This window comes from Schistocerca piceifrons, chromosome 9 (genome assembly GCF_021461385.2).
Source record: "Schistocerca piceifrons isolate TAMUIC-IGC-003096 chromosome 9, iqSchPice1.1, whole genome shotgun sequence".
NCBI lineage: Eukaryota > Metazoa > Arthropoda > Insecta > Orthoptera > Acrididae > Schistocerca > Schistocerca piceifrons.
The window spans coordinates 153,929,660-154,073,838 of record NC_060146.1 but is presented as its reverse complement, the minus strand read 5'-3'; the positions used below and the strand labels follow the sequence as shown (position 1 = coordinate 154,073,838).

At 42.8% G+C, this 144,179-nt stretch overlaps 1 protein-coding gene across 1 annotated transcript; it reads right to left on the bottom strand.

Annotated features, from left to right (window-relative positions):
* Nucleotides 1-29,496: 29,496 nt before the first annotated feature.
* Nucleotides 29,497-86,144, bottom strand: LOC124717041 (UDP-glucosyltransferase 2-like). The gene is made up of 4 exons (XM_047243703.1): nt 85,276-86,144; nt 66,245-66,467; nt 55,092-55,311; nt 29,497-29,977 (listed from the first exon to the last, which is right to left on the bottom strand). The coding sequence occupies exons 1-4, from the start codon at nt 86,128-86,130 to the stop codon at nt 29,698-29,700; spliced, it is 1,578 nt and encodes a 525-aa protein (XP_047099659.1). The 5' UTR covers nt 86,131-86,144; the 3' UTR covers nt 29,497-29,697.
* Nucleotides 86,145-144,179: the final 58,035 nt, after the last annotated feature.

Here is a 144,179-nt window from a genome sequence, read left to right as displayed (position 1 = left end):
TTTCAGGTAACCAAATTGTTGCATTAAAATCTCATTAGCAGTACTGGTAAATGTTCTAAGTATGCAAGCCTGATAGTCGTTACGTAATCGTGCAACTAACAAGCAAGAATGTACAAATACAACACTGTGTCGTCTGTTCACTATAACAATGCATTCGTAATTTCTGTTTAAAAATGTTCCCTAGGTTCTAGACTGGATATTTAACTTCAAACATTGTTGTATGTTAGCAGTTTCTTAAGTCTAACACAGCATACTAGTAATGTAAAGTGAAAAGTTATATGGCAAAGACAAAGTTAAAAAACAGATTATCTTTCAACAAACGGTTTTATATGTGAAATATGGTGTAAACCTTTACTCTTCCTAGTACGCAGAGTTTCAACTTCAACGCAATTATCATGTGGTATACGACGTTAAAGAATACTGGAATTTTTCTTAATGTTAGCGTCTATGTTATTTTTTCCTGAGCCAGCCGGCGCAGGTGGCTGCCTGCGGCGCGAGTCATTGTCTGCCTCTTTGTTGGCGCGCGTCGTTATTGGGATTAGGAGACCTAACTTCTACAAATTCACCGTGACGAGAGGGCCCTGCCCTGTTTAAGTCCCGCCAGTTCTGATGCAATTCAGGTCTGTCGTTACGATCACATCGTCTGTCGTCATGTCGGTAGTTCCTGTAGTTTCTTTCTTGTCGGTTAAGTGGTGGAGAATTTCTCCCTGAATCGTAACTGCGCACTGGACCGTTGCGTCTATAGTTATTCTGTCTCCCGTAATAATAATTATTTTGGTTCCCATATTGTCTGTTTCTCTGATTGTCTCTGTGATAGTCACTACTGCGGAGAGGTGATCTTTCCCTGTAATTATTACTACTCTGCCAACGGTTGTCGTACGGGTGGTGTCTGTTTTGGTCACGATATGTGTTGTGAGAATAGCCTTGTCGTGTCCAGTTATTACTTCTTTCATCGCGGAATTGTGACAGATGTGACCTGTAATTGTTGTGCTCCTGCGTTCCGCGATTGTCAGTGTCAATTTCCAGTTCTTGTAACAGTCCCTGAAATGCTTCGATGTCGTCTTTGCAACGTCCTGCCAAAATAATATGTCGTAAATGTTCAGGCAGTTTGATTAAGCAAATGCGGATGAGTTCTGAGGGGCTGTATGGGTTTGAAAGATACTGATTCTTATGCAACATGTCTTCAACATATTTGACAAGACTGGAAAATTCAGATTGTTCAAAGTGTTTCATCATCATGATGCTATGTTTTACACGGTCTTGTGTAGCTTGAGACCAATATGATGAGAGGAAGGCATGGTAAAACTCTCCTTCACTGTGGCAATCGTGAATTACCGATCGCATTCTTACAGCTGGTTCATTCTCCAAGTAGCCACACATAAATTCTACTCTGTGTTCTAACGACCAGTTGGGAGGAAAACAATGCGAGAATTGATGGAGCCATGCTTGTGGATGAATGTCGTTGCCAGAATTCTTAAATGTTTTGAATTTACGTGTAGTAATGAACAGCTTATAGTCAAAATCATCATGTCGGCGCGTCGCATGTCGGTCATTGTTAGGTCGTGTCGGCCGTTCCATCTCAAAATTCGGTGCACATTGCCAATTTCTTTCATAACTTCCGAAATGCCCTGTGTTATTATTTTGCGGCTTTTCCGTGTTTCTAAGTCCCTCTTCCCGTGTTGGAGCGCCAGTGTCCTCTGAAATACGTAATTCTTGTATTACCTGTGTCAGCTGATCTTGTACTTCTCGGATTTCTCTTTTGTACTGTGTATTGATTTGATTTTGATTCTGTTTGAATTTTCTAATTTGTTCATACTCTTCTGTGTCAGTGAAGGCTACAGGTCTTGTGTCATTCAGATCATCATCTACCTTTGTAGATAAGTTAGTGACCTTATCCGAAAGTTCGGCTACTTTCTCCGATAGTGAACACATTTCCTCAGAGTGTTTTTCTGAACCAAGTTTCAGAGTGTCCATTTGTGTTGAAATCGTATCTACTGTGTCCTTTAAGTTTTCTTGAGTTTTTGCAAGTTGCGTAACCGAATCGGTAGATGCAACTGAGTCAATTTTAGCTTGCAAGGTGTTGTGATTTTCATGAACAATGGTTTGCAGTTCTTTTATGGCTGCTTCGTGATTCTGTAATACATTTTCATGCCGCGAAAAAATGGGTTGAAAATGCTCACAAATTTGTGTTTTTATGTCATTACAGACTTTTTGACATTTCGATTCAATGTTATGTAACTCACTAGTTAAATCTTCACGTGTTTGTTCAAGTGTGGTGTCTAACTTTTGAAGATTTTGTCCCATTGCGTCTAACTGTTGCTGTGTTTGTCTCTGGTGTTGTTCCATTGTGTCTAACTTTTGAAGATTTTGTTCCACTGTGTCTAACTTTTGCTGTGTTTGTCTCTGATTTTGTTCCATTGTGTCTAACTTTTCAAGCTTTTGTCCCATTTGTTGCATTAATTGTAATAACAATGCACTGGTGTCTGAAACATGTTCCTCAGTGCTTTTCGGCAGTGAATTTGCACCGGCAACATTCACATTTTGACAAGCGGAAAATGTGTCTTGACTCATTTGAGAAAACGGTGAGAACCCAAAACCTGAGTCTGCAGTATTTGCAATATTGTGTTCTGTCATTCCCGATTCCTGAGGCGAGCTGTTGCCGACCAATCGATCGATAACGCTTCCCAGTTCACTACCTGTTTCACTGTCTACACCATTGTTTGCCGCCCGCTCCATTTCCCTATGCGCAATTACCAAATTACTACTTTGAACATTAGTTAATTCATTACCCACTGGTGCTGGCAAGCTACGCTCGTCGTCACTATCATTTCTCAATTTACTTTGGAGCCTAGTGTTACGTTTTTCACACGCCATAATTGTCACAATATTTCACACGATAACACAGAAAAGCACAATTTGAAGTGCAAAAATAGGAGAACACATTAACAAAGCACTGAAAATAATATCTAGTTAATTGCAAGCGTAGCTGCGAAATACTTGGTGCAAATCTATATGCATGCCACAACTGTTTTACTGTACAACAATGAAAGGCTACAACTACAAAGGGGATTCTCTCTACAATTACGCGCTAGCAATAAACAAAAGCTACACTAAATACACAAACTACAAGAAAAAATCAGAAGATTCCAGTGAGGTATCCTAGGCTAAGGGTCGACATATGAAACGTCCCCTTAGAAAAATTATACAAGACTGTGCTTAAACTGACACACAATATTTTGTTAGCGCAACGCAATCTGACTTTCAAAATTCCCTACAAAAGAATGGCCCTGACTAACATTAAACTATACCTTTCACAAATCACTTACCTCACAAAAATCTTCGCTGCTCAAGCTACTGCAATACAGCGAGCGCCACTACTGCCAGCTAAATAAAAGATTCAAACTATGGAAGGCATTAACTACTGATAGGGATAGTTAGCAAATGAAAGATATTAATAGAGAACGAACAATGTATTTACCTTGATATCATCATATATAAATATAGCAGTTCATGACAAATTACAAACCTCCGCCATCTCTCTGCCCACATCCACCACTGCTGGCGGCTCACCTCCAACTGCGCAACCAGCCAGCTGCCTAACACTACAATGGCGAGTATTACAACAATGCAAAGCAGCCACAGACTGCACACAGCACAGCCAGTGATTTTCATACAGAGGTGGCGTTACCAATAAAGAAAACCTAAACAGCCTACTTACACCTTGAAACCACCGAAGTTAAGCGCTGTCGGGCGTTGTCGGCACTTGGATGGGTGACCATTGAAGCCGTCATGCGCTGTGCGCTGTAGCCATTTTTCGGGGCGCACTCAGCCTCGTGATGCCAATTGAGGAGCTACTCGACCGAACAGTAGCGGCTTCGGTCAAGAATACCATCATAACGACTGGGAGAGCGGTGTGCTGACCACACGCCCCTCCTATCCGCATCCTCCGCCGAGGATGACACGGCGGTCGGATGCTCCCGGTAGGCCACTCGTGGCCTGCAGACGGAGTGTGAAGGGTATTCCTCGAGGAAGCAATCCCTAACACACCACATCGTCTCTGTTCCATCAGATGCATAACATTATTTTTATGTGGATGCACGATGGTCTCTGTACGTGGAGTTGCTGCTTCGTTTGGGCTCAACCATTCCCTTATTTTCCTTACGTTAGCACAAAGGCACCGTTTCTCGTCACCAGTAACTTTACAGGGTGGGAATGGTCGGTGTTGTTGACGAGCCAGATGATGACGAGTAAGCAGAGATGCACCGGCTTAGACCATACGGTACCCATACACCTGATTTCTGAACCTTCTGTACTGCATGCAAATGCCTCACTATGACGAATGGTCACGGTTCTTCACATCTGACAATTTTCTAGTACACTGACGTGGATAGCTCGCGCTATTCGTCCACGAGACTCAGAGGGCCATAGACACGGGTTTACAGGTAGATGCCGTGTTTCTTGACTTCCGCAAGGCGTTCGATACAGTTCCCCACAATCGTTTAATGAACAAAGTAAGAGCATATGGACTATCAGACCAATTGTGTGATTGGATTGAGGAGTTCCTAGATAACAGAACGCAGCATATCATTCTCAATGGAGAGAAGTCTTCCGAAGTAAGAGTGATTTCAGGTGTGCCGCAGGGGAGTGTCATAGAACCGTTGCTATTCACTATATACATTAATGACCTGGTGGATGACATAGGAAGTTCACTGAGGCTTTTTGCAGATGATGCTGTGGTGTATCGAGAGGTTGTAACAATGGAAAATTGTACTGAAATGCAGGAGGATCTGCAGCGAATTGACGCATGGTGCAGGGAATGGCAATTGAATCTCAATGTAGACAAGTGTAATGTGCTGCGAATACATAGAAAGATAGATCCCTTATCATTTAGCTACAAAATAGCAGGTCAGCAAGTGGAAGCAGTTAATTCCATAAATTATGTGGGAGTACGCATTGGGAGTGATTTAAAATGGAATGATCATATAAAGTTGATCGTCGGTAAAGCAGATGCCAGACTGAGATTCATTGGAAGAATCCTAAGGAAATGCAATCCGAAAACAAAGGAAGTAGGTTACAGCACGCTTGTTCGCCCACTGCTTGAATACTGCTCAGCAGTGTGGGATCCGTACCAGATAGGGTTGATAGAAGAGATAGAGAAGATCCAACGGAGAGCAGCACACTTCGTTACAGGATCATTTAGTAATCGCGAAAGCGTTACGGAGTGAGATAAACTCCAGTGAAAGGTTCTGCACTAGAGACGCTCAGTAGCTCGGTACGGGCTTTTGTTGAAGTTTCGAGGACATACCTTCACCGAAGAGTCAAGCAGTATATTGCTCCCTCCTACATATATCTCGCGAAGAGACCATGAGGATAAAATCAGAGAGATTAGAGCCCACACAGAGGCATACCGACAATCTTTCGTTTCACGAACAATACGAGACTGGAAGGGAAGGGAGAACCGATAGAGGTACTCGGAGTACTCTCCGCCACACACCGTCAGGTGGCTTGCGGAGTATGGATGTAGATGTAGATGTAGAGGTCGTTGTGGATTAATGCACTTAAACAATATTCATCAAACCCGGAAGGTCTTCCTAAACTTGGACGGTCCATAATGTCAAAACAATCCTCCTCAAAAAGGAGAGAACTATTTTCTTGGCGTGCTCTGTCCACTGCACTGTCCCCATATACGACGCAAAAATTTCTGAATGCTTCCGCTGCTGTCAACTCTCTATTGGAGTCAAACAAAAGAATATGTCAGAAGTGTTCCGATTTCTCCACCTCGCATTCCATTTCCTAGCGTCCACAAATCCACTCACTATCTCTAAATGACAAAATGACATTATGTAAACTTAAATAGCAACAGTGAACTACAATTGAAAAAGGACAATCGTTACATGAATCCATAGCAACAGGAATACCAACATGCAAAACAAAAGTGCTACGAAGTTATGCACCAACCTCAGTGAACCACTAAACTATGTTTTTGTACGCTACCTGTCGCCAGACTGTTTAAACTCGTTTGACTAAAGCGACCTCGTGCTGTATGTTAGGCGCCTTTGATTTAGTGTTCTTGTAATTACCGCTCTGGTTCCTTGTGCAATAAATGAGCTATGAACGTCGTTTATACTTGCTAATTTTGTTGGCATAACCCTACTTGAGTACAAGGCCCAAAAACATTTCGGGAAGTATTTGGAAACGCTTTATTATCATGCTGTAATTTTGAATTTTCATGATATTCGTTACACCTTGTCATATTTATGATTTATTCACACTGCGTTATTTGCTAGACCATGGGCACTATCATTTAGAGCAAGGCTTTTTATATGTGTTCTCACGGCTATAGATTGTTGGTTGCGCTCTGGTCTGAATGCAGTAAGTTTATTTTGAATCTGATATGTATTTTTAGACTTGTAAATTGTACTTATTTAGTGAGTTGGCACAGTATAATTTTATTACGCTATTTATTTTAATACTACGCTTTGTATCCTTGGGGTCTGTTAACCGATTTTGACTTTTAAATAATTTTTCATAATGGTTTTTGTATCTTACCTTGAATTTTTCCCTATCCTGCCATTTGGCTTACATTTTAACACACCTCTTTTTGAAGTTTCAAGATTGATTGTAGTATTCATTTTTTGATGTTGTTAAACAAAAGTTTAAAGATTATGATGAATCACAGCTCAGTCTAGCTCTACCACTTCTTGTTGTGTTACACCTTTGGCTTCACTTATGTGAAACACAGTTAACCAGTGAACGTCGTACATTTATTAGCATTCTCTATAGTTCTTCGTCCGCCCCGATAGCTGAGAAGTCAGCACGGCGGTCTATCACTCCAAGGGGCCTCGGTTCGATTCCCGGCTGGGTCGAGGATTTTTCTCCGCTCAACAACTGGGTGTTGTCCTCATTATCATTTCATCATCATCAGTGGAAGGCAACGGGAGACCACCACTGGAATCACTTCCCTAGATGCTCAGCGTTGGACCTCTCTGCCGAGTCATTCCCTATGACAATACCTGCCATAAGACAGAACACAAAATTAAGTTTATAGATCTTCGCCTGCCTTTGGAATTTTTCCATTTTTTAACTGTTCTGAATGAAGTGGAAGACTCTTTACATACAAATCTTGACCAACTGTCGATGCATTTTTGCAGGCGATAAAAAATACAAAAGAAGTAATAACTGTGATACAAAGCTATGTAAGCACTGCTGTTCATCTGATTAATTTACCACTCGACTCTCGTTGTTACATACAGTTTATCACTTTAATCAACACAGAACTTCAGTGCCAGCCATATACTGATAGATATCTCTGTAATACTGAGATATTGTGCGATCGGTGAACCTAAGAAAGCATGGTATATTTGGCAAGGCAAAGGAATTCATCACTGGTTCGCTTAGTTTGGTTATCGGAACCATCTGATGGGCCACTGTAACTTCAGATGGGAGCTACTAACATTCATAATAAATTTTTTGTTGATTTATTCTTTTCTGTGTTATTTAATACTACTTTTATAATTCAGTTTATTTATAGAAGTCGAGTATAGGAATTGAAACTGAGCTTTCACTAAGGGAAAATGTTATTTTAATTGTGATGTAATATCATAGCACAGGGTGGCGGAGTTAAAGGTAATCCACCTCGCCTTTGAACGAGGATGCAAAATTTCGACTTATGAAATAGAGTAATAAACAGCTACAACAATGGACAGTTATATGCAAAAATCGATAGTTAGCGTTCTTCTGTCAGCGTTTCAGTTTATTTCATCAGTGAAGTTAGACGTTTATCTTTGCCGTCTGCAAAATGACTTTCTCGATAGAAGAAAGGATAGAAGTTGTGGAAGCATATGTGAAAACAGGTTCGATTAAGGAAATTCTTGAAATTTTAGGAGTCAAGTATGCGGATAGAGAACTACTAGCAAAGAGAACAATTAGAGACTGTATAAAAATTGGCGTACTTACTTGTGCAAAAAGTAAAATGACAAAAAAATCCCTTCAGTTCGCACACCAGGAGTTATTTGCAGACCTTCGCTGAAGAATTATCCAGAATCCAAAGAAGTTTACAAGTAAACTGGCCCAACAGGTGCATGTAGGTAGGAGAAGTTGCTAGCGGATTTAAAAAAAATCTTAATTTGGAGCCATATTGCGGACAGTCAGAAACGTGTAGATTACTACACATGGCTTCTGTATAACATCAACGATAGTTTCTTAGGTCATGAATGTTACATCATGAATGATGAAGCATGATTTCATCTATCCGGTCATGTGAATCCAAAGAACACGAGGTACAGAGCAACGGAGGACCCTAACACTGTGTGTCAGCAACCACTCCATGATCAAAGATTCGGCGTTTATTGCGGTGTAACAGGAATGCACATCATTGGACCGATATTTTTTCACACTGCGCTCGACGCGGTTGCATATATGGAAATTTTTTATACATTTTGTGCTCCACTCACTGAATGCGAAAGACGATGTAGCTTCTTCCACCAAGATGGGGCAACAAGCCACACGTCTAAGGCATCCCTGGAACGAATCCATGGTGTCATCACTGAGGAACGAACTGTCAGCAAATATTTATGGCCGCGACGTTCACCGGTTCTAACAACATATGATTTTTTCCTGTGGGGGCACTAGAAGAGCAAGGTCTATGAAACAATACAGGAACTGAAAGACAACGTCAGCCATGAAGTTTCCGTCATCGATAGCCGAACTTTACGCCACGTTTATCTGAATATGCTAAGAGGTGCACAGCTGTGAACTCATGTTGCACGGGGTCACTTCCAACATTTTCTATAAATGTACACTCCTGGAAATGGAAAAAAGAACACATTGACACCGGTGTGTCAGACCCACCATACTTGCTCCGGACACTGCGAGAGGGCTGTACAAGCAATGATCACACGCACGGCACAGCGGACACACCAGGAACCGCGGTGTTGGCCGTCGAATGGCGCTAGCTGCGCAGCATTTGTGAACCGCCGCCGTCAGTGTCAGCCAGTTTGCCGTGTCATACGGAGCTCCATCGCAGTCTTTAACACTGGTAGCATGCCGCGACAGCGTGGACGTGAACCGTATGTGCAGTTGACGGACTTTGAGCGAGGGCGTATAGTGGGCATGCGGGAGGCCGGGTGGACGTACCGCCGAATTGCTCAACACGTGGGGCGTGAGGTCTCCACAGTACATCGATGTTGTCGCCAGTGGTCGGCGGAAGGTGCACGTGCCCGTCGACCTGGGACCGGACCGCAGCGACGCACGGATGCACGCCAAGACCGTAGGTGGTGGTGGTGGGGGGGTGGTGGTTAGTGTTTAACGTCCCGTCGACAACGAGGTCATGAGAGACGGAGCGCAAGCTCGGGTTAGGGAAGGATTGGGAAGGAAATCGGCCGTGCCCTTTCAAAGGAACCATCCCGACATTTGCCTGAAACGATTTAGGGAAATCACGGAAAACCTAAATCAGGATGGCCGGAGACGGGATTGAACCGTCGTCCTCCCGAATGCGAGTCCAGTGTGCTAACCACTGCGCCACCTCGCTCGGTCAGACCGTAGGATCCTACGCAGTGCCGTAGGGGACCGCACCGCCACTTCCCAGCAAATTAGGGACACTGTTGCTCCTGGGGTATTGGCGAGGACCATTCGCAACCGTCTCCATGAAGCTGGGCTACGGTCCCGCACACCGTTAGGCCGTCTTCCGCTCACGCCCCAACATCGTGCAGCCCGCCTCCAGTGGTGTCGCGACAGGCGTGAATGGAGGGACGAATGGAGACGTGTCGTCTTCAGCGATGAGAGTCGCTTCTGCCTTGGTGCCAATGATGGTCGTATGCGTGTTTGGCGCCGTGCAGGTGAGCGCCACAATCAGGACTGCATACGACCGAGGCACACAGGGCCAACACCCGGCATCATGGTGTGGGGAGCGATCTCCTACACTGGCCGTACACCACTGGTGATCGTCGAGGGGACACTGAGTAGTGCACGGTACATCCAAACCGTCATCGAACCCATCGTTCTACCAATCCTAGACCGGCAAGGGAACTTGCTGTTCCAACAGGACAATGCACGTCCGCATGTATCCCGTGCCACCCAACGTGCTCTAGAAGGTGTAAGTCAACTACCCTGGCCAGCAAGATCTCCGGATCTGTCCCCCATTGAGCATGTTTGGGACTGGATGAAGCGTCGTCTCACGCGGTCTGCACGTCCAGCACGAACGCTGGTCCAACTGAGGCGCCAGGTGGAAATGGCATGGCAAGCCGTTCCACAGGACTACATCCAGCATCTCTACGATCGTCTCCATGGGAGAATAGCAGCCTGCATTGCTGCGAAAGGTGGATATACACTGTACTAGTGCCGACATTGTGCATGCTCTGTTGCCTGTGTCTATGTGCCTGTGGTTCTGTCAGTGTGATCATGTGATGTATCTGACCCCAGGAATGTGTCAATAAAGTTTCCCCTTCCTGGGACAATGAATTCACGGTGTTCTTATTTCAATTTCCAGGAGCGTATTTTTCATTTTCAATAAATGGTATGTCCTTTTCAGCTCTTCGTTCTGCAATTCCACTGCATTTATTTGATACATACATGGGCTAGTTTTATCTGGACCACCTTATATTTATGATGTTCTGCACTCAGCGGTCATCTCATATTTTAAAAGGGCTCACAACCACAATAGTAAAGTCAGTACTGAAACTTCTTGGCAGATTGAAACTGTGTTGCAGACCTGGATCTGAGCCAGGGACCCTTGTCTTCTGCGGGCAGGTGCTCTGCCATCATAGCTATCCACGTATGACTCTGGACACACCCTCACAGTTCTAGTACTGCGATACGATCATTGTCGGCAAGTATGATAGCAATGTTGTGAGAGGCCCCATGGTTCCACTGCTTTGGAGAGGCACAGCAGAGTTACTTCTGGTATCATCTTAAGAGGAGCCATCAGGTACCGTTTCTGGTCACAGGTGGTAGTGTCTGACGGATCTCTGACGGCAGAACATTACATCATGGGCTTCTAGCGTCCTCATGTGTTGGCTCTCATACGACCGTATCTTGATGCCATTTTTCAACAAGACAACGCCCAACAAGACACGGAATGTGTCTCTATGAATTGCCTCCGTGATGGTGAGGTGCTCAACGTCATCCAACGATGCTAGACAGCGTCAAAGGTACTGGCGCTGATACATGTAAATGTACATATATACAGGGTGATTCCGTGATGATGTTAGTTTCAGGGATGGCAGAGAAGGATAAATGTATCAATTTGAGGTAAGGGTCCCTGTACTGGAAGCAGAAGAGTCCAAAGTTATTAGTGAAAACCGTTCTAATTCCTATTACAGTGGAATACATGTATTGGTAGTGTTGTTGCTAATACTATAGGGTGTGCGTCTTAAGATGTGGTAACAAGAAAAATGTATAGTAAACAAGTGCTATAAGATGCAAACCTAAGAGTTATGAGCACTTGCTCAATACAGGAGGTGTGTTTCACACTAGCGAAGATGAACAAGTGCTTCTTGCTTCTCAGGCAAGTATTTTAGAGCCCATGTTTACTAGACATGCATGAGTGTCCGAAGGAACGTTGCATCGTTATCAGGAATAACACAGGCACTGCAATATCGTATTTATCCGCCGCCAACAGGGATGCGACTTTCAAGTAAAATGTCTCTCCTATACAGGAATATACGCAATGGGTGTACGAGTACAGGTTGTAGACACATGGCTGGCTAAATATGGATGTTTGGCTGTGGCTGAGAGTCATGCTCGGGTAGCCTAATGGTAAAGCGACCGCTCGCGATTAGCGGGAAATCCAGGTTCGAGTCCCGGTCTGGCACAAATTTTCACTGTCGTCATTCCATTCTACAGCTGATGGTTGTCCATATTCGCTGTTGCGAATACATTTCTTGTAGTTGCAACGGTTGTGGACCAGCTTCTCTCAGGAGAGGATACAACGACTTTGTGACGCCTTTCCCAACCGAGTCAGTGCATGCGCCCAGGTGAGAGCGAGTGCAACGTTGTACTGATATGTGGACTCATACTGCCAAGTTATTAATAAGTTTGAGTCGATTTTCAGATCATTGAAATAACAGTTGTTTTCTATTTCATTTCGTTTCTTCCTTGTGGATATTTAATTCTTTTCTTTACGCAGTGTATGTACACTATATTTGTTTCAATATTCGTAAAGGGGATTAAAAGACCCATAAAATGTAGACAAATTGGGCAATTGTCAGGTTGCAAACCAAGACGTCCAGGGTTTAGTTTCCAGATAGACCACGGATTTTTCTACGTCACTTATCGTTTCTGTCAGCAAATGGTTCAAATGGCTCTGAGCACTATGGGACTTAACTTCTGAGGTCATCAGTCCCCTAGAACTTAGAACTACTTAAACCTAACGAACCTAAGGACATCACACACATCCATGCCCGAGGCAGGATTTTAACCTGCGACCCTAGCGGTGGCGCGGTTGCAGACTGTAGACCCCAGAACCGCTCGGCCACACCGGCCGGCTTATGTCATCAGTCGCAAGGCTTTGGTAATTGTAAGAATGGCAAATTAGTCTGTCGTTCACAGGCCACATTAAACGGTAGGTCCCTCTATAACTTACTACGTAAAGCAGTTGAGAGGTCAAGTGAAAGCTGGGGCATACCACCTGCAAGAGAACCATTCATAGCGAAGTACTGTGGTGTTTGAAGCTACTGTACCTTCGGATTGACAGCATTATTTACTACATACGGCAAAATAAGATATAAAGCTGCCAGCAACCAAAATGTTGTTCTGAACACCATAGTTCTAGCCATGTTCCTGCTGTGGGTGGTAATTCGTTACTGTCCTCCATCCTTTTGAACAGACTTACGCAGCCAATTTACGGTTTAACGAGGATTTTCAACCACGCTGCAAATCAAGATTTTCTACATTAATAAACGTTGTCAGAGGCAAGGAAACTGAAACATGACTGATAAAAAAACGTTGGCTTTACCAAGGACCGAACGCAAGACCTTTGGACCAGATTTTTTTTTCCTAAACGTCACCTCCACCTGTTCAGCTTATGCACGCGAAAAAAAGAGACCGGAAGCGTCTTCCAGACAACCTAAACAAGTTTTGTGAAATCTAAAACCTCATTTTGGTACTAGTTGAGCTTGTCCATGAAAGAGAACAAAATCTTCTTCACGTAAACAATTAAAATAAACATTTCTTTGGGGGGGGGGGGCAAAAATAAGTAAATAAATCTCGTTTTGAAAAAATAACAGACATATAACAAACTACTGTTTTAGAAGGCAAAAAGAAAGAAGGAAAACTCCAAACTAATAGCAATTCCTCTGTATTGAGCCAGCAACCCATACATCACTGTAAATTCGGCTTTCACCACACCTGATCTTCTTACACGGAGAATTCTACATCTAAATCTTCTTCCTCACTCTGGAAACGAGTGTGAAGTGCATGGCAGGGGGAACTTCCAACTGTGCCAGTTATTAAGGCTTTATCCCTACCATTCATCTATGAGGCGTGGGAAGAGTGATTGGTTGAACACATCAGTGCACACCATAATTAGTGTAATCTGGTCTTCGCGATCCCTGCTGGAGTCACATTAGTGTGATCACCTGTCAAGAGTCTGATTAAGCACCTTTTGCAGCAGGGACCACTGCGAGGCGTGCAGAAGAGTGTCAGTGAAGTTGTGGAATGTACTGGCAGGGATGTGGAGTCATGTCAATTGAAGTGGTACGACCAGTTGCGCTACGTTTCTCGGTTGAGGATCGGTGGCGTGAACAGTTACACATTGAAACACGTATGTAACGCAGCAGCGATGGCGAGGCATTGTAGCATCTGTGACCAGAGAGTATGCGCTTGACCGCGCGAGTGTTGCGAGCGGTTCTCAGTCTGTTAGTAGTAGTCGTTGCGAGTCTGTAGCTCTGGCTAGTTGAGAGCAGAACTCAGTCTGTAGTCGTCATGCAGAGCGGTCGGTCAGTAGTAGCAGCCCAGTGCGGTTGTGTGATGTAGGCGGTCGGCAACACTGGTCAAGATGAGGAATAAGGTATACTGTTAATTAATATAATCATTAGATAATGAAAAATTTTATTTATTGTAATTATTCTCCAACAAGTCTCCCAATAATAATTTTTTTATTTCAAAAGCATTTTCTCAAAAATTTAATTTTTTATTGAACTCAAGATTTCGTTGCACTTCCCATTTCATTCCACTTCTTTTGAAGAAAAATTCCACTAAAATCACAAAAAAAGAGAATATTATTATTTGCAATGCAGTTCCTCCAAGCGGTGCGCAACAACAAGAGCAGATATGTGACATCCATTTATTCTGAGGTAAGACTTTAATTCTGATTGTTTTACACAGGGCCAAAGACCGATATTTCGGTTTAATTGAATTTTCTTGTCACTGAATGGACTTTAATTTTTTGAAGGATTTATATTTGAGTCAGATTGCGAATTTCACAATTTTGGTTGCCATTTTCAATACCTCTCATTGTGGGCGAGGTTACAATTAGCGCAATGTCCATTAGCATTCATAATTAAATATTGTCGTGTTTCTTTCTTTCAAATTTTTGTGGGGAGGTTACACTCGGCTCCCATTTGTATTAAGTATTGTCCTTTCTTTTTCATTCAAATCATTGTGGGGAGGTTACACTTGGCGACACCCAGTCCAGGATCGTATTTCGTTGAGAGTCTTTTGAACAACAGTCAGATATCTGCTCTTATTTGCTTAGATATAATTAGGATTTGGCGCAACGCTTTCACTAATCTTGTGACTTTCTTTCTACAGGTCAACGGCAATTTGTTGCTCTGTTGTATTTGTGTATTGCTTTTGCATTGTGCTTATTTATTTTGTGAAAAATTGTGACTATTGTAAAAATGCCGCGAAAGACTGTGAATAGTGTATCGCGAGGTATTACGAACGAAATTACCGGCTCAAACGACTTTACCGATAGGACATGTGACACGCAGTGTAATGATGACAATCCTGCGTTCACTAACAATCAGTGCATTCCAACCACTAATGATGACTTTTACCCTGATAATGAACAAACGAACTCAATTGTCTCGTCTGTTAATTTGACGACAATTGATGACGCAGAGCGGTCTATAGTAATGAGCGCTGCCGAGCTTAACACACCCGATTTAGAAAATCCAAGTAATGTACAGACAAATCTGTCTAATGAAAATGAACAGGATACTGAAAGTACGACAGATTTATTTAATTCCGAAACAATGTCTGACAGTATACATCCGACTGCTCAGAATAACCAAATGGTTACAGTAAGCGAGAAAGTTCCAGATCCACCACTAAACAGCACAGAGAATATAGTAGGTGATGTTACTAAGGATGAAATTAGAGTATTAGCACAACAAATGGGTAATGTTACTGAGGCTCAAGCTATCGCATTTTTACTACGAGTCAGTGAAATTCTCGACAACCATTACAAACAACTTAGCGAAATAATTGATAAAAGTTTCAAATTCACAAACGAAAAACAAGACGATCATAAAGAACAGAACAAACAAGTTAGTGAGCAGATTACAGCTGTTACCGTACAATGTCAGGACAGTAAAGAACAATTACGTGAGGATACTAAGACTTGTGCTAATAACAGTAATGAAGAAGTTGGCACTGTTGCACAAGAATTAAGTAGCACACGTGTAGGCACAACAGAGTCACATAAAGACAAGATTGATGCAATCACTGAACAATGTTTGGCGAACGAAACACAGATACATGAAATTAATGCAGTCACCGAACAATGCCCTAAAAACGCAGTACAGATTCGCGATGATTTGGAGTCAGTGGAAGTTTCACACACTCCGAATACGGAGGCTGACGAGAAAAGTGAAGAACACAACAACCAAATTGACGAAAGTATTAAAGTAACAGAATTAACAATTATTTCAGTCACCAATACGTCACAGAACCCGCCACGTTGCGAGCATTTGTCAGAGTCACGCAGCGTGTATAATGTGAGCAATTTACAGCAACTACGTGACTTAAAATCCGAAAAGCCACGCGACTTAAAATATGAAAAGCTACGCAACTTGAAATCCGTAATTACACAGACGAACAGACTTTCACACAAACCTGAACGTGTTTTCAAATTCAATGACGAGAACGTAGATTACGAGCAATTTTTATCCGCCAGAAAATGTAAAGAATTTAATAATGACAGAACACAGATACACGCTTTGCACTGTATACGACAATTTATCTTTGTACATTCACCGCTATTGCGTGTAATGCAGAAGCTAGCTTTGAACCAGATGCGACAATTTATTTTTGTATTTACAACAGCATTGCCTATAATGAAGAAACTAGAATTAACATGGATACAACAATTTGCCTTTGAAATTTTACCGCTATTGCCTACAACGCAAAAGCTAAAATTTATTTGCAGTGCGTAATTGACCTCAGGGGATTCATTACGCTTTAATGAATATGTGCCGTAGCGAGCATAGGGCCCCGAGCTGTAGTAGTGCTGTTTCATCTTTAGTTTTCTGCACTACTGCCTTTTCTTCTACTATCCTTTATATCTATCAAAACAGCTCTTTAACTATTGCTCTACATAGAATTAAGAAATATTGTACTGAAAACCCGATATGACAAATCTTTTACCGAATGTGACAATTTTCATTAGACACTCCAGAACCACCGTAACTTTATTAACAGATAAAATCGTAATCATCAGTATGTACAAAATTTTCGGCAGTCGCAACCACATTTTGGTAACAATAGACGTTTTCCACCACAATAGCATGAAAGTCAACCGCTTAGCATACGTAACCAACAATGCAGTCTACAAGGTCAACCAAACTTTAATGTTTCGCCGCGTGCACGTATAGTCCCAGCTCCAACAAATAGTAACGCATGGCAGCAAAGAAATAACTACATAACTACGTACAGACAACACACCATTTCAACTCGTATCGCAATGCGCCGTATAGAAATTACTATCATGACAGACGTAAAAATAACGAGCACAATTTTCAGCGTACATTTAATAACAGTCGATCTTTTCAGCAGCAAGAACATCAGCAACAACGAATAATCATGAATGATCCAAACAATAGGTGTCATCCATAGCGTAACACGTCAGTAAGAAATAACAGAACAGTTCAAATAGTGGATATGCCACAACATTCTCCCGTAAATAACAGCACGTACGATAGAATTTAACCAGATACAGCACAGATTGCATATTACAGTAACGCAAACATTACTTTTGACACGCAGAATTTTGCTCACGAGAATGTTATTTAAAACATGCTTTGTTGAATGCTCCACTTTTATCGCACCCTGATCTTACTAGAAATTTTTCCATTGCCACCGACAGTTCCAATACCGCTTTAGGCGTACACATTTTTCAGGAAATTGAAGAAGATGGTTCAATAGTAATCAAAAACATCGCATTTGCAAGTCGCATTCTGTCACCTGCTGAACGAAATTATTCCGTTACAGAACTTGAAACATTATGTGTTGTATGGGCTTTCACGAGATTTAGGCATTTTCTTTATGGCAGACACACCACCGTTTACACTGACCATAGAGCCATACAATTTTTGCTTTCAGCCAAATTCACTCACGATAGATTAAGTAGATGGAAGCTGTATTTACAGGAATTTAATTTTACGATTGTTAACATTCCCGGGACACAAAATGTTATAGCAGACGCACTATCGCGTTCTCTCAGCAACAATCAGCAAGACGTAGCAACCCACTTCTGCAAAGCAAATTTCAGTGTCATGTACATTCAGCAAGTTGCATTTGAAAATTTTATTTCATCGTCATTACAGGACATAGCACAAGAACAAAACAAAGACAATGTGTGGAAAGAAATTAAACAGCTTTGGCAAGATAAGAATAATGTTACGATTAGAAACCACTACACTGTACGCAATGACATTCTGTTTCGCCGCTCTCATCCTGACAGCAACATTTGGTTATTATGCATTCCTGACGAACTGGTTAACAAACTAATTTGGTACACTCATTTAAGTTACGCACATTACGGAGCACGAAAATGTTTTCTTATACTGAGACAGAATTGTTATTTTACTAACATGGAAAAACGTATACGACGAGTTTTAGCGTCTTGTAAAATTTGCCAGAAAGCTAAATCAGACACCACTTCACATATTCCTCCTTTATATCCCATTATACCTGTGAAATTAAGACACATGGCCGCAGTAGACATTTTTGGTCCGATTCCCAGAACTAACAGAGGTTTTTGCTACATCTTTGTCGCTGTTGAGCTCACTTCAAAATTTGTTACTTTCACTCCGTTACGTAAAGCTACTGCTAAAACTGTTTCGAAAGCATTTGTAAAACATTTTCTATTTCATGTAGGGCATGTAATGAAAGTAATTTCTGACAATGGATCTCAATTTCGTAGTAGCGTATGGACACGCATGTTACGAGCCAGAAACATTTCTCCGATTTATATATCCAAGTACCATGCTTCTTCGAACCCCTGTGAAAGATTAATGAAGGAAATTGGTAAACTGTGTAGAATATACTGCCACAAAAGACATATTGATTGGGATACACACATACTCTCATTCCAAGATGTAATTAATTCCATTCCAAATGAATCCACTATGCTATCTCCGACTGTTATACTGAAAAACGTTGAACCACCGAACAAAATTAAAGAATTAATAGAATTTCCCAAAAGTCGTCGCCTACGACACCACGAAATAATTAACATTGCGCTGAACAACATCAAACGTGCCGCAGAGCGCCGGAGAAGACAGCAAAAACAGGTTTGTACACGCCGATACTTTCACGTTGGACAGAAGATACTAGTACGTACACACTATTTATCCAGTAAATTAAAAGGTAAGTGCAGTAAATTTGAACTTCTATACGCAGGTCCATATCGGATTCGCAGCATCCCTCACCCCAATGTTGTACACGTCGAAACTTTGAGAACCAGAAAATCGAAAGGCAATCACCATATCTCAAACATTAAACCGTTTATTGAGTGAAACCACTGTATGATTCAACACACTATGATGCCATTTACTAATGCAATTATTTCACGTGACTAATTACTGATGATTATCGTATTTTTTCTTGGCAAGTGCCCGGCAAGGTAAGGTTAGCAGGTCGCTCTTCTTGTCGTTACACATCAGACCGTGCATATTTTTCCAGATGAATTTACACATTTATGACTATTTTTGCAATTATATTTATGTGACTACTTATTGATGATTATCGTGTTTTTTCTTGGCAAGTGCCCGGCAAGGTAAGGTTAGCAGGTCGCTTTTCTTGTCGTTACACATCAGACCGTGCACATTTTCCATTTTTTTTTGTGTATATGACTGTACTCCAGTTTTGTTTGTATGTATTGTGAAATAGTTAAGATATAACGCACAACAGTCGACTTTGACATTTTTTTTTTTTTTTTTGCCTTATGACATCTCAACATCGTGACTGTTTCACATTTTTTTTTTGCTGCTGCATTGTATTATTCTGTGTATATCTTTGTTTTTGAACACTGTCAATGTTTTTGACATATTACGTTTTCTGTCATGTTATGCTGTAGGGTTAATTATGTTACCATAAACCAGTCATTATCTAGTGGGTATATGATTTAAATGCAGGACATTAATCTCTGTCATCAATTTCAGGAAGAAATGATGTATGTAAGAAATAAATTTAACATAAATGGGAATTTCACCTACGGAATAAACGAAAGGAGATGCAATAACTTTATGAGGAAGAGTAAAGGGATCAGGATTAACAAGCATTAACAAGACTATACTATACTCATCACAGAATAGCAGTCTTAACTAATGTTTTCTTTCAGAATACAAGGTGATTGATGCAGGCTGTCAGACTGAACTACACATCTTAGTTTTAGTGATGAAATATGCTAGAGATAAGGAACAGATGAATAATGAGTAATGAAGTGATTTTTTGCAGATGATAATGAATACTGATGAATAATGATGAAGGAAATGGTATTATGAATAATGAAGTTTTTCTTTACAGGTGATGATAATGGTGAAGTTATGATGATATGGATAATGAAGTTTTTTTTCTTTACAGATGAGGATAATGTTGAAGTAATGTATTTATGCTACGTAGTTATTTAAGTATTTGTTGCAGTTTGCTTTGACAGCAGGTGTTACATTGCATAGTAGGATGACTGAAAGTTTTGGAAAGGACAGCTATGGAATACATTTTTATACACACTTCACTGCCTGTTAATTCGAAGTTCACTACTTTTCAGCATAGTGTGCGTTTCTTCTTTCAGGTCAATAATCCGTTTTTGTATTTTTTCCAGGAGAAGTTTTTCATGACACTTACTAAACCTGTTACTTATTCTACCTGTTCTAGTACTTGCATTTTTATATTTTTTACCCATTTGTGTCTATCGTTTATAAATGTGATCACATGTACTGCCTTGTTACATAACCTTGCTACAGCTGACTCATGACGAATGACGTTACCTATCCTCATTTGCAGCAATAGGTCAAAAACAAATAGTGTTATGTTTCAGCAATTAATTATCGATCCCAACGCAATGCATTGCTAACAAAAAAAAAAAAAAAAAAAAAGAAAAAAAATATAAAATGTATTAACAGTCCCAAATAGTGATACCAGTTTGAGAAAATTCTGAATAATACTGATCAACTCTGAATAGCATGTCACTTGAGTAATGACCTCTTAATGAGACTATATTCAAAATAATGCTTTGTCACTAGCTAATAACTGCCACTGTCTATTATAATGATACTACGTATAATGCCTGTGATTATTAATGATTTGCCTGTAATTAACTGATTTTAATAATGACTTTGTAATGGTCTGAATACTACTGAAGGAGGAACACTGTTTATTGTAATGTTACCACTTATAATGCTTGTGATTACTAATGATTTGACTGTAATTAACTGATTTTAATAATGCCTTTGTAATGATCTGAATACTACTGAATGAGGAACACTGTTTATTGTAATGAGTACTTGTAATGCCCATGATTATTAATGCTATGACTGTAATTAACTGATTTTTAATAATGACTTCGTAATAATCTGAATAATACTGAATGATGATTTTATTCAATACTTGCTGGCCACTGAGTGCCAATAATTAATGTCACTCCACGAATTGTTATTAATTATGCCATTGATTAGCTCTTGTTTCCAATGTTGATACTTTGTTGTTGGAAATGAATGTGACTGTTTCATAATGCTTTGTAATTAGGAAAAGACTAATGATTCTTAATAGATTGGAATGACACATAATTAATTAACTATGGTACTGTTTAATAATGCTTTGTAATTAATTAAGGCTAATAATTCTTACTATATTGAAATGACAAATGATCAATTAATTAACTGTAATTAGACAAATGATTAATTAACGACAAATGATTAATTAACTGTAATTAGACAAATGATTAATTAACTGTAATTAGACAAATGATAATTTAATGACAAATGATTAATTAACTGTAATTAGGAAAAGGCTAATGATTATTGGAATGACAAATGATTAATTAACTGTAATTAGGAGAAGGTTAATGATTCTTAATTATACTCTGTAACTGAAAAGAATGCGATTATTTCATAATGCTTTGAAACCAGGAAAAGAAGGCTACTGATTCTATGTAAAACAATTAATGAACATTTTTCTGTAATACTACATACTTGGTACAGAAATGTTCAATAACTGGGCTATGAATGCCACAAACTACTAATTAAGTCTGTAATTGTCAATATTATGTGACTTGATGTCCCTCACCTCATAAGCTGACTACCCTGAATTACTGCAATGTCCATTTGTCCTGTTTATCCTAGTGATCATGGAGCACTATCTTTGGTTTTGCACTAATTCTACGTTGGTGTGCCTTGTTAGAGTGTGGTGTTGACACGACATGCTGTCCACCACCATGAGCGATGAAGACATTATTATGGTCCCACTGTTTGGTGTACCTAATGTACTGCCAAAATGAAAACATGGAACATTACTACGACAGTTCAGTGTCTTGGCTACACTGATAAATTCTGATGGGAAAAGATCTTCAAGTTGTGTCACTTGGTGTTGTACTTCTGTGGAAAGATATGAACTTTCAGAGCAGCTGTGTGCAATCTAAAGTGCTACAACCATGATGCAATCCTTCCCTTTCCTATCCTGATTCTTGCCACATAGTTCATAGGTTATACATTTTTCGATTCGCTGAACTCCAATGCGAATACACTTATGTCACTTGTCAATATAATATTCTTGCCAGTCTGTTTATTTGTTCTGAATATGCTAAAGAATTTTTTTTCAGTGCCTGTGCACTTTGTTATCTGTCAAATAATTTGTATATACTTTTCTGATTTGCTACTATGTTTTGTACTCACATTTTGTCTTTGTCTGATATATTTTGTACTTAGTGCGTGTGCACAACATTTAAATATTCTGTAAGTTGTAGGATTTTGTTAATTAAAGAAAAATTTTGCCGCGATTGGCAAGTCCAAATGACTCACCATCGCTGCCAAATTTTTGCCCCCCCAGTGGAGGGTTATGAAACACGTATGTAACGCAGCAGCGATGGCGAGGCATTGTAGCATCTGTGACCAGAGAGTATGCGCTTGACCGCGCGAGTGTTGCGAGCGGTTCTCAGTCTGTTAGTAGTAGTCGTTGCGAGTCTGTAGCTCTGGCTAGTTGAGAGCAGAACTCAGTCTGTAGTCGTCATGCAGAGCGGTCGGTCAGTAGTAGCAGCCCAGTGCGGTTGTGTGATGTAGGCGGTCGGCAACACTGGTCAAGATGAGGAATAAGGTATACTGTTAATTAATATAATCATTAGATAATGAAAAATTTTATTTATTGTAATTATTCTCCAACAAGTCTCCCAATAATAATTTTTTTATTTCAAAAGCATTTTCTCAAAAATTTAATTTTTTATTGAACTCAAGATTTCGTTGCACTTCCCATTTCATTCCACTTCTTTTGAAGAAAAATTCCACTAAAATCACAAAAAAAGAGAATATTATTATTTGCAATGCAGTTCCTCCAAGCGGTGCGCAACAACAAGAGCAGATATGTGACATCCATTTATTCTGAGGTAAGACTTTAATTCTGATTGTTTTACACAGGGCCAAAGACCGATATTTCGGTTTAATTGAATTTTCTTGTCACTGAATGGACTTTAATTTTTTGAAGGATTTATATTTGAGTCAGATTGCGAATTTCACAATTTTGGTTGCCATTTTCAATACCTCTCATTGTGGGCGAGGTTACAATTAGCGTAATGTCCATTAGCATTCATAATTAAATATTGTCGTGTTTCTTTCTTTCAAATTTTTGTGGGGAGGTTACACTCGGCTCCCATTTGTATTAAGTATTGTCCTTTCTTTTTCATTCAAATCATTGTGGGGAGGTTACAACATATGCTCATAAATTAAGGATAATTGCAGAATGTGGTGCCACACAACGTGGCACTACACAAAACTGGCGCTAGTAGCATAGGAACATAGGGAACGCACACGAAACAGATCTGTAAGTCCACGGTATTGGTGATAAGTCGAGAAAACCGTCCCGAAACATATGTGCTACAAAACGCCACTGTTTCCTGCGCATGAACCCCGACATCAATATTGGATATGTTCACCATGCACACGTACACAGGCCGCACAACGGGTTGGCATACTCTGGATCAGGTGGTCGAGCAGCTGCTGGGGTATAGCCTCCCATTCTTGCACCAGTGCCTGTCGGAGCTCCTGAAGTGTCGTAGGGGTTTGAAGATGTGCAGCGATACGTCGACTGAGAGCATCCCAGACGTGCTCGATGGGGTTTGGGTGTGGAGAACAGGCAGGTCACTCCATCCGCCTGATATCTTCTGTTTCAAGGTACTCCTCCACGATGGTGGGGCTGTGTGTTATCATCTATCAGGAGGAAGGGGGGACTCACTGAACCCCTGAAACGGCGGACATATTGGTGCAAAATGATATCCTGATACACCTGACCTGTTACAGTTCTTCTATCAAAGATATGCAGGGGTGTACGTGCACCAATCATAATCCCACCCCACACCATCAAACCACGACCTCCATACAGGCACCTTTCAAGGACATTAACGGTTTGGTATCTGGTTCCTGGTTCACACCAGATGAGAACCCAGCGAGAATCACTGTTCAGACTATACCTGGACTCGTCTGTGAACTTAACCTGGGACCACTGTTCCAATGACCATGTGCTGTCTTCTTTACACCAGGCCTTACGGGCTCTCCTGTGACCAGGGGTCAGTAGAACGCACCTTTCAGGTCTCTGGGCGAATAAATCATGTCTGTTCAGTCGTCTGTAGACTGTGTGTCTGGAGACAACTCTTCCAGTGCCTGTGGTAAGGTCCCGAGCAAGGCTACCTGCTGTATTGCGTGGCCGTTTGCGGGCACTGATGATGAGATATCGGTCTTCTTGTGGTGTTGTGTTGTGCACTGTGGACGTTCCGTACTGTAGCGCCTGGACACGTTTCCCGTCTGCTGGAATCGTTGCCATAATCCTGAGATCACACTTTGTGCACACGGAGGGCCCATGCTATGACCAGCCTCCAGTCGCTCTAGTATTCTACCCCTCATAACGTCATCAATATGTGTTCTTTGAGCCATTTTCAACACACGTCTGAAAACGTCTGCACACCTTCTCGCTGCACCGTACTGTGAAATGCACCATCACACCTCTGCATATGTGGACCGCTGCCAGCGCCACCGTGGGACGACCGCAAGTCAAATAAAAATGGTTCAAATGGCTCTGAGCACTATGGGACTTAACATCTGTGGTCATCAGTCCCCTAGAACTTAGAACTGCTTAAACCTAACTAACCTTAGTACATCACACACATCCATGCCCAAGGCAGGATTCGAACCTGCGACCGTAGCGGTCACGTGGTTCTAGACTGAAGCGCCCAGAACCACACAGCCACACTGGCCGGCACTGCAGGTCAAATTTACTGCATGATCACACCCCGAGGTGATATAAATCCGCAAACCGCCCACCAGAGAGTTGTTTCACCATGTATCAGCATTATCCTTAATTTATGAGCATGAGTATAGATAGAGGTGGTGCCATGGATCTTCAATTGGGTTTAAGAATGGGGAGGCTGGCGGCCAGTGGAGTGCGATTAACTGCTCCTGGCATTCTTTAAACAACACACACAAACACTGCAAGCTGCGTGAGACGTTGCTTTGTCCTGCTGACAGATACCCTCATGCTGAGGAAAAACAAACTGCATGTAAGAGTGGATATGGTCGGTAGATTTGGGGGAGGAGACCAGACAACGAGGTCATCGGTCTCATCGGATTAGGGAAGGACAGAGGAGGTAGTCGGCCACACTCTTTCAAAGGAACCATCGTAGCATTTTCCTGAAGCGATTTAGGGAACTCGGGGAATATCTAAATCAGGATGGCTCGACGCGGGTTTGAACCATCGTCCTCCCGAATACGAGACCAGTGGGCTAACCACTGTACCACCTCGTTCGGTGAGTGGGCACGGTTCCCAAAGATAGACGCATGCTTGTGATGATCCATTGTGCCTTCCAGAATGACGAGATCACCCGAGAAAGCTACGAAAACGTCTGCCAGAACGTGATGCAGGCAGGGTGTTTTCTTTCAGACGTTTCGTGCTGTACGCGCCAACGGCCATCTGTCCATTGATCATAAAACGTGATTCGTCAGAAAACGCCACCTGTCGCTGCTCAGTGGACGTCTATTCGCGGTATTGGTGTGAAAATTCCAGCCTTCGTCGGCGATGAACAGTAGACAGCATGGAAGCATGAACCAGGTACATCGCATAAACATCTACAGTAGTTGATGGGGCATTGTTGGTAGTTGCTTGGTTTGTCTGGGGGTTAGTTGCGCAACAGTTGCATGCCTGTTCACTTGTACACATCTCCTGTCATCTATGGCCTGTTGTGCACTACAGTTGCCTTGGCGCCAGTTTTGGATAGTGCCATTTTGCCATGCATGTATAAGCTTCCATCTCCTTTGGAGATTATATAGGTTAATTAATGATTATTATGTTACAATCCCCTTGTTGTAGTTGACCGTGTATATCGAGACTTCGTTCATTGTTAGACTGATGGAGACGCATTAAGAACTGGTAAAATTTAATTTATTTCCTTTATCACACTGCACAAACATGAACACACTATTATTCAAACTGTGTGCCACTACTATTAAACATAGAGATAATTCATTCGCTACGCAACCGCCTTTGGCTCGCGCAGCCTACACCTTCCACAGCCTCTAAACAACTGCCTCTGCATGCGATTTTCTGCGCCACTGGGCATTGTCGCCCTCCAAAGAACAACCAGTTACAGATACTACACACCAGTACCCTCATACGTGGTGTACTTTAACCGAAGTGGCATGCCAACGGTTTACAAACTTAGCGGTCTGGGAAATGCTTTCACCCTTGGTCTGAAAAGCCAGTGTTCATGCCCTTACGGATATCTGATGAATCACTATGTTTCTGCATTAAAATGACTTCACTGTTTCCCGTGTCGCTCAGATGTGCTTTATATACCCTCTACCACAAAAATGCACGTCATTTATGACGGCGGCCGAGTTTAGGTTCGTTCTGCGCATCTGACGTCACAAAACATAGTCAGCCAATGAACAGAGAAGGACCTTGCCAGATCTCGACTGCAGTGCAGAGCACGGACGAGTGTCTTCAGTTTTAGAAACGTTCAGTCATAAATAAAGTAACTGAACAAAAGCAATGTCTTGATAATAGACTTTGTTTTATAGAAAGTTTGAAAAAAGCATTCTTTATACCAGTTGATTAATATTCAATTAATTAATTAAACCAAACAAGCAATAAGCCTCCTAATTCAGGCGACAGCAAAGAAAGGTGTTTGTATCATTCCGACTGACCGCTTTTTCGCAATAAAGAAGAGCGGTAATTGTTTATTTCCTATTGTACTTTGACGAAACGTGAGTAATTCATAGTCATACCAACAGTGTTTGTCGATATTTTGCGTGATATTTTAAAGTCCTCCGGGAGTAACATTGAATGATGAGCTGCGTTAGTGTAATGGTTAAAATGTTAATGAACACAAAGCTCTTGGAATGGCATTGACAACGTCCTTTTTAAAAATGATAGCAATAAATTGGCGGGAGGTGACAAGAAAAATCAAGGGAGCTTTGATTGAAAACTGTCAACGTAGCATAGACTAGTTCCAGAGAATACAGTTTAACAACACGTATATTTTATCCAAGGCCTACTACATAGCACAGGTTCTCCCCATTCCATCAATGGTGGCGAAGACGATCATGTCCACCTTAGCAAAGTTCTTGTGGAAAGGGGAATTGTTTCGAGTGCCGGTGAAGACAGCAGTTTTGCATCCAAGCAATGGAGGAATGGGTCTAACCGACATCATGTCTAAAGCGATGGCATTGTATGTCAAACGAACATGGAGCATAATGTGTAATTATCCAGGGTGCATTACAGCAAAACTATACGATATTGTCAGGCCAGAAAGTGTAGAGTCGCCGATAAATATACAAAAAATAAGTTTTAAGCTGAAACACATTAGGGAGTATTATCTTGAATTAAGTTATCTCAGCAAAAAGCTTTTAAACTCCAAAAACGTTACAGCAAAGGCGATTTTAGCTGAAAGACGGAAACATGAAAGGAAAAATAACATAGAAACCACATATGCTGGAATAGCATGGAATGTGGTCTGGAACAACATCAGTAGTGATGTTCTTTCGTCTGACGTGAGAACAGCGTGGTACAAGGTAGTCAGTAACATCATCAGCACTAATGAGCGTCTTTTTGCCATCGGTTTAAGTGACACTAACCTCTGCAGCAAATGCAACCTCGTTGATAGTGTGCCCCATCGTTACACTTGTGGAGATCGGATTATCAACTGGAGGTGGACAAGGGAGAAAATTGCTCAAAAACAAGAACTTCAGCAAACAAAGTACCGACTAACATTTTCTTCAGACCAGAGGAAAGTTACTACCCTCAGGCAAAAAATAGTGCAGTGATTTGGTTAATGGGCAAATATACAAGTTATGTTTTTAACAATATTGGGAGCGATGAACATATTGAATACAAGATGTATATGGAAAATGAATCCGAGAAAATACTTAAATATCAGAATCACAATAAGAAACATGGTAACATGCTCCAGATTGTCTTCAACCGAATGGGTATAGGTTAGGAACTGGATTCCTAGTAGAGAGGGAATGGGTTGGGTCACGTTCCCGACCCTAACCTCACTTGCAAGTCACACATGAAAAATAAATCAGTAGTACAGCAGATACAAGAATATGGCGACAAACATCTGGTGTCTGATATAAAGGACGATCTTGAACTCCCTATAGATGCGTTTAGAAGGCTGGAACTGACAAAAATAACAAGGCAGTGAAATATTTTGCGATGTCGCTGTTCGGGACTTCTCTTCTGTCCATGTAATTTACCCTGGAAGAAACACACATCAAGGATTTACTGAATGACTAATTTACCCTGGAAGAAACACACATCAAGGATTTACTGAATGACTAATTTGGGTCTGGGAAATGATGATGAGGAACCAGCTGCAGCAGAAGAAAATGTGCATGCTGAACTGCCACCAGTTGAGGGTGACAGTGAAGGTGCTAAATTGTGCTACTGCTAAAGACTAATTTTTTGAATGCTGTAATTTATGACTGCAATTATCTGTCACCTTATTTATGGCATTTCATTGTAACCATTTTTGTTACTGTTTTTGGTGAATTAAAAAAAAAGTGTATTGCTGCTAAGCGAAAGGTTCTGAGTTCAAACCTCGGTCGGTGTTTAATTTTTTTTTATTTAAAAACAATATCGAAGTGTCTTACTTCATGAATTTTATTCATTTGAATGTAATTTTTGAAATTTCTAGTGGCAACTAAAATCGACCATATACAAAGTATACGTTATGGACTTTTACCTCTGCAAACTCTTCAGAATTTTGTGCAATGGTTTACTACATCTAATGCTGCACAATAACTGTGTTGAACATCGAAACAAAATTAAGTCATTTATGGGGGATAGGTACCAGTCAAGAAGATGTGTAAAAATCAAATTTTTGGGCCAAATAGTTTTTATGAAATCGAATGATAAAGTATGTCTAAGCAGTCGAAACACCACGTATTTGCACAGCCGAGCAATGCAATGTTGACAAAATCGCGCACATCGCGGAATGCGGGGAGCACGTCTCTGTAGCAGCGAAAGGGTTAATGCGGCCGTGGTGACTTTACTTCATAAACTGAGCGCTCCCCCCTAAACGTAAGTTTGCGAACTATACTATGACGCTGCTTCTCTTGGCACGTACAACTGGCAACGCAGCAATCTCCCGCGTCTGGGCGGGCATGCGCGAACCGCCAAGATAAAGGAATTGAACTATAGTAGTGCCATCTTCCGCTTGCATGGGGTTATTGCATGTCAGAGTCGAACATGGCGTTATTCACATTAATGTGAATGGCCTTGTAGATTCGTCATTTAAAGTGAAGAGGTTTAGGAATACCACTACCGAAGCACCAGTGTGTAATAAAACTGCAGAACTCTGTTTACGAATAACCTTCGTCTTTTATTTGTATAACAATAACAAGTAGGGAGTGATTTGCTTTGAAGCTCGGTGAAGATAATAGTGGTATACAATGACAAACATTTTCACAAGATTGGAATGAGAATGTAGACTATGGAACACTGGGAGGCTTTGTTTGTACTGTCAGGGTCGCCAGCTGCCAGAGCTGGACTGCTGTGTCACGACCTCTTGAGCTTGCCGCCCTCCTGGAACAGCGCCGAGAGGACCTTCCTGGTGAGGAGGTACAGAGCTGAGGACACGGCAGCGGCGGCCAGCAGGAGGAAGGCGATGACGTCGAGCAGCCAGCGCTGGAACCAGTGGAGGTCCAGCGAGGCGCAGCGCAGGTGGGGCGCCCCCTGGTGCCTCAGGGCGTACTCCGTCCACCACACGGCCGTCTCCAGGGCTGTCTGCGGCCGGTCCCGGTAGATGGCCGACAGCCGCTTCATGCGCTGCTCGTAGCTGGCGGCACAAACAGGTTCTGGTCTAATCGTGCTATTGGCAGTAGTTATTTAGAAACATGGAAACAGTGTGAACAACATATTCAAATTGAGACACTACAGTTCAGTGATTGCTACTCAAATGTTACTTCCTTCGCCCTCCACCCTTCTTTCTGGACAACTTGGAACTATCTAGATCTACATTTATACTCTGCAAGCCATCCAACGGTGTGTAGCGGAGGGAACTTTACGAGCCACTGTCATTACCTCCCTTTTCTGTTCCAGTCGCGTATGGTTCGCGGGAAGGACGACTGTCTGAAAGCCTCCGTTCGCACTCGAATCTCTCTAATTTTACATTCGTGATCTCCTCGGGAGGTATAAGTAGGGGGAAGCAATATATTCGATACCTCATCCAGAAACGCACCCTCTCGAAACCTGGCGAGCAAGCTACACCGCGATGCAGAGCGTCTCTCTTCCAGAGTCTGCCACTTGAGTTTGCTAAACATCTCCGTAACGCTATCACGGTTACCAAATAACCCTGTGACGAAACGCGCCGCTCTTCTTTGGATCTTCTCTATCTCCTCCGTCAATCCGATCTGGTACGGATCCCACACTGATGAGCAATACTCAAGTATCGGTCGAACGAATGTTTTGTAAGCCACCTGCTTTGTTGACGGACTACATTTTCTAAGGACTCTCCCAATGAATCTCAACCTGGTACCCGCCATACCAACAATTAATTTTATGATAATTCCACTTCAAATCATTCCGCACGCATATTCCCAGATATTTTACAGAAGTAACTGCTACCAGTGTTTGTTCCACTATCATATAATCATACAATAAAGGATCCTTCTTTCTATGTATTCGCAATACATTACATTTGTCTATGTTAAGGGTCAGTTGCCACTCCCTGCACCAAGTGCCTATCCGCTGCAGATCTTCCTGCATTTCGCTGCAATTTTCTAATGCTGCACCTTCTCTGTATACTACAGCATCATCCGCGAAAAGCCGCATGGAACTTCCGACACTATCTACTAGGTCATTTATGTATATTGTGAAAAGCAATGGTCCCGTAACACTCCCTTGTGGCACGCCAGAGGTTACTTTAACGTCTGTAGACGTCTCTCCATTGATAACAACATGCTGTGTTCCGTTTGCTAAAAACTCTTCAATCCAGCCACACAGCTGGACTTATATTCCGTAGGCTCTTACTTTGTTTATCAGGCGACAATGCGGAACTGTATCGAACGCCTTCCGGAAGTCAAGGAAAATAGCATCTACCTGGGAGCCTGTATCTAATATTTTCTGGGTCTTATGAACAAATCAAGCGAGTTGTGTCTCACACGATCGCTGTTTCCGAAATCCATGTTGATTCCTACGGAGTAGATTCTGGGTTTCCAAAAACGACATGATACTCGAGCAAAAAACGTGTTCTAAAATTCTACAACAGATCGATGTCAGAGATATAGGTCTATAGTTTTGCGCATCTGCTCGACGACCCTTCTTGAAGACTGAGACTACCTGTGCTCTTTTCCAATCAGTTGGAACCTTCCGTTCCTCTAGAGACTTGTGGTACACAGCTGTTAGAAGGGGGGCAAGTTCTTTCGCGTACTCTGTGTAGAATCGAATTGGTATCCGGTCAGGTCCAGTGGACTTTCCTCTGCTGAGTGATTCCAGTGTCTTTTCTATTCCTTGGACACTTATTTCGATGGCAACCATTTTTTCGTTTGTGCGAGGATTTAGAGAAGGAACTGCAGTGCGGTCTTCCTCTGTGAAACAGCTTTGGAAAAAGTTGTTTAGTATTTTAGCTTTACGCGTGTCATCCTCGGTTTCAATGCCATGAACATCCCAGAGTGTCTGGATATGCTGTTTCGAGCCACTTACTGATTTAACGTAAGACCAGAACTTCCTAGGATTTTCTGTCAAGTCGGTGCATGTGCCAGTTGCAGTTTCTTTTCATTTGTTACTACTCAAATATTATTTCGTTCCCCTTTTTTCCTTCATTCTGGACAACTGGGAACCATGTGCCAGTTGCAGTTTCTTGTCATTACTCTCATTTTATTCCTTCCTTATTCTTTCAACTTTACTTCATTTTTGTTTCCTTTTACATAGTTCAGACTATTTCCTACTTGTTCTCTCGCTGCTACTGCTACGGAGTTCTTACAATTTTGACATTTTGCTATATCTTTCTGAAACGCCATCTGATTTTCTGTTGTGAATGTCATCGAAATATCAGCTTAATGGTTCAAATGGCTCTGAGCATTATGGGACTTAACATCTGGGGTCATCAGTCCCCCAGAACTTAGAACTACTTAAGGCTAACTAACCTAAGGACATCACACACATCCTTGCCCGAGGCAGGATTCGAACCTGCGATCGTAGTGGTCGCGCGGTTCCAGACTGAAGCGCCTAGAACCGATCAGCCACAATAGCCGGCTCAGCTTAATGTGTACTATCACGTATCAGTACCACCCAAAGGGTGTCAATGTTTCCGTTTGGCGCCAATTGCAGTCACATGGGATCTGGCTGACCCAGTGGTGTGCATCTGCTGAGCCACACCCCCAGCAGCTCTGTACTTCAAGCCCCCTCTGCCGTTGCAATACAGGACTCCCAGCAGTAGCATCTCAGGCAACTCATTCTCAGAGCCTCTTCAGTATGGGAAGTCACGCAGACATGGCTCCAACATCATCGTTGTTTCTGTTGTATGAACTGGACTCTGTTTCTTGCTGCACAATGGGTATTGAGTCCTTCTTCTTCTGGAGAATATACATTCAAAAAATCTTTTATTTACTGTGATAATCTGTTCGCTAATCAGTTTTGATTTCAGCTTTCCTCCAACGACAGTTGTTGCTCCACTCTGTAGCCCATCTCTCTTTACCACTGTGCACAAAGTCGAGTAAGATGGCAAGAACTTACATGAAGTCATTAAAGATCGCCGAACTCACATTGAGCGAACAGTAGGGCTGAACAAAAATGACTGACAAGGCACAACACATCTTGTAGAGGGTATAGTATGGTCGTATTGGAATAATTAATGTCGGGTGATGGTTTTAAAGTAATTCACGTGACATGAAAACTTTGTGGAAATGCGTCGATTTACTGAAGGCTAGTTTATCCCGGGGAAGTACTCAGAGTTGACCGCGTCCGGGTGGCGGCGCGCGGCTGGGGAGCGGCGAAGGGAAGCGACAATAGGCAGCTTAGGGCAGCTCGAACTCTGAGAAAGCAGTAACGGGGCACGGCCTCCAGCTGCCTTAAGATGAGTGACAGTGAGGGGGTGGTTGACCCCATGCTAGTGTACCGGGGAGCAGACAGAGAACTTGTACGCCTGTTGGTAAATGTCCGTCGTCCCATTTTCAGTGGAACATGCGAGAAAGCTGCGCAAAGCTACGGTGGAGCAGTCAATAGCGGCCGAAATATGCGTGTTCGTGAGTATAGCAACTTCACACTGAATTCACAGTCTGCAGAATCTCAAGTAAATCAGGTGAAGAGTGACAGAATGAAATACGCCGGCCTCTGATGGGAATGTAGGACCAAGGAATTTGAAGCACTCTCCTGGGAGTCAGAATTTCGGAAAAATTGGTGTTTTATGCAGATGCTAACCTTGATGGGTGGCCTGGGAGGAGCTAAATAGCAGAAGTTGAGAGAAAGGGAAATTTTGTGGGAATTTGTTCACTTCCCAGAGCAGGCATTGGTTGCAGCTGGGAAGCGATACATAATTAACGCGACTTGCGCTGCAATTGGCGTAAGTGATTTTGCTGGAGGGGAAACCAAGGCGAAGAGTGGACTGGCAGAAGTCTCCATAAAGGTTTTCTGTTCCCAGCTTGCATAGAGTGCGGCCGTGGCGCTCTTTACTCAGCTTGTTTGAGAGAGAGTGAGCATTTCTGCAGTTTAGGACTTAGCAAAAGGAACGATTGAGCTTCGTTCAGCTATGTACTGAGCAAAATGGTTAGGAGTGAATAGACGAGCGCAGCCTTGCAGCATCACGAGGCCGCCGACGTCCACACAATGACGCCGTACCGCCATGCTGAATTCGGTGATATTGCGCCCGCTCCGGCTTGAGTTAGGCTACTGATTAATTTGTTGGATCACGTCACCAAAGTTTCCACAAGGGTTTCATGGACCGTGTACTGCAGAATTCTTCTCGCACTTTGCATTATGCCTGGGTCAACCAATAGGAATTAATTTTGATTTATCGCGCTTCACGTAAACGCAATTTATTCCCACTGCCTGTTAGGAGAGCCATGTAATGTGATGATTGAAGGTCGTGAGTCAAAATAAATTTGTGCTAATCGACTGCATCTGTTTTCAATCAAGTAGCTGAAATCCCAAGTCTTAATTCATTTTATGTTCAACATTTGCATCTGGTGTTCAATAGCTGGATATAACATCAATGTGCACCCCTTTTTAATTAAAAGAGATCAATTCTGAATCAATTAATGCCAACACTGCCACCGCAGTTCAATCAGGAGTCACAGGGCCTTATTACTTTCTTTGTGTTATCCGATATTGCGTCAGTTTTGCACTCTCTGTTGATATGTTAGTCAATTAGCTGGGGTGAACACACGCCAAAACCAGATAAGTGAGAGGTGGGATGTTACAGTCGTAATAACATAATGAGCCAAGACAGCAAAATACTGATACAGATTATAGAATGGGAAACCCGATAGAACGACTCCCTTCTGGAGGATGAGCTATGAAATAAAATGAAATAAGGATATGGCATTGTTGTCCAGGAGGCCCCATCCAGGGAAGTTCAGCCGGCGAGTGCAAGTCTTATTTTAGTCGACGCCACAATGGGAAACTTGCTTGCCGGTAATGAGGATGAAATGATGATGAGGACAACACAACACACAGTTCGCGGGCGGAGAAAAATCTCCACCCCGGCGCGGAATCAAACCTGGGCCCATTGCATGGGAGGCAAGCACGTAACCACCCAGCTAAGCAGGAGCACATCTGCTATGATTGTCGAAAAATGTAGGAACACACAAAGATGTACTGACTCTACGATCTATCTAAGAAGATAGGTTAAAGATAGCAAAGCCTATGTTTATACATACATCAAAAAAAGTTTTGCTTCACCTCGGTTCCGAGAGTTCCGGAACCTGCACAGAAAATTGGAATAGAGGTCAATATAAACACCATTTTCGCCTTTTTTATTGCTCATGAAACCATACATTGCATGTTGTACCACCATACAGCGAGACCTTCACAGGTGGTGGTCCAGGTTGCTGTACACACTGGTACTTCTAATACCCAGGAGCACGTCCTTTTCCATTGATGCATGTCTGTATTCGTCGTGGCATACTATTCACAACTTCATCAAGGCAATGTTGGTCCAGATTGTCCCACTCCTCAACGGCGATTCGGCGTAGATCCCTCAGAGTAGTTGGTGAATCACGTCATATATAAACAGTCCTTTTCCATCTATCCCAGGCATGTTCGATAGGGTTCATGTCTGGAGAACATGCTGGCCACTCTAGTTGAGCGGTGTCGTTATCCTGAAGGAAGTCATTCACAAGATGTGCACGATGGGGGCGCGAATTCTCGTCCACGAAGACGAATGCTTCGCCAATATGCTGCCGATATGGTTGGACTATCGGTCAGAGGATTTCATTCACGCATCGTACAGCCGTTACGGCGCCTTCCATGACCACCAGTGGCGAATATCGGCCCCACATAAAGCCACCGCAAAACATCAGGGAACCTCGCTGCATTCGCTGGACAGTGTGTCTAAGGCGTTCAACCTGACCAGGTTGCCTCTAAACACGTCTCTGACGATTGCCTGGTTGAAGGCATATGCGACACTCATCGGTGAAGAGAACGTGACGCCAATCCTAAGCGGTCCATTCGGCATGTTGCTGGGCCCATCTGTACCGCGCCGCATGGTGTCGTGGTTGCAAAGATGGACCTCGCCATGGATGTCGGGAGTGAAGTTGCGCATTATGCAGCCCATTGCGCACGTTTTGGGTCGTAACACGACGTCCTGTGGCTGCACGAAAAGCATTATTCAACATGTTGGCGTTGCTGTCAGGATTCCTCCGAGCTATAATAGGTAGGTAGCGGTCATCCACTGCAGTAGTGGCCCTTGGGTGGCCTGGGCGAGGCATGTCATCGACCCTGTCTCTCTCTATCTCCTGCATGTCCGAACAACATCGCTTTGGTTCTCTCCGAGATGGCTGGACACTTCTGTTGTTGAGAGCCTTTCCTGGCACAAAGTAACAATGCGGACAATGTCGAACTTCGGTATTGACCATATAGGCATGGTTGAATTACACACAATACGAGCCGTGTACCTCCTTCCTGGTGGAATGACTGAATGACTGGAACTGATCGGCTGTCGGAACCCCTGCGTCTAATAGACGCTGCTCATGCATGGTTGGTTACATCTTTGGGCGGGTTTAGTGACATCTCTGCACAGTTAAAGAGACGGTGTGTGTGATACAGTATCCACAGTCGACGTCTGTCTTCAGGAGTTCTGGGAACCGGGGTGATGCAAAACTTTTTTTGATGTGTGTAGTATTTAGAGATCTTGAGAGCTGTTGAACGTGTTAACTGGAATACATTTAAGGTAGCAGGGACAAAGTACAGGGAAGTATTTAAAGTTATTCATAAATTGTATCGAAACCAGACTGCAGCTGTAAGCGTCCAAGGACATGAAATTGTAGCAATCGTTGAGAATAGAACGAGGCGGTGTTGTAACCTATCGCCGATGTTACTCAATCTGTATATTGAGCAAGCAATAAAAGAATCCATGGAAAAATTTGGAAATAGAATGTATTAAAGGGGGAATTAATTAAACCTTTGAAGTTTGCCAGTGACATGGTAATCCTGTCAGAGACAGCAAAGGACTTCCAAAAGTAATTGAATGGAACGGTCAGTGTGCTGAAAAGACATGTAAAGCAAAAGTAATGGAAGGCAGAATTACATAAGGTTACGCAGAAGGAATTGTCGAGCTCGACGTCCAGACTGTGAAGGATTAAGGTATGTCTAGCAACAGCCGTGTCATCTTCTGGGTTGTGGGGTCATGAAGATGTGGTACAGAGGTGTACGCGGTCAGCGCACTTCTCTCCCGGCCGTTTTGCAGGGTCCGGGCCGAGGTGCCGCTACTATTCGATCAAGCAACCCCTCAGTTGGTATCGAGAGGTTGAGTGCACCCCACAAAAGCCCCCCCCCCCCCCCCCGCCACCCCCACAGGAAAAATTCCTTGTCAGTTTCGGGAGTGGAACATGGGTCCTCTGTGTGGTAGGCATCTGTGCTGACCTCTCAGTTATGGAGGTGGGTATGGAGGGATTAGATTAGGAAACAGGATAGTAAAACTTGCAGAGAAGTTTCGCAATTTTGGTAGCAAAATAACAGACAAAGGTCGAAGAAGAGAGGATATAAAATGTGTATTGTTTTTAGGGAAAAAAAACCATGTGTGATGAAGAGGAATTTATTAACATCGAACATAAAGTTCCGAAGGTATTTGGAGTCTAACCTTAAACAGTAGTGTAACGTGGAATATAAATTGGTTAGACAAGAAGAGTATAGAAGCTATTCAAATGGGATGCTACAGAAGTATAGTGAAGATTAGATGTGTAGTTTGAGTAACTAATGTGGAGGTACTAAATTGAACTGGGAAAAAAGAAGTTTATAGCACAACCTGACTACATGGAGGTATCGGTTGATAGGACATTCCGGTAGTACCAGCTTGATAATGGAGGGTAGTAAATAAGATAAAAATTTTAAAAGGAGACCAACGGACGAATGCAGTAAGCAGGTTCAGATGGATGTAGGATGCAGCAAGTCAACAGCAACGTTCCTATACATAACTTCTTGGATCAGTTGTGTTGATTTCATATTCTAGGAATACTTCAATATTTATAGTCTTCTTTCCGTTAGTGTTTCTCTTATTTTTTTCTATTTTTTGTATCAATCATCATTGCTCCTTAGTTTCTTGGTACCTTTTCTTCAAGATATTCTCTTCAATACTTCTACTTTCTGTGACCTGTAATTCATTTCTAGGTATTGATTTTCGTAGAGGCATTTTGGTTTAATGCCGTGTTATAATGCATTCTATTTGTGTTCCTTGATATGTGGTTTATAACGTAAATATTTTTTAGTTCCATATTTCCTTTCTATTTTCTGAGTCCTTTTATTTATAGCATGTTTTTCTAATTAATCTTCGTCGTTTAACACACTTATACTTTTTGAACAGTAATAATTGACAAATGTCCAGCAGGAAAAATTTTCGTACATTTTTTGAGTTAGAGAAAACTTAGGGTTTGTCTGCTGAGGTCATAAATATTATGTACTTTCTGTCTGTTCCAAGAGATTGGCTTGTATTTCTGCACCTGCTAAATTTTCAGACAGAAGTGCAGAATCGTCTACAAATACCGGGCAGTTAACTGGTTGTACTTGATATTCTTACACAATTTCATTCCAACTTCTTTTAATCTTTCATTTCAGTTCCTTAATTTTAATAATACACAGTTGAAAATGACTGGACATCAGCCATAATCTCGTTTTACAGCTATATTTATTTTGCAGTGCTTAAAAATTTGGCACCCTTACATGGTCTCGAGACCGTTTCTGACCACCCTGAATATAAAAACTATGTAAACATTTGTGCCAACAATATTATGTGTAACATGCAAATAATATACTGTAAAATTATAACATTAGTTGCAATGGCAATGGCAGGTACTTAGTATGATGTTAATTCTGAAACTGAGTGCTAGATTAGAGCATAACCTTTGACAGTGCAGTACGGTTGCAATACGGTCTTTGGCGGAGTCGAGAGTAGCCATCGAGATCAGTAGAGGTGCAAGTGTGAGAAGGAGGGAACGGACTGTACTATACCATCGCCTCTTCTGTGTCAGTATTTCCCACTCACCTTCAGCCACACCTCAATACATTCATCCATCCCTATAGCTAATGTTAGCAGTCATCCTTTCTAAACATCCAACTTCTCTGCACACAGTTGTCTATTTCGATCCTACTGCACTACAAAATCCCTACATCTTCACACCCAGTACAACCATTCATACCTGGTGGTCGATCCTGCAATGTTACACACTTTGTAACTTGTTCTGTTCAGCATTAATCGTTTCTAAGCTTATAAATTCGCCTTCCACAGTCAAATTACACAAGGACACTGAAATGCATCAACTTTCCTCTAAGTATCCAAATTAACTCGGACACATCGTTTACTAACCTTCCTGAATGATACTGACAAGGGGTTGAAACTACTAATCAGCAAAATTAACTGTGGAGTAAGCACGACGTTGATGAAAGGAGTGTAATTTATCAGCTCGTCGCTTTCTTGGCGTGCTGCACTAATAAAAATCTCTCGGGTTTCCAGCCGAGTGTGTTCATAGAAATGGCACGACGTTTCATCGAGTGTGACTCCTATCAACATCTTCGCCACCATATGTCACGCCATTTCTGTGAACTCACTCATTTGGAAACCAGAAAACTTGGGTATGATTCCGGTCTTTTTCCCACACCTTTCATCATTCCACACAATTTTACGACAGCGGTATGCACATACTGATAATTGAAGTGGTTCCTTCTGGCTACATTATGTGGCACATGCACCGTTGCTTTATTGCTTTGTTCATTTTATTGTTTTTGTTGGTCATACGGCCCACTAATGTCTGTTCACTCTCATACATTTCCACAATTCGTTGAACATAAAAATGAGCTGCTACATAAATAAGCGGTGTGGGAATAATTATTCCTCACTGAAAGCAAAGGTGGAAGAAATCCATCTGCAATAATGTTACAAATGATTAAGGCCACTTTTCATCGGTGGTAGTCAATATTTTTACCTGTCGCCCAGTTTTGTGTCTCTACATCTACATCTATCTGTATCTATATTGTTACTCTGCAGTTCACACTTAAGTGCCTGGCAGAGGGTTCGTCGAACCACTTTCATACTACTTCTCTACCACTCCAATCTCGAATGGCGCGTGGGAAGAAGGAACACCTAAATCTTTCCGTTCGAGCTCTGATTTCTTCTATTTTATTATGCTGATCATATCTCCCTACGTAGGTGGGTGTCAACAAAATATTTTCGCATTCGGAAGAGAAAGTTGGTGATTGAAATTTCATAAATAGATCTCGCCACAAAGAGAACCGCCTTTGTTTGAGTGACTGCCACCCCAACCCGCGTATCATATCATTGACACTCTCACCCATATTGCGCGATAACACGAAACGGACTGCCCTTCTTTGCACTTTTTCGATGTCCTCCGTCAGTCCCACCTGGTAAGGATCCCACACCGCGCAACAATATTCCAGCAGAGGACGGACACGTGTAATGTAAGCTGTCTCTTTAGTAGGTTTGTCGCATCTTCTAAGTGTTCTGCCAACAAAGCGCAGTCTTTGTTTCGCCTTCCCCACAATATTATCTATGTGGTCTTCCCAATTTAAGTTGCTCATAATTGTAATTCCTTGGTATTTAGTGTCTGTTGTCCGCCCCCAGAAACTGACTGGTTAGGGCGACAGAATCTCAATCCTAAGGCCCTGGGCTCGATTCCCGTCTGGGTCGGAGATTTTCTCCACTCACAGACTGGGTATTGTGTTGACATAATCATCATCATTTCATCCCCATCGACGCGCAAGTCGCCGAAGTGGCGTCAAATCGAAAGACTTGCACCCGGCGAGCGGTATACCCGACGGGACGCCCCAATCACACGACATTTACAGTTTAGTCTCTGTTAGCAGCAAAATTTTCTAAACGCCTACTGGGTCCCCAAAACCTCAGTAATGATCATTTATGAAGTAGCAAAGTAACGTTACTTTATGAAGTTCATAAAGCAGATGTACAGTGATTTAAAGCATATAACAATAATCACTCACCAAATAATTTGTGTCAAAATGTTATGAAAACATAATGAAAATGTTTTTATAATCGCTACCGTCTATCACACAACAGGAAAGTTTCCAAGCCCTCTGGTGGGCGGTAGGGATTTGGTTGACTGTCACCGCTTTCAATTAACTGGCAACAATGGAGGCGCTGCCACAGCCAATTTTGTAATTTTATTTGTTTGTTTACTTCGACTTATTTTCGAGGGTGGAGTAACTCAGAGCATTACTGTGGGTTTTTGCTGAGCTTAGCCCAGTATATGTATATTCTCGTAATCATAATTCCCATTGTTTCGCTAATACCCCGTCGCAGATTTGTGATATGTGAAATTTCCGTGATTCTGCCGCTGCGTCTATTCCGCAGTGTTGCGACCGTGTGTACTGTAGAGTCAACTTTCTGGCAAGAAATGTGTTTCTAGAGTACTGAATGATACATTCCCGTCACTTAACATGCCACACTGTGACTACACACTGGTTACTTATTTACACTCGCATTCATTCTCCATGCCTTTCCACGAGGGTTGAGATGAGAACAATACCAGTTATTGCCATTGTATGATGTTACAGAACATCAACATATGTATATACAAATAATTTACAGATTAATGTTTGAATCTGACAAGCAGAAGGCAGCATTTTGTGTCGCTTCATATGCGAGGTGCATTCAAGTTCTAAGGCCTCCGATTTTTTTTCTAATTTCCTACTCACCAGAAATCGATGAAACTGGCGTTACTTCTCGACGTAATCGCCCTGCAGACGTACACATTTTTCACAACGCTGACGCCATGATTCCATGGCAGCGGCGAAGGCTTCTATACGTGTCTGTTTTGACCACTGGAAATCGCTGAGGCAATAGCAGCACGGCTGGTGAATGTGCGGCCACGGAGAGTGTCTTTCATTGTTGGAAAAAGCCAAAAGTCACTAGGAGCCAGCTCAGGTGAGTAGGGAGTATGAGGAATCACTTCAAAGTTGTTATCACGAAGAAACTGTTGCGTAACGTTAGCTTGATGTGCGGGTGCATTGTCTTGGTGAAACAGCACACGCGCAGCCCTTCCCGGACGTTTTTGTTGCAGTGCAGGAAGGAATTTATTCTTCAAAACGTTTCGTAGGATGCACCTGTTACCGTAGTGCTCATTGGAACGCAATGGGTATAGATTACGCCCTCGCTGTCCCAGAACATGGACACCATCATTTTTTCAGCACTGGCGGTTACCCGAAATTTTTTTGGTGGCGGTGAATCTGTGTGCTTCCATTGAGCTGACTGGCGCTTTGTTTCTGGATTGAAAAATGGCATCCACGTCTCATCCATTGTCACAACTGACGAAAAGAAAGTCCCATTCGTGCTGTCGTTGCGCGTCAACATTGCTCGGCAACATGCCACACGGGCAGTCGTGTGGTCGTCCGTCAGCATTCGTGGCACCCACCTGGATGACACTTTTCGCATTTTCAGGTCGTCATGCAGGATTGTGTGCACAGAACCGACAGAAATGCCAGCTCTGTAGGCGATCTGTTCAACTGTCATTCGGCGATCCCCCAAAACAATTCTCTCCACTTTCTCGATCGTGTCGTCAGACCGGCTTGTGCGTGCCCGAGGTTGTTTCGGTTTGTTGTCACACGATGTTCTGCCTTCATTAAACTGTCGCAACCACGAACGCAGTTTCGACACGTCCATAACTCCATCATCACATGTCTCCTTCAACTGTCGATGAATTTCAATTGGTTTCACACCACGCAAATTCAGAAAACGAATGATTGCACGCTGTTCAAGTAAGGAAAACGTCGCCATTTTAAGTATTTAAAACAGTTCTCATTCTCGCCGCTGGCGGTAAAATTCCATCTACCGTACGGTGCTGCCATCTCTGGGACGTATTGACAATGAACGCGGCCTCATTTTAAAACAATGCGCATGTTTCTATCTCTTTCCCGTCCAGAGAAAAAAAATCGGAGGCCTTAGAACTTGAATGAACCTCGTAAGTCTACCAGACTGAGCCGTGCTCTGTCCCAGCTACGCGTTTTCGTGAACTTCGCTGTGCATCTGTGTTTGGTTTCCCGCCCTTGTCGCGGGCCGGCCGAAGTGTCCGAGCGGTTCTAGGCGCTACAGTCTGGAACCGCGCGACCGCTACGGTCGCGGGTTCGAATCCTGCCTCGGGCATGGATGTGTGTGATGTCCTTAGGTTAGTTAGGTTTAAGTAGTTCTAAGTTCTGGGGGGACTGATGACCTCAGCAGTTAAGTCCCATAGTACTCAGAGCCATTTGAACCTTGTCGTGGTGACTTTGTGGTTCTTCTTCCTTGTACGTGTGGCAGCACTGATGTGTATCGATATTTGCGCCGTGTATCATCTTTGGTTTGGTGCATATAGTTTCCGGCTAGGGGGTCTGGAGTGAGTCGGTCGGTTGTTGGCCGACGAGGGAAGTTACCTACGCGCGGTGCAGTCGGCTGGGGCCGCTGGCAGCCCCTGCGCAGTGTCGGAGTGCGTGTGGAGCTGTTCGATGGCGATGAGCTTCGTGGTTCACCGACCCAGGACGTCAAAGTTGAGTAGTGGTTTCAACTACCCAAGCCACGTCTACTCATGTTATGGTGGTTCGCTTCGGTGGTTTGCTGTTAGGGAGCTTTTCCAGTGAGCAACACTGAGTGGTTCTACGGCTGAGATTTAGCAGCCATGCGGTGCAATTAACTATTTTGGTCGACTACAATTTGAGTGCACCAGTGGAATTTTCTGTCTTGTGGCCGTTAGTGTTCTGATTACCTGCCCTGGGCACTGACGTAAATTCAGGCAGTGTCCTTTTGAGTGAAGTTAACTATATTGCCGTGTTTCAAATTCAAGTGTACCAACGGAATTTTCTGCCTTGTGGCCGTTAGTGTTCCGATTACCTGCCCTGGCCACTAACGTAATTTCAGGCAGCGTCTTTTCCTCGCCTGTTGTCGCTGTCAAACATGGTGTGTAATTTTGACAGCTAATACATACTCCATTGTGGATTATCACGTTTGTAGCATTGCCGGTTTGAGTTCTCATGTACTAATTGATGGCAAGCAACTCATTGTGTCGGTCGGTCCATGGCTGTCCCCTGGTTGGGTTCCGCGGGATCAATTATAGTTTGGCTCACCACCTGTTTTACAAAAGTGAACGAGGGCAGACCGACCTCCCTGGAGGCCTTCTGAGTGACACCGGTGTTTAATTATCTGTTGCAGCTATTTTAAATTTTAGGCTTATGGTTATTTGTTTTGTTTTCTTAAAATTTTGCAAAATTGATTTTTAAATTTATCTTTCAAGCTTAAACACAAGATTATGGTAATACATCTTAAAGTTTTGAAACTTAACTGTGGCCTTCAGCCATTGGTATTGCACCTTGCATATGTTGCTTCTTTAAATTATTTTATTGCTGTCTTAATTCGATTTTTATCTTTTTGATTTTGTAAGATTTCTTGTTGTTAAACATGCTGGCCTTCTGCCTTTAAAGGGTCTATGGTAATATATTCTGAAGTTTTGAAATTTAATTGTGGCCCTCAGCTATTTGTGTTGCACCTTGCATGTGTTGCTTTTTGGGTTTTAAATTATTTTATTGCCATCTTAATTGAATTTTTGATTTTTTTAAGATTTGTTGTTGACCTACTCCCTTTAAAGGTCTATGGTGATATATTCTAAAATTTTGGAATTTAATTGTGCCCCTCAGCCATTTGTATCGCACTTTGCGTATGTTGTTTTTTGAATTATTTTACTGCTGTCTTAATTGGATTTTTATCTTGTTAAGAATTCTTGTTGGAGGCCTTCAGCCGTGAAAGAGTTGCATTCGGTAAAGATTCGGCTATGTGCCGCTTTGGTTGTAAAGGTTATTAAATTACAATAAATGACAATTAGAAGCAGAAACTAACCTCAACCCTTGGCCCTTTCCACAATCCTATTACCTGTTCTGACCAGAGAGTTTAGTGGGCGTCTCACAGACCACATATGAAAACGTGGAGTGGGGAATTCTTCATAGTACATCATGCTGTCCGTTTCTCCTCTACATTGTCTTCTTAAGATTGTGCAACTTGTCAGCTTCGCTTTTCAGATGGAGGGGCAATACTGAACGGAACAAGCAACCTCTGAATTGCGGAAGATAGGAGAGCGCCTGTGAAGGTCCTTGTGACCTCATTCAGACGAATGTCTCAGTTCTTATAATTAAATTTTTCTCAAGACATTTGAGACTCATCTTTATCCACAATAATGATGGAAGCTGAAGAAACGAATAAAAATTTGTGCCTCAGCTAGAATTTGAAGCCAGGTATCCTTGCTTACAAGGCAAGAATGCTAGCCATTGCTCCACACACTACCGACACAAACGTCAGTTCACATCTTCAGATTATTTTCCCCTTCTTAAATCATCACTATTGCTGAGGCTTTCCGGCACTGGAATAGCACCCCAGCGTTGGATGTAATAGAGAAATCCTGCACCTCAGGTGTAGCTGATCTATAGATATTATAATTTAATTTTTCCTCAACACGTTTGATTCTAATCTTCACCTGCGATAATGATGGAAGCTGAAGAAGTGGATTAAAATTTGTGCCATGGCCAGGAAAATGAGCTAAAGATGTGAACTGAAGTATCTGTTCGGGAGGGCATTGCACTTGGGTAGTCCATGCAGCAACGCTAGTTTTAGTGCTGTGGTGGTGTAATGGCTAGCATTCCTGCCTAGTAAGCAAGGAGACCCAGGTTCAAGTCCCAACCGTGGCATGAACTTTAATTCGTTTCTTCAGCTTCCATCATTACTGTAGAACGTCTTAGTGTATGTGCGCTGTTTCTCCCATACTGCGGCTCAGGATTCAATACCTGAATACACGAGCGAAATTTCAGCATTTTATAGCATAGCCGCTTTTGCTGCCCAACTAATTACAACTATTTGGTCGAGAAGATCGGATATCTAACCACGTTAACTCTGAGTAAACTACTTAGCTTCTGAAATGGAATTATATCAATAAACTTTAATATGTCTCATGTCTTGATAACATCCACCGTGTCTGGCAGTTATTGGAGAAATGAAAATAAAAGCGTGTACATGATCTTTGTGGGCCTGCAAGAAGGCTTGGGCAGTGGTGCTTAAATATCCAATCCGCAGTGATAAATATCTCAATTTCTACCTATTTGTTATGTAGATGGAATGTTGTGGCCTCTGTTTTACTTGGATGTAATAGGAGTGTCCACTCGCAAAATTACTTGCTCAGTATGATGAAGTGAGTTGACAGGGTACAATTACAGTGCTTGGTAATCTTTGTTCTGACATACGAGGTGCATTCAAGTTCTAAGGCCTCCGATTTTTTTTCTAGTTAACTACTCACCGGAAATCGATGAAACTGGCGTTACTTCTCGACGTAATCGCCCTGCAGACGTACACATTTTTCACAACGCTGACGCCGTGATTCCATGGCAGAGGCGAAGGCTTCTTTAGGAGTCTGTTTTGACCACTGGAAAATCGCTGAGGCAATAGCAGCACGGCTGGTGAATGAGCGACCACGGAGAGTGTCTTTCACTGTTGGAAAAAGCCAAAAGTCACTAGGAGCCAGCTCAGGTGAGTAGGGAGTATGAGGAATCACTTCAAAGTTGTTATCACGAAGAAACTGTTGCGTAACGTTAGCTTGATGTGCGGGTGCGTTGTCTTGGTGAAACAGCACACGCGCAGCCCTTCCCGGACGTTTTTGTTGCAGTGCAGGAAGGAATTTGTTCTTCAAAACATTTTCGTAGGATGCACCTGTTACCGTAGTGCCCTTTGGAACGCAATGGGTAAGGGTTACGTCCTCGCTGTCCCAGAACATGGACACCCTCATTTTTTCAGCACTGGCAGTTACCCGTAATTTTTTTGGTGGCGGTGAATCTGTGTGCTTCCATTGAGCTGGCTGGCGCTTTGTTTCTGGGCTGAAAAATGGCGTCCACGTCTCATCCATTGTCACAATGGACCAAAAGAAAGTCCCATTCATGCTGTCGTTGCGCGTCAACATTGCTTGGCAACATGCCACACGGGCAGCCATGTGGTCGTCCGTCAGCATTCGTGGCATCCACCTGGATGACACTTTTCGAATTTTCAGGTCGTCATGCAGGATTGTGTGCACAGAACCGACAGAAATGCCAACTCTGGAGGCGATCTGTTCAACAGTCATTCGGCGATCCCCCAAAACAATTCTCTCCACTTTCTCGATCATGTCATCAGACCGGCTTGTGCGAGCCCGAGGTTGTTTCGGTTTGTTGTCACACGATGTTCTGCCTTCATTAAACTGTCACACCCACGAACGCACTTTCGACACATCCATAACTCCATCACCACATGTCTCCTTCAACTGTCGACGAATTTCAATTGGTTTCACACCACGCAAATTCAGAAAACGAATGATTGCACGCTGTTCAAGTAAGGAAAACGTCGCCATTTTAAGTATTTAAAACAGTTCTCATTCTCGCCGCTGGCGGTAAAATTCCATCTACCGTACGGTGCTGCCATCTCTGGGACGTATTGACAATGAACGCGGCCTCATTTTAAAACAATGCGCATGTTTCTATCTCTTTCCCGTCCAGAGAAAAAAAATCGGAGGCCTTAGAACTTGAATGAACCTCGTAAGTCTACCAGACTGAGCCGTGCTCTGTCCCAGCTACGCGTTTTCGTGAACTTCGCTGTGCATCTGTGTTTGGTTTCCCGCCCTTGTCGCGGGCCGGCCGAAGTGTCCGAGCGGTTCTAGGCGCTACAGTCTGGAACCGCGCGACCGCTACGGTCGCGGGTTCGAATCCTGCCTCGGGCATGGATGTGTGTGATGTCCTTAGGTTAGTTAGGTTTAAGTAGTTCTAAGTTCTGGGGGGACTGATGACCTCAGCAGTTAAGTCCCATAGTACTCAGAGCCATTTGAACCTTGTCGTGGTGACTTTGTGGTTCTTCTTCCTTGTACGTGTGGCAGCACTGATGTGTATCGATATTTGCGCCGTGTATCATCTTTGGTTTGGTGCATATAGTTTCCGGCTAGGGGGTCTGGAGTGAGTCGGTCGGTTGTTGGCCGACGAGGGAAGTTACCTACGCGCGGTGCAGTCGGCTGGGGCCGCTGGCAGCCCCTGCGCAGTGTCGGAGTGCGTGTGGAGCTGTTCGATGGCGATGAGCTTCGTGGTTCACCGACCCAGGACGTCAAAGTTGAGTAGTGGTTTCAACTACCCAAGCCACGTCTACTCATGTTATGGTGGTTCGCTTCGGTGGTTTGCTGTTAGGGAGCTTTTCCAGTGAGCAACACTGAGTGGTTCTACGGCTGAGATTTAGCAGCCATGCGGTGCAATTAACTATTTTGGTCGACTACAATTTGAGTGCACCAGTGGAATTTTCTGTCTTGTGGCCGTTAGTGTTCTGATTACCTGCCCTGGGCACTGACGTAAATTCAGGCAGTGTCCTTTTGAGTGAAGTTAACTATATTGCCGTGTTTCAAATTCAAGTGTACCAACGGAATTTTCTGCCTTGTGGCCGTTAGTGTTCCGATTACCTGCCCTGGCCACTAACGTAATTTCAGGCAGCGTCTTTTCCTCGCCTGTTGTCGCTGTCAAACATGGTGTGTAATTTTGACAGCTAATACATACTCCATTGTGGATTATCACGTTTGTAGCATTGCCGGTTTGAGTTCTCATGTACTAATTGATGGCAAGCAACTCATTGTGTCGGTCGGTCCATGGCTGTCCCCTGGTTGGGTTCCGCGGGATCAATTATAGTTTGGCTCACCACCTGTTTTACAAAAGTGAACGAGGGCAGACCGACCTCCCTGGAGGCCTTCTGAGTGACACCGGTGTTTAATTATCTGTTGCAGCTATTTTAAATTTTAGGCTTATGGTTATTTGTTTTGTTTTCTTAAAATTTTGCAAAATTGATTTTTAAATTTATCTTTCAAGCTTAAACACAAGATTATGGTAATACATCTTAAAGTTTTGAAACTTAACTGTGGCCTTCAGCCATTGGTATTGCACCTTGCATATGTTGCTTCTTTAAATTATTTTATTGCTGTCTTAATTCGATTTTTATCTTTTTGATTTTGTAAGATTTCTTGTTGTTAAACATGCTGGCCTTCTGCCTTTAAAGGGTCTATGGTAATATATTCTGAAGTTTTGAAATTTAATTGTGGCCCTCAGCTATTTGTGTTGCACCTTGCATGTGTTGCTTTTTGGGTTTTAAATTATTTTATTGCCATCTTAATTGAATTTTTGATTTTTTTAAGATTTGTTGTTGACCTACTCCCTTTAAAGGTCTATGGTGATATATTCTAAAATTTTGGAATTTAATTGTGCCCCTCAGCCATTTGTATCGCACTTTGCGTATGTTGTTTTTTGAATTATTTTACTGCTGTCTTAATTGGATTTTTATCTTGTTAAGAATTCTTGTTGGAGGCCTTCAGCCGTGAAAGAGTTGCATTCGGTAAAGATTCGGCTATGTGCCGCTTTGGTTGTAAAGGTTATTAAATTACAATAAATGACAATTAGAAGCAGAAACTAACCTCAACCCTTGGCCCTTTCCACAATCCTATTACCTGTTCTGACCAGAGAGTTTAGTGGGCGTCTCACAGACCACATATGAAAACGTGGAGTGGGGAATTCTTCATAGTACATCATGCTGTCCGTTTCTCCTCTACATTGTCTTCTTAAGATTGTGCAACTTGTCAGCTTCGCTTTTCAGATGGAGGGGCAATACTGAACGGAACAAGCAACCTCTGAATTGCGGAAGATAGGAGAGCGCCTGTGAAGGTCCTTGTGACCTCATTCAGACGAATGTCTCAGTTCTTATAATTAAATTTTTCTCAAGACATTTGAGACTCATCTTTATCCACAATAATGATGGAAGCTGAAGAAACGAATAAAAATTTGTGCCTCAGCTAGAATTTGAAGCCAGGTATCCTTGCTTACAAGGCAAGAATGCTAGCCATTGCTCCACACACTACCGACACAAACGTCAGTTCACATCTTCAGATTATTTTCCCCTTCTTAAATCATCACTATTGCTGAGGCTTTCCGGCACTGGAATAGCACCCCAGCGTTGGATGTAATAGAGAAATCCTGCACCTCAGGTGTAGCTGATCTATAGATATTATAATTTAATTTTTCCTCAACACGTTTGATTCTAATCTTCACCTGCGATAATGATGGAAGCTGAAGAAGTGGATTAAAATTTGTGCCATGGCCAGGAAAATGAGCTAAAGATGTGAACTGAAGTATCTGTTCGGGAGGGCATTGCACTTGGGTAGTCCATGCAGCAACGCTAGTTTTAGTGCTGTGGTGGTGTAATGGCTAGCATTCCTGCCTAGTAAGCAAGGAGACCCAGGTTCAAGTCCCAACCGTGGCATGAACTTTAATTCGTTTCTTCAGTTTCCATCATTACTGTAGAACGTCTTAGTGTATGTGCGCTGTTTCTCCCATACTGCGGCTCAGGATTCAATACCTGAATACACGAGCGAAATTTCAGCATTTTATAGCATAGCCGCTTTTGCTGCCCAACTAATTACAACTATTTGGTCGAGAAGATCGGATATCTAACCACGTTAACTCTGAGTAAACTACTTAGCTTCTGAAATGGAATTATATCAATAAACTTTAATATGTCTCATGTCTTGATAACATCCACCGTGTCTGGCAGTTATTGGAGAAATGAAAATAAAAGCGTGTACATGATCTTTGTGGGCCTGCAAGAAGGCTTGGGCAGTGGTGCTTAAATATCCAATCCGCAGTGATAAATATCTCAATTTCTACCTATTTGTTATGTAGATGGAATGTTGTGGCCTCTGTTTTACTTGGATGTAATAGGAGTGTCCACTCGCAAAATTACTTGCTCAGTATGATGAAGTGAGTTGACAGGGTACAATTACAGTGCTTGGTAATCTTTGTTCTGACATACGAGGTGCATTCAAGTTCTAAGGCCTCCGATTTTTTTTCTAGTTAACTACTCACCGGAAATCGATGAAACTGGCGTTACTTCTCGACGTAATCGCCCTGCAGACGTACACATTTTTCACAACGCTGACGCCGTGATTCCATGGCAGAGGCGAAGGCTTCTTTAGGAGTCTGTTTTGACCACTGGAAAATCGCTGAGGCAATAGCAGCACGGCTGGTGAATGAGCGACCACGGAGAGTGTCTTTCACTGTTGGAAAAAGCCAAAAGTCACTAGGAGCCAGCTCAGGTGAGTAGGGAGTATGAGGAATCACTTCAAAGTTGTTATCACGAAGAAACTGTTGCGTAACGTTAGCTTGATGTGCGGGTGCGTTGTCTTGGTGAAACAGCACACGCGCAGCCCTTCCCGGACGTTTTTGTTGCAGTGCAGGAAGGAATTTGTTCTTCAAAACATTTTCGTAGGATGCACCTGTTACCGTAGTGCCCTTTGGAACGCAATGGGTAAGGGTTACGTCCTCGCTGTCCCAGAACATGGACACCCTCATTTTTTCAGCACTGGCAGTTACCCGTAATTTTTTTGGTGGCGGTGAATCTGTGTGCTTCCATTGAGCTGGCTGGCGCTTTGTTTCTGGGCTGAAAAATGGCGTCCACGTCTCATCCATTGTCACAATGGACCAAAAGAAAGTCCCATTCATGCTGTCGTTGCGCGTCAACATTGCTTGGCAACATGCCACACGGGCAGCCATGTGGTCGTCCGTCAGCATTCGTGGCATCCACCTGGATGACACTTTTCGAATTTTCAGGTCGTCATGCAGGATTGTGTGCACAGAACCGACAGAAATGCCAACTCTGGAGGCGATCTGTTCAACAGTCATTCGGCGATCCCCCAAAACAATTCTCTCCACTTTCTCGATCATGTCATCAGACCGGCTTGTGCGAGCCCGAGGTTGTTTCGGTTTGTTGTCACACGATGTTCTGCCTTCATTAAACTGTCACACCCACGAACGCACTTTCGACACATCCATAACTCCATCACCACATGTCTCCTTCAACTGTCGACGAATTTCAATTGGTTTCACACCACGCAAATTCAGAAAACGAATGATTGCACGCTGTTCAAGTAAGGAAAACGTCGCCATTTTAAGTATTTAAAACAGTTCTCATTCTCGCCGCTGGCGGTAAAATTCCATCTACCGTACGGTGCTGCCATCTCTGGGACGTATTGACAATGAACGCAGCCTCATTTTAAAACAATGCGCATGTTTCTATCTCTTTCCAGTCCGGAGAAAAAAAATCGGAGGACTTAGAACTTGACTGCACCTCGTATTAACACCAGATCATCTGCATACTGGATTTTCTTCGAGGTAGTAGCTGAAATGCTGTGGAGATATATATTAAACTAAATGAGAGCCGGTACTGATTATTCAGGCTGGTTATTGTTGAGGGTAATTCGATAAAAAAAAACTGGAAACCTTCAATCAGAGGGCAATGTTGTTGAGTAAACTACTTAGCTTCTCAAATGGAATTATATCAACAACCTTTAGCACGTCTCATGTCTTAATAAGATCCACTGTGTCAGGCAGTTATTGGAGAAATGCAGAAATGAAAATAAAAGCGCATGCATGATCTTTGTGGGCATGCAGAAATGACAATTTCCATAGAATAATAGTTTGGAAAGCAATGAGAAGGGTTAACGTGGAAAGAAAGACGATTAACTTGTTCGTAATTAAAATGCGAAACAACGCTATCCATAGTATTTTCGTTAAAAAGGCCTAAGACAAGGTTGAGGGATATCACCTGCCTATTTAACATTTATTTCGAACAGTCGCTGAATGGCTGGTACAGGGAGTGCTCAGGCATTGGAATAAAGATTGGTAGCGGCACTCGTCGGTTTCTTTTGTTTGTGGACGACCAACTTGTATTACCTCAAGGTGAAGAGGATATGGAATACATGCAGGGAGAGCTTAGAGAAGAATATAGCAAAGATCGTTTGGAAACAAATCTGAGCAAGACAGAGTGTATGTGTGTGGAACAGGATTCGGTGAAAAGTGACACAGAGGAATGAGACGATGATATTATTTCCAGAACAGCAATGGGGAAGAGAGCGGGCTGCAGTTAATGAGGCAAGGTAACATTCGAATGAGAAGGAATGGAAGCGAATGGAGATAACGTACTCCATAACAAAAGCTTTGGAGAACATTCAGACGTATGGGCACGTGAAGACAATAGCTAACCGTTGACGACGAAGAAAGATTTTAAGCCGGCAGCCGCGAAGAAAAAGAATATGAGGAAGGCGAGCGCTAAATGTAAATATCGTGTGACCAGGGCCTCCTATCGGGTAGACCGTTCGCCAGGTGCAAGTCTTTCGATTTGACGCCACTTCGGCGACTTGTGCGTCGATGGGGATGAAATGATGATGATTGGGACAACACAACTCCTAGTACCTGAGCGGAGAAAATCTCCGACCCAGTCAGGAATCGAACCCGGGCCCTTAGTAGTAACATTCTGTCGCGCTGACCACTGAGCTACCAGGGACGGACATGGGAGCGCTAACATTGGGAAAATACACTACTGGCCATTAAAATTGCTTCACCACGAAGATGACGCGCTACAGACGCGAAATTTAACCGACAGGAAGAAGATGCTGTGATATGCAAATGATTAGCTTTCCAGAGCATTCACACAAGGTTGGCGCCAGTGGCGACACCTACAACATGCTGACATGAGGAAAGTTTCCAACCGATTTCTCATACACAAACAGCAGTTGACCGGCGTTCCCTGGTGAAACGTTGTTGTGATGCCTCGTGTAAGGAGGAGAAATGCGAACCATCACATTCCCGACTTTGATAGAGGTCGGATTGTAGCCTATCGCGATGGCGGTTTATCGTATCGCGACATTGCTGCTCGCGTCGAGATCCAATGAATGTTAGCAGAATATGGAATCGGTGGCTTCAGGAGGGTAATACTGAACGCCGTGCTGGATCCCAACGGCCTCGTATCACTAGCAGTCGAGATGACAGGCATCTTTTCCGCATGGCTGTAACGGATCGTGCAGCCACGTCTCAATCCCTGAGTCAACAGATGGGGATGTTTGCAATATAACAACCATCTGTACGAACTGTTCGACGACGTTTGCAGCAGCATGAACTATCAGCTCGGAGACCACGGTTGCGGATACCCTTGACGCTGCATCACAGACAGGAGCGCCTGCGATGGTGTACTCAACGACGAACCTGGGTGCACGAATGGTAAAACGTCGTTTTTTCGGATGAATCCAGGTCCTGTTTACAGAATCATGATGCTCGCATCCGTGTTTGTGCGACATCGCTGTGAACGCACATTGGAAACGTGTATTCGTCATCGCCATACTGGCGTATCACCCGGCGTGATGGTATGAGATGCCATTGGTTACACGTCTCGGTCACCTTTTGTTCCCACTGACGGCACTTTGAACAGTGGACGTTACATTTCAGGTGTGTTACGACCCGTGGCCTTACCCTTCGCTCTATCCCTGCGAAACCCTACATTTAAGTAGTATAATGAACGACCGCATGTTGCAGGTGCTGTACGGGCCTTTCTGGATACAGAAAATGTTCGACTGCTGCCCTGGCCAGCACATTCTCCATATCTCTCACCAATTGAAAACGTCTGGTCAATGGTGGCCAAGCAAATGGCTCGTCACAGTACGCCATTCACTACTCTTGTTGAACTGTGGTATCGTGTTGAAGCTGCATGGGCAGCTGTACCTGCACACGCCATCCAAGCTCTGTTTGACTCAATTGCCAGGCGTATCAAGGCCGTTATTACGGCCAGAGGTGAATGTTCTGGTACTGATTTCTCAGGATCTATGCACCCAAATTGCGTGAAAATGTAATCACATGTCAGTTCTAGTATAATATATTTGTCCAATGAAAACCCGTCTATCATCTGCATTTCTTCTTGGTGTAGCAATTTTAATGGCCAGTTGTGTACATACAGCATGCGATGGAAGACAGAAGTCTAATGACGGATGTTTGGAACGAAAGAGGCCCTTGGAGGTTGGAAGAAGAAGAATAAGTAGAGAAGACAACCCTAGCATCAATCCTACTCTCAATACCGTAGCGTAAGCTCCTTCAGATTCGCTTCACCCGATTTGACACCTCTCTTAAATCTGGATTAAACCAACGTTGTTAGTCCTAGCACCGGATCGCTGCAATCGCAGTTATTTCAAAACCCTCCCAGCTCCACTAGGATTGTTTTATCAACGACACGAAGTAGTCCTCTATCCCAAGTACATCCCACATTGTGGGGTCTACGTTGTGTAGAGCACTAACCCATGCGCTCCAGTAAAGTCGTTACGTGAGCTATCAAAAGTTGCTTACGGCAGAAATGTCAGAACTGCGGACATTCGATGTGACGAAAATTTTCAAAACTGTACCTGGGGTTTTTGAGTATCTTGTTGATCGCCTCGAGGACCGACTCCTTGGTGAGTCGCAGCGTGTCCAGCTCGACGGCGGCGCCCTTGGCCACGTTCTTGCGCAGGTTGGCGTACTGGTCGGCCAGGAAGGGGACCCCCACCACGGGGACGCCGTGGTACACCGCCTCCATGGTACTCAGCATCCCTCCGTGGCTGATGAACACCTTCACATTGGGGTGCGCTGGAAACCAGACAGTTTTGACATGCAGCGAGACATATTTCCAGCGGAAAGAGACAGCTTGGAAGGATACTACACTGAAGAGCCAAAGAAACTGGTACACCTGCCTAATATCGTGTAGGGCCCCCGCGACGAAGCACATGTGCCACAACACGACCTGGCATGGACTCGACATATGTCTGAAACAGTGCTGGAGGTGAATGACACCATGAATCCTGCAGTGCTGTCTGTAAACCCGTAAGAGTACGAGGGGGTGGAGATATTTTCTGAACAGCACATTAGAACGCATCCCAGATATGATCAATAATATTCATGTCTGGTGAGTTTGGTGGGATGCGGAAGTGTTTAAACTCAGAAGAGTGTTCCTGAAGGCACTTTGTAGTAATTCTGGACGTGTGCGGTGTCGCATTGTCCTGCTGGAATTGCCAATACCGTCGGAATGCACAATGAATGGATACATGTGATTAGACAGGATGCTTACGTACTTGTCAACTGTCAGAGTCGTATCTAGACGAATCAGGGGTCCCTTATCACTCCAACTGCACACACCCCACACCATTACAGAGCCTCCAGCGGCTTGAATACTCCTGCTCACGTGCAGGCTCCATGGATTCATGAGGTTGTCTCCGTACCCGTACGCGTCCATCTGTATCAACGAGACTCGTCTGACCAGGCAACATCCACCGTCTGTAACTGACGGGCCCAGGCGAGGCGTAAAGATTTGTGTCGTGCAGTAATCTAGGGTACACGAGAGGTCCTTCCTCACCGAAAGCCCAAAAAAAGTGGCTCTGAGCACTATGGGACTTAACATCTGAGGTCATCAGTCCCCTAGACTTAGAACTACTTAAACCTAACTAACCTACGGACATCACACACATCCATGCCCGAGGCAGGATTCGAACCTGCGACCATAGCAGCAGCGCTGTTCCGGACTCAACCGAAAGCCCATATCGGTGATGTTTCGTTCAATGTTTCGCACGCTGACACTTGTTGATGGCCCAGCATTGAAATTTGCGGAAGGGTTGCACTTCTGTCACGTTGAACGATTGACTTCAGTCGTCGTTGGTTCCCTTCTTGCAGGATCTTTTCCCGGCCGCAGCGATGTCGGAGATTTTATGTTTTACCGGATTCCTGATGTACACGGTACACTCGTGAAATGATCGTACTGGAAAATCCCGGCTTTATCGCTACCTCGGCGATGATGTGTCCCATGGCTCGTGCCTCGACTATAACACCACGTTCAAACTCACTTAAATCTTGATAACCTGCCATTGCAGCAGCAGCAACTTATCTAACAACTGTGCCAGACACTTGTTGTCTTATACGGGCGTTGCCTATTTACATATCTCTGCTTTTGAATACGCATGCCCATACCGGTTTCTTTGGAGCTTCAGTGTAAGCAATTCAGAAATTCTATAAAAGTATACTATAAGATTCCGGGAGAACTGCCAGATGTCTGTAACATGCTGGTACGCTATTTCGGCGCAGAGTCTTCTGTCCGTTTTCAGGTGAATACTAACGGGCAGTACGCGGAGCCTTCCAATTTAAGATCGCGCCGGTATATGGGTCGTATCCCAAGTGACAGTGCGCATGCGTTAACTCAGTGCAATCCCTATTTCTGTTAGACTGTGAGCCGGCCGTAGTGGCCGACCAGTTCTAGGCGCTTCAGTCTGGAGCCGAGCGACCGCTACGGTCGCAGGTTCGAATCCTGCCTCGGGCATGGATGTATGTGATGTTCTTAGGTTAGTTAGGTTTAAGTAGTTCTAAGTTCTAGGGGACTGATGACCTCAGAAGTCAAGTCCCATAGTGCTCAGAGCCATTTGAACCATTCTGTAAGTCTGTGAGCTGCTCTATGCATTCTCCATGGTGAAAGCTCGCATCAAAACGATTGCCTTTGCACAGTAAGATCCCAAGACGACGCCGATTACGCAGCACGAAGTTTTTCTGTAATTGGGTCCCATACAGAATTTATGGATTCAGACAGTCGTATTTCCACTGAGTCATTGATGACCGAGCTCCAAAACTTTGATATGTGGGCCACAATTCTTGTTTTATTGCATTCATCGAATAGTCAGTGGCAATACAGTATTCAGCGAGAACGGACTTATTTGCTTGGAGAAGGCGAGTATGCCGCTGATTCTCTACACGGTGTTTCCGTAAGAGCGTGAGAAAATGAAGTGGGACATAGAGAATGCTCCGCTGAACAGTCGGAGGTAGGGAACCTGGGGTTGGAGAAGCCAGCTTAAGGAGATATGGAAGTAAACTTGTCTACAGCATTGTCTAGCATTGCTGTTTTATTTACGACTAACATGCGTAAAATTTTGCATGTTCTGCGCTGTTTATTTACATATACATTCTTTATTTCCTGCAAGGAAACAAGTAGGACGAGCCTGGTTACTAGGAAATTATATTGCACCTAATGTTTACTTTACTTATCCATAATGTGGCTTTGTTGTATCGTATTTACGTTGTCCCATGACAGAACTTGATATGAATCAACCACAGATCCATTCATTACTCAGTGTTGTTCAGAGACGTACAGTACAATGATGGAGAAGCACCGGTACAGTATTTCCCGGTCGCTGTCCTATTCCATGGCCTGCGAGTTCTCCCTAGCGAGATATCTGAAGTCACTCATGTATGAGACTCCAGCGGATGCGAAGATAGAAATAGCGGTCAGAATTGTAGCTACCTGTGATGTGATTTGAAACACACGTGGAATATCTGTCAGGGTGCGTCAGAATATTATTTGCCGATGTCATGATTGCATTGAGGTTGATGGTCATCAGTTTCAGGAGATTTTGTTGAGATAGGGTACAAGTAGTACGTTCATTGTGTCAATGATGGTATTTGCATTTAACAACAACTAATGTAGATAAAAAAGTTCACAGTATTCAATGAACTGTGGACGAAGCCCGACCAACAGGCATTACACGCATTGATCAAAAATGATAGTGCATTGAGAATGGCTAGTTTCTAGCTGAAATCTAGATCTGCCAATAAAATTTTAAAAGGACGATTGATAGCTGAAATCTATTATTTACATGTCAATATAACAGTCGCTGCGTGCAACAGCCTTGTGAATGGCAGGTAACCTGATGAAGTATGTTAACCTTCAGTTCCTATATTATGTGTCTTGAATGTTACCTATTATGTTGTTTATATAATAAGTGTTCAGATACAAGTGTTACAAAAAATGGTTCAAATGGCTCTGAGCACTATGGGACTTAACATCTGAGGTCATCAGTCCCCTAGAACTTAGAACTACTTAAACCTAACTAACCTAAGGACATCACACACATCCATGCCCGAGGCAGGATTCGAACCTACGACAGTGCCGGTCGTGCGGTTCCAGACTGAAGCGCCTAGAACCGCTCGGCCACAACGGCCGGCACAAATGTTACATCCCAACAGCATTATAATGACCGCAGAACGGATATGCATGCTGTTTATACTTAAGCTAGAACAGGTTTACAGGATTAATTGCACTACAAGTACAGTTCAATTATTCTAGGTGTTGTGTAAGGTTGTCAGCAGTACATGTTGGTGAAAGCGTTTGCTGTTTCAGTGAGTGTGTGTTTCGGTAGTGCTGTCTGTGTTAGTGTACGAATTGGAGCTGCTGTCTTAGGTGCTTCGTGTGCCTTGCAGTGTTCTGTTATACGGCGGAGTGTGTCAATATTCGTCATGTAATGTCCTTGAGGCGTCATCAGCGACTTTATTTGTTACTCCCACTCGTCTTTGTCTCTTATTGCCCGTATTGGTGTCTGATGTGCTGGTCTGTATCGTTGACAGTGCAAAAGTATGTGTGAAGGTAGGAGACGAGGTACTGGCGGAAGTAAAGTTATGAGGACGCGACGTGAATCATGCTAGGATAGGTCAGTCGGTGTAACACTTACCCAAGAAAGGCAACGGTCCCGAGTTCGAGTCTCGGTCTGGCACTCACTTTTAATCTGCCAGGAAGGTTCATATACAGCTGCTCGCTCGTCTAAAGATTCTCACCTGTTGTTGTTGTGGTCTTCAGTCCAGAGACTGGTTTGATGCAGCCCTCCATGCTACTCTATTCTGTGCAAACTTCTTCACCTCCAAGTGACTACTGCAGCCTAACATCCTTCTGAATCTGCTTACTGTATTCATATCTTGGTCTCCCTCTAAGATTTTTAGCCTCCACACAATATTAAATTGCTGATTCGTTGATGCCTCAGAACGTGTTCTACCAACCGATCCCCTCACCTAGTCAAGTTTTGCTACAAATTCCTCATCTCCCCAATTCTATTCAGCACCTCCTCATTAGTTTGTGATCTACCCGTCAATAGACTGGAAAATTGCTCAAGTTACACCAATACCCAGAAAAGGAAATAGGAGTAATCCTCTGAAATGCAGGTCCATGTCACTAACGTCGATTTGTAGTAGCGATTTGGAACATACACTATATTCGAACATTATGAATTACATCGAAGAAAACGATTTATTGACACACACTCAGCACGCATTCAGGAAACATCGTTCTTGTGAAACACGACTAGCTCTTTATATTTATGAAGTAATGAGTGCTATTGATAGGGGATGTCAAATAGATTCCATATTTTTAGATTTCCACAAGGCTTTCCAAACTGTTCCTCACAAGTGTCTTCTAACCAAACTGCGTGTCTATAGAATATCGCCTCCGTTGTGCTACTGGATTCGTGATTTCCTGTCAGAAAGGTCTCAATTCATAGTAATAAGGGAAAGTTCTCTGTATCACCAGATTTCGAAAACTTCTATTCTCTTCTTGTCTAAACTATTCATCGTCCATGTTACACTTCCATACATGGCTACTCTTCATACAAATACTTTCAGAAAAGACTTCCTGACACTCAAATCTATACTCGAAGTTAACAAATTTGTCTTCTTCAGAAACGCTTTTCTTGCCACTGCTAGTCTACATTTTATATCCTCTCTAATTCGACCATGATCAGTTATTTTACTCCCCAAAACAGCAAAACTCATCTACTTCTTTAAGTATCACATTCCCTAATCTGATTCCTTCAGCCTCACCTAATTTAATTCGACTTCATTTAATTACATAAAATTAATCGCCGGTAAAGCAAATGGCAGACTGAGATTCATTGGAAGAATCCTAAGGAAATGCAATCCGAAAACAAAGGAAGTGGGTTATACCCAAGTTCGATTCCCGGTGGGGTCAGGGATTTTCTCTGCCTCGTGATGACTGGGTATTGTGTGATGTCCTTAGGTTAGTTAGGTTTAAGTAGTTCTAAGTTCTAGGGGACTGATGACCATAGATGTTAAGTCGCATAGTGCTCAGAGCCATTTGAACCATTTGAAGTAGGTTACAGTACACTTGTTCGCCCACTGCTTGAATACTGCTCACTGGTGTGGGATCCGTACCAGATACGGTTGATAGAAAAGATAGAGAAGATCCAACGGAGAGCAGCGCGCTTCATTACAGGATCATTTAGTAATCGCGAAAGTGTTACGGAGGTGATAGATAAACTCTAGTGGAAGACTCTGCAGGAGAGACGCTCAGTAGCTCGGTACAGGCTTCAAGGACATACCTTCACCGAGGAGTCAAGCAGTATATTGCTCCCTCCTACGTATATCTCGCGAAGAGACCATGAGGATAAAATCAGAGAGATTAGAGCCGGCTGGCCAGAGTGGCTGTGCGGTTCTAGGTACTACAGTCTGGAACCGAGCGACCGCTACGGTCGCAGGTTCGAATCCTGCCTCGTGCATGGATGTGTGTGATGTCCTTAGGTTAGTTAGGTTTAATTAGTTCTAAGTTCTAGGCGACTGATGACCTCAGAAGTTAAGTCGCATAGTGTTCAGAGCCATTTAGATTAGAGCCCACACGGAGGCATACCGATAACACGAACAATATGAGACTGGAAGAGAAGGGAGAACCGATAGAGGTACTGAAAGTACCCTCCGCCACACACCATCAGGTGGCTTGCGGAGTATGGATGTAGATGTAGATGTAGATTATCCTCATTTCGCTTTTGTTGATACATCAGATTCGCACCTAACGACTAGAAAGCTGCACAGGTCACACCAACACCCAAGAAGTGAAATAGGACTGCTACCCTTACAGAATTAGGAGCTACCATACTGACAGAAAATTGCACCAAATCGGAGGGGCTGTCGTCGTCCCTTAACGTTTTGTAAGAATCCATCTGACTTGGGGGTTGCAAGCCACTATGGAATAGGAGGTAGGTGCGATCCCGTTGCGAGGATTCGTCGGCAAAGGGCTGTAACGCATTCTGACGTGAATGTAAAGGCAACATGCATTGGCCAGATCGCTGTGGGAGCGCCTGTGTGCCTGGAACCCTGAACAGCTACCTGCACGACTTCGTGGGGTGAGGGGCTGGTGGGGAGTGGGGACTCTGAGCGACCTGGGACTAGCGCGTCGGTACTGTGGGGTCTCTCGCTGGCGTAGAGGCTGTGGGTTTGGTTGGGGAACGCCTCACTCCACCTGTCCTCTGCTGCACTCTTGTCAGTCTGCCACCTGACACTATAGCCCACGGACACTGCGCTGTGTTCCGCGGGGCTGCGAGGCGCACATGTGTTGCACACTGCCAGCCTGCTGTTGGTACACTGCATGTGTTGAAACACAGCTCTTAAATGCCGCAACAGCTAGTGCATCTCCAATGCATCAGCCCTTACTAAATAGAATATAATCCCTTCTTCCCTGCAACTTCTGTTACAGTGTGGGATGGACTATCCCTTTTTGACCTGTGTTCTGTGGTATGCATTTGTTTTGAGTTGACTGTGTACATATGTGTTTTTTTTTGTGTCATATTTCGTAATTCTTACATACACAGCTTTTTAATGTCATACAGTCCGCAGCCATTTTTTTCAATATCATACATATATGCAACAGTAATTTCCCATTGTTTATGGTAATTAGAACAACTACTTTGGGTATGTCATAGAATAAGTATAATTGCCAAAGTGAGCGACATAAACTGAGGCGACAAAATTCGTGAGATACCGATGTGAACATACACACATGCAGTTAGTATAGCATACACAAGGTATAAAAGGGCAGTGCATTGGTAGAGCTGTGATTTGTACTCAGGTGTTTCATGCCAGAAAGTGTCAGATTTGATTATCGCCGTACGACGGGAATTACTAGACTTTGAATTCAGACTGGTAGTTACAGCTAGATGCATGGGACATTTCATTTCGGATATCATTAGCGAATTCAATATTCTGAGATTCACAGTGTCAAGGGTGTGGTGAGAACACCAAATTTCAGTCATTACTTCTCACCACAGACAACACAGTGTCCAAAAGTCTTCACTTAATGATCGAGAGCAATAGTATTTCCTTTCAGTTGTCACTGCTAACAGACAAGTAACACTGCGCAAAATAACCACATAAACCAATGTAGGATGTATTATGACAAATGCACTATGTGATCCAAAGTATTGTGACACCCACTCCCCCAAAAAAACATACGTTTTTCATATTAGGTGCATTGTGCTGCCACCTACTGCCAGGTACTCCATATCAGCGACTTCAGTAGTCATTAGACATTGTTATAAAGGAGACTGGGCGCTCCGCAGAAGTCCAAACGTGGTCAGGTGATTGTGTGTCGTTTGTGTCATACCCCTGTACGCGAGATTTCCACATTCCTAAACATCCCTAGGTCCACTGTTTCCAATGTGATAGTGAAGTCTAAATTTTAAGGGGCACGTGCAGCACAAAAGCATACAGGCCGACTGACAGAGACCGCTGACAGTTGAAGAGGGCCGTAATGTGTAGTAGGCACACATCTATCCAGACCATCACACAGGAATTCCAAACTGCATCAGGATCCACTTCAAGTACTATGACAGTTAGGCGGGACCTGAGAAAACTTGGATTTCATGCTCCAGCGGCAGCTCATAAACCACACATCACGCCGGTAAATGCCAAACGACGCCTCGCTTGGTGTGAGGAGCGTAAATATTGGACGATTGAACAGTGGAGAAACGTTGTGTGGAGTGACGAATCATGGTACGCAATTTGGTGATCCGATGGCAGGATGTGGGTACGGCGAATGCCCAGTGGACGTCATCTACCAGCGTGTGTAGTGCCAACAATAAAATTCGGAGGCGGTGGTGTTACTGTGTGGTCGTGTTTTTCATAGAGAGGGCTTGCACCCCATGTTGTTTTTTGTGGCACTATCACAGCACAGGCCTACATTGATGTTTTCAGCACCGCATTGCTTCCTACTGTTGAAGAGCAATTCGGGTGTGGCGATTGCATCCTTCAACACTATCGAGCACCTACTCATAATGCACGGCCTGTGGCGGAGTGGTTAACGACAGTAACATCCCTGTAACAGACTGGCCTGCACAGAGTCCTGACCTGAATCCCACAGAACACCTTTGGGATGTTTTCGAAACGCCGATTTGGTGTCAGGCATCACCGACCGACATTGATACCTCTCCTCAGTTCAGCACTCCGTGAAGAATGGGCTGCCATTCCCCAAGAGACCATCTAGCATGCTGAACGTGTGCCTGGGCGATTGGAAGCTGTCATCGAGGCTAAGGGTGGGCCAACAACATACTGAGTTCCAGCATTACCGATGGATGGCGCCACGAACTTGTGAGTCATTTTCGGCTAGGCGTCCGGATAGTTTTGATCAAATAGTGTATATCGGTTAGGACAATGTGGCAAAATATGCGTTAATTGGCTGAAGCAGCAGACAATCAATGTGAGTGCCTTTACTAACAGAACGACATTGCCTGTAGAGCCTCTTCTGATCTTATGGCCATATCAGTTGGATCTTAAACGACTGGACTGGTCATTTTCTGTAGGTAAGAACTGATAGTAAGATTCAAGTGCGACGCATACCCCACGAAGCCAAACGCAAATCGGCAATGAGACTGTGCAAGCTAGTGATGGCTCCATGATGGTGCATTTACACGGAATGGACAGGTCCTCAGGTCCAACTGAAGCGATCATTGATAGGAAATGCTTATGTTTGGGTACCTCCAGACAATTTTCAGCTATTCATGCAGTTCATATTCCCAATATTTTATGGACGACTGTGCGCCATCTCACCAGGCTACAATTGTTAGCAACTGGTTTGAACAACATTCTGGAGTGAATGATTTGAGCATCCAGATTACCCACCATGAATCCTATTGAACGTTTATGGGACGTATCTGAGAGGTCAGTTGAGGCACAAACCCCTGTACCCTCAAAACTTTCGCAATTATCGACGCTATGGCTCAATACGTCTGCAGGGGGCTTCAACGACTTGTTGAGTTCATGCCATGTCAAGTTGGAGCACTATGCCGTGCAAAAGGAGACCCGACACGATACTGGAACGTATCCCAAGACTTTTGTCACCTTAGTGTAAAAATACATACTCTACTGGCCATTAAAATTGCTACAGACGCGAAATTTAATCGACAGGAAGAAGATGCTGGGATATGCAAATGATTAGGTTTTGAGAGCATTCACACGAGGTTGGCGCCGGTGGCGACACCTACAACGTGCTGACATGAGGAAAGTTTCCAACCGATAACTGATACACAAACAGCAGTTGACCGGCGTTGCCTGTTGAAACGTTGTGATGCCTCGTGTAAGGAGGAGAAATGCGTACCATCACGTTTCCGACTTTGATAAAGGTCGGATTGTAGACTATCGCAATTGCAGTTTATCGTATCGCGACATTGCTGTTCGAGTTGGTCGATATCCAATGACTGTTAGCAGACTATGGAATCGGTGGGTTCAGGAGGGTAATACGGAACGCCGTGCTGGATCCCAACGGCCTCGTATCACTAGTAGTCGAGAACACAGGCATCTTATTCGCCTGGCAGTAACGGATCGTGCAGCCACGTCTCGATCCCTGAGTCAACAGCTGGGGACGTTTACAAAACAACAACCATCTGCACGAACAGTTCGACAATGTTTAAAGCAGCATGCACTATCAGCTCGGAGACCGTGGCTGCGGTTACCCCTGACAGGAGCGCCTGCGATGGTGTACTCGACGACGAACCTGGGTGCACGAATGGCAAAACGTCATTTTTTCAGATGAATCCAGGTTCTGTTTACAGCATCATGAGGGTCGCATCCGTGTTTGGCGACATCGCGGTGAACGCACATTGGAAACGTGTATTCGTCATCGCTATACTGCCGTATCACCCGGCATGATGGTATGGGGTGCCATTGTTATGGGATGACACGTCTCGCATTGACGGCACTTTGAACAGTGGACGTTACATTTCAGATGTGTTACGACCAGTGGCTCTACCCTTCATTCGATCCCTGCGAAACCCTACATTTCAGCAGGATAATGCACGACCGAATGTTCCAGGTCCTGTACGGGCATTTCTGGATACAGAAAATGTTCGACCGCTACCCTGGCCAGCACATTCTCCAGATCTCTCACTAATTGAAAACGTCTGATCAATGGTGGCCATGCAACTGGCTCATCACAATACGCCAGTCAGTACTCTTGATGAACTGTGGTATCATGTTGAAGCTGCATGGGTAGCTGCACCTGCACACGCCATCCAAGCTCTGTTTGACTCAATGCCCAGGCGTATCAAGGCCGTTATTACGGCCAGAGGCGGTTGTTCTGGGTCTGATTTCTCAGGAGCTATGCACCCAAATTGCGTGAAAATGTAATCACATGTCAGTTCTAGTATAATATATTTGTCCAATGAATACCCGTTTATCATCTGCATTTCTTCTTGGTGTAGCAATTTTAATGGCCAGCAGTGTATTAGCGGTGATACCAGATGGTGACCTTTCAATAGTTACAAAGTGGGCTCTGTGCTATACTGGTACTGTACAATTCTTCCAGCGTGGGTGCAGCGTAGGCGTTTGGTACCAGCGTTGTCAACTGCTTGATAAGTAAACTCGTAGTAGAGATACTGACTGACTTGCATTAATGGAAAGAGGTAGGTACAGAAAATGATGCACGATGTCGTGCACGTACCCAGGATGTCGTTCTGGGGCGCCCACTTGATGATCTTGACGTTGGGCGGCTGACCAGGCAGGGAGTCGGACTCCCACTTCCAGAGCACCTTGTGGGGCAGCATGGCAAAGGCCTCCAGGAAGGCGCGCCTGCTGGCTTCGTCCAACTTGTCGCTCCGGATGTTGCTGCCCAGGCTCATGAAGATGGCCCCGTCTTTTGCTGAGTCCAGGAACTCCTTCAGGTCCTGCAGTGAAAAAAGTAAATGTTTGGTAATGATCGCTATGATATTATTATTTAGAATCTCGACGATGATGTCTTTAAGGGGACCTGGATGTCGTAAGGCTTCAAAAAATGGATTTTTTAAAAAAATCCTGTGATTCCTTCTGATTATCAAAAAATATACATTACGTATAGTACCTCATCATTTTCGTGTTTAAATGCATTTTTAAAGAAGATGCGGTGCGTGAGTTGTAGGGAAGCAGCCTACTTAACGCCATATAGAATTCATATGCTTTCCATTGTGTGCCACGTAGTCCGCTATAATTAGCTATGACGTCACGAATGTTGGACAGTACCTTAAAAGTAAAGTAAATAATCTGAAAAATTAATAGCGTGTCAGGAATGATGCTAAAATGATAATGTGCTAAGTTTCAGTTGTAACTTTAACAGTTTTCGAAATTTGGACGTTTTACGTGAAAATCATCGGCGCATCAGGAAGGAGCTAGAAACTTCAAAATTTATATTCGGATTCCTTTTTCACTGTAATTTACTGGAAACAGCATGCTGGTTCTCACAAAGTAATATTACGGTTGAAATTCATGGTTTTCGGTTTTTGTGTCCTAAGGGTATGGAAGCAAGACAGATGAAGTAAGTGATTAGATAAAGCTAGGATGTTTAGATTTAGGTAGAATAGAGATACGCTATAATAACAAAGATGTGAGAAGTTTCCAAAACGTAGCTATAAAATTATAGCTGTAGCGTCTCTCCAAAGGGCAAGTTCAGAGCTAATCTATTGCGTGCAGTGCAACTAAAATAATTCTCTCGCCAAAAGTATTTAACCTAGCCACATCAGAATTTTATTACAGATACTTACCTGTGTGCTGATAACACTATTAAATTGAGAGCTTCATTGGCCTTCAGCGAATGTAGCAATTAATTATTTAGTAACTTGAAGTGGTCGTTTACCAGCCCAGCGGCTAGTCAGGAAGGCAAATGTCGGCTGCGCCTTCGGCGGTCCGCACCGCGGCTATATAAATAAGAACGCTGCGATCTAGAGCATCGGTCTCCAAACGTTTTAGTCTGCGGGCCACATTGATTCCTCCACTAAGTCATAAGGGCCAAGATCTACCTAGTGGGATTAAAGAACCCTAGCACTCCATGATCACCGTAATGTAAGGCTAAAGGAAAGATGAAATTGCAAAAATCTAAGGTTGTGGGAATAGCTAACACTGAAACGAACTACGATTTTTATTTATTTAAATAATTTTGATTGGTGGACGTACCTGACCGAATTTCTGGCATATTTTATACTGGCGAATTTCGCCGACAAAAAAGTATGTCACTGCACATTCTTCACGATAGCGTCCTGCACAAGTTAACGAAATCTCAAAATCATTGTTAGCAACACTATTACTACAAGACGTAACAGAGGTAGAGTGTGTCAACGCATTGTTATTTCAAGCAGCGCAACAATAAGTTTAGTTATGTAGTCTTGTAGCGAGTAGCAGAGCCAGAGCATATATTTGATAGTTCTGTTGCGTGACTCTGTCTATGTTGCGAGTGTCTCACGAGTTTTTTAGTGTCTTATGCGCTTTACTAGTAGGTGTGGGACAATTCAAAGTTTAAATTCGAAGAGACAAGGAAAATCTGAAAATAGAAATACGTAAAGAAAGTGAAACCTTGCTTAAGAAGCATCTTCCATAATAATTGATTACTAAGGCTAGTCGCCGAAGTGGCGTCCATTTGAAAGACTTGCACCAGACTCGTGAGTAGAATAAAATGCAAAGAATTTTTTTACTTAAAATGTTTTCGCCAAACTAGTCTTTTAACCGTTTTTTTTTCACTATCGCACGGAGAATGGTCTGTCTGTTTATTGTGGATAGCCCCAAGTTTAACTATGACCTTCCGCTTTGTGCAGATAAGAGCTCCGACAATGTAACGGTGTATTGGTCGCGATAGGCAGTATAGGCACCACGTCAAATATTTGGCGGGCCGGATACCAGGGATGTCCGGCCAGCTAACGCGGGCCGGTTTGCCGTCCCTCGCGGGCCGGTTTCGGCCCGCGGGCCGTGGTTTGGAGACCCCTGATCTAGAGTCAGGCTCCAGTTCTCTTCTAGATTCGTATCAGCGCACACTCCACATCGGAAGCCGCGTCGCGTTTGCGCAGCTACAAGGCATAGCCTTGCATGCCGTATTATGTAACTCGGTATGCACGTAACAATGAGTTCGCATTGGAGTAAAGTGTTAATTGCAGAACGACTCCAGTGATTTATTCTCAGTTTGTGTACGTCGTATTTTCATGTGTCGCTGCAGACAGACCTACCATTACTAGCGTGGCGTTTGATCAGTATTAACATCAAATTTTGGCGAGCATTCACTTTGAACATTTACATCGATAACGGTTACTGAACAGTTTCGTTATCTAGGGATAATAGGAGCCGCGCAATAGACTCTGAACAACTCTGAGAGTACAATAGGTGATAGTAGCATTGCTTGGTTAAACATTAATTTGTTTGGAATTTTATGCTTTATCATTTTCAGAATATAGTGTAAATTGTTATAGTAAACTGCATTTTCTATGAATCCCGCACATCATCCTATACCCTCAGCATAGCGAACTTCAATGATCAATAAATCTATTTCTCCATCACAGTGGGCACAGTGAAATTTAATTACGGGCATCACGTTTTTGCTAATCACTTTCTTGTTGTCCGCAGCTCGTGGTCATGGGGTAGCGTTCTCGCTTCCCGCGCACGGGGTCCTGGGTTCGATTCCCGGCGGCGTCAGGGATTTTCTCTGCCTCGTGATGATTCGCTGTTGTGTGTTCTTCGTCATCATTTCATCATCATTGCCTCGCAAGTCGCCCGAGTGCGCCAACTAAAAAGGACTTGCAATACGGTGGCCGAACTTCCCCCGCATGCCATACGATCGTTTCATTTCACTTTCTTGTTGCCAACATCGTAGTTACAGAGCCTGTGTTGAGAATGGCAACAATACAATAGAAGATATAAATTTTCCACCCGCCGCCCCACAGAGTGCCTAGGTGTCACACTGCTGTCAAACACGAAACCTTGCTATAATGTCCCATAATGGTATTTCGGAATCGCTATTTCCATAACAACTCATTTGTGTAATAGCCTTGAAGAACATACCGGGTATACAATGAGCAGGGATTTATTGTCGATGCGAGTAGATTACTTGAGTTTGCTCATGTTTTTTGCGTTTGTTCGTGTTGTAAACTTGTTGTTGTCAATGCATTTTCAAGCATTTTGCATCGTAAAATGCCAAAAGTGAAGAAGTTTAATTGCAGTCATAAATTTTACGATGATCCACTTGATCTTTGTTGGAAATGGTAAAAATGAAGAAATTCTTTCGTCGCAATAAAGCGAGGTTAGGCCTAAAAGTTCGTCAGGCAGTGCTTGAAAACGCAGGTTGAAACACCTTACCGAAAATGAACGATAAGGTGTTGTAAATAGTGAAAATAACTGGTACATTTTAATTAGGAAGTGCAAGGTTTCAGAATTATTTTCTTTCTCTTGCTATATGTAAAGCTGTACCAATGAAAAATAATTTACGTTTAGTGAGGACGTAAGTAAGAGAGAAGGCCTATCTAGCAAATTTGTATTGGAATGTGAAGTGTGTAAAAGAACGAAATGTACAGCGACATCTCCTATAACACGCACAAAATGTAGGACATGAACATTCGCCTTCCTTATGCCATGAGACGTTTTGGGAAGGAAAGAAAGGCAGCCCAGATGTGTGCTATAATGGATTTTCCATCGCCAGTTGAAACAAATTTGTGAGCTATTATAAACGTTGGCATCGTGCCCTAACAGAAGTCAGTAAGCATCTATGCGGAGGAAACCGAAAGAAGCTACAGATGTTTGTCAATCTTCTGATATTGTTGCTGCATTGAGCGATTCCTGGCGGAAGAGAGACTATACGTCGCTGAATGGAGTTGTCACTGTTACCTCAGTATATACAGGCAACGCGATGCACTGTGAATGTCTGACAAAACTTTGCCAAGGCTGTGCCAGTAACGTAAATGAACACAAATGTGACAAATGCTTTGAAGGTTTCAGTGATGATACGGAAAGCAAGGGGGCACACTCTATTTTCAGTAGATCAGCTACTAGACGTGGTAATTCGATATACACTCACCACCTAGGTGATGCTGACTGTAGAAGCTGCAATGGTGGTGTAGTTGCTAAACCATATGGTGAACCTGAAGTTAAAAAAGTGGAATGTATAGCACATCAGAAGTGAATGGGGACGTAACAGGAAAAAGAACTCTCTGGTGGCCAGGCAATTGTTGCACAAGACAGACTCATCAAATTAACAATAGAGAACCTAATAGAAAACCTCACAGAATATTATGGTCTGGGCATCAGGAGAAACAGCGAAAATGTCAGTGAGATGAGAAAGTAATTTGAGCAATCCTGCTTCATAGAACATCCACTGATAGGCGTCCACAGCGTGGTCTCTGCCCAAAAGCGAACACTCCGTAGTGCATATGCACAAAACATAGACATGCACACTCCATGGCAGAAACTGTTATGGCAGAACTTAAAGCCAATATCCAGAGATCTTTCAGATTCTAAACTCCTGGAAAAATGTTTGCGTGGCAAAACACAGAATCCGAATTGAATCTTCAGTAGTTGTGTTTGTGTGTGCTTGCCAGTAATTGCTTTTGTAGGCCTGTCAGGTTTTCAGACTGGTGTGATAAACGCTACAATATGTTTTAATGATGGAGTAACAAGAAAATTAAAAGCCGTGAGCAGACTAGGCATCAGAACTCGGTACAACATGAAAAGTGGGCTGCTACAAGTGGACAGGCAACGTCTCACTGACGCTGAAAAAGCTGCTGAACCCATGAAAAAGAGACCAAAGAAAGGAGAAACGCTAAAGAAGATGAAATGACACACAGAATCAGCAAGGTTATGGAGCTGAAATGTTGTGACATTTATCATTGAGAAGGAAATGACATGCATATCTTTAGTTTCGATTTCTCATTATCAAAGTTTATATATACTTAGATATCATTATCCCATCCAATATTGCGTGAATAATAATATAGTGCTTCCCAACACAGTGAACCACATTATTCAAGAACTTTTAAAAATTTTAAGCTGGGAACGTCATATTTTCTTAAAAACTGACTACTAAAAACATTTCATTAATACCCAAAATAACAAATTGGTGAATATTCCTGTTTGACTGTTGCAACAACTGAATAATTAATAGAATAAAATTTATTTAGGTTTTTTATTTTGAATAGTGTGGAAGTACAATGTACCAAAAATAAAAATTACATATAATTTAGTATGCATGATTAAATTCAATACTCACTCCACTTTGTATCCCATGTTTCCCAATTTTTTTTCACATAGAGGTCACAATATACTAATTGTTCGGTAAAAGTTTCAATTGAATACCTACTAAAGTTCTTCAGTTGTTAGATTTCAAATTATTTGTAAATGCTACCGGCTATGACGTCTAGGTCTCCTTAATGCTGATTTTTATTTGAAGTTCAGTGGATGTATGGAGTCTAAGTACAATATGTGTGGACAATAAGAGGAACGTATGCAACTGGTTATATCATCGTCTCTAAACTATAAATATAATCTGTGTGTACACTAAGCACTCCACCAGAGGGCGTGATACAAAAGGGGCCTGTGTTGCCATTATCATATCCCTCTGTCCTGGCCCATTGCTTTGGAAGGTCAGTATATAAAACATCAACTAGAACAATCGCATAGAAAATGTTGCGGGGTAAGCCAATAAAAGACTGCTTCTTATTGGGAGAACACTTACATGATGCAAGAAACCTATTAATGAGACTGTCTACCTCAACGTTTGCTCCCTTCTGGAGTACTGCTGTGCGCTATAGGATCTTTATCAGACAGGACTGATAAAGGATATCGAAAAAGTTCAAAAAGGCTTGGTGTTATCACGAAGTGAAGAGAGTCCTTTGGATATGATTCACGAGTTGAGGAGAGAAACTTTAAGACAAAGGCATTTATTGTTGTGGTGCGGACTTTTCACGAAATTTCAATCATCAACTTTCTCCTCTGAATGCGAAAAATACTTTGTTGACTCCTACCCTCATAGGGAGAAATTAACACCGTATTAAAACAAGAGAAGCCATAGATTAAATTGTAAGATTTAAATATTGGTTCTTCTCCCATGGGGTTCAACAGTCGAAAGGAGGTGAAATAGGTGGAGTGTGTTTCGATGAACTCTCTGCCAAGCTCTTAAATGTAAACTGTAGCGACTTAGATATAGATGTATAAGCTCTAATATCTTTCATTTTCCCGTTGTCATCCATTTCCAAGGTGGGAGGAAGTAGAATGTCGCCTATCTCTTCTTACACCGTCGTTTCATGGCATTTAAATAGTAAACATCTTAAAGATTTAAATGTCTTATAAACCGGAACATATATTAAAATGTGCCTGTTGCAGTCCCCATCTTATACATTTAGCTAATACGCCTTGTAGTCCGTATATCATGTGCATTTAAATTAATGCCGATAGCTTTGTGAACAACGCGCTCTCAACTCTTCATACACTCATTACATGAAGTACAACCTCAAAAGTATGCCAGTATTCGTACACAATACGCAAATGCTTTAGAGATACAGAGAGCGTCAGAGAGAGAGAGAGAGAGAAAGGGAGAGAGCGGATACTTCTGTTGATGAGAGAAGACACTGTACTAAACAACATTAAATCAATATTTATTACATTTGCAGACAAATAATTAAAGCTATTACACTGAAGGACCAAAGGAACTGGTATAGGCATACGTATGACCCTGATTAAGGAAAAATGTGAAGCTATTCACATTAGTACTAAAAGAAATCAGCTAAATTTTGATTACGCGATAAGTCACACAAATCTCAAGGCTGTAAATTCACCTTAATACTTAAGGATTACAATTACAAATAACCTAAATTGGAACGATCACACAGATAATATTGTGGGTGGAGCAAACCAAAGACTGCGATTCATTGGCAGAACACTTAGAAGGCGCAACAGGTGTACTAAAGAGACTGCTTACACCACGCTTGTCTGCCCTATTCTGGAGTATTGCTGTGCGGTGTGGGATCCGCATCAGGTAGAACTGACGGATGACATCGAAAACTAGAAAGAAGGGTAGCAAGTTTTGTATTATCGTGAAATAGGGGAGATAGTGCTACAGACATGATACATGAATTGGAGTGGAAATCATTAAAAGAAAGGTGGTTTTCGTTGCGACGGGATCTTCTCATGAAATTTCAATCACCAGTTTCCTCCTCCGGTTGCGAAAACATTCTGTTGGCACCCACCTGCATAGGGAGAAATGATCGTCACGGTAAAATAAGAGAAATCAGGGCTCGCACAGAAAAATTTAAGTGCTCGTTTTTCCCGCATGCCGTTCCAGAGTGGAACGGTAGAGAGACAGCTTGAAGGTTGTTCATTGAACCCTCTGCCAGACACTTTATTGTGAATATCAGAGTAATCACGTAGATGTAGATGTATCCAAATACAGACATATGTAAAAAGGTAGAATACAGCCCTCCGGTCGGCAACGATTATACAAGGCAAAAAGTGTCTCGCGCAGTTGTTAGCTCGCTTGCTGCTGCTACAATGGCAGGTTATCAAGAATTTAATGAGTTTGAACGTGGTGTTATTGTCGGAGCACGAGCGATGGGATACAGCAATTCCGAGGTAGCGATGAAGTGGGGATTTTCCCGTACGATCATTTCACGAGCGTACCGTGAATATAAGGAATCCGATTAAACATCAAATCTCTGACACAGCTGCGGCCGGAATAAGATCGTGCAATAACGGGACCAACGCCGACTGAAGAGAATCGTTCAACGCGACTGAAGTACAACTCTTCCGGCAATTGCTGTAGATTGCAGTGCTGGGCCATCAACAAGTGTCATCGTGAGAAACATTCGGTGGAACATCATCGATATGGGCTTTCGGAGGCGAAGGCCCACTCGTGTACCCTTGATGACTGCACAACACAAAGCTTTACGCCTAACGTGGGGCCATCAGCACCGACATTGGACTGTTGACTGGAAACATGTAGCCTGGTCGGACGAGTCTCGTTTCAAACTGTATCAAGCGTATGGACGTGTAAGTGTATGGAGATAGCCTCATGAATCCATGGACCCTGCAAGTCACGAGGGGACTGTTCAAGCTGGTGGAGGTTCTGTAACGGTGTGGGCGTGCGCAGTTGGAGTGATATGGGACCCCTGATACGTCGATATACGACTGACAAATGACACGTATGTAAGTCCATTGTGCATTCCGACGGACTTGGGCAATTCCACCAGGATAATGTTACACGATGATAATAGAGTCAACTGTACTAAAATCTACTTTATCCATATTATAGTTTCTAAGAAATACTTTTTTAAATTTGTTAACAAAAAATATTAAGGTTTTTCTGTAGAAAATATTTTTTTTGTACTTCCTAATGGGGGAATATTAATGAGTGTACTACCAGACGTGGCTTTTTATGTTATGCAGAGTTTCTGAAAATTCCGTGCATTTATCTATGATAGTTTCTGATATAATGGGGAATATGTACTGAAAAATTTAGTTTGTGGGAAATTGCTTTAAGGAAAAAACTTTTGAAATTTGTAACTTAAAGTTAATTAAAGCTGTCCTGCTGCATGTGGTGGCCCTTCTTTGGCCTCTAGCAGGTCTTCCAGCTTCTTTTTCACCTTCCTGGATGTTTGTCTTGCTTTCTTGGCCACATTGGACGCAGACCTGTCTGCATCGGCTATCCTGATTTTATCGTAATGTTGCACCCCAGTGATCATATTTTCACCATGATTAATTCCCAGCTTTTTCAGTACCCAACACTTTCCAATATTACCACAATTCCTGGTTTCATTGTATGCATGCCTACAAATACTGTTTTAGGAAAGCGGTTCCAAATTATGCTGTTGAAACATTCATTTGGGTTATGTGTCTGCCCATGCAGACATTTCGTTAGAAAATCAGGATGAGCCAAGTCTCTAAAAATAGGTATAACTGCTGTAATAACAGCAACATGAAGAGAATGGTGTTGAGAATAAGATTCTCCAGTTGCCTGAGCCCTATTGTATTTGCACCACGAATTTTCTCCTGATGGACACAATCCCACAATCCACGACATGGCTTATCATTAGTAGAGGACTTATGGAAGAACATGGCCCAAACATCTCTCTTCATTGCCTCCAGATTTTATGTATTTCTCCTAATTGCCTGTCCAAAGTATACCTGCAAGTTTTCTGTAACAACTACTCGGAATCACACTCGGGAGTAAAAAAAAAAATCCCTAACGCGGAATGTAGGGTATATAAAGATCTAAAATATATGCAGAGAAGCGGGTGACAGAAAATTGGGCGAGGCACATAAACGCACGTGGTAGGAAAATGCTCTTTAAATGCTCGAAAAAATTTTTTTCAGCAAAATCCTTTTCAGAGTACTTAAATAAAATCTTAATCTATCGAAATATGATGAAAACCGGAAATAGATTTTTTTTCGACCTGAACCACGGTGTGGTCCTCTTAATGTAACTGAAACTAAGCTACCGCTAAGAACGACACACACACCCCTGCCCGAGGGACGACTCGAACCTCCGACGGGGGAAGCCACGCGGACCGTGATTACCTGAAAGCTCACGGCAATTTTGCCTGATTGGCATATCGATCCTGAAATGTACGACCTCGAACAGAAATTTTTGATCACCTCTTATATTAAAGTACCCAGTATATATTTGTCTAGCATTTGAGAAGAGAGCAGTTTGCGACTTCAAGACACTTAACAGATAATTTCAAACCGTTTCGAAACTTTTTCTCGCAAGCACCTTTGACATAATAATGAAAGGCAAAAAGTTTATGCTTACTGGACTTTCGCTGTTCATGCAGTAATACTTCAGCATCAGGCACTATATATTACTGTATTACTTCTTTAAGAGGACCACACTGTGGTTCAGGTCGAAAAAACTTGACTTCCGGTTTTCATCATATTTCGATAGATTAAGGTTTTATTTAAGCACCTTGAAAAGGATTTTGCTGAAAAAAATATTTTCGAGCATTTAAAGAGCATTTTCCTACTATGTGTGCTTATGTGCCACGCCCCCTTTCCTGTCACCCATTTTTCTGCATATATTTTAGATATTTATATCCCCTACATTGCACGCTAGGAATCGTTTTTTACTCCCGAGTGTGTTGGCTATCCTTGGAATGCAACGGTCAGTATTATTTTGTTTCTGCTCTTTGTAAACAACACGCTTTCTAACACGTGATTAGTTTTGTTCAAGTGTGATTGCGAGTAGTTGTTATACTTACGTTCGCAGTGCTTGTTTATGTGTGTTTTGTAGTGTTTATTGAAGATGACGAAACGTAAAAGCATTTTCAAGAAACGACAATTTAGAGGAAACAATTTTAGAAAGCTTTCTGTACAAGAGATTATGTCGCCTGACAACGATGTTTGTAATTGTAATTCTTCAACAAGTGGATCATCAAAGAAGCTCTCACAATTTCAAGAGGGTTACAACGAATTTACTGTAAGTGACAATGGGTGCAGTAACATTATTATAAATTTGAGAATATTATCAGATGTATTTTCTAAATTTGTACAATGTAGACAGTGTGGTGAGTCACAGAGTGTGAAAATTTGTGAGAGTGCCAGTGGGAGAAAAGGCCTAGCAATTGTTTTGGATTTAATTTTTACTAAACGCTCAGCTGTGATTTCATTTATGAGTTCTTCAAAACCAGATGCAAGTGACCCTTATGAAATCAATACCAGATTAATTTATGCCTTACGACCCATTGGCAAGGGCATGGCTGCAGGAAGAACGTTTTTTTCAGTGATGTACATCAACCACCAAATAAATTTGAAAAACTGACTGCAATATTAGAGAAAGCTATATGTGAGGTCATGGAAGAAAATGATGGATGTTCGGATATTGCATTTGCACATGATGGAAGTTGGCAGAAAAGAGGACATACTTCTCTGAATGGAGTAGTGACTGACACGAGTGTAGACCGATAAAGTGTTAGGTGTGGGGATAATGTCTAAATATTGCAAATGTTGTAAAGTCAATGAACATAAAGAACCCAACGGTGTGGCTAATTTTAGATGAACAAGTGGAGGTATGGAAGTTCATGGAGAACAACAAATATTTCATCGCTCCATAGAAACAAGAGGCGTACGTTACACCAAATATTTGGGCGATAGTGACAGTAAGGCATAAAACAATGTGGTGAACTCTAAGCCATATGGAGATGCCATTAGAAGCAAAATAAAATGTGTAGGTCATGTTCAAAAACGTTTGGGAACAAGGCTGAGAAAACTAACTGTTGCTATGAGAGGGTCGGTTAAATAAAACTGAAATAGAAAACTTGCAAGTATACTATGGGCAGCCAATTAGGAAAAATAAAGAAAATCTGGAAGCAATGAAGAGAGATATTTGGGCCATATTCTTCCGTAAGTCCTCTACTGATGGTAATCCATGTCAAGGATTGTGGCCATCAGGGAAAAATTCGTGGTGCAAACACAACAGGGCTCAGTCAACTGGAGAATCTTATTATCACCACCATTCTCTTCCTGCTGCTGTTATTTCAGCAATTAAACCTATTTTCAGAGACATGGCTCATCCTGATCTTCTAAGGAAATGTCTGCATGTGCCAGACACGGAACCCAAATGAATGTTTCAACAGCATAATTTGGAACCGCCTTCCTAAAACAGTATTTGTAGGCATGCATACAATGAAGCTAGGAGTTCATGATGCTGTTACTACAAATAACTGTGCTAATATTGGAAAGTGTTGGGTACTGAAAAATCTGGGAATTAATCATGGTGAAAATATGATCACTGGGCTGCAACATTGCGATAAAATGAGGACAGCCGATGCAGACAGGTTTGCATCTAATATGGCCAAGAAAGCAAGACAAACATCCATGAAGGTGAAAAAGAAGCTCGAAGACCTGCTAGAGGCCAAACAAGGGCCATCATATGCAGCAGGACAGTTTTAATTAAATGTAAGTAACAAATTTCAAGAGGTTTTTCTTTAAAGTCAATTTCCTGCAAACTAAAATTTTCAGTACATATGTCCCATTATACCAGAAACTATCATAGATAAAAAGAATGAAATTTTCAGAGACTCTGCATAACATAAAAAGCCACCTCTGGTAGTACATTCATTAATATTCACCCATTAGGAAGTTCACAAAAAATATTTTCTGCAGAAGAAACTTAATATTTTTGTCAATAAATTTAAAAAAGTATTTCTTAAAAGCTATAAAATGGATATAGTAGATTTTAGTACAGTTGACTCTGTTAACATCATGTAACATACAATAAAAATATTGAGGTCCTGCATCAAATAGTTTTTTCAGAAATGGGTCAAATACTTGCCTAAATTAACATGGGTTAGATAGGCAGGGTGTGGTCCCCTTAACTAATGGGTGTCCGGGAAGTAAGAACGAGTTTGAATTTTGCGTCATTTTGTCATATGACGATTGGTAGCCGTGGTTTTTTCATGTTTATTGTCTGCGACTCTCCTCATTAGTAGCCTGATACCTTTTATGTGTTGAGCATTCTTGTTTGATGTTCATTTTCATTGTGGAGCAAATGACAACTGAGCAAGGTAACCAGGTGATTAAAAGTTACTTCAAAAACAGTGAAAGTCTCACGGCATCCGTTCATGAATTGCGCGTGACACTCGGACGTGATGCTGCTCCGACCGAATCATCAGTTCGGAAGTTGATCCGGAAGTTTGAGACCACGGGCTCTTTTTCAATCGTTAAGCAAAAAAGGACGACCGCATCCTGTTCGAACACAAGAGAATATTGCTTTCGCGCGTGGCAATGTGATCGGAAGTCCAACAGTAGAATTTATCGACAAGTTCACTACATAAAATCCTTTCAAAAGATCTGAAAACGTATACGTACAAGATTGAACTTACGCAAGAGTTGGAGCCTGCAGATCATGGAAAGAGGCATCGATTTGCTCAATGGGTCTTGGCTCGAGAAGGGGAGAACGAGAACTTCACAAAAAGAATAATTTTATCAGATGAGGCGCACTTCCATCTCAGTGGGAACGTCAGTAAGCGGAACTGGAGAATTCGGGATAACGAAAATCTGCGTGTGACTGTGGAAGATGAGGTACATCCACAACGGACGGATGTCTGGTGCGGGTTCTGGGCAGGAAGGGTGATCGGTCCGTCCTTTTTTGAAAATAAAGAGGAAGCTGCCATCACTGTGAATGGCCACCGTTACCCATATATGCTTTCAGATTGGTTTCTCCTCTTATTGATGAAGATGACAATTTTTGCTTTTAACAAGATGGTGCGACGTGGCACACATGCTGCGAAGTGATTGCTCTGTTGTATGAAATGTTTCCTCAAAAAATTATCTCTTCGCACGGAGACCAGGAACGGCCTGCCAAATCATGCGATCTTAAACCTTGTGACTTTTTTTTGCGGAAATTTGTGGAATCAAAAGCGTACGTGAAGAAACGACAAACAATAGACCAAATGAAGGATGAAATTAAAAGGTCTATTAATGGAATTCCAATTGGTGATTGTGAACACGTGATCGAGAATTTCAATGATCGCACTGTTTGTTGCACCGCGGCCCAGTGTGGACATATGGAGGATATAACTTTTCATACATAAATGGGAGAAGTTACTTAATGTGATTGTAAAAAAATTACATTTTCAATAAATTTTGTATTTTCTATATTCGCCCCCATTCCCCAGACGCCCTCTACTGTCTCTACTCGCACTAAATTTTGCAGACAGTATCCATGTACATCACTAAATGTACCTGCAACGTTATATCATTATATGCCACATAGGTATGATAACGTAAACACTGAGATGTTTGAATAACTAGATTTTCTTAAAACGGAGCGCAAGTTATCCAGAGCAAACTCATGCGCTGTGTTACAGTGAGAGCGTTTCCTTAGCGAGTTGCAACAATTTTCAGCTCCATACTTAACAATCATATACAACCGTTCGTTCGAAGAAAGATCCGTACCCAAACACTGGAAAGTTGCACAGGCTACACCAATATTCAAGATAGGTAGGAGGAGTAATCCACTAAATTACAGGCCCATATCGTTAACGTCGATATGCAGCAGGGCTTTGGAACATATATTGTGTTCGAACATTATGAATTACCTCGAAGGAAACGGTCTATTGACACACAGTCAACATGGGTTTAGAAACATCGTTCCTATGGAATACAACTAGCTCTTTATTCACGTGAGGTGCTAAGTGCTATTGACAAGGGATTTCAGATCGATTCCGTATTCCTGGATTTCCGGAAGGCTTTTGACACTGTACCACACAAGCGGCTCGTAGTGAAATTGCGTGCTTATGGAATGTCGTCTCAGTTATGTGACTGGATCTGTGATTTCCTGTCAAAGAGGTCAGAGTTCATAGTAATAGACGGAAAGTCATCGAGTAAAACAGAAGTGATTTCAGGCGTTCCCCAAGGTAGTCTTACAGGCCCTTTGCTGTTCCTTATCTATATAAACGATTTGGGAGACACTCTGAGCAGCCGTCTTCGGTTATTTGCAGATGATGCTGTCGTTTATCGACTAATAAAGTCATCAGAAGACCAAAACAAACTGCAAACGATTTAGAAAAAATATCTGAATGGTGCGAAAAGTGGCAGTTGACCCTAAATAACGAAAAGTGTGAGGTCATCCACATGAGTACTAAAAGGAACTCGTTAAACTTCGGTTACACGACAAATCAGTCTAATCTAAAAGCCATAAATTCGACTAAATATCTAGGTATTACACTTACGAACAACTTAAACTGGAAAGAACACACAGAAAATGTTGGGATGGCTAACCAAAGGCTGCGTTTTATTGGCAGGACAATTAGAAAATGTAACAGACCTACTAAGGAGACTGCCTACGCTATGCTTGTCCGTCCTCTTTTAAAACACTGCTGCGCGGTGTGGGACTGACGGAGTACAACGAAAAAGTTCAAAGAAAGGCAGCACGTTTTGTATTATCGCGAAATGTGGGTGAGAGTATCACAGAAATGATACAGGATTTTGGCTGGAAATCATTAAAGGAGAGGCGTTTTTCGTTGCGACAGAATCTTCTCACGAAATTTCAATCACCAACTTTCTCCTCCGAATGCGAAAATATTTTACTGACACCGACATACATAGGGCGGACCGATCACCACGATAAAATAAGGGAAATCAGAGCTCGTACGGAAATATATAGGTGTTCATTCTTTCCGCGTGCTATACGAGATTGGAATAATAGAGAATTGTGAAGGTGGTTCGATGAACCCTCTGCCAGGCACTTAAATGTGATTTGCAGAGCATCCATGTAGATGTAGGTGTAGGTGTAAACACGATCAGAACTCTGCGTTTCCAGACGCACACCTTTCACTTGCTCAACTTGCAATATTTAACAAACTAACTCATTTGTAAGGCAATCAAGTTTTGATGCTGTTTTATGCGTTGGTGTTCGATGTTGATATTACTGGCTGTTTCACTAAGCAGCAATCCAGAACTGTATCCAATGTCTTTCTGCAGTCAAAGGACACTGATTTTGTGTCGGCAGGAGTCTACAGTTGTTACTGTAAGCGTCAAAAAAATTTTAATTTTGCGACAGAATCACGTTTACGTTTTAAGAAAACTAGTTGCGACTCTCAGTTGACAATCCTCAGTTCCAAGTGCAACGCATAGTGTTCCTGTGCTGCACTGAGGATTCTTGTTTCAGACAGTCGAAACGAGTTCTTTGAAAACATAAACCTGATACTGTCGCAAAATAAATCTTTGTACCTTCGTAGCATCTGATCCTAAGTCCTCAACATGCAGGGCGATAAGCATCGCATCTGCGAAAACTATCAAATTAACAAAAAAAGCCAATCTGTAGTCATTTCAATTTTTACCATTCACTCATCACCTTAGCAAGATTAGGGCAATCGAGTGCCCTCTTAGGTATGGGCTTCAGAGTGTAAGTTACTAAGACCATTGCGTAACAAGAGTAGAGCATTGTCAGAAGAGAGATCGTGTTCCAGCTTTCCAGCAAGTGCAGTTCTGTTGCGTTACGGACGAAAGGTGTGCGATTGAAATGGTGCAGAAACTGAAAACGCAGTCCACAGATCAAGTACACGAGACGTGGGTCGAATCTTGTAGGCGAAACATCGAAATTGCACACAGATTTTACGCGAAATGGACCAAATGCACTGTCGCTTCCAACTGTAGTGAAATAGTGCCAAAAATTTGACCAAGGCCACAACCGAGACGGATGGTACTGATCGGGAAGACCAGATCTTGCACGATGCGATTTCCATCTTTTTGGCAAACCGAAAGAGGGAGAGACTTTCCACTGGCGAGGAAGTTCACAGAGCGTTTCTCGAACAGCCATGTGATCAAGGACCGGGTTTCTTTTGTCGAGGAACTGAACGACTGATAGAATCTTCCGACTTTGTTTGCAATGTGTAGGCGACTGTATTGAAAAATATCATGATGTATATGTGTCACTTTGAAGCACAGTGAAGCATTCAATAGCAAAAATGTTTAAGTTAATTTTTGATGTCCCCACGTACATCCAAGCAAGCGTTCTATATATTTTACGTTATGTGCAGAGCGACACACATTTTATCATAAGTTTCGTATTTAATAAGGGATAAAACATTTAGGAATTACTGCGGAGGGGGGTGGGGGGAGGGATGTGGTTGGCAAAATAAAATTTTCTGCACCTTAAGGTAGGCAACCCATCTTACACTGTCCACACACAGGACAATTGGGTGGCCTATCTTAAGGCGCAGGGAATATTTTTCCTGCCAGTTTTACTTTGTCTGCACCATATAACATGAATAACAGCAGCTATATAAGAAAAAATACACTTCATATTATTCCCCAAGAAGTACATTGACAAAAACAAATTAGAGGCAGATGGACTTAAACTGAGGGCGCTAGCGGCAACTAAAGTAAGTGAAAGGAGGAAGGAGGAGAGAAAGAGGAATGTGGTAGGAACACAAGTATTGAAGAGAGGGCGGAAGACAGTGGCCTGACTCACTGAGAAGTGAAAAGAGAAACAAACACAGCTGGGAGCTTCTGCTTTATTGTTTGACGGGGGAAGCTGGCACTGTATGATAATCTTTTCAGCGAAATGTTATGAGGGTGACAAAAGGAAACGATTCTGCATTTCCTAAACATGCAGCAGAGCATTCAGTTTTGTGCACACTACAGGGCAGCGTGTTCAAAATGGTTCAAATGGCTCTGAGCACTATGGGAATTAACTTCTGAGGTCATCAGTCCCCTAGAACTTAGAACTACTTAAACCTGACTAACATAAGGACATCACACACATCCATGCCCGAGGCAGGATTCGAACCTGCGACCATAGCGGTCACACGGTTCCAGACTTTAGTGCCTAGAACCGCTCGGCCACTCCAGCTGGCACAGTGTGTTCCACAGGCGGACAGCAGCAGCAGAGAAGGAGTTTCTGTTTTACAGATGGGCACAGCTAAGATACTAGAAAAGCGAGACATTGTGTTGGGACCATGATGGCATAGCATGTATATGATCTCTGATGCTAGGTACTGAGGTGTTTATGTGGTAATGAGCTTATGAAGCAGACACACAGAGTGGTAGACACATAACTTGTCTGGCCAGAACCATCCCAACTGGCCATATCGTGCATTGATGTGGTGTTGTGTACATAGTTCCACGTAGTCAGCGCGTACACAACTTTCCCACTAGAGCACGCCCCGCTAAGCACAACAGCGCAGGCGCAGCGCTCGTCCGTCTCCGCACTACGAGATGGCGCTGCCATAGAGACGGACCAAATTCTGCTTCCACTGATCTGCGTATTAATATGTAACGCAGCCAATGAGATTGCTGCTCGCGCAGTGATACATGAATGCACGAGGTATTATAATAAGTGTACAGACCTCCGATTAGTTAGTCTGCATTTGTCTGCACCAGTCTGTACCAGTCTGCATTAGTCTGTACCAGTCTGTACGAGTTCTACATTTGTCTGTACCAATCTATAGTCAAGTTTCAGTCTGCGCCTAATAAGATTACCATATTCCTGTACATAGCCATGAAGATAAATGTATAGACGTAGTATGAAGGCTTTCACGACCGGATGACATATCTTCTGGTAAACCTTCCGGGATGTAAGACGCGTCCGACCCGTCAGTCGGCAAGACTCACTGGAGGAGAAACACCCCTCTGAAGATGTCCAGCGCAGCTCTGGACGAAACGTTAGGAGATGAAGAGTTTCATGGACCACGACCTTACATCCTGGAAGGTTTACCAGAATGTATAGACACTTTTGTCAAGTATCAGAGATATATGTGAGAATAAGATTAACGTACCAATACCAAAGGAACTTCAGATGGTCGATTGTAAATAGCATCCAGAACCAAGTTAAGTAATTTTTATGCTTGTTATTATTTTAATAAATGTGTGTGAAAATTAATCAAGTTCTGTTTAAAGCTGGTCACCGTCAATCTGCTACTCTAAGCGTGCAAGTGGCTTTTCTATCATCTGACCTAACGGCAGAAGATAAACACGCCACGATAAGACCACGAGACATATTGCTGACACTCGCCTACTTCGTTAGAGCGACAAGTCAAATAATGTGATGGTGTGTATGCTGAAGGTCTTACAGTATGCACACCACATGTGGTCAAATAATGTTGCAAGATAAACAAGCATTGACGTTTTTTTCTGACTGTCTACAGTTTTCTCTACTCACGTAGTGCTGGATTACATGACAGTACACTCGTATCACAAAGTTCAGCGAATTCTAAAATCCGTGCTTGGAAGGGCACAGTGTGACAAGGTTCAACTCACCTTGGATAATGGCTGTGGAGGTTTCGCTTGCAGCCCTCCGATCTCAATGACGGCCGGCACCAGCGGCTTGGGGTAGTCCGTGCTGAAGTGGGTGTTGACCATCACGAAGCTGACGTTCTTCTCGATCTCGCTGGGCAGCGGCGTAGACTCGCCGAAGAACTTCCTGCTGAGCTCATCCTGCTCTGGCATGTATAAAAACGTCCGATACAGACCCACATACGTGTCGAGCAGGAAGTTTTGCATCCTCTGGGTGAATGTCATGTGGTCAGTGAGAGGTAACGTGTACGTATTCACGTAAGACGGGTTCTGGAAGTTTCCCGTCAGGTCGTTCGCCCACGGAGGACAGGCGTAGGCAGTGATACCGATGACTGGAGGGTTGCCGAATTTGCTGACAAATCCCAACACGCATTCCTGTAAGGCGACTTCCGTGATGACGAGGTCGAACGTCTCGTTCTTCGCCAGCTCTAGCAACTGTCGAGCACCTTTCGAGCTTAAGGTGTGTCGGCAAGTGGTTAGTCCCCAGGTGAAGATTTCCCCGACCATGCCCATCTGACTTACTTCGGCAAAGCTCTCGTAGTCGTAATCTTCGTGTATTGCCTCGTATGCCCCTTCTACCAGGATCTCCCTGAGGTTGGGAACGGGTTTCTTCTCCCGGTCTGGAGTGAACACAGTCACCTGGTGACCGCGTTTGGCGAGCTCGAGCGTGAGGGCCCGGTTGAAGATGTGGTGGCTGCGGGAGACGGTGGTCATCAGGCAGAGGATCCTGGCCGACTCACACAGGCCGGCGAGGCACACGACCAGTACTGCAGATGCCCACACTGTAGTTTTCCTCATCCTGAAACAGCAGGACATCATCAACTACTCACAGATGTTCGTCGATTAAAGAATCTTGGCTGGTTTACAGAATCCTACAAGTCACAAGGAAAGTACAGACACTCACGCCCTGAAACTATGGGGAACCATCAGCAGGTGAATATGTGGTAGCATCAAGAGATAGTGTTTATCGAGTACAATAGTTTTCCTGGGTCTCAGGGTCCCGCCAACCCAAGTGTAGTGTACTCACGAGGAGTCTGTTGTCTGTTTCATCGTGAAATACTAGGATATAAAATATACGAGGGTAATCCCAAAAGTAAGGTCTCCTATTTTTTTATAAGTACACATACCTGTTTATTTCTACAATGGTTTACATCAGTTTACAGCTTGAACATTTATCTATTTTTTGACATAATCACCATTTGTGTCGATGCATTTTTGTAGACGCTGTGGCAGTTTTTGTTTTCCCATGTCATACCAGCTCGCCGCCATGCTGTTCAGAAAGTTATGAACCTCTTCTTTCACCTCGTCGTCGGAGCTGAATCGCTATCCGGCCAAATGTTCTTTTAACCTAGGGCGCCAAGTCAGGACAATAGGGTGGTTCAAATGGTTCAGATGGCTCTGAGCACTATGGGACTTAACATCTGAGGTCATCAGTCCGATAGAACTTAGAACTACTTAGACCTAACTAAGGACATCACACACATCCATGCCCAAGGCAGGATTCGAACCTGCGACCGTAGCGGTCGCGCGGTTCCAAACTGAAGCGCCTAGAACCACTCGGCCACACCGGCCGGCACTATAGGGTGTGTGGGTGGTTATGTTCCACTGAAACTGTTGCAGGAGGCCGGCCGCGGTGGTCTAGCGGTTCTGGCGCTGCAGTCCGGAACCGCGGGACTGCTACGGTCGCAGGTTCGAATCCTGCCTCGGGCATGGGTGTGTGTGATGTCCTTAGGTTAGGTAGGTTTAAGTAGTTCTAAGTTCTAGAGGACTTATGACCTAAGATGTTGAGTCCCATAGTGCTCAGAGCCATTTTTTTGTTGCAGGAGAGCAACGGTTTGCCGAGCGATGTGTGGGCGAACGTTGTCATGGAGAATGTGTACGCTCTTGCTCAACATTCCTCTTTTCCGGTTCTGAAATGCCCGTTTAAGTTTTTTCTGAATCTCACAATACCTGTCAGCGTTAATTGTGGTCCCAGCGATTCAGCTCCGACGACGAGGTGTAAGAAGAGGTTCATAACTTTCTAAACAGCATGGCGGCGAGCTGGTATGACATGGGCATACAAAACTGCCACAGCGTCTACAAAAATGCATCGACACAAATGGTGATTATGTCGAAAAATAGCTAAATGTTCAAGCTGTAAACTGATGTAAACCATTGTAGAAATAAACAGGTCTATGTACTTATAAAAAAAATAGAAGACCTTACTTTTGGGATTACCCTCTTAGCACTATGAGAGATGGTGTTCATCACGTAAGGAATCTTCACTGAGTCTCATTACACACACGTACAGTGTAGCTTATATCCACACTGAAGTCTCCCACGTCCTGAAACATTAGGACGTAATCAACCAGTGAACGTTTGGTGTTGTGACGGATGTTCATCAGCCACATCATCTTGTCAGACACAAAGATGCTCACCAGGTAGTGAAAATCTCCTGGCTGTGCAAAATGGTGCTCATAAGGTGATTAGTTTTTTTCCTCACAGGGGTCCACCAATAGCTAGATTAGTCTACCTGACACAGCCTTCACATAACAAATGAACGAATACGTCACCGGTTTGAGGATACTCCTCATCTACAGTACGTTGGAGGACAACAATCTAACCTGTTAGGGCGTAAAGTCAAGCGCTGCCACAGCAGTCGGGAATGGTAGAGCGTAGATGGCTGTGAGAAGACGTCAGCCAATCACATGCTGATTGGACCTCCCTCCAGGATGACAACGCAACAGCAGTGGCCCTATGTGAAGAGGACATAAGCGCCGCGCGCTACTGATGCTGCCCGATTCAACAGCAGCTTCAAGACTATTGACTGGGATATCAGCGTCAACTCCACTTACTGCGCTTGTAGAATCTACGTTGCACATACTTGTGATAGTTTATATAGAAGAAGACTGCTTATTTTGTACGTCGCTCTTTGCTTGCAACACTTCTCTGTAATTGTCAAAGTTAAGTATTGTCATTTACTTTCTGTAATAAAAGTCATTAATACGATTTGTTTAAACTGTTTTCTAGCGAACCGAGTATCGTCGAGAATAAAATGGTCGACACCAGAGCGAACCCTTACACATTCAAAATAGTACAAAATCCTGATTTTGTGAGAATGTGGTGGTTGCGGGAGTTGTGCCCATCTACACGGCTTGTTGTTAGATTCCAACAACGTGGAGGGTCAGTATGGCCAAAACCTAGACGGCAGTCTTCTACATACTGAAACAACAGGACATTACGAACGTGTGATTAATGGTGTGCATCAGAAATCATCGTGGGCTTACAGGGACGACCAGTGAGAGCCTTAGAATGGCCAAAACACAATTGTACTCTCATAAGGTAATTGAGTGTGTTGGCCTCACAGGGACGAACCAGAAATAGGGTCAGCTTTGATGACACAGGATTTTATAAATGGCTGTACAAGTGATGGTATGGAGGAGACTCAGTACTTACAGTATCTTGCAGTACTTACGAGATCTCCCACCAGAGGGCAGGAGGGCCGACCCCGAGACTAAAGCCTCCCACTTCTTAAAACTATGTGACAGTATTAATTTGTGAGGATGTGTTGGCCGGCCGGAGTGGCCGAGCGGTTAAAGGCGCTACAGTCTGGAACCGCACGACCGCTACGGTCGCAGGTTCGAATCCTGCCTCGGGCATGGATGTGTGTGATGTCCTTAGGTTAGTTAGGTTCAAGTAGTTCTAAGTTCTAGGGGACTTATGACCACAGCAGTTGAGTCCCATAGTGCTCAGAGCCATTTGAACCATTTTTTGAGGATGTGTTGACGATGAGAGGTTGTGCTTAACATACGCACGTTATTGTTGGATTCACAAACTCGCAGTAGAAAGAGGGGCAGTGTACCCAGTCTGTGGTTTTACATGTCCTGAAACCGTAGATTATTATCTATGGATGAAGACGTGGTGCTGTGACAGTGATGCTCTTCAGGAATACGACCTTGGCAGACTCTCAATGGCTAACTACACAAAAGCCCAGTATGATCGACACACAGACAGATAGTTCATACACTGAAATACCAGGACGTTACCAGTAGGATCTGCAGCGAATTGACGCATGGTGCAGAGAATGGCAATTGAATCTCAATGTAGACAAGTGTAATGTGCTGCGAATACATAGAAAGAAAGATAGATCCCTTATCATTTAGCTACAAAATAGCAGGTCAGCAACTGGAAGCAGTTAATTCCATAAATTATCTGAGAGTACGCATTAGGAGTGATTTAAAATGGAATGATCGTATAAAGTTGATCGTCGGTAAAGCAGAAGCCAGACTGAGATTCATTGGAAGAATCCTAAGGAAATGCAATCCGAAAACAAAGGAAGTAGGTTACAGTACGCTTGTTCGGCCACTGCTTGAATACTGCTCAGCAGTGTGGGATCCGTACCAGATACGGTTGATAGAAGAGATAGAGAAGATCCAACTGAGAGCAGCGCGCTTAGTTACAGCATCATTTAGTAATCGCGAAAGCGTTACGGAGATGATAGATAAACTCCAGTGGAAGACTCTGCAGGAGAGAGGCTCAGTAGCTCGGTACGGGCTTTGATAAAGTTTCGAGAATATACCTTCAGCGAAGAGTCAAGCAGTATATTGCTCCCTCCTACTTATATCTCGCGAAGAGACCATGAGGATAAAATCAGAGAGATTAGAGCCCACACAGAGGCATACCGACAATCCTTCTTTCCACGAACAATACGAGACTGGAATAGAAGGGAGAACCGATAGAGGTACTCAGGGTACCCTCCGCCACACACCGTCAGGTGGCTTGCGGATTATGGATGTAGATGTAGATGTAGATGTAGTTGATGTTGTCGCTATGAGGGTGGGGCTCATTAGTGGCAGGACTCTGGCTGACAGTTAGTGGTCTACTGTACAGATGGCCAAGAGTGAAAGAGCAGGATATTATCACTGGGTAAAGATGTGCGAAATAAAGTGCTCATCGTTCACAGAATCGTGGATGGCTTTCATAGTTCCACCAGGCAAAGGGTCAGTAAACCCTTTATCTGGAATATAGTCACCAACACCCCGAAATTGTCAGACTACGAGCGAAGAAATGGTGATTGTAATGAAGGTAAAATTCAAATCTGTCTGCACCTGCTTCCTTTGGAATTGGAACTATTACATTCTTCTTGAAGGCTGAGGGTATCTGGCCTATCTCATGCGTCTTGCACACGAGATGGAGGAGTCTTGTCGTTGCTAGCCCTTCCACGGCTGTCAGTAGTTCTGACCGAATGTCGTCGCCTCCTGGAGCCTTGTTTCGGTTTAGGTCTTTCATCGCAATGTACAGAGTGTGGCCATTTTTAAAAGTGATACATGGATGATACACAATTTAGACAGGAAGAGAATAGAAGCTCTTGAAATGTGATGCTATGGAAGAATGCTGAAGATTAGGTGGGTAGATCACGTAAGTAATGAGGAATTACTGAATAAAATTGAGAAGAAAAGAAATTTGAGGCACAACCTGACTAAAAAAAGGGGTAAATTGATACGACAGATTGTGAGACATCAAGGGATCACCAATTTAGTATTTAGGCGAACTGGGGAGGCGGAGGGGGGGAGGTAAAAACCGCAGAGGGATATCAAGAGAGGAATACAGTAAGCAGATTCAGAGGGATGTAGGTTGCAGTAGTTACTCGGAGATGAAGAGGCTTGGACAGGATGTGTAATATACTGATTACTCCTTGCTACTGTAGTGTTATCTTGAAACTGTGAGAAAGGAGGATAGGCGTTCCAAGGCGCGGAAGCAGATACGATGCTGAGGGCAGACGAAACTAGGAGAGATATTGTTACATGAAGTAAACCGTAAGGGGAGAGCCTTGCGAAAATGCAAACGCCCCCAGACGCGGTCCCAGGGCGTTAGTTACTCCTCAAGGAATTAACATGTAACTTCATATGTCGTCTAGACGCTGTAGTAGGTTGTTACCGTAGAACTTTGTAACCAACAGGCACGTACTGGTGTATAAATCCAGCTTGATACCAGCCCTGAGAACAGCAACGTCACTAGACTCACAAGGGTTAGAAAGAGAGCGTAAATGCCAAAAACTGTTGACCCAGCAGTCCCAACTCCGGAGAGACAAAGTGGTGGGGCTAAATGACGTATAACAATAATGTTGCAAGCCTTCTTTGACAGAGCAGTTACATTTAGCTTTCAGCTGAACAGTGTTGATACCAAATAGGGACTCAGTGCAACTGCATTAACATCCCCGCCTTAGGAGCAGTAGAGGGGACCTAACATGTGATTGGCAGGCAACTGCAAAAGACCTACGGGATTAGCTGGGTGGCTTTAAGTGGGAAAAACAGTGCCCCCACGCGACTCTTTAAAACCTCTAGATTCCGCATTTCGGCAGAGTTCTCAGTCAGACGATCTGGGCACGGACCGTCGACTCCAGCCTCGGTCCAGCTCTGCGCAAGTCTGCTCTCTCACTTGGAGTGCCTCAGTGAACTGTGTCACATTCGGTTTTGCAACTAATCTGTTGCCTTAAGATGCTGCTAGTGTTTGCTACTGTGGTCAGCATCCACTCCTGGGACTTCTGCACTGGCTTCTATTGTAACAGTGTTGTTCATGCTTTTTCTAACCCTAGAACAAGCCTAAAGTGTATCAGTCCTGTCTGGAATAAACAGCTATTTCAAAACCCTGTTTGTCCAAGAGTCTCCACAACGAGTTCCCTACCGAACTCACCACCTGCATTTCTAGTAAATGCCTGCACCAGTGTTGGCTCATATAGAAGAAAACAATCAAATGCCTTCACTGTGAATTGTCCTGCCTTCTGCTCTGTACCGCTCGGGAGCGCAGAGTGACCATTAACCCCCTTTTTCCCTCTCCCACCTATGTCAGGACGCTACAGATGGAGTAGCATGGAGAGCTGCATCAAACCATTCTTTGGACAGAAGGCCACAACAGCATCAGTAATGAAGATTCTCATCAGAATCTGGACAACGGTAGGACCGCAAATGATTATACACTCCTGGAAATTGAAATAAGAACACCGTGAATTCATTGTCCCAGGAAGGGGAAACTTTATTGACACATTCCTGGGGTCAGATACATCACATGATCACACTGACAGAACCACAGGCACATAGACACAGGCAACAGAGCATGCACAATGTCGGCACTAGTACAGTGTATATCCACCTTTCGCAGCAATGCAGGCTGCTATTCTCCCATGGAGACGATCGTAGAGATGCTGGATGTAGTCCTGTGGAACGGCTTGCCATGCCATTTCCACCTGGCGCCTCAGGTTGGACCAGCGTTCGTGCTGGGCGTGCAGACCGCGTGAGACGACGCTTCATCCAGTCCCAAACATGCTCAATGGGGGACAGATCCGGAGATCCTGCTGGCCAGGGTAGTTGACTTACACCTTCTAGAGCACGTTGGGTGGCACGGGATACATGCGGACGTGCATTGTCCTGTTGTAACAGCAAGTTCCCTTGCCGGTCTAGGAATGGTAGAACGATGGGTTCGATGACGGTTTGGATGTACCGTGCACTATTCAGTGTCCCCTCGACGATCACCAGTGGTGTACGGCCAGTGTAGGAGATCGCTCCCCACACCATGATGCCGGGTGTTGGCCCTGTGTGCCTCGGTCGTATGCAGTCCTGATTGTGGCGCTCACCTGCACGGCGCCAAACACGCATACGACCATCATTGGCACCAAGGCAGAAGCGACTCTCATCGCTGAAGACGACACGTCTCCATTCGTCCCTCCATTCACGCCTGTCTCGACACCACTGGAGGCGGGCTGCACGATGTTGGGGCGTGAGCGGAAGACGGCCTAACGGTGTGCGGGACCGTAGCCCAGCTTCATGGAGACGGTTGCGAATGGTCCTCGCCGATACCCCAGGAGCAACAGTGTCCCTAATTTGCTGGGAAGTGGCGGTGCGGTCCCCTACGGCACTGCGTAGGATCCTACGGTCTTGGCGTGCATCCGTGCGTCGCTGCGGTCCGGTCCCAGGTCGACGGGCACGTGCACCTTCCGCCGACCACTGGCGACAACATCGATGTACTGTGGAGACCTCACGCCCCACGTGTTGAGCAATTCGGCGGTACGTCCACCCTGCCTCCCGTATGCCCACTATACGCCCTCGCTCAAAGTCCGTCAACTGCACATACGGTTCACGTCCACGCTGTCGCGGCATGCTACCAGTGTTAAAGACTGCGATGGAGCTCCGTATGCCACGGCAAACTGGTTGACACTGACGGCGGCGGCGCACAAATGCTGCGCAGCTAGCGCCATTCGACGGCCAACACCGCGGTTCCTGGCGTGTCCGCTGTGCCATGCGTGTGATCATTGCTTGTACAGCCCTCTCGCAGTGTCCGGAGCAAGTATGGTGGGTCTGACACACCGGTGTCAATGTGTTCTTTTTTCCATTTCCAGGAGTGTACATACTTCGCAAACCATTGTACGGTGCGTAGCGGAGGGTACATTGTAGCACTGCCAGTCATTCCATTTCCTGTTCCACTGCCCGAATTTCTCATACCTTGTCTTCAGCTACATCTATATCTACGTGATTACTCTGCTGTTCACAATAAAGTGCCTGGCAGAGGGTTCAATGAACCTCCTTCAAGCTGTCTCTCTACCGTTCCACTCTCGAACGGCACGCCGGAAAAACGAGCACTTAAATTTTTCTGTGCAAGCACTGATTTCTCTTATTTCATCGTGATAATCATTTCTCCCTCTGTAGGTGGGTGCCAACAGAATGTTTTTGCAGTCGGAGGAGAAAACTGGTGATTGAAATTTCATGAGAAAAACCCGTCGCAGCGAAAAACGCCTTTCTTTTAATGATTGCCACTCCAATTCACGTATCATGTCTGTGACACTATCTATCTCCCCTACTTCGCGATAATACATAACAAGCTGCCCTTCTTTGTACTTTTTCGATGTCATCCGTCAGTCCCACCTGATGAGGATCCCACACCACACAACAATACTCCAGAATAGGGCGGACAAGCGTGGTGTAAGCAGTCTCTTTAGTAGACCTGTTGCATCTTCTAAATGTTCATGGTCGTTACGCGAAATGTACATTGCTCACAGCAGAACTGTTCTACAATAAACCGCAAATGCCGGTTCTCTAAATTTTCTCGCTAGTGTTTTGCGATAATAAAACATCTTCCCTCCATATTCAAGTTCACAAGGTTTCTCCGTAATACTACCGGTAAAAAACCTAACATCACGCTTGTGAGTTGCTTAAATGTCTTTAATGCGACCTGGTGGGGACCCCAAAAACTCGAGAAGTACTCAGTAATGGGTCTGATTAGTGATTTATGGTTCAAAGGGCTCTGAGCACTATGGGATTTAACGTCTGAGGTCACCAGTCCCCTAGAACTTAGAACTAATTAAACCTAACTAACCTAAGGACATCACACACATCCATGCCCGAGGCAGGATTCGAACCTGCGACCGTAACGGTCGCGCGGTTCCAAACTGTAGCGCCTAGAACCGCTCGGCCACTCCGGCCGGCAGTGATTTATACGAAGTCTCCTTTACAGATGAGCTATACTTCGCTAGAATCCTTCCAGTAAACCAAAGTCGACTATCTGCCTCCCCTGTAACGTAGTTGCTCATTTCATTTCGTACCTCCTTGCAACGTTGTGCCTAGGTATTCAGTCGACGTGACTCTGTCAAACTGCGCCCCATTCATGCAGTATTCCAAGCATTACAGCATCTTTTCCTTTTTCATATGCATCGCCTATAGGGGCGATGTACAGCGGGGACTTCGTGTGCCTCAGGACCGCTACGGTAGCTGAGAAGGCCCTATGGGAACCCTGAAACGTGACGGCTAACGGGGCTCTGGTGAAGCTGCGATAGGCCTAGCAAGCCAGTAGTGGATAAATCAACTGCTTTTAAAAAAGGAACATGCCTCGGATCACGGAACGGATTTAAAGGAAACCGACCAAGCAATGGAAAAGGATTACGAGATGGTTTACGGCTGGGCACCTTAAACGTAAGGACTCTAACTGGGAAGTTAGAAGAAATTGTGGAAATGATGGAAAGGAGGAAATTGGACATCTTGGGACTTGCTGAGACTAGGTGGAGAGGAGATCGTGAAAAACCACTAAGTAAAGGATGTAAACTGTACCGGATAGGGAATGAGAGGGGAAGAAATGGAGTGGCAATAGTGGTCAGAGAGGGTCTGCAGGAGGAGGTGGAAGGTATCAATGATCGAATGATAAAAGCCAGAGTACGGGTGAAAGGAAAAAGCATTGAAATCATCCAAGCATATGCCCCACAGGTGAGGTGTACAAAAAAGGAGAAGAAGGAATTTGAAGATGACATGCAAAAGCAGCTAAATGGAATCAGATTATAATAGGGGACCTCAATGCACATGTTGGCACAGATAGGAAAGGATTCGAGGAGATAATGGGACCAGAGGGCTGGGGGAACCGAAATAGAGAAGGAAAATTGTTGCTGGAATTCTGCAAGAGGAATGGGCTGGCGATCGCAAATTCCTGGTACAAGAAGAGAAGTAGCCACAAAATAACTTGGTACAGTGGAGACTGGTCCCAAACTTCAGTAGTAGACTATGTACTAGTGGATAGGCAGATGATGAGCAGCGTCACAGATGTTAAGGTCATTCCATCTGAGGCCTTAGACAGTGACCATCGGCTGTTGGTAGCCACCCTGAGAGAGAAAAAAGATAGGAGGGCAACAGATATACAGGAGAAAAGGTTGAAGACATGGATGCTGAAAGAGGATGGACGGAGGACCCAGTACCAGACACTGATCAGGAAGAAGCTGCCAAAGGAAGGTCAGAGAACAGTGGAAGAAGAATGGGGAGATTTTAAGAGGGCTCTAGTTGAGGCAGCTGAGACTGTGTGCGGAAGAACTAGCACAAAGAGGAGAAGTAAGGAAACCCCATGGTGGAACAACATATGTAAAGAGGCAGTACTTCGAAAGAACAAAGCCTTCAGAGAATGGTTCCAGACCCGAACAGAGGAAGCTAGGGTAAAATATAAGGAAGCAAGAAAGCGGCACAGACCATAGTAAGGGCGGAGAAGAAGAAGTGGATGGAAAAATGGACAAGAATGTTAGAAGAGGACAGTGAAGGGAACAAAAAAGTACTTTACACCATGGTAAGAAATAAGAGGAACGACAGAAGCGAGTGCCTGAGGATCATGGATAATAATGGAAGAGTTGTGGAGGAAATACATGAGCTCAAAAAGATTTGGAAGGAGTACTTTGAAGATCTGTTGAATGCCGCCAAGCGGGTAACTAACAGCGATGGAGAGCCTAAGGCAGCCGACGATTATAATAGTGGGGAAATTGATGATCTAACTTGGAATGAAGTGGAAGAAGCCATAAAGAGGATGAAAGGGGGCAAGGAACCAGGTTGGGACGAAGTAACAGTGGATATGATACGAGCAGCAGGAGAAGCAGGAACCCAGTGGCTATACAGAGTGCTGAGGGTGGTGTGGAAGGAGAACAGAATTCCTGAGGATTGGAAGAAAGGAATTATAGTCCCGATCTTCAAGAAAGGGGATAAAAGGAGATGTGAGAACTACAGAGGAATCACCCTGCTATGCCACTGTGGAAAAATCTATGAAAAGATCCTGGAGAAGAGAATAAGAAGCAGTATTGAAAGTAGACTGCAAGAGGAGCAGTACGGTTTCAGACCGGGAAGATCAACAACGGACCTCATATTTGCGGTAAGGCAGCTGCAGGAAAGGCACTATGAGTACGGGAAGGACTTAATCATGGCCTTTTTGGATATTGAGAAGGCGTATGACAGTATCTGTAGGGACAAGCTCTGGGATGTGCTGAACGCAAAAGGGATAGATGAAGAGATAACACGAAAAGTCAGAAAAATGTATGAGGGAAGTGAGAGTAGTGTGAAAGTGGGGAGGGAACGTACTGCATGGTTCAAGCTGGAAAATGGGCTGCGACAGGGAAGTGCACTTTCGCCTTTATTGTTTATTATTGTTATGGATGAAATCCTACAGCAAGTATCGGATGCAATTGGAGATCATAAAATGAAAGCAGTGCTTTTTGCCGATGACCTGATGTTATGGGGAAATTGCGAGAAGGAGGTGCAAGAGCAGTTAGATGCATGGGAGGCAACGGCAGCACAATATGGAATGCATTTCTCTGCAAAGAAAAGTGAAATAATCGTCACAACAAGGAAGAAGAATAGGCCAAATGTGGATATAACTTGTGGAGGGGAAAAAACTACAAGTGGTAGAGAACTTCAAGTACCTGGGAAGCGTGATTGAAAGTAAGGCCGGCCGAAGTGGCCGTGTGGTTAAAGGCGCTGCAGTCTGGAACCGCAAGACCGCTACGGTCGCAGGTTCGAATCCTGCCTCGGGCATGGATGTTTGTGATGTCCTTAGGTTAGTTAGGTTTAACTAGTTCTAAGTTCTAGGGGACTAATGACCTCAGCAGTTGAGTCCCATAGTGCTCAGAGCCATTTGAACCATTTTTTGAAAGTAAGGGGGGAAACGAAATGGAAATAAATGAAAGGTGCAGAAAAGCAGGGCAGTTCTACAAATGCATTAGGGGGCTTATTTGGAGCAAGGAGGTGCCACAGAAATCCAAGGGAATTATATACCGAACCTACTTTGTCCCCATATTGGCATACGGAAGTGAGACATGGGTAATGCACAAAAGCGACAAAAGTAGAATACAGGCTAGTGAAATGAAGTTCCAGAGGAGCAGGTTGGGTGTAACAAGACGAGACAGATTGCGAAATGTATATGTGAGGGAAAGACTAAAGGAGGAACCAGTACAGGACAGGAAAATCAAGACTGCAGTGGTATGGACACATGAAGAGAATGGATGAGGGAAGAATTCCAAAGAGGATGTTTGATCTGCAACTGGAGGGGAAGAGGCCCAGAGGAGACCAAGAGATAGATGGGTGAAGGGAGTGAAGGAATGTGTGATGAGAAGAGGAGAGAACTGGACAAAGGTGGAAGAGGGGAGGCCGGCCGAAGTGGCCGTGCGGTTAAAGGCGCTGCAGTCTGGAACCGCAAGGCCGCTAAGGTCGCAGGTTCGAATCCTGCCTCGGGCATGGATGTTTGTGATGTCCTTAGGTTCGTTAAGTTTAACTAGTTCTAAGTTCTAGGGGACTAATGACCTCAGCAGTTGAGTCCCATAGTGCTCAGAGCCATTGTCTAAACCGGTAAAATAAATTTCTTTTATTTCCGTTCATGATCACAGGATTATTAGGTCCTTAGACTACCGGTTATGGTCAGCGATGGCCATCTTCAGGTCTGTTGTAAAACATGCCCTAATATCATGAAGTCATATTAGAAGGTATTTTAAAAGAGATCCGTAGATGGTGATCGCTGACCGAAACCGGTGTGTAAGGATCATGGACGGAAATGAAACTTCCGGACGTTCTGCACGTTCTGGATCACTGTTCTATTCGCGACCGCGTCACAGCTTGTGAAATTTTTCCGTACACTGCAGCGCCATCAGCAAAGAGTCGCAGATTGCCTCTCGGTCTATCCCTCAGATTTACTATTGTTTATAAAGAACAAGAGCGGCCCTATCACGCCTCCAGCTGTCTAAAGTCTAAACTGGAAATAACAATTAAAAAAGCCGAGACGTCGCGTTTTGCCCTTACTTATGGTCTTGCTATGTTGTCCGAACAAGAGGGAGCCAGGGCAGAAGCACAATAGGCGCAAAGATGCGAGCTGGTGCCGTAGAGACTCGCCACTTGCGCGAATTCCACCCGCGCCACAGGTGGCGCTGAGAATGAATATATAGACTTCGCCTCGGCCTATTGCAGGCCGAGTACAATCCACCAATGACCGGACGACAACGGACAGAAGTCTACTCAGAAGATAGAAGAGCAGCCCTCGCCCACTTGCTAATAGATCATCGTCCAGAGCTGACTTACACAGTGAACTCTTAGAAGTGGAAAGTTGCCGCAAATTGCATTTGCTATGTATAGTGAAGCTGACCTACGATTATTTGCACTTAGCCATTGAGAGTCTTTTTTGAGGGTCACTCCAAAAGAAATGCACAATTTTTTTAAACCATCTTTTATTCCACATGTTTGAAAGTTTTACAGTGCGTAGATATATCCTTTAGGAACAATATTTCGCCGGCCGGAGTGGCCGAGCGGTTCTAGGCGCTACAGTCTGGAACCGCGTGGCCGCTGCGGTCGCAGGTTCGAATCCTGCCTCGGGCATGGATGTGTGTGATGTCCTTAGGCTAGTTAGGTTTAAGTGCTTCTAAGTTCTAAGGGACTGATGACCTCAGAAGTTGAGTCCCATAGTGCTCAGAACCATTTGAACAGTATTTTCATTTCTCCACATAATTTCCATCCCTCTCAACTGCCTTAGGCCATCTTGGAACCAGCGCCTGTATACTCGCACGGTAAAATTCTGGACCAACCTGTTGGAGCCACTGTTTGGCAGCGTGCACAAGGGAGTCATCATCTTCAAACCTTGTTCCATGGAGAGATTCTTTCAGTTTCCCAAAGAGATGATAGTCACATGGAGCCAGGTCAAGACTGTAAGGCGGGTGTTTCACTGTTGTCCATCCGAGTTTTGCGATCGCTTCCATGGTTTTTTGGCTGACATGTGGCCGTGCATTGTCATGCAACAGCAAAACATCCTGCTTTTCCCGATGTGGTCGAACACGAGTCAGTCGAGATTGAAGTTTCTTCGGTGTTGTCACATATGCATGAGAATTTATGGTTGTTCCACTTGGCATGATGTCCACCAGCAAGAGTCCTTCGGAATCAAAAAACACCGTAGCTTTTCCAGCAGAAGGTGTGGTTTTGAATTTTTTTTTTGGGTGAATTTGCATGATGCCATTCCATTGATTGCCTCTACGTCTCTGGTGAAAAATGATGGAGCCATGTTTCATCACCTGTCACAATTCTTCCAAGAAATTCATCTCCACCATTCTCGTACTGTTCCAAATGTTCGCTGCATACCGTTTTTCTTGTTTCTTTGTGAGACACTGTCAACTTCCTGGGAACCTACATGGCACAAGCCTTTATAGCGCCAACATTTTCAGTATTCTGCAAACACTTGCTTCCCCTATCCCAACGTAGCGTGACAGTTCGTTCACTGTGATGCGTCTGTCAGCAGTCACCAATTCGTTAACTCTCTGCACATTGTCTGGAGTGTGTGCCGTACGAGGCCTGTCGCTGCGAGGACACTCCTCAAAATTGCCGTGCCCGCTTTCATCACGTAACCTGCTTGCCCGCCGACTAACTGTACTGCGATCGACAGCAGCATCTCCATACACCTTTTTCAACCTCTTGTGGATGTCTCCCACTGTCTCCTTTTCACAGTACAGGAATTGTATGACAGCGCGATGCTTCTGACGAACATCAAGTGTAGCAGCCATCTTGAAGACATGCTGTGACGGCGCCACTCACGGGAACAGGTTGAACTAAGTTTGAAACCAAGCGGGAAGGATGTATCTACACACTGTAAAACTTTCACACATGCATAATGAAAACTGTATTTTTACAAAAATAGTGTGCATTTCTTTTGGAGTGATCCTCGTATATTACATGCAGTATTGCAGACTTCATTATCCGACAAGTCACAAAGATAAGCAAAATTTTTTAACTCGTTTGTGTGTTACTAATTTGTTGGGGTGTTGTAGAACATTCTTTCTCCTATGCTGTTGCCTGACCCTAGGGCATAGTAGTGTAATAGTGACAGGAAGAAATTATCTGAGCAGTGTGCTGCACTAGAAGAGGTTTCACGAACTTACAAATTCTGCCTACCGTAGCAACATTGGCAACTGGGCCTCCACAGCAGTAGTGGCGAAGTCCTTACAAAACTGGCGACCAAGGTTTACAAAACGTCTAACTATAAAAGTGGCACCTATGGTCTAGAGCGGCGGTCGGCAGCAGACGGACAGCAGAAGGTCAAAAACTGGTCCGTCAAAGATATTTTCAAAGTATAAATAGGATACTCAAATGATTAAAAAAATATTTTTTTACGAGAAAAAGTACCACCACAGCTGTATCTTGAGAACGGCTTTCCTCAGGCCCCACCACTGCCAAAACAGTACTTGAGTTCTACATCTACATCTACATGGATACTCTGCAAATCACATTCAAGTGCTTGGCATAGGGTTCATCCAACCATCTTCACAATTCTCTATTATTCCAATCTCGCAGAGCGCGCGGAAAGAATGAACACCCATATCTTTCCGTACGAGCTCTGATTTCCCTTATTTTATCGATCGTTCCTCCCTATGTAGGTCGGTGTCAACAAAATATTTTCGCATTCGGAGGTGATAGTTGGTGATTGGAATTTCGTGATAAGATTCCGTCGCAACTAAAAATACCTTTCTTTTAATGATTTACAGCCCAAATCCTGTATCATTTCTGTGACACTCTCTCCCAGACGGAGGCCCTGCAAAAGAGGCATTACCGGGTGTCTGGAGTTATACCCTTAAAACTGTCAGACATCGAACACTGTAGCGCTGTCGCACGATGTCAGAGGTGCGTGACAAGCACCATGTGGACTGTAAGAATTACGAGCAGAGGCTATTGGACGTCGGTCCTAGCTCAACGATGACTCACTCGGCCCCACTGAAGCCTGTTGAGGGAGTCCAATTATCTCATGGAGCTCGTCCGCTGACTGCCTTCGCCAGCAACGCAAGCTGCGTTCACACGATGGAATCTGCAAGTCACCTAGCACGAGTGTCGTTTCGATTCCTCTCTCAATGACTAAAGACCGACGAGCCAAAACATTACGACCACCTGCTGTTGGCCATCTGTCTAATGCAATGTATATGGCCCATTCCGCGTATCGTCCATTCTGCCGTTAAAATTTCCTAAAACGGTCTTGATCGCGTGAATATTTTATTTAAACTGGTGACCGGTTTCGATCTGTTGTACTGTGATCATCTTCAGACCTTGTACTCTCCAAAGAGAGTAGTAAGCCAGCTTAGAGGTATCAAAATCATTATAAAGCGAAATAGTTGTAATATATAATTACTACGAATAGCATACCCATGATGATGGCGGCTGGAGGTGGGTTGGCTGAGCCAGTTACTCCAGACAGATGTAATAGACCACTGGCTGTAGCTCAGCTGCTCGTGGCTAAGTAGAGACAGACACTCCCCCCATCACCAGCATGGCGTCATTACTGGCCAACGGCTATGAGTCGTCAACATAAGTAATAAAAGCTACTCCTAAAATACGCTGACTTTGACCATAAAAGTAAAAACGAGAATAATTATTCATTTTAAACTCAAACTTCATATACAGGGTGTTACAAAAAGGTACGGCCAAACTTTCAGGAAACATTCCTCACACACAAAGAAAGAAAATATGTTATGTGGACATGTGTCCGGAAACGCTTACTTTCCATGTTAGAGCTCATTTTATTACTTCTCTTCAAATCACATTAATCATGGAACATTTGCACTGAAATGAGGATTGATACATTGTTGGATGAACCATTCGCAGAAGTGTACCCGTGGAGGCCAATGAGTTGCTGATAGTGCCTGCACACGCTGTACATGGTACGGAAACAACTGGTTCTCCCGTAGCACTCTCCATACAGTGAAAGGTGGCTACACTGAGCCACTGCGCCAGAGATTGCGCCAAAGAGTACTATTAAGCCGCCTCCACAGTGCTTGTTGAGAGCTCGTAGAGTGAGTGATTGTCAAGAACTCGTAGAAGCCAGTGCTTGGAAAGAACTCGTAGTAGTCAGTGCGTGGGCAGAGCTCGTAGAATACAGTGCGTGTTAAGATGTGCTAGTGGGCAAGGCTTGTCGAGATGTCGTAGTAAGGAGTGCTTGTTCCATGTTTTATGCAGTTATTTGATGGGAGAGATAGCAGATGTTACTCTAATGGAAATACTGTAACGATCAGAGTGCTTTTCGTCAATATATATGAAGGTAAAATATTGCGTGTTTTTTTTTCATCATTTCCATGTTTTAAATAATGCGTCATGACAGGTTCAGTCAACAAAGCGTCTGGCTTGTGTTCTTGTATTAGAGTTTAATTCTGGTTTCCTTACGCAATTGTAGTATTTGTAATTTTCTTTTATCACGTCAGTATAATTGGTATTTAAAAATTCTCGTCTTGTTGGAAAAGAACCGTGCGAGATGTGTACGTTGAGTCACACTCCCACATACAGAACAGTTATACTTGTGCTTTGGTTTCGTAGATTTTATAGTTGCTGGGGACTTAATTAATTAATTGTGTTAACGAAAATTTTCATTTCATTCTTTGTTGTTGTTCTAAGCAGTCAGATTGCGTAATAATAATAGTCAGGGCCAACCGTTTACGAGAAACAGCGTAAACGGACATTACAGCTACTAAAAACTAAAAAGTATTTTCAATAATATTTAATTAAGCCCCCATGCACGTGGCGACCGCTGCTTCGGATCGTCCCTTGGAATTCTTCTGATTGTGAAAATAGTAGACGGTAGTATTGTTGTAGTAATTTGTAGTTTAGTAATTGTAGTCTATTTTGCATGTGTAGATTTGGTAATTGGCATTCTTCTAATGGTATTTTTCAAAATTTAATTTTTATTGCCTTGTATACGCGTTTGACAATTTTGTGCAATTATTTCAATTGTTTGTTAATCGTGTTTGAGGGAAACATCTCGTGTGAATAGTATTGTTGGAGATAAGGAGTCATTGTGTGTAATTTTAGTACAGTGACGAATTTTTTTTATGTTTTGTAAATGATAACGCGATCAATGAAAAAGGCAAAAATGATGAATAGTGAGAATGACGAAATTGTTAACATGGCGAACTCGCCAACAGAGGAAAACAGTGCGATGAATAATGGAGTGGAAAACAATGTAATAAGTCGGGAAAATAGTCCGGAACCATTTCAAAATTTTTCTCAATCAGAAAATTCACAGGATACGAGATTAACGATAGAAGATTCTGAAATAGTATCGAACACAGATAGCTTTACAGCTATGACGAAGGAAACTGGTTTTGCGGGAAATGTTAGGGGCGAAAGGAGTTTCGAATCAGTTACCATGGGGCAGTTGATGAGTGCTATATTAAAAATGGAAACACGGTTTGGATCTGAATTAAAAACAGTGGGATCAAGAATAGGAACAATGGAAACACGAATGGAAACTTTGGGATCTGAAATAAAAAATGACATGGGAACAATGGAAACACGAATGGAAACTTTGGGATCTGAATTAAAAACAGATAGGGGAACAATGGAGCAGTTTCGATCTGAATTTAAAACAGAGATAGGAACTTTGGAAACACGGTTAGATTCACGAATAGGGACATGTTTCAAAAATATGAAAGATGAGTTAAAGAAAGAAATCAGAGAAGAAGTACAACCGATTTTGAATTCTCACAATAATAGATTAATTGCAGTAGAGATTAGACAAAGGGAACAGGATAGAGAACAGGAAGAAAGAGATCGCGTGATAGTACAAAGATTTTCAGAGTTAAATTTACAACGTGCAAACGATAAGAAAGAAATATTTGAAAGAATCGAGGAATCCGTACCAAATGACAGAATAAATAATCTAACACGACAATATGAACAGTTAACTACCAAATGTGTCAATACTGAAACCCGAGTTGCGACACTTACGGAAGACGTAAACAAACAGAAAGAAAAAATAGGTGATTTAGCGGAAAGAGTTGAGGAGATATCAGATAAACTGACAAATCTTAGTTTACATGGGGACAGAGATTCGGATGATACAGCACCATTGCCATTTGCAGAAACCGAAGAGTATCAGAACATAAATAAACATGTTGAAAATCAGGGAAAATTTAATGAACGCGTGAAAAGGGAAGTTGAGGCATTACGAAAGCAAGTCAAACAAATCGAAGGCGAAATAGTAGGAAAGGACAGTAGAAGGAACTTAGAATCACAGGTAGCAGAGGGGTTTGAAGAAAATAATTTGTTTCATTTACGGGATGCAACAAGAGAGCGCCAGGCGCGCGAACTTGACAATAATCGACATTGGGACTGGGACAGACGCGGTAGGTCTTTGTCGCCACGAGGCGAAAACTTTGACTATAAACACTTTTTGACTGTCCGGAAATTTAAGATCGTCCGCAGTTCTAAGAATGACATACATCCATGTGCATGGCTAGATCAATTTATGTACGCACTTCCACCAAATTGGCCACTAAGTCACAAACTGGAATTTATGTGTGGATATTTAGAAAACGAACCGGCGACGCGGATGCGCGCACTCATTAGAGATTGTAATAATCTAAATGATTTTTATCATGCATTTCTATCGGCATATTGGTCCGAAAACACGCAAGACAGAGTCAAACACAGTCTTATTATGCAGCGCAATTTCAGACAGTCTGAGTTCCGCACACCAGTGGAATATTTTGAAGACATGATTCGAAAGAATCAGTTCCTTTCCAACCCTTACAGCCCGACTGAATTAATTCGCATTTGTTTAACTAAGCTGCCACAATCCATAAGACAAATTGCTTTAGCCGGAAGATGTAAAGACGACATTGAGACTTTTAAGACTTTGTTGCAAGAACTTGAGTATGACAACGATGACGGGACCTCTTGTAACTTTTTCAGTAACAGTAATTACAATAGATTTTCAGAGAAAAGGGATAGTGGTCGGAACGGACGTTATAGCGGTAATTTTGAGAATGACAGACGTAACAGACAGGACAACAGATACCAGCCTTATGATAATAACAGACGTTCTAACAGAAATTACACAGACAATAGCGGTAATTCGTACCGGAATGATCAATCATACGGAAACAGTAATCGGTATCATCAGGACAGAAATTATTCATACAGTTATAGAAATTCTTATTACAGAAATAACCAGGGTAGTAGATACAACAATAATTTCAGAAGTGACAGTCGAAATTATACAAGAAGTAGTTATGCAGACAGACAGGAAAATAGAAATTTTAATAACAGACACAACCCAGAATTTGCATCTAACAGACAGGAGGGACCTAATTGGCATCCTCCACGTGACAGAACTTCTGAGAGACAAGTGCAAATCGTTGAAATTGATCCGCGAATTGACGCGAATAATCAAAGCCGTGACGCAAACAATCGACAATGACTTGTGGCTTCGGCTTCTGGCAGCAATATAGACGGTTCAGAAAGTAATGACACTACGACTTTACACTACGTACGCCTGGAAGACATGAGAGACATTTTGTTAGACGAAAAGGAAAATAATGTAGACGCATTTTTACATCCTGTTATTGAAGTATGTGTGGGTAAGAATAAGTTCACTGCAGTATTAGATTCTGGGAGCCCATTGAATGTCATTAGTGAATCAGTTTTTCGTATATGTGTAAGAACTATTGCTTGTCCTGTGTTACCTATTTCTAAAACTACAATTCGAGGTGCGATTTCTGGAAAAAGTGTGGAGGTCAAACAACAGACCAATTTAAATTTCATTTGACAAGGATACGAATTTTCTGCTAATTTTATTATTGTTCCATTACTCAGTACACAAATTATATTAGGTATGGAGTTTCTTAACGCACATAAGGCAATTTTGAACTTTAAAGAAGGAAGTGTGAATTTGACTGTTACCGGAATGACGAAATGTTAGAAATTTTTCGAGTGTTTAACAAGATCTGAGTCAGATACAAAATGTTTAAGGTTTCTTGCTTCTGATGTTTTCGTTGAGCATTATGACGACAGTGTGTTTATTCATGACAATGACAACAGATACAGAGACGCGATAGATAATATAATTAATAGCGAAGAATTAATTAATGAAAAGGTTAAGAAAGCTGAAGTGCCAGATGACGTTGCAAGAGAAGAGCTGCACCAAATTTTGACTTCACATGCTACAGTATTTAGTCATCACACAGGAACTATACAAGGCTTACAATACTTATTTAAAGTAAAGGAACACACACCATTTCGAGGAAAAACGTACGCTATTCCTTTGGCTTACAGAGACAAGGTTAAGAATGAACTTCAATACATGTTAGATCAGGGCATTATTGAGCCTGCAGTCAGTCCTTATACTAGCCCATTACACGTTGTTCTTAAAAAGGATGGGTCAATTCGTTTGGTTCTGGATTCCAGACAGATAAATAATATCATCATTCCTGAAACTGACCGCCCACAAAATTTAGATGAACTTCTTCAACATTTCCATGGAATTAAAGTCTTATCCACGATTGATATGCGCGCAAGTTTTTGGCAAATAGAACTCCACCCTGATTGTAGAAAATATACTGCCTTTTTAGCCTTTGGTAACTGTTACCAGTTTCGGAAATTACCGTTTGGACTTACTGTATCTTCAGCAGCATTCATTCGTAGCTTAAATGAAATTTTACCTGTTTATCTTCGTGACAATATTACTTCATATGTTGACGACATTCTTATTGCTAAACATTCTTGGAGTGAGCATAACAAAATTTTGGACTCATTATTACGTATCTTTGCAAAAGTTGGCATTACAGTAAACTTGGAAAAATCTGAATTTGGTCGTTCTCAGGTGAAATTTCTCGGTCACATTATTTCTACAGAAGGTATTCTTCCTGATCCAGAGAAATTAGACGCTATTCGTAATTATGCTGTTCCTACTACAAAACGTAATGTTCGTAGTTTCCTTGGTGTATGTAATTTTCTTAGACGCTTTGTTAAGTTGGACGATTTGGCCACACCTCGTTTATGTGAACTATCTGGAAAGAAATCTAATTGGTGTTGGGATGAGGAAGCTCAGACAGAATTTGAACAGCTTCGTGATGCTTTAGTTGCTGCTCCACTTCTTTCACATCCGGATTTATCTAAAGAATTTTGTTTGGCGACGGACTCATCATACAAGGGCCTAGGTGCACATTTATTTCAAGAGATAGAAGAAAACGGCGTTGTAGTCCAGAAAACTATTGCATTTGGAAGTCGTGTTCTTTCTAAATCAGAAAAGAATTATTCGATTACGGAACTTGAAGCTTTGGCTGTTGTTTGGGCTTTTACAAAATTTCGGACATTTTTGTGTGGTAGACATACGAAGGTTTACACCGATCATCGAGCTCTGGAATTTCTCATGTCGACAAAATTAACTCGTGGCAGATTGTCACGATGGGCGTAGTACCTACAGGAATTTGATTTTAGTATTGTTTAATACAGGGTTCTTCAAATATTGTTGCTGATGCTTTATCACGTGCACCTATGGGTTTGAAACAAAGTGCTGAAGAGGACTGCAAAGAAAACAATTATTGTTTGATGTATATTCAAGGTGTTGCGTTTGAGAACTTTATTTCGTCTTCGCTCCAGGACATCGCTAAGGAGCAAAATAAGGATCCAATCTGGAAGGACATTAAGGAGAAGTGGAGGAGAAAGGAAAGCGTAGCGATTAGACACCATTATTTAGTCCGCAATGACATTCTTTTTAAACGAAAATCGGTCGACAACTCCGTTTGGTTAGTTTGTATTCCTGATGAGTGGGTCAATAAATTGATTTGGTATACGCATTTCAGTTATGCGCACTTTGGGCCCAGAAAATGCTTTCACAAATTACGAGAAAATTGTTATTTCAGTAATATGGAAAAACGTATTCGATCTGTTCTGGCCAAATGCAAATTATGTCAAAAGGCTAAGCCGCCAACAGTTTCTCACAGAGCACCGTTGTTTCCTATCATTCCAGCGAAATTAAAGGATATGGCTGCAGTCGATTTGTTCGGTCCAGTGGTTCGATCTACTAATGGTTTTGCGTACATTTTCGTAGCAGTGGAACTGACGTCAAAATATGTGTGTTTTACACCTTTACGCAAAGCAACAGCTCGTTCAGTATCTAACGCTTTCATCAAACATTTTCTTAAAGAAGTTGGTCATGTTGATAAGGTTATATCAGATAATGGATCACAGTTTCGTTCTAAAATTTGGCTTCGTACTCTACAGCATCGTAAAATTAAACCAATCTTCATTTCACTTTTTCACCTTCAATCTAACGCTTCAGAGAGATGGATGAAGGAAATCAATAAATTGTGTCGTCTTTATTGTCATCAGAATCACAGAACGTGGGATCAGTATCTTCATATTTTTCAAAACATTCTGAATGATCTCCCTAATGATTCAACTTCCTTACCGCCTATATTGACATTAAAAAATAAAGCACCGACAAATCGCATTTCTGAAATCGTTCCTTTTCCGCCTTCACGGAAACTGCGGCATTCTGAAGTTGTCAACCTGGCTCTACGAAATATTGCATCTGCGGCTACTAGAAGAGAGAAATCAGCTAAGCGTCCTGGTCGTTCAAAATTCTTGTCAGTTGGTCAGAAGGTGTTAATTAAGTCTCATCGTTTGTCTCAAAAAGGAAAAGGCTTGTGTCGCAAATTTTTTCTGCTTTATAATGGTCCATATAGAATTCGTAAAATTATTCATGATAACACTGTCGAAGTAGAAACTCTTAAATCTCGACGCTCTAAAGGAATACATCATATATCTAATGTAAAAATTTTTGTGGAATGATATACTTTTCAAAAAAAAATTTTGTAGAATGACATACTTGTGAGAAACTAACAGCTACATGTAAACACGCAGAGAGTACAAGGATACCGCGCTGTGTTTTGGCGGCGGCACATACTCAAAGCAACAGTCAAGTCTGCGCGCCGCACAAGGCAGTCGTTGACCGCGAACAATTGCTTCCTACGTCACGCGCCTACAGCTGATCGAGCGCTCAGTGCGAATGCACTGACAGCCGTAAACAAATACACAGTTTAATTTCTCCGACTAAATTCAGTATAAAGCTATAGTGACTTGATGAATTATGTTATTAACATTCAGTATTTTTCAGGATACGGTTCTATAAAATATCTAAGAACTTCAGGTAAATTCTGTGTGTCTCCGACGTTAAGAGGACTTGCTATCGAGAAATTTTCAGGAAGAATGTAATTTCCAATAAGAAACTAATAAACTAAAAAAAAAGGTAACTGTTAATTGAGTTTATTTTTCAGGTAACATATTTCCACTTAGGTACGTACTTTAGACGTAATTTGCTGCTCGCGATTACGTGATTCATACTTTGTGCTAAATTTCATGTTCTATGAATTTACTTGTGAAGCAACGTGCTTGCGTACGTTAACTGATTTTGACAATGATTATTAATGAACTGGGTTGTAACTTGTATATATTATGCATCGCTTGGCTGCACTGCTTTTTCACTGATGTCATATTTTTCTATTATGTGCCTGCTATGCTTATTTATTTAAATTCTAATTGTAACCTGATTAATTGTGCTGATGTGGTTAGGTATGTAAGTTATACTTTGTGATTTATCTGCTTGCGCCTTCATGTTTACTTATTAAGATTACATATGAACATTTATTTGCTTATGCTGATATGATGCTAATGACCTGTTTATTACGTAAGATATATGTTTACTGCTATGCGTATGGATTGCATATTTACACATTTCTGTTTTGTTGTCATAACTACTCTTTAATTTGGTATATAGAAATGCTGATATACTGTGTATGAACATATAGTTTAGGTCACACTATTGTATTAATTATAGATTGTTCGCTTGGCAGAGCCTCGTTGTAAGAATTGTGCTGCTTCCACTTGCTGACATTCTGTTCTCTACTGGTATATTTACTCGCTATTGCTTGTTTTGCTTACGCTCAGTGCCTTATATTTTTAAGATAAGAAAATGAACTGCTATAATTCGACGAACGACATTGGTACAAAGAACTTCGTTGAAGTCACATGAGCTGAGGTTTTATGGAAGCTGTATAAATTTATGCTAATAGGAAGGAAGCTAACGACATGACATACCATTACTAGGTTTAGACCATTAACAGTTATTATACTGCATTTTTCGTGAGCAATTGAAATAGGAAGTGACACTTGATACAAGAAATACTCCACATGTTTGCTTCTGCCATAATTCTTGAAGTGGTGTACACACTGTGAAATATTGTGATCATTCACATTCCGTAATCGTACTTAATTATTGAGAGTTATTCGAACTAAGTCTGTTAGGGGTCATGTATGCATTTCTTTGTTTATAATTCATAATGAGCAGAAGATTTGGGTCAGATGGATTACACAGAGGTTGTGTGTTGACAATGTGTCTTCGGATTGTATGGGATGATGAGGTTTGCATTAGGATTTTATCTGTACTTGTTCGAGGAGACTGACTAGAGGAAAGAGTTGTGTTGGAAGTGAGATGATATTGGCAATAAGGTTCATATTTATCGACGTATTGAAGAGGTATTATTGAGGTATAGAGGTTATATGAAGTTGATGATTATTGGAGTTTTTGTGGACAAGAGGTAAGGTAAATGCTATTAATGATGAGGTTTATATGTATCGACGTATTGAAGAAGTATTAGTGAATTATTGAGATTGTGTGAAGTTGATGATTATTGGAGTTTTGGTGGATAAGAGGTAAAGTAAGTGATGAGCATATTTTTTTTGTTGGTCTTAATGGAACAAGGAGGATGAAGATAGCAGACTAGAACACTAAAGTAGAAGGAAGATAGTCTATACACACACTTTGTTAAATCACTAAGCAGTATAAGTCTATACACACACTTTGTTAGATCACTAAGCAGTATATACTTTTTTTTTGAAGAGAGGAAGTATTTGCATATCTTGGCTCACTGACGGTTGTTCAACAACAGTACATTTGATTTGGCTTGGCAAACATTGGTCTTGACATGATGACTATGACGTTGACCTAACTATTATCGACTGTTATACATTGCTGCCACTACTACTTGATACACATGATGCACATCAGATTTTGACAGAATTGCATTTACACAGTTAACACTATTCAATTACACAGTAGTACTTAATGTGGATGAAAGATGAGTGAGTGTGTTTTGTGTGTTTTCCTTTCCTAATCCTACCCACCTATCTCGTAAATATTATTTTATTTGTTTGTAGTGGCTTGCACTGACACCCATAAATATTATAGGTTTACTGATATTTGAGTATTTGTAATAGTTAATATGACAATTATCTGACATCTTTTGTGTGTTTATTAGAATTTGTATGTTTAGTGTAAGAGCATTGTAAAAGCATTTGTATGTGTATTCAAACTATTGTTCATGCCTGAACTGTCTGATTAGTGATGGTAAATATTATGGACTGTTACCTGCACTTTTCAACGTAATTTGTGACACTTAGGAATGATTAATTTCTGCTGTTGAACTATGTGATCAGTGATAGTGAATATTATGGACTGTTACTTGTACTTTTTCTTTGGTGTCACTAGGACATGTTTAATTTCTGCTGATGAACAGTGTGATTAGTATGTGCATTCAAACTATTGTTCATGCTTGAACTGAGTGATCGGTGATAATGAATATCATGGACTGCTGTCTGCACCTACTCAACAATGCTGGATGCAACTGATGGACTGCTTCTACTGAAATGATGTCACTTGTCGGTGTCTGCACCTGCTCAACATTGCTGGGTGCAACTGATGGACTGCTTCTACTGAAATGAAGTCCCTTGTTGCTGTCTGCACCTGCTCAACATTACTGGGTGCACAGATGAAGCTACTTCTTTGGAAATGATGTCACTTGTTGGTGTCTGCACCTGCTCAACATTGCTGGGTGCAACTGATGAACTGATTCTACTGAACTAATGCGACTTGTTGCTGTGTGTACCTCTTCAACATTGCTTGGTGCCACTAATGGAACTGCTTCTACTGAAATGATGTCACTTGTTGGTGTCTGCACCTGCTCAACATCGCTGGGTGCCCTTGTTAGAACTGCTTCTACTGAAATAATGTCGCTTGTTGCTGTCTGCACCTACTCAACATTGCTGGGTGCCACTAATGGAACTGCTTCTACTGAAATGAAGTCACTTGTTGCTGTCTGCACCTACTCAGCATTGCTGGGTACCTCTGATGGATTGCTTCTACTGAACTAATGTGACTTGTTGCTGGGTGTACCTGCTAAACTTTACTGGGTGCCACTGATGGACTGCTTCTACTGAAAAGATGTCACCTGTTAGTGTCTTTTTTTTGTATAAACTAATCATTGAAAGCATTTTATGTGAACATTTGTATAAACTGATTTTTTATGTATTGTGTAAACTATTATGTAAAGCCACATGTATGAAAAGAATTTGTATTGCCTACTGTATTTTATATATTAGGTTAGTGAAAGGTCAGTGCAAAGCCAAAATTTTAACTAATTATGTGATATTTAGGTATTAATATTATCTTTTATTTTTGTCTGTATTTTTCTGGACGAATTTGGTGGTATTTTCACCACCAATGCTGGCAAAAATACCATCAAATTCTGGCCTGTGAAGGAGGGGCATATGAAAGGTGGCTACACTGAGCCACTGCGCCAGAGATTGCGCCAAAGAGTACTATTAAGCCGCCTCCACAGTGCTTGTTGAGAGCTCGTAGAGTGAGTGATTGTCAAGAACTCGTAGAAGCCAGTGCTTGGAAAGAACTCGTAGTAGTCAGTGCGTGGGCAGAGCTCGTAGAATACAGTGCGTGTTAAGATGTGCTAGTGGGCAAGGCTTGTCGAGATGTTGTAGTAAGGAGTGCTTGTTCCATGTTTTATGCAGTTATTTGATGGGAGAGATAGCAGATGTTACTCTAATGGAAATACTGTAACGATCAGAGTGCTTTTCGTCAATATATATGAAGGTAAAATATTGCGTGTTTTTTTTCATCATTTCCATGTTTTAAATAATGCGTCATGACAGGTTCAGTCAACAAAGCATCTGGCTTGTGTTCTTGTATTAGAGTTTAATTCTGGTTTCCTTACGCAATTGTAGTATTTGTAATTTTCTTTTATCACGTCAGTATAATTGGTATTTAAAAATTCTCGTCTTGTTGGAAAAGAACCGTGCGAGATGTGTACGTTGAGTCACACTCCCACATACAGAACAGTTATACTTGTGCTTTGGTTTCGTAGATTTTATAGTTGCTGGGGACTTAATTAATTAATTGTGTTAACGAAAATTTTCATTTCATTCTTTGTTGTTGTTCTAAGCAGTCAGATTGCGTAATAATAATAGTCAGGGCCAACCGTTTACGAGAAACAGCGTAAACGGACATTACAGCTACTAAAAACTAAAAAGTATTTTCAATAATATTTAATTAAGCCCCCATGCAACAGTGACGTGGTCAGCATTACCTCGTACAGCAGCAACTTCTCTGACGCTGACATTAGGGTTATCGTCAACTGCACGAAGAATTGCCTCGTCCATTGCAGGTGTCCTCGTCGTTCTAGGCCTTCCCCAGTCGCGAGTCATAGGCTGGAATGTTCCGTGCTCCCTAAGGCACCGATCAATTGCTTCGAACGTCTTCCTGTCGGGACACCTTCGTTCTGGAAATCTGTCTCGATACAAACGTACCGCGCCACGGCTATTGCCCCGTGCTAATCCATACATCAAATGGGCATCTGCAAACTCCGTATTTGTAAACATTGCACTGACTGCTAAACCACGTTCGTGATGGACACTAACCTGTTGATGCTACGTACTGATGTGCTTGATGCAATGAGTCGCATGTCAACACGAGCACCGAAGTCAACATTAACTTCCTTCAATTGGGCCAACTGGCGGTGAATCGAGGAAGTACAGTACATACTGACGAAACTAAAATGAGCACTAACATGGAAATTAAGCGTTTCCGGACACATGTCCACATAACATCTTTTCTTTATTTGTGTGTGAGGAATGTTTCCTGAAAGTTTGGCCGTACCTTTTTGTAACACCCTGTATAACACTTTAAATGTGGATAAAGCTTCGTTATCATGAGAATGATCGTTTGAGAGTTGGCTGCCCTCTACAGGTGACGGATGGTGGGACGCCAGATTGGTAACTATGGAAACGACACTTTCATCGATTCCTCTATAGACCAAATATGTTGTAAAGGTTGCCTTTTGCAAAGGATGCCATCCAGTGCCCATGGAGACGATGTAAGAATCGATAATGTATCAATCTTTCGTGAAATTAAAAGATAATTCCTTAATATGCGTTTACACACATGAAATTATGTGCTGGGTCTGTCATAAAATGTGCATATCACATACTTAAAATAAAATATAATTAAAAGAAAGAGTACATTCTTCTAATAATTTTCGGGTGTGCAGCCGGACCCATTCGACATTCTGCCGCGATGTTTTGGTGCAGAGGCTTCCGGCCATCTGCAGGCGAGCAGGCAACTACTGAAGAAGCCAGTTTTTTTTTCTTTAATGCGTTTCGATTGCAGCAGTGTAATAGGCCGCACTTCAGCGTACAGAAAAGTTGAAAAACACAATTAGAATATAAACAGACAGTAAAAACAGGTGATAAAACGGTGACGTTTTAAATACTATAAAATGGCGGAAAGTTGTGGAATTTAAGATATAAAAACACGGGGTTGACGATGCGGATGAAGACACGCAGTAGACAGGTACAATTAAAAAACACGGCGACAGTCTGGTTTCTGTTCACACGAGATAAAAAAACTCAACTAGCGACATTATGGTGGCTGTTCGCAACACTGACAGGGGAAGCACAACACTGAACATTCGCTGAAAACAGAACTATAGAGGCGACACGGCGGCAGATGGGGGCGGGGTAAGGACCCGAACCGATGAGGGGGGAAAAAAAGGGGTGGAAGAGAGGAAAAGGAGGGAGCCGGTGGAGGGAGAGGCGGGGGGCGTAGCTCGGATGGTAGAGCGCCCGCTTAGCATGCGAGAGGTACTGGGATCGATACCCAGCGCCTCCAGAATTTTCATTGAAACAGAGGATGACACGCGTAAAGCTGAAATGCTAAACACCTTTTTCCAAAGCTGTTTCACAGAGGAAGACCGCACTGCAGTTCCTACTCCAAATCCTCGCACAAACGAAAAAATGGCTGACATCGAAATAAGTGTCCAAGGAATAGAAAAGCAACTGGAACCACTCAACAGAGGAAAGTCCACTGGACCTGACGGGATACCAATTCTATTCTAGACAGAGTACGCGAAAGAACTTGCCCCCCTTCTAACAGCCGTGTACCGCAAGTCTCTAGAGGAACGGAAGGTTCCAAATGATTGGAAAAGAGCACAGGTAGTCCCAGTCTTCAAGAAGGGTCGTCGAGCAGATGCGCAAAACTATAGACCTATATCTCTGACGTCGATCTGTTGTAGAATTTTAGAACATGTTTTTTGCTCGGGTATCATGTCGTTTTTGGAAACCCAGAATCTAGTCTGTAGGAATCAACATGGATTCCGGAAACAGCGATCGTGTGAGACCCAACTCGCTTTATTTGTTCATGAGACCCAAAAAATATTAGATACAGGCTCCCAGGTAGATGCTATTTTCCTTGACTTCCGGAAGGCGTTCGATACAGTTCCGCACTGTCGCCTGATAAACAAAGTAAGAGCCTACGGAATATCAGACCAGCTGTGTGGCTGGATTGAAGGGCTTTTAGCAAACAGAACACAGCATGTTGTTATCAATGGAGAGACGTCTACAGACGTTAAAGTAACCTCTGGCGTGCCACACGGGAGTGTTATGGGACCATTGCTTTCCACAATATATGTAAATGACCTAGTAGATAGTGTCGGAAGTTCCATGCGGCTTTTCGCGGATGATGCTGTAGTATACAGAGAAGGTGCAGCATTAGAAAACTGCAGCGAAATGCAGGAAGATCTGCAGCGGATAGGCACTTGGTGCAGGGAGTGGCAACTGACCCTTAACATAGACAAATGTAATGTATTGCGAATACATAGAAAGAAGGATCCTTTATTGTATGATTATATGATAGCAGAACAAACACTGGTAGCAGTTACTTCTGTAAAATATCTGGGAGTATGCGTGCGGAACGATTTGAAGTGGAATGATCATATAAAATTAATTGTTGGTAAGGCGGGTACCAGGTTGAGATTCATTGGGAGAGTCCTTAGAAAATGTAGTCCATCAACAAAGGAGGTGGCTTACAAAACACTCGTTCGACCTATACTTGAGTATTGCTCATCGCTGTGGGATCCGTATCAGATCTGGTTGACGGAGGAGATAGAGAAGATCCAAAGAAGAGCGGCGCGTTTCGTCACAGGGTTATTTGGTAACCGTGATAGCGTTACAGAGGTGTTTAGCAAACTCAAGTGTCAGACTCTGCAAGAGAGGCGCTCTGCATCGCGGTGTAGCTTGCTCGCCAGGTTTCGAGAGGGTGCGTTTCTGGATGAGGTATCGAATATATTGCTTCCCCCTACTTATACCTCCCGAGGAGATCACGAATGTAAAATTAGAGAGAGTCGAGCGCGCATGGAGGCTTTCAGACAGTCGTCCTTCCCGCGAACCATACGCGACTGGAACAGAAAAGGGAGGTAATGACAGTGGCACGTAAAGTGCCCTCCGCCACACATCGTTGGGTGGCTTGCGGAGTATAAATGTAGATGTAGATGTAGAAAAAAGGTTGGCAGGGCGGATGCAGAAAGGATTGGGGAAGGCAGTTGAGGGGAAAGCATAAAGACTCAGGGGAGAGAAGGGAGTCAATGAGTGAGTAGGTGGGGAAAAAACAGGATGGAAGGGGGGAGGGGAGAGGGAGCCCGGGAAAAGCTCAGAGGGAGGGAGGGTGAGGTGAGGATCGGAGTTGATACAAGGTGTAAATGGAGGGGAGGAGTGCATCATCTGGGAGGGAGAGTTGATGGAAGCCACCTTGGGAAAGGAGATGAAGGGTACAGAGGTGGACGGTAGGGGGGCACAATGGTGAAGGCACGGCTGAGGGCGGGGGTTGAGAGGAGCAACCAGGGGATGAGGGGAATCAAGTCGGTGGAAGGAAGCCAGGTACATTCACGGTATTTATGCCGAATCTCGCGAATGCGAAATGAGCTGGTGGCTGTTGGCGCAAGCGCCAGTTGATAACGTGCGCAGGACAAATAAGTTGCGTGTGCTGCCCTCGGTGGTGGAAGTGAGAGATGATCTAATCACTGAGTATCGAATGACCCCGTCGATTCTGCTGTGACTGAATAATTTTAATTATAGAATTCAAATTTTTATCTAGTCGAAAACCGTTACCACGATTTGTAAGATTATCGGCAAGACGTATTTCTACCTATTCTTTGATTACTGAATCCCCAAAAGTGGAAACTGGACCTAAAATTTTTGTTCTATTTCATTCCATTGAGTGTCCCATGGAAATACAGTGTTGTGATATTGATGATTTTGACGGTACCGAATATGGGCGTATCTTTCGTATTCTGTACAACGCTCGTGGACAGTTGGTGTCCTTTCGCCTATAACGTATGCAACACCACATTCACAGGGAATTTTGTGAACGCCCCCTTTTTGCAATTGTAAGTCCTCCTTAACAGATCCAACAAGGGGCAGGCTTCTCGTTGGTGGACGCAACCATCTGCTTGTCTTAGAAGACACATTCCCGGTGTATGGCAGGATCGCAGTTGATTTATAGTCGTCATCAGTGTCCTCCGTGCCGGCCGTTGTGGCCGTGCGGTTCTAGGCGCTTCAGTTTGGAACCGCGTGACCGCTACGGTCGCAGGTTCGAATCCTGCCTCGGGCATGGATGTGTGTGATGTCCTTAGGTTGGTTAGGTTTAAGTAGTTCTAAGTTCTAGGGGACTGATGACCTCAGATGTTGAGTCCCATAGTGCTCAGAGCCATTTGAACCATTTGAAGTGTCCTCCGTGCGTTGCTCCTTGATATTATATCTATGCATGGCCTTCCTTATTTGGCGTGAAGTGTAGCCATTCTTTTTAGAAACCTCGTCCACTTGTTCTAATTCTGCGTGGAAGTTTTCCGGATGATGTATTAAGGTACTAAGAACACCAGTGGTTTCTGGGTGGCTGAAGGCAGCTAGACGCCTGGATATATAATTCTGTGTGCGTGGATTTTCTGTGCACAGAATGTCCTAATGACCCATTATTCTCGAGGCGTACTAGCACGTCTATAAAAATGGAAATTCCGATATTTCTTAATCTCCATCGTAATCTTTACGTTCTCGTGTAATGAGTTTAAATGGCAAAGGAATTTCTCCAGTTTTTATCTGCCATGGGGCCATACAACAAGAGTATCATCTACATAACGCCAGAAAACAAAGTCCTCAATCAAAACCACCACAGGGGACAAAGGGCTCCTCATGGTGACGCCGCCTGTTTGTTCAAAGAATTCGTTATTAAATACCATACGAAGTAGGTTGAGGAGAGAGTATGCTCAAACAAAGCCGTCAAGTCAGCACTAAATAAGTTGCCAATAGAACTTAACGAGTCAGATGAAGGAACTTTGGTAAAAAGTAGGACCACATCAAAGCTAGTAAATCTGAGCTGCTAAGCTTAGCTGTTTGCAAGCGATTGACAAAACCCACAGAATTACCTTTATAGTGACAACACTTACCCACATATGGCTTGAGCAGAGTGGCCAGATGCTTTCCAGTAGAATAGGTCGAGTCACAAATATTACTCACTATTAATCGTAGTGGGACACCATTCTTGTGAATCTTGGGAGGACCATATAGTCTTGGTGGTACTGCATTATGTGTCTCAGCCTCAGCGTTGGTCTCACAGAGTACCTTGCCAGTAAAAGTGATGCGTGTGCAGACAACACACACGAACGCCAGTTCTTACATAACAGGTCGCTACATGACAATGAAAAAAATAACGAAACGGCTGCCTAAAATGTATTCTAGAGCAGACAGTGAAAGCGAAGTTAATGTATACGTATGAGAAGAGATTTGCCTAGTGCATTTTAATATACTTTAGCCGGGTATCGACTCGTGCTACACGTTATGTTTGAATTGCATTGGTTTTCCTTTTCTTCCCCTGACGTGTTTGTTTGATATGTTGTCTGTTATTAAGTGGCTGCTTGGTTGTCTTTTACCATCTGCTATCGATATCTGCGTTTTGCATCCGGGAAGTTGCTATGGAGGAAGTGAGATCTTTGACCGGTGGTAACTTCGTGTGGTGGCGCGGAAGTAGGGGTGTGCGCTCAGAGTGTGTGGTGGACACGGGAGGGCAGTGTGGCTCGCCAGCGCGGACCAGTCGTGGTGGGTTGTACCGAGTCGCCACGTGATGTATGTCGGTTGTGTGTAACGAGCGGGTCGAGTTGACAGAAGTGCTCCCCGCGGGTTGGTTGTATACAGAATCGCCCCACGAGTAGTTGCTGTGCATTTCACCTTGGTGGGACGTTAACAAGCTTCTTTAAGTCCTCCGTTTCAACACTGGAGTTCAAAACCTAACATGAAGGAGCGGTCACTACCCGTCAACGTTGCAGAGAAGACGTGAACTCCGGTGACAGAGCGTGTTGTCGCGTGACCGTGGCGTGTTGGGTACGCTGGCGACGCGTGCGCGGTCGGATGTGTGGATCCTTGCCATCGGAGGTCGTGTACTGCCTGTTCGAGCATAACTGCAAGTTAACTTAGTGGAAGGTTTAATCATTAAGTAATAAGTTCGCGTAACCAGTGACTCTTCTGCCTTGTGGCCTCCGGCGATCGGGTTTCCTGTCCCCGGCAATTACACCATTGAAGACAGTGGTCTTTCCTCCTCCTCTCGTTACTGCCCGATGGGAGGTGTAGTTTTGGCAGTTTAATTGTTTCGCTATCCTGTCGTGTGTTATGAGTAAATTCACGCTTCTTGTTGGTTGATCATGTGGTCGCTCATTCAGGACTGTGTGGTGTAATGTTTCCTTCCACGAGGTTAGCTCTAATTCTGTCAGCAAGTTAAGCCATCTTATTACAAGTTTTCGCTGGCTAAAAGTCGGTGCAGTGACCAGCCTGAGAGTGGCAATTGTGTTTACGGGCGTATTTAAATTGGTCAGTATTCTGCCTAGCCTGAGCATCCCTGAGTGGGTGATTTGTGGCCGCCTTACACGGGTCCGCCATATCTGTTATGTCTAATGATATTCCAGGACACTTTTGTATAAAAACTTTTTTAATTCCTCCATTCCTTTATTGCCATTTATCGTGTTTGCTGAGACCTTTGATTTTTTTAATGGCGGTGTTGATAGCTTCACTACCTCACCGTACCTTATTAACAAAGCTCTGTATTTACTTTAGTAGCCTGGTTAATAATGTTCTTTAAATTTTTTTTTGAATTTTCGTCTGCTATAAATTACTTGATTACCGTTAGCGGCGTGTTTTATAAGGCTGTTTATTGCCGTACTGCTAGTATATATATGATATGAATAAAACATTTGTGTGTGAAAATCTCAACTCGACAGTAAACTACTAGAAATTTGGCCCCGTTTCCCAACTTGTGGTGTGGCTTGTAGTAACCGTAACCACTGTGAGTGTCAATACTGGTGCAGCAGAAGAAAACACATAATCCCGAAGACTTATTTAAAGGGAGGCTGTTTAATTCCCATTGTTGCTACAGGTGTTGTTAAGAATAATTTATGTAAAAATGCCTAGAATTGCAATGTCAAATTTGCCAACAAAGGCCTAAAAAACACAAGCATTACCATTGCGGCATGGGTTTATAATTAAAACCATAAAGGACATGAAGAAAATAAGTTGCAAAACAATCTGTAACTTCTAAGGTATTAATAACTATAGACAGAAACAGTAGTATTTGCATTTTACATTAAACATTTATTGGCATAAGTAGAACAATAATCCTTCTGTGTAAGGGTAACTAGAAGATAAGCATTAAAAAACGGGAAGAGCTGGGATGTTTTAGAGTAGCTCATTGAATGAATCGAAGAAAATTTTTTCTCTAAAATTCAATTATTCGTTAAGAAGACCCTCTGGCTCCTTTGTATGGTAAGTGTAAATTTCGAGAGCCTCAAGAGCAGTGGTTCCCAAACTTTATTAGACTAATTACCGCAGAGTACAACTAGACATTAAACTAGTAGCCCCTCGCACCCCCCCCCCCCCTCCGTCTGTTGTCCCTCCCCTCATTATCACCAACTTTAGCACCAAACCAAACTGTATAACAAAAGACTTTTCTTGGAATACTTTTATTTTTAAAATGATGAAAGATGAAGAATATCTAGTTTGTGTGTGTGTGTGTGTGTGTGTGTGTGTGTGTGTGTATTAGAATGAATAACGAAAGAATTCTTGGCGCATCGCAAGTACAGCGCACATGATAAGAAACTTAACTATCCACAGTGAGGGCAGACGCTTGCTACAAAACGTCCTTCTCCTGCATTACTTCTTTCCATTGCGGCTCTTGCTTGACTTGCACACTGCAACTCAACTTAAAATGAACCAATTTAAAATTTACTCTTCGTAAATGCTGCACTCCTTACTTCTGAACTGGCAGAAATTCGAAGACTTCATGCCTTTAATGCTTTGTGTCTGACCACAGCGACTAATAGTAATAGTAATAATAATAACAATAATAATATTGACCTACTCATCTGGAGTAGTGAAATGGAGTAAACAGACCTAGAAGCACTCAATACACTTACACGATCACAATGGCACAAATATAGAATACATCACACACATTCAGCAACAGCAAGATTCACATTAAGCAGAAAGGAAGGAGGAAGGGGATTTATCGACATAAAAAACCTACATTATGGACAGGTAGACAATTTAAGAAAATTCTTTATAGAACGAGCATAAACTAGCAAAATACACAAAGCAATCACTTATATAAATACATCGGCCACACCACTGCAATTTCATAACCGCTTCTACAACCCTTTAGATCACATAACATCAACAGATACGAAGAAAGTAAATTCGAAAAAGAAAACACTACATGGCAAGCACCAACATCTAACACAGCCACACATCGATTAAGACGCATCCAACACATGGCTAAGAAAAGGCAATATATACAGTGAGACGGAAGGATTCATGATTGCAATACAGGTCAAACAATAAACACCAGATATTACAGCAAGCATATTATTAAAGATCCTAATACCACAACAGATAAATGCAGACTTTGCAAACAACAAATAGAAACAGTATATCACATCACAGGCGGATGTACAATACTAGCAAATACAGAATACCCCAGAAGACATGACAATGTAGCAAAGATAATACATCAACAACTTGCCATACAACATAAACTAATAAAAGAACATGTTCCCACATACAAGTATGCACCACAAAATGTACTGGAGAATGATGAATACAAATTATACTGGAACAGAACCATTAAAACAGATAAAACAACACAACATAACAAACCTGACATCATACTCACCAATAAAAAGAAGAAATCAACACGACTAATCGAAATATCCATACCCAATACAACAAATATACAGAAGAAAACAGGAGAAAAAATTGAAAAATACATCCAACAGGCTGAGAAAGTCAAGGACATGTGGCATCAGGATAAAGTTGAAATTATACCAATTATACTATCAACTACAGGAGTCATACCACACAATATCCACCAGTACATCAACGCAATACACCTATATCCAAACTTATATATACAACTACAGAAATCTGTAATTATTGATACATGTTCAATCACCCGAAAGTTCCTAAATGCAATGTAACATATACGGTACGGTTAAAAGGAAGTCACGCTTGATCAAGGTCTGCGTCACTTCCCATTTTTAACCAGACCTAAGGTCTGGGGAAGGAAAGAAGATAATAATAATGATACCATGTACAGCACCATGCTATCTCTTATGTAGTCATTGCTGTGTGTTGCTGTTGATTAATTCATTTATCTGTTTTGAACGAGTAATGAAGCAATTTCTGGACTCCTGCAGGTATTATCTACAACTTGGAGAACACATTTTCTTGTGATAATTAGCATTTGTTACGTATATGTCTCACTTTTATCATCGGTGATGTACGGGGTAAAGATGTGTATATTGGGTGGACTGTTTGAGGAACCTGTAACCTCCACCGCATTAATGCTACTAATCGAGAATAAGTAATTACTGATAGCTTACATAATCAATGTTAGACTCTTACAAAATTGTGATAGTAGTAATGATCTGAAAAAAATTTGTTTCGTGACTCCAACAGAATCTATTCATTTAGTTTTTACCCCTCAGGAAATTTCATTTAACCTCTTAGGGGGTGATGACCCACAGGTTGGAAACCACTGCTCTACAGTATTAAGCAGAATACCTTTCGGACCTGTGTGCAAAATTTGAGGTTATTTTCGAAGGTTCCCTCAGAATGCTTGTTGAGATTTATTACTACACTCATGCTCATAATTTAAGGATAATGCTGATACATGGTGAAACAACGCTCTGGTGGGCGGTTTGCGGGTTTAAATCACCTCGGGGTATGACCATGCGGTGCGTTTGACCAGTGGTCGTCGCACGGTGGCGCTGGCAGCAGTCCACATACGCAGAGGGGTGTTGGTGCATGGCAGAGTATGGTGCAGCGGGTAAGTGTGCAGACGTTTTCAGACGTGCTAATGGTGACTGAGTGTTGAAAATGGCTCAAAGAACACATATTGATGACGTTATGAGGGCTAGAATACCAAGGCGACTGGAGGCTGGTCAAACACAGCAGGTCATAGCATGGGCCATCCGTGTGCCACAAAGTGTGATCTCAAGATTATGGCAACGATTCCAGCAGACAGGAAACGTGTCCAGGCGCTACAGTACGGAACGTCCACTGTGTACAACACCACAAGAAGACCGATATCTCACCATCAGTGCCCACAAACGGCCACAAAGCACTGCAGATAGCCTTGCTCGGGACCTTACCACAGCCACTGGAACAGTTGTCTCCAGACACACAGTCTACAGACAACTGAACAGACATGGTTTATTCGCCCAGAGATCTGGAAGGTGCATTCCACTGACCCCTGGTCACAGGAGAGCCAGTAAAGCCTGGTGTCAAGAACACAGTACATGGTCATTGGAACAGTGGTCCCAGGTTATGTTCACGGATCAGTCCAGGTATAGTCTGAACAGTGATTCTCGCCGGGTTTTCATCTGGCGTGAACCAGGAACCAGATACCAACCCCATAATGATGGTGTGGGGTGGGATTAGTATTGGTGGACGTACACCCCTGCCTGTCTTTGACAGAGGAACTGTAGTAGGGCAGCTGTTTCGGTACGTCATTTTGCACCAGCATGCCCGCCATTTCAGGGATGCAGTGGGTCCCACGTTCCTCCTGATGGATGATAACGCACGGCCCCACCGAGCTGCCATCGTGGAGGAGTACCTTGAAACAGAAGATATCAGGCGAATGGAGTGGCCTACCTGTTCTCCAGACTTAAACCCCATCAAGCATGCTCTCGGTAAACTTATCGCTGCACGTCTTCAAACCCCTAGGACACTTCAGAAGCTCCGACAGGCGCTGGTGCAAGAATGGGAGGCTATACCCCAGCAGCTGCTCGACCACCTGATCCAGAGTATGCCAATCCGTTGTGCGGCCTGTGTATGTGTGCATTGTGATCATATCCCACATTGATGTCGGGGTACATGCGTAGGAAACAGTGGTGTTTTGTAGTACACGTGTTTCGGAACGGTTTTCTCAACTTATGTCCAAAACTGTGGACTTACAGATCTGTGTCGTGTGTGTTCCCTATGTGCCTAGGCTATCTGCGCCACGTTGTGTGGCACCACATTTGCAATTATCCTTAATTTATGAGCATGAGTGTAGATCCTACAGTTCGTTGGTAGATTTGTGGAGCTATGTGGCAGCAGGTGTGTACACACATTACATTTAATCCCGGTAAATGACTGACCTTTGACCTTTGATTATGTACGCGGTGATTGCGCTCCATAGTGACCCAGATGGGAGATTCACTTAAGGCGGATTTAGTGGGCACGACATTAAAGGGATTTGACTGTTATGCTCCTCGAACCACGGTAGCACGATTCTGGCTTCGAGAAGAGGATAATTATACCGCTGAAATGGAAGACTCAAGCATGAAGGGATGCATTTAGTCCACAGCTAACATGGTGTCTTCGATTGCTACCACATGTCCCATGCACGCGTAGGAGAATTTTGCTACCACCAACCTGCGTCCGTGGCGCGATGTACGTTTCGAGCAACCATTTGCCGGGATGATGGCGTTTTGGAGACGACCATCGATCTGGTGTACCAAAAGCGTGGTTCTTCTGACGAGCCGACACGTTTCCAGTGATACACGGTCCAGTCTCGATGACCTCGAGTTCGCTAGATTCGTAATTGACGATGTCGTTGCTTCACCATGTGAACAGGTACGGATCGCCTGCTGCAGAGCCCATTGGTGAACAAGGTACGCTGAATGGTGCGCTCCGGAACACACGTGCTTCCACTGGCATTGTGCCCTTCCCTTAGAGGTGTCACAGATCGCCATCTTTACAGAGCAGACAAGCCTCAAGCCTCAGAACCCCCCCCCCCCCTCCTCCGTTCAGTGAACAGTCGTGGTGGACGTCCAACCGCTCAACGACTTTCCGTAGATGCTCACGATAGTAGTACGTGAACACTCTACCAGTAACTTAGCAGCTTTCTCCAATTGGAGCGCACATCTTCGCTAGGGTAATCCCCCATCCGGCTCTCCTCAGCTTACATACTTTTCTTACTGCGCCACGTTTCCGAAATGCCACCAGGAGGCATCCAACCTTGCAGTGGTCAGTGGACATAATGTTCTGGCTGATCAGTGTGTTCGCCTAAATACAAGTCGGAGATTGGGAACAAAGTGTCACGTTTCTTTGGCATAATCTGTGTAAACCTGCACCTTGCTTTGCTTCGAACTAACCGCTCAGAGACCGAGCGAGGTGGCGCAGTGATCAGCACACTGGCCTCGCATTCTGGAGGACGACGGTTCAATCTCGCCTCCAGCTATTCTGATTTAGGTTTTCCGTGATTTCCCTAAATCGCTCCAGGCAATTGCTGGGATGGTTCCTTTAAAAGTGCACGGCCGACTTCCTTCCCCAACCTTCCCTAATCCGATGAGTCCGCAGCTCGTGGTCGTGCGGTAGCGTTCTCGCTTCCCGCGCCCGGGTTCCCGGGTTCGATTCCCGGCGGGGTCAGGGCTTTTCTCTGCCTCGTGATGACTGGGTGTTGTGTGATGCCCTTAGGTTAGTTAGGTTTAAGTAGTTCTAAGTTCTAGGGGACTGATGACCATAGATGTTAAGTCCCATAGAGCTCAGAGCCATTTGAACCATTTGAATCCGATGAAACCGATGACCACGCTGTCTGGTCTCCTCCCCCAAAACCGACCCAACCCAACTTCTCAGTGCCGCTCGGAGTGGCCGCGCGGTTAGAGGCGCCATGTCACGGACTGCGCGGCCCCTCCCGCCGGAGCTTCGAGTCGTCCCTCGGGTTTGGATATGTGTGTGTTTTTCTTAGCATAAGTTAGTTTAAGTAGTGGGTAAGTCTAGGGACAGATGACCTCTACAGTTTGGTCCCTGAGGAATTCACACATATTTGAAGTGCTCAGTATTTGTAATGGTTTCGGCAGTGTGGTACCAGCGGAGGCAGTTTTGCACGAACTAGTTGCGTATTTCAGAAAAAGGAACAAACTAACATGCAGGGATGCAATGATCTCTACACGAGTTTTCGTCGATTAATCGGTCTCTTGTCCATTATCCCTGCTAAACTTAGACCACCAAGGACGCGATCAGAAGTAATTCAAGGAAACATTTTTCGTGGAAAAAGCACCTCTGGTGCATATAATACCGATCATCGCCTCCAATTCTTCCAGTGCTGTGGTCCAAGAGGAGTTTCTTATTCCATTTAGAACATTTGATCCAATGAGGGCATTCATGACCTACTCTCTGCCAACTAGGGAAAATCGACAAACCGGTTGTACCAGAACATAATCTTCAATCAGCCATGAAGCTCACCGCCATATGGACATTAGCTCTGCAGAGACCCTAAACAGTATTTTATCTTTGAAAAGATGACAACCGATTGTTAAGTTTTATTTTGAGAAGGATCATCTCTATGCGATTGCAGGTTCTCTCGACGTATTTCAGCTATGAACTCGGGTTATCAGCCGAGTGGCGTCGTCTTCTAGTCGCAACGTTTCAATGGATTGCGTATCCATCATCTTCGCCTACCACAGAGACTTACTGGACAGCGGTTTCTGCGGACTGTACTTCCAGATGTACATGATGATATCCGACTGAAGCAACGCCTCAACATGTTAGTCATGCATGACGGTGTTGTAGAGGACGTTTTCATTTACGAGTGCACCAGCTTCTGACACTGACGTATGGTCACCATTGGATAGGTAGAGGACGTTGCGACTAGAAGACGACGCTACTTGGCTGATAACCCGTGAAGATTCGTACGGATCATCTCTGCTTATCACATGTAACTCTGGCCACATCCCGTTTTTCTGCAGCATACAGAGTGTTCATTTTACGTGAAGACATCGAAATATCCGGAAGAATGCGCATCGGATCAAAAACAGTTATGATCTCAGTTTTTTTTGTCTTGGAGGGGGACATCCAACGATACCACGGTCGACCCACCACTCAAACCAATGCGTGACGTGTGTTGCTCATGCTTTGCGGGCTGTGTGATAGAACAGTGTACTGAAAGCAGCAGTGGTCCAGCTTTCATGTCCGTAGCAAGCCGAGATGGTGTTTGAGTACGGCCAAATAGAAGGAAACGGTGGAGAGGCAGCACGGCCATACCAAAGTAAGTCCTCTCACAGACACCAACCACAGGGCACAACATTTCAATTCTTTTTTCGTCCTTCTACACCGACGGACGTGCAGGGAGAAGGCGAACTGTGCGTACACCAGATCTAGAGGACCAGGTTCTACAGGATATTGAGGCAAACCTAGTACAAGTGACTCACCAACATGGTGTAAGCCAAAGTATAACTATGTGTATCCTGCATGACAACCTTCCTATCCCTATCACCTACAACGAGTGCAACGATTACAAGCAGCGGATTTCCCTCTGTGGGAAGATTTGTCGATGGTTTTTACACCAGACAATCACAATTATGTGATTCCTGTCGTCAGTCCTCTTAATACACTCCTGGAAATTGAAATAAGAACACCGTGAATTCATTGTCCCAGGAAGGGGAAACTCTATTGACACATTCCTGGGGTCAGATACATCACATGATCACACTGACAGAACCACAGGCACATAGACACAGGCAACAGAGCATGCACAATGTCGGCACTAGTACAGTGTATATCCACCTTTCGCAGCAATGCAGGCTGCTATTCTCCCATGGAGACGATCGTAAAGATGCTGGATGTAGTCCTGTGGAACGGCTTGCCATGCCATTTCCACCTGGCGCCTCAGTTGGACCATCGTTCGTGCTGGACGTGCAGACCGCGTGAGACGACGCTTCATCCAGTCCCAAACATGCTCAATGGGGGACAGATCCGGAGATCTTGCTGGCCAGGGTAGTTGACTTACACCTTCTAGAGCACGTTGGGTGGCACGGATTACATGCGGACGTGCATTGTCCTGTTGGAACAGCAAGTTCCCTACCCGGTCTAGGAATGGTAGAACGATGGGTTCGATGACGGTTTGGATGTTGAAAGGTGGCTACACTGTGCCACTGCGCCAGAGAGTGCGCCAAAGAGTACTATTAAGCCGCCTCCACAGTGCGTGTTAAGAGCTCATGGCAGTCAGTGCTACCAGAGAGCTCGTAGAGGACAGTGTGTGTTAAGAGTTCGTACTGAGATGTACTAGTGGGCACTGCTTGTCGTGAAGTCGGAGTAAGATGTTGTAGTAAAGAGTGTTGTTCCTTGTCTTATGCAGTGATTTGATGGGAGAGATAGCAGATGTTATTGTAATGAGTGCATTTCGTCAATATATGAAGGTAAAATTTATAATGTTCCTTTATTAGTTGTGTATCTGAAATAATGTGTCACTACAGGTTCAGTCAACAAAGCATCTGGCTTGTGTTCTTGGATTAGAGTGTAATTGTGATTTTCTTGCGTAATTATAGTTTTTCTAAATTTCTTTTGTCACGTCAGTATAGTTGGTATTAAAAAATTCTTGTCTTGTTGGAAAAGAACCGTGCCAGATGTGGGCGTTGAGTCACACTCCCACATACAGAACAGTTACTCTTGTGCTTGGATTTTGTAGGTTTTATAGTTGCTGGGGACTTAATTAATTAACTGTGTTTACGAAAATTTTCTTACATTGTTCTTTGCAGTCAGATTGCGTAATAATACTAGTCAGGGCCAACCGATTACGAGACACAGCGTAATCGGACATACAGCTACGAAAAAAAAAAATCATTTTCAATCATTTATTTAATTAAGCCCCCACGCACGTGGCGACCGCTGCTTCGGATCGTCCCTTGGATTCTTCTGATTGTGAAAATTGTAGACTGTAGTATTGTTGTAGTAATTTGTAGTTCAGTAATTGTAGTCTGTATTGAATGTGTAGATTTGGTAATTGGCATTCTTCTAATGGTATTTTTCAAATTTATTTTTTGTTGTTGTCTTGTATACGCGTTTGAAAATCCAGTGCAATTATTTCAATTGTTCGATTGATCGTGTCTGAGGGAGACATTGCATGTGAATGGTATTGTTGAGATAAAGAGTCACCGTGTGTAATTTTCGTACAGTGACGAATTCTTTGTATATTTTGTAAATGATTACGCGATCAATGAAAAAGGCAAAAATGATGGATAGTAAGAATGACGAAAATGTTAACATGGCGAACTCGCCAACAGAGGAAAACAGTATGATGGATAATGAAGTGGAAAACAATGTAATAAGTCGGGAAAATAGTCCGGAACCATTTCAAAATTTTTCGCAATCAGATAATTTACAGAATACGAGATTAACGATAGAAGATTCTGAAATAGTATCGAACACAGATAGCTTTATGACCATGCAGAAGGAAGTTAGTTTTGCGGGAAATGTTCGGGGCGAAAAGAATTTTGAACCATTAAATATGGAGCAGTTGATGGGTGCAATATTAAATTTGGGATCTGAATTAAAAACAGTGGCAACACGTTTAGAAACACGGATGGGAACAATGGAAACACGAATGGAAACTTTAGGATCTGAATTAAAAACAGATATGGGAACAATGGAAACACGGATGGGAACTTTGGAAACACGGATAGATTCACGAATAGGGACATGTTTCAAAAATATGAAAGATGAATTAAAGAAAGAAATCAGGGAAGAAGTACAACCGATTCTGAATTCTCACAATAATAGATTAATTGCAGTAGAAATCAGACAAAGGGAACAGGATAGAGAACAGGAAGAAAGAGATGGCGTGATAGTACAGAAATTTTCAGAGTTAAATTTACAACGTGCACAAGACAAGGAAGAAATAATTGAAAGAATTGAGGAATCCGTACCAAATGACAGAATAAATAACTTAACGCAACAGTGTGAACACTTAACTACCAAATGTGACAATACTGAAACCCGAGTCGCGACACTTACGGAAGACGTAAATAAACAGAAAGAACAATTAGGTGACTTATCGGAAAGAGTTGAGGAAATTTCAGATAAATTGACAAATCTTAGTTTACATGGGGACAGAGATTCGGATGATACAGCCCCATTACCATTTGCAGAAACCGAAGAGTATCAGAACATAAATAAGCATGTTGAGAATCAGGGAAAATTTAATGAACGCGTGAAAAAGGAATTTGAGGTTTTAAAAAAGCACGTCAAACAAATAGAAGGCGAAATTGTAGGAAAAGACAGTAGAAGAAACTTAGATTCACAGATAGCAGAGGGGTATGAAGAAAGTAATTTATTTCATTTACGGGATGCAACAAGAGAGCGCCAGGCGCGCGAACTTTACAATAATCGACATTCGGACTGGGACAGACGCGGTAGGTCTTTGTCGCCACGAGGCGAAAACTTTGATTATAAACACTTTTTGACTGTCCGGAAATTTAAGATCTTCCGCAACTCTAAGAATGACATACATCCATGTGCATGGTTAGATCAATTTATGTACGCACTTCCACCAAATTGGCCACTAAGTCACAAACTGGAATTTATGTGTGGATATTTAGAAAACGAACCGGCGACGCGGATGCGCGCAATCATTAGAGATTGTAATAACCTAAATGATTTTTATCATGCATTTCTATCGGCATATTGGTCCGAAAACACGCAAGACAGAGTCAAACACAGTCTTATTATGCAGCGTAATTTCAAACAGTCTGAGTTCCGCACGCCAGCGGAATATTTTGAAGACATGATTCGAAAGAATCAGTTCCTTTCCAACCCTTATAGTCCGACTGAATTAATTCGCATTTGTTTAACTAAGCTGCCACAATCCATAAGACAAATTGCTTTAGCCGGAAGATGTAAAGACGACATTGAGACTTTTAAGACTTTGCTACAAGAACTCGAGTACGACAATGACGACGGGACTACCTGTAATTTTTTCAGTAACAGTAATTATGATAGATTTTCAGAGAAAAGGGACAGTGATCGGAAAGGGCGTTATATGGGTAACTTTGAGAATGACAGACGTAACAGACAGGACAATAGATACCAGCCTTATGACAATAACAGACGTTCTAACAGAAATTACACAGACAATTATAGTGACGGTAATTCGTACCGGAATGATCAATCATACGGAAACAGTAATCGGCATTATCGAGACAGAAATTATTCATACAGTAATAGAAATTCTTACTACAGAAATAACCAGGGTAGTAGATGCAACAATAATTTCAGAAGTGACAGTCGAAACTACACTAGAAGTAGCTATGCAGACAGACAGGAAAACAGAAATTTTAATAACAGACACAACCAAGAATTTGTATCTAACAGACAGGAGGGACCTAATTGGCATCCTCCACGTGACAGAACTTCTGAGAGACAAGTGCAAATCGTAGAAATGGATCCGCGAAATGACGCGAATACTCAAAGACGTGACGCAAACAATCGACAATGACTTGTAGCTTCGGCTTCTGGCAGCAATATAGACGGTTCAGAAAGTAATGACACTACGACTTTACACTACGTACGCCTGGAAGACATGAGAGACATTTTATTAGACGAAAAGGAAAATAATGTAGACGCATTTTTACACCCTGTTATTGAAGTATGTGTGGGTAAGAATAAGTTCACTGCAGTTTTAGATTCTGGGAGCCCATTGAATGTCATTAGTGAATCAGTTTTTCGTATATGTGAAAGAACTATTGCCTGTCCTGTGTTACCTATTTCTAAAACTACAATTCGAGGTGCTATTTCTGGAAAAAGTGTGGAGGTCAAACAACAGACCAATTTAAATTTCATTTGTCAAGGATACGAATTTTCTGCTAATTTTATTATTGTTCCATTACTCAGTACACAAATTATATTAGGTATGGAGTTTCTTAACGCACATAAGGCAATTTTGAACTTTAAAGAAGGAAGTGTAAATTTGACTGTTGCTGGAATGCCGAAATGTTTAAAATTTTTCGAGTGTTTAACAAGATCTGAGTCAGATACAAAATGTTTAAGGTTTCTTACTTCTGATGTTTTCGTTGAGCATTATGACGACAATGTGTTTATTCATGATAATGACAACAGATACAGAGACGCGATGGATGATATAATTAATAGCGAAGAATTAATTAACGAAAAGGTTAAGAAAGCTGAAGTGCCAGATGACGTTGCAAGAGAAGAGCTGCACCACATTTTGACTTCACATGCTACAGTGTTTAGTCATCACACAGGAACTATAAAAGGCTTACAATATTTATTTAAAGTAAAAGAACACACACCATTTCGCGGGAAAACGTACGCTATTCCTTTGGCTTACAGAGACAAGGTTAAGAATGAACTTCAGTACATGTTAGATCAGGGCATTATTGAGCCTGCAGTCAGTCCTTATACTAGCCCATTACACGTTGTTCTTAAAAAGGATGGATCAATTCGTCTGGTTCTGGATTCCAGACAGATAAATAATATCATTATTCCTGAAACTGACCGCCCACAAAATTTAGATGAACTTCTTCAACATTTCCATGGAATTAAAGTTTTGTCCACGATTGATATGCGCGCAAGTTTTTGGCAAATAGAACTCCACCCTGACTGTAGAAAATACACTGCCTTTTTAGCCTTTGGTAACTGTTACCAATTTCGGAAATTACCGTTTGGACTTACTGTATCTTCAGCAGCATTTATTCGTAGCCTAAATGAAATTTTACCTGTTTATCTTCGTGACAATATTACTTCTTATGTTGACGACATTCTTATTGCTAAACGTTCTTGGAGTGAACACAACAAAATTTTGGATTCATTATTACGTATTTTTGCACGAGTTGGCATGACAGTGAACTTGGAAAAATCTGAATTTGGTCGTTCTCAGGTGAAATTTCTCGGCCACATTATTTCTACAGAAGGTATTCTTCCTGATCCAGAAAAATTAGACGCTATTCGTAATTATGCCGTTCCTACTACAAAACGTGACGTTCGTAGTTTCCTTGGTGTCTGTAATTTTCTTAGACGCTTTGTTAAATTGGACGATTTGGCCACACCACGTTTATGTGAACTATCTGGAAAGAAATCTAATTGGTGTTGGGATGAGGAAGCTCAGTCAGAATTTGAACAGCTTCGAGATGCTTTAGTTGCTGCTCCACTTCTTTCACATCCGGATTTATCTAAAGAATTTTGTTTGGCAACGGACTCATCATACAAAGGCCTAGGAGCACATTTATTTCAAGAGATAGAAGAAAACGGCGTTGTAGTACAGAAGACTATTGCATTTGGAAGTCGCGTTCTCTCTAAATCCGAAAAGAATTATTCGATTACGGAACTTGAAGCTTTGGCTGTTGTTTGGGCTTTCACAAAATTTCGCACATTTTTGTTTGGCAGACATACTAAGGTTTACACCGATCATCGAGCTCTGGAATTTCTTATGTTGACAAAATTAACTCACGGCAGATTGTCACGATGGGCGTTGTACCTACAGGAATTTGACTTTAGTATTGTTTACATACAGGGTTCTTCTAATATTGTTGCCGATGCTTTATCACGTGCACCTATGGGTTTGAAACAAAGTGCTGAAGAGGACTGCAAGGAAAACAATTTTTGTTTGATGTATATTCAAGGTGTTGCTTTTGAGAACTTTATTTCGTCTTCGCTCCAGGACATCGCTAAGGAGCAAAATAAGGATCCAATCTGGAAGGACATTAAGGAGAAGTGGAGGAGAAAGGAAAGCGTAGCGATTAGACAGCATTATCTAGTTCGCAATGACATTCTTTTTAAACGGAAATCGGTCGACAACTCTGTTTGGTTAGTTTGTATTCCTGATGAGTGGGTCAATAAATTGATTTGGTATACGCATCTCAGTTATGCACACTTTGGTTCCCGAAAATGCTTTCATAAATTACGAGAAAATTGCTACTTCAGTAATATGGAAAAACGTATTCGATCTGTTCTTGCCAAATGTAAATTATGTCAAATGGCTAAGCCTCCAACGATTTCTCACAGAGCACCGTTGTTTCCCATCATTCCAGCGAAATTAAAGGAGATGGCTGCAGTCGATTTGTTTGGTCCAGTGGTTCGTTCTACTAATGGTTTTACGTACATTTTCGTAGCAGTGGAACTGACGTCAAAATATGTGTGTTTTACACCTTTACGCAAAGCAACAGCTCGTTCAGTATCTAATGCTTTCCTCAAACATTTTCTTAAAGAAGTCGGTCACGTTGACAAGGTTATATCAGATAATGGATCACAGTTTCGTTCTAAAATTTGGCTTCGTACTCTACAGCGTCGTAAAATTAAACCAATTTTCATTTCACTTTTTCACCCTCAATCTAATGCTTCAGAGAGATGGATGAAGGAAATCAATAAATTGTGCCGTCTTTATTGTCATCAGAATCACAGAACTTGGGATCAGTATCTTCATAGTTTTCAAAATATTCTGAATGAACTTCCTAATGATTCAACTTCTTTACCGCCTATACTGACATTAAAAAATAAAGTGCCAACAAATCGCATATCTGAAATCATTCCTTTTCCGCCTTCACGGAAACTGCGGCATTCTGAAGTTGTCAACCTGGCTCTACGAAATATTGCGTCTGCGGCTGCAAGAAGAGAGAAATCAGCTAAACGTCCTGGTCGTTTAAAAATCTTATCAGTTGGTCAAAAAGTGTTAATTAAGTCTCACCGTTTGTCGCACAAAGGAAAAGGCTTGTGTCGCAAATTTTTTCTGCTTTATAAGGGTCCATATAGAATTCGTAAAATTATTCATGATAACACTGTCGAAGTAGAAACTCTTAAATCTCGACGTTCTAAAGGAATACATCATATATCAAACGTTAAAATTTTTGTGGAATGACATACTTGTGAGAAACTAACAGCTACATGTAAACACGCAGAGAGTACAAGGATACCGCGCTGTGTTTTGGCGGCGGCACATACTCAAAGCAACAGTCAAGTCTGCGCGCCGCACAAGGCAGTCGTTGACCGCAAACAATTGCTTCCTACGTCACGCGCCTACAGCTGATCGAGCGCTCAGTGCGAATGCACTGACAGCCGTAAACAAATACACAGTCTAATTTCTCCGACTAAATTCTGTATAAAGCTATAAGGACTTGTTGAATTGTGTTATTAACATTCAGTATTTTGCAGGATACGGTTCTATAAAATATTTAAGACCTTCAGGTAAATTCTGTGCGTGTCCGACGTTAAGACGACCTGCTATCGAGAAATTTTCAGGAAGAATGTAATTTCGAAGAAGAAACTAATTAACTAAAAAAGGTAACTGTTAATTGAGTTCATTTTACAGGTAACCTATTTCCACTTAGGTACGTACTTTAGACGTAATTTGCTGCTCGCGATTACGTGATTCATACTTTGTGCTAATTTCATGTTCTATGAATTTACGAGTGAAGCGACGCGCTTGCGTACGTTAACTGAATTTGACAATGATTATTAATGAACTGGGTTGTGACTTGTATATATTATGCATCGCTTGGCTGCTATGCTTTTTCACTGACTGATTTTGACAATTACTGATTAATGAACTGGGTTGTAACTTGTGTATATTATGCATCGCTTGGCTGCTATGCTTTTTCACTGATGTCATATTTTTCTATTATGTGCCTGCTGTGCTTATTTATTTAAATTATAGTTGTCACCTGATTAGTTGTGCTGATATGTATGTAAGTTATACTTTGTGATTTATCTGCTTGCGCCTCCATGTTTACTTGCTAAGATGACATATGAACATTTATTTGCTTATGCTGATATGTTGCTAATGACCTGTTTATTACGTAAGATATATGTTTACAGCTATGCTTATGGATTACATATTTACACATTTCTGTTTTGTTGTCATAACTACTCTTCAATTTAGACTATAGCAATGCTGATGTACAGTGTACGAACATAGAGTTTAGGTCACCCTACTGTATTAATTATAGATTGTTCGCTTGGCAGAGCCTCGTTGTAGGAATTGTGCTGCATCCACTTGTTGACATTCTGTTCTTTACTGGTCTATTTACTCGCTATTGCTTGTTTTGCTTACGCTCAGTGCCTTATATTTTTAAGATAAGAAAATTCACTGCTATAATTCGACGAACGACATTAGTACAAGAAAGTCATTGAAGTCACATGAGCTGAGGTTTTATGGAAGCTGTATAAATTTATGCAAATAGGAAGGAGGCTAACGACATGACAGACCGAAACTAGGTTTAGACCATTAACAATTATTAGACTGCATTTTTCGTAAGCAATTGAAATAGGAAGTGACACTTGACACAAAAAATACTCCACATGTTTGCTTCTGCTATGATTCTTGAAGTGGTGTACACACTGTGAAATATTATGATCATTCACACTCCGTAATCGTACTTAATTACTGAGAGTTATTCGAACTAAGTCTGTTAGAGGTCAGGTATGCATTTCTTTCATTTAATGATGGACGAGGAACCAAAATGTATCTTATAATTTATAATGAGTAGAAAATTTGGGTCAGATGGATTACACAGAGGTTGTGTGTTGACAATGTGTCTTCGGATTGTATGAGATGATGAGGTTTGCATTAGGATTTTATCTGTACTTGTTCGAGGAGACTGACTAGAGGAAAGAGTTGTTATGGAAGTGAAATGATATTGGTGCTGAGGTTTATATGTAGCGACGTATTATTGAGGTATAGAGATTATATGAAGTTGATGATTATGGAGTTTTTGTGGACAAGAGGTAAGGTAAATGATATTGATGATAAGAGTTATATGTATCGACGTATTGAAGAAGTATTAGTGACGTATTGAGATTATGTGATGCTGTTGATTATTGGAGTTTTGGTGTATAAGAGGTAAAGTAAGTGAGGAGCATATTTTTTTTTGTTGGTCTTATGGAACAAGGAGGATGAAGATACCAGACTAGAACACTAAAGTAGAAGGAAGATAGTCTATACACACACTTTGTTAAATAACTAAGCAGTATATACTTTTTTATGGAAAAAGGAAGTAATTGCATATCTTGGCTCACTGACAGTTGTTCAACAACAGTACATTTTGATCTGGCTTGGCAAACATTGGTCTTGACATGATGACTATGACGTTGACTAACTATTATTGACTGTTATACATTGCTGCCAGTACTACTTGATACACATGATGAACATCAGATTTTGACAGAATTACATTTACACAATTAACACTATTCAATTACACAGTAGTACTTAATGTGGATGAGAGATGAGTGAGTGTGTTTTGTGTGTTTTCCTTTCCTAATCCTAACCACCTATCTCCTAAATATTATTTTATTTGTTTGTAGTGGCTTGCACTGACACCCATAAATATTATAGGTTTATTGGTATTTGTGTATTGTAATAGTTAATAGGACAATTATCTGACATCATTTGTGTGTTTGTTATGATTTGTATGTTACTGTAAAAGCATTTGTATGTGTATTCCAACTATTGTTCATGCCTGAACTGTCTGATTAGTGAAGATAAATATTCTGAACTGTTACCTGCACTTTTCAACATGATGTGTGACATTAGGACATGTTTAATTTGTGCTCATAAACTCTGATGGACAGTGTGATCAGTGCTAGTGAGTTTGATCGAACTGCTTCTGCAGAGAGATGTGACTTTTTGCTGTCTGCACCTACTCAATATTGCTGGGTGCCACTGATGGACTGCTTCTACTGAAAAGATGTCCCCTGTTGCTGTGTGCACCTGATCAACATTGCTGATGCCACTAATGGACTGCTTCTACTGAAATGGTGTCACTTGTTGGTGTCTGCACCTGCTCTCAACATTGCTGGGTACAACTGATGAACTGTTTTTACTGAAATGAAGTCACTTGTTGCTGTCTGCACCTACTCAACATTGCTGGGTGCCTCTGATGGACTGCTTCTACTGAACTAATGTGACTTGTTGCTGTGTGTACCTCTTGAACTTTACTGGGTGCCACAGATGGAACTGCTTCTACTGAAATAATGTCACTTGTTGCTGTCTGCACCTGCTCAACATTGCTGGGTGCAACTGATGGACTGCTTCTACTGAAATGGTGTCACTTGTTGGTGTCTGCACCTGCTCTCAACATTGCTGGGTGCAACTGATGAACTGTTTTTACTGAAATGAAGTCACTTGTTGCTGTCTGCACCTACTCAACATTGCTGGGTGCCTCTGATGGACTGCTTCTACTGAACTAATGTGACTTGTTGCTGTGTGTACCTCTTGAACTTTACTGGGTGCCACAGATGGAACTGCTTCTACTGAAATAATGTCACTTGTTGCTGTCTGCACCTGCTCAACATTGCTGGGTGCAACTGATGGACTGCTTCTACTGAAATGGTGTCACTTGTTGGTGTCTGCACCTGCTCTCAACATTGCTGGGTGCAACTGATGAACTGTTTTTGCTGAAATGAAGTCACTTGTTGCTGTCTGCACCTACTCAACATTGCTGGGTGCCTCTGATGGACTGCTTCTACTGAACTAATGTGACTTGTTGCTGTGTGTACCTCTGGAACTTTACTGGGTGCAACAGATGGAACTGCTTCTACTGAAATAATGTCACTTGTTGCTGTCTGCACCTACTTAACATTGCTGGGTGCATCTAATGAACTGTTTCTACTGAAATGAAGTCACTTGTTGCTGTCTGCACCTACTCAACATTGCTGGGTACCTCTGATGGATTGCCTCTACTGAACTAATGTGACTTGTTGCTGGGTGTACCTGCTAAACTTTACTGGGTGCAATTGATGGACTGCTTCTACTAAAAAGATGTCACCTGTTAGTGTCTTTTTTTTTGTATAAACTAATCATTGCAAGCATATTATGTGAACATTTGTATAAACTGATTTTTTGTATATTGTGTAAACTATTATGTAAAGTCACATGTATGAAAAGAAGTTGTATTGCTTACTGTATTTCATATGTTAGGTTAGTGAAAGGTCAGTGCAAAGCCAAAATTTTTAACTAATTATGTGATATTTAGGTATTAATATTATCTTTTGTTTTTGTCTGTATTTTTCTGGACGAATTTGGTGGTATTTTCACCACCAATGCTGGCAAAAATACCATCAAATTCTGGCCTGTGGAGGAGGGGCATATGAAAGGTGGCTACACTGTGCCACTGCGCCAGAGAGTGCGCCAAAGAGTACTATTAAGCCGCCTCCACAGTGCGTGTTAAGAGCTCATGGCAGTCAGTGCTACCAGAGAGCTCGTAGAGGACAGTGTGTGTTAAGAGTTCGTACTGAGATGTACTAGTGGGCACTGCTTGTCGTGAAGTCGGAGTGAGATGTTGTAGTAAAGAGTGTTGTTCCTTGTCTTATGCAGTGATTTGATGGGAGAGATAGCAGATGTTATTGTAATGAGTGCATTTCGTCAATATATGAAGGTAAAATTTATAATGTTCCTTTATTAGTTGTGTATCTGAAATAATGTGTCACTACAGGTTCAGTCAACAAAGCATCTGGCTTGTGTTCTTGGATTAGAGTGTAATTGTGATTTTCTTGCGTAATTATAGTTTTTCTAAATTTCTTTTGTCACGTCAGTATAGTTGGTATTAAAAAATTCTTGTCTTGTTGGAAAAGAACCGTGCCAGATGTGGGCGTTGAGTCACACTCCCACATACAGAACAGTTACTCTTGTGCTTGGATTTTGTAGGTTTTATAGTTGCTGGGGACTTAATTAATTAACTGTGTTTACGAAAATTTTCTTACATTGTTCTTTGCAGTCAGATTGCGTAATAATACTAGTCAGGGCCAACCGATTACGAGACACAGCGTAATCGGACATACAGCTACGAAAAAAAAAAAATCATTTTCAATCATTTATTTAATTAAGCCCCCATGCAATGTACCGTGCACTATTCAGTGTCCCCTCGACGATCACCAGTGGTGTACGGCCAGTGTAGGAGATCGCTCCCCACACCATGATGCCGGGTGTTGGCCCTGTGTGCCTCGGTCGTATGCAGTCCTGATTGTGGCGCTCACCTGCACGGCGCCAAACACGCATACGACCATCATTGGCACCAAGGCAGAAGCGACTCTCATCGCTGAAGACGACACGTCTCCATTCGTCCCTCCATTCACGCCTGGCGCGACACCACTGGAGGCGGGCTGCACGATGTTGGGGCGTGAGCGGAAGACGGCCTAACGGTGTGCGGGACCGTAGCCCAGCTTCATGGAGACGGTTGCGAATGGTCCTCGCCGATACCCCAGGAGCAACAGTGTCCCTAATTTGCTGGGAAGTGGCGGTGCGGTCCCCTACGGCACTGCGTAGGATCCTACGGTCTTGGCGTGCATCCGTGCGTCGCTGCGGTCCGGTCCCAGGTCGACGGGCACGTGCACCTTCTGCCGACCACTGGCGACAACATCGATGTACTGTGGAGACCTCACGCCCCACGTGTTGAGCAATTCGGCGGTTCGTCCACCCGGCCTCCCGCATGCCCGCTATACGCCCTCGCTCAAAGTCCGTCAACTGCACATACGGTTCACGTCCACGCTGTCGCGGCATGCTACCAGTGTTAAAGACTGCGATGGAGCTCCGTATGCCACGGCAAACTGGCTGACACTGACGGCGGCGGTTCACAAATGCTGCGCAGCTAGCGCCATTCGACGGCCAACACCGCGGTTCCTGGTGTGTCCGCTGTGCCGTGCGTGTCATCATTGCTTGTACAGCCCTCTCGCAGTGTCCGGAGCAAGTATGGTGGGTCTGACACACCGGTGTCAATGTGTTCTTTTTTCCATTTCCAGGAGTGTAGATTAAGTCTGCGTAATCGTCATTTATGAGCTGCAGATAATCCTTGGGGAATGGTTGAGGCGTATCATTAATGTCAGTTTAGCATCAATGTGCGGGCAGGGATTCACACTTGGACCAGTTATTATACCACAACGCCTTGACAGAGAAATGTACCCGGACTTCCTGCAGAATATTCTGCTTGGGATGCAGTAGAACGTGCCTTTAGCAATACAACAGGTTATATGGTTTCTACATGACGGAGCTGAACCACAGTTTCGCATTACAGTTGGTGAATGAAGATGATGCCACTCCATGGGCTGCCTTTCTATTTCCGGCGCAAAGTGGTGCACCGAGCTTTCGTCCCCCGTAACGATCCGTGACAGAAAGGCCTCTCCGTCGGTCTCAAAACGTTCCAACAATTCAGATGAAATGGCCTTTCTTTAAACCTTGCGGTCTGCCCTGAGCTTTCGTGGAACCCATCGTGAACACCTCTTTGAACATCCGACAGTGTCGATCGTTGCAGACGCACTTCCAATGCTGACCGACAACTGTGAAGCCAATTGTCGAGTTGTGATGCGCCTGCCGGCACGAATAATGGCATTCACACGATTCAGCACGTCTGGATCAGTGGCTGTGATAGGACTTTCAGTGCGTGGCTGATCGTGGTTCTCTATCTCTGCATTTCCTGAGACTGTAACTTCAAATGTTCAAATGCGGGTTAATGCCTAAGAGACCAAACTGCTTAGGTCATCGGTGCCTAGACTTACACACTACTTAAACTAACTTATGCCAAGAACAACACACACACCCATGCCCGAAAGAGGGCTCTGACCTCCGGCGGGAGGGGTCGCGATGTCCGTGACATGACGCCTCAAACCGAACGGCCACTCCGCGCGGCAAGTTGTAACCTTCTCTACCCATCACCCAACCGTACTCCTATCAACTGAAACGTCGCCACACACTGCACAAAAATGTTTATGGATGTTCACCACGGTTTCTTTTTCTACACACAGGAATTCGATAACAGCACGCTGCTTGTAACTAGAGTCGTATGTAGAGGCCATTTTGACGTTGTACTACGGCTCTGCCCTCTGTCAGAACGCTCGAAATATCACCAGCGCACTGAACAAACATCAAATGTGAGACCACAACAAGGACGTTTGTCTATGTATATTAATGGTTCAAATGGCTCTGAGCACTATGGACTTAACTGCTGAGGTCATCAGTCCCCTAGAACTTAGAACTACTTAAACCTAACTAACCTAAGGACATCACACACATCCACGCCCGAGACAGGATCCGAACCTGCGACCGTAGCAGTCGCGCGGTTCCAGACTGTAGTGCCTAGAACCGCTCGGCCACCCCGGCCGCCCAATGTATATTAATGTCTTTTTAAAAAAAAAAATGTGGGACACTATTTGACCTTCGTATTTCTGTTAACGTTCCTTGTGCATATTTCTTTTCTCGTCTCATAATTCTGCTCGCAGAAGCAATGCATAAAATTCATAGTTGTACCGCTGCTTTTAAGCGCATGTGTGGAAACTGAAAGGTCGCAGGATAGAATCTCGGTCGGACCAAGGATTTATCAGGCTGCATTTTAGCCTACCATTCAACTATAACTCATGGGGATATTCGCTAGAGATGACACATAGCTCAGATTCCACATTAAAGTGTAGATTCCCCTTTCTTGACTGGATAACTATGCTGGAGATAAGCAAGCCACCAAAGTGGCGTCCAATAGAAAGACCTGCACCAAGCCACTGAGACATACGGAATTATTGTTACTAGTATCGTCTGCGATCTGAAATCGAGCCACAGTGTTTATAAAGTATTGAAAGTGAATTTTTTAATATAGTTGTCAGAATCTATTCATACGCAGATTCTTATTTCTTACCTGAACACTATGCAGAATTTTTGTTCTTAAATGAGTGCTATGAGGAAAAGAACGTTGTGAACGACCACAGGTAGAAGTTGTTGGGCCTAAATTTCACCCTCAAAACAGACCATAGGAAGTGCTGCAGTGTAGCTACGAATATCATCGAATTAATTCCTTCATTTCTCTTTAATCGTTCGATCATTCGAAGTGCATCCTTGATACAGTCTGT

Bases quoted from the DNA above. Each gene is read 5' to 3' on its own strand.
- LOC124717041 (XM_047243703.1), bottom strand. From the start codon at position 86,130: ATGATGTCCTGCTGTTTCAGGATGAGGAAAACTACAGTGTGGGCATCT. The intron at 66,468-85,275 runs GTGAGTTGAACC...TTTTCACTGCAG, and splicing joins CTCCACAGCCATTATCCAAG to GACCTGAAGGAGTTCCTGGA. The intron at 55,312-66,244 runs GTACGTGCACGA...TCTGGTTTCCAG, and splicing joins GCCCCAGAACGACATCCTGG to CGCACCCCAATGTGAAGGTG.